The sequence below is a fragment of the Heloderma suspectum genome, chromosome 2 (genome assembly GCF_057233095.1).
Source record: "Heloderma suspectum isolate Gila_16-S chromosome 2, 16-S_ref, whole genome shotgun sequence".
Classification (NCBI taxonomy): Eukaryota; Metazoa; Chordata; class Lepidosauria; order Squamata; family Helodermatidae; genus Heloderma; species Heloderma suspectum.
The window spans coordinates 341219723-341362900 of record NC_139459.1 but is presented as its reverse complement, the minus strand read 5'-3'; the positions used below and the strand labels follow the sequence as shown (position 1 = coordinate 341362900).

The 143178-nt window shown below is 45.6% G+C and overlaps 4 protein-coding genes and 1 non-coding gene across 10 annotated transcripts in view; all 5 read left to right on the top strand.

Annotated features, from left to right (window-relative positions):
- LOC146355233 (olfactory receptor 2G3-like) overlaps positions 1–6175 on the top strand; it is an 8399-nt gene extending 2224 nt beyond the window's left edge. The window contains exons 1-2 of one of the 2 annotated variants that reach the window (XM_084832531.1): positions 2990–3295; positions 5044–6175. In XM_084832531.1, the coding sequence (XP_084688657.1) occupies positions 5047–5991 (945 nt within the window). In that variant the 5' untranslated portion in view covers positions 2990–3295; positions 5044–5046 and the 3' untranslated portion in view covers positions 5992–6175. Of the gene's footprint in view, positions 1–2989; positions 3296–5043 lie in introns of those variants that run through there. The other variant, XM_084832532.1, reaches the window with a different exon arrangement.
- Positions 6176–9117: 2942 nt separating this feature from the next.
- Positions 9118–13443, top strand: LOC146355232 (olfactory receptor 2G3-like). The gene is made up of 2 exons (XM_084832530.1): positions 9118–9318; positions 12170–13443. The coding sequence occupies exons 1-2, from the start codon at positions 9277–9279 to the stop codon at positions 13115–13117; spliced, it is 990 nt and encodes a 329-aa protein (XP_084688656.1). The 5' UTR covers positions 9118–9276; the 3' UTR covers positions 13118–13443.
- A 33272-nt stretch (positions 13444–46715) lies between these two features.
- Positions 46716–62590, top strand: LOC146355231 (carbohydrate sulfotransferase 5-like). The gene is made up of 4 exons (XM_084829861.1): positions 46716–46776; positions 47529–47605; positions 60371–60433; positions 61430–62590. The coding sequence occupies exons 1-4, from the start codon at positions 46716–46718 to the stop codon at positions 62588–62590; spliced, it is 1362 nt and encodes a 453-aa protein (XP_084685987.1).
- Positions 62591–73731: 11141 nt separating this feature from the next.
- On the top strand, positions 73732–109124 carry MGAT1 (alpha-1,3-mannosyl-glycoprotein 2-beta-N-acetylglucosaminyltransferase). 5 transcript variants are annotated; one of them, XM_084840786.1, is made up of 3 exons: positions 73732–73831; positions 74740–75289; positions 107689–109124. In XM_084840786.1, exon 3 carries the CDS (start codon positions 107764–107766, stop codon positions 109111–109113), a length of 1350 nt encoding a protein of 449 aa, XP_084696912.1. In that variant the 5' UTR covers positions 73732–73831; positions 74740–75289; positions 107689–107763; the 3' UTR covers positions 109114–109124. The 5 variants fall into 5 exon arrangements, with proteins under 5 accessions (XP_084696912.1, XP_084696913.1, XP_084696917.1 ...); XM_084840787.1 differs by having other exon boundaries at positions 73767–73837; XM_084840791.1 differs by lacking the exons at positions 73732–73831; positions 74740–75289 and adding an exon at positions 75300–90386.
- Positions 109125–120956: 11832 nt separating this feature from the next.
- Positions 120957–121044, top strand: TRNAY-GUA (transfer RNA tyrosine (anticodon GUA)). The gene is given in 2 exon segments: positions 120957–120993; positions 121009–121044. It is a non-coding gene; the product is annotated as a tRNA-Tyr (tRNA).
- Positions 121045–143178: the final 22134 nt, after the last annotated feature.

Genomic DNA, 143178 nt, shown 5'->3' with positions numbered 1-143178 from the left:
GGCGTGTACGATGGCAAAAGCGTTTTTGCTATCAGTGTAGATATTAACTCGCTTCCCTTTTCCGGCCTCTTGTTAGGGCCACCAATTCAGCGGACTGGGCGGAGAAATGTGGCGGTAGCCGTTCTTCATGTATGCTCTTGTCTTGAGTGACGACTGCTACTCCTGTATACCGCTTTCTGTCTAGCATGTAACTGGACCCGTCAGCAAACAAGTCCTCAGCCCCTTCCATTGGCTCATCCTCTAGATCAGGTCGGCCTTTTGTATCTAAGTCCAATATCTCAAGGCAATCATGGTCGGGTGGTCCGGGCTTATTTGGGCCCTGGAGTATTGGCAGTAGTGCGGCGATGTTAAAGCTGGAACATGCTTTAAAGGTGAGGCTCTCATTCAGGAGTAGGCTTATCTCATATCTGGAGTGCCTGGCAGAGTTGAGGAACTTGCTTCCTCCTCCGGATCCCAGGATCTGCGGCACACCGTGGGGGACCCAAATTTCAGTGGGTCCTCCCATAGTCATCTTTTCTGCCTCTGTGTTGATTAGGGCTGTAGCTGCCACAGCTCGAAGGCAACTCGGCCAGCCCCTTGCCACAACATCCAAGACCTTGGAGTAATATCCCACAGGCCTCCAGGCCGGCCCTTTCTTCTGGCAGAGGACCCCTGAAGCTATCCCCTTGTTTTCATGTACATAAAGCCTAAAGGGCTGGTTGGGGTTCGGTATAGCCAGGGCAGGTGGATTCACAAAGGCAGCTTTGAGACTGAGGAAAGACTTATTCATCTCTTTGGTCCATCTCCACTCCTTTAGTTTGTCCTAAATTATATGAGGCAATGCCTCATATAATGGTCGTGCTATTTCTCCATACTCTGCGATCCATAATCGACAGAACCCAGTCAGTCCCAGGTAGGCCCGTAGCTCGCGAGGAGAGGAGGGAGCAGGGCAAGTGCGGATAAGTTCGACCCCGTCTTGGCTCAAGCTTCGTGTTCCTTTCATTAGTTGATATCCAAGAAACTTCACGACTTGTTGAACTAGCTGCACTTTTTCTCTGGACACCTTGTAGCCTCCTTTGGCCAGATGATTTAGAAGGGAGATCGACCCTTCTAGACATTCATCCTTGGTATGAGACGAAATTAGGAGGTCATCACAATACTGCAAGAGATTTATCTCAGGGTGTTGATGGATCCATGGCCCTAAATCCTTCTGAAGCTGTTGGCCAAAGACGACAGGCGATAGGTTAAGTCCCTGGGGAATCACTGTCCATGTTAGTTGAACCTTGGCCTCGCCTGTTGGGTCCTCCCATTGGAAGGCAAATAACGGCCTCGAGTCTGGATGCAGTGGGGTACTGAAGAAAGCATCCTTCAGGTCTACGACAGTAAACCATTCATGGCTTTCTGGAATTTTTGTCAAGAGAGTGTGTGGATTTGGCACCACGGGGTAGGGGGCTTCTATTTGCTGGTTGAGGAGGCAGAGGTCTTGCACAAGTCGGTACCCTTTTCCTTCCCCTTTGGATACCGTGAGGATGGGGGTGTTGTAGGGGGACATTACCTCGATTAGGTGTCCCTCTTCTTGCAGTCTTTATATTACTGGCTGCAGTCCAATTTTTCCTTGTCGCGATAGGGGGTACTGCTTCACATGAACTGGCCTGGCTCCTGGTTTAAGAGGTATTCTGTAGGGTGCGGCTGTCTTGGCGCGGGTCGCCCCTCCTTTTCCAGCCCAAACCAGGGGATTAACTCGGTTTTCTATCTGTTTCCATTCTTCCCCCTTTTCTGCATGGGGTTCTGGTATGGCGTTCAAGAGTGCCATCTGATAATTGCTACTCTGCTGTTTGGGGAGCCGCACCTCCATTTTCCCATCTGGGGTAAATGCAATCTCGAGTTGGAGTTTAGCCAATAGGTTCCTCCCTAATAATGCCACCGGACAAGAGGGGGTACAGATAAACACATGCTCTAAATGGGTGTTTCCAACCTTTGTGAGGAGTGGTCGGGACAAGGGCACCCGGGCGGCTTTCCCTTCAACGCCCATTATGGTGGTAGTCCCTCCTGTTCCCCCTGGTGGCCGAGCAAGAGGGAGGATGGACAGGACAGCCCCCGTGTCTATGAGGGCATTGTAAGGATGGTCCCCAACCTTTATTCTGACCATAGGGTCCCTTCTAGCCTCTGTTATGGCCAGGAGGGGGCCGGGCCCTGGTCTGTCCTAGCCTTCCCTAACATGGAGGACTCCCTGAGCTCCTCCCTCAGCGTCATCCCTCTCTTTTTGTTTCAACGCTTCACATTCATGTTTCCAATGCCCAGTTTTCTTGCAGAAGGCACACTGATCCTTCCCAAGGGGAGGCCCCTTTCTCCTTCCTTTCCCTCTTTTCCCTTCTCCTTTCTTCTCTTCTTCCCCTTTAAACACAGCTGCCATAAGCTTTGCCTGCTGTTTTTCATGCACTTTCTCTTCTTCTTCTTCACGTCTCTCATTGTCAAGGGCTCCTTGGAGGGCTCTCAGTCTAATCCAGTAGCCAAGTCCAGACACAGACAAAGGGATTCTTTTCAAAGCTTTATTCTTCTTTTACAACTTAACAAACTGTTAAACTGACCCATTGTTTTTTGTCTGTGCGCCTGCTCTCAGTTTAAGCTGACTCATCTGTCACGTGTCATGCCTACGTGACCGAGTCACTAGCTACTTTTGACCTCCACTTTTTATCTAACATACCTTCCGCACACCCCTGCCAAACTACTACACCACACTAACTCTAAAAAAAAGAGGAGTTGCTGCAAAAATACCTAATAGTTTTTTTCTGCCACCGTTGGAGGTTTGCTGCATCATTTGCTGGTTTGAGGATTGGCATTGCTGTCCTGTCCTCTTCCTTCCTCACTCAGTGTTTTTGTTTTTGGTTGTTTTTTTTTTTTTAGGAAATATTAAGTACTCCCTTTGCTCCTGTCTCTTTTGTGATGCAAACCATCCCTGCCTCCTGAGGGCGTTTTGGCAAGGGTCAAAGGGCCTTGGGGGCGTTGTTACAGTAGTGTAATGGGTAGTTTGCCCTCTAATTAATTGATCTGAACTTTTGTTTCTCTAGGGCTCTTCCATGGCAGTTTTACAGACAACTTCCTGGCAACTTTCAGCAGCTGCTCGAACTAGGAGGACAACCGTCCCTTCCCCCTCCTCCTGCTCTTGGAAGATGCCCATAAAACAATTCTCCTGCCTTCCATAAGGCCCCTTAAAGTTGCCATCATTATGTGGGGGATCTTTGTAGATACTATGGGACACAATGCTAAGCCAAAATAATTACCAAGATGGTGGGCTGAAGTAGACAGGCTGACCAAGGTAAGAACTGGAGGGTGGGATTTCACCTTCCCCCTTTTCTTTCATCTTTGATGCTGATCACTTTGTAGCTCTCTTCCAGCTTTCTGACATTCATTTTGCTTCTTTCCACCATTCCCCATGTTCTGGATAATCCCCTATTACCCTCTCCCCACTCCAGCTGCTCTCCTTTTTTAAAAATAGTTTCTGCCCTGTGAGATAGGGTTACAATATTTGGTGCTTAAAAGGTGTGTCTGGGGAGTGGAGAGGGAGGAGAGAACATGATTGAAGTGTATAAAATTATGCTTGGTGTGGAGTATGTGGATAGAGAGATGTTCTACATGAGGTCATTTAGACCTCTCTAGAAACTGGGGCCATCTAATAAACATAAATTGTGGGAAATTCAGGGCTGATAAAAAGGAAGTACTTCCTCTCACAGCACATTAAGGAATTTCGCACCACAAGGCATAGTGATGGCCACCTGCTTGGATGACTTCAAAGGGGATTGGACAAATTCATGGAGGATAAGGCTCCCAATGGCTACTAGTCGTGATGGCTACATATTATCTTCACTTTCAGAGGCAGTATGCCTTCGTATACCAGTTGCTGGAGAACGTGACTGGGAGAGTGCTTACTGCACGCATGTCCTATTTGTGGTCTTCTCATAGACATCTGGTTGGCCACCGTGGGAACAGAATGCTGGGTTAGATAGGCTTTTGGTCTGATTCAGCATAGCTCTTCTTATGACGTTTTATGCCATACAGTAATTAGCATGTTTTCCTCTCATGCAAAGAGTTCCTGGTTGATAGTCATACAGAATAGATGAAGTAGCAATTTTGATAGAGAGTGCAGTCAACTAACTAGAGCTTGGACATAGATTTTCAGGGCTTAAACTTGAGAATAAGTCTCCCAGCAAATACATTATTGCCTCTCTCTCAGTTGTTTATACCATTGTCAAGGAGAAGGCCTTACAGGGCCAAAGCTGTGGTGGGAAAGAGTTAATTTTATCTTGCATAGTTTTAGATGATGTTTTAGTGTAGGAGAGAGAGTGGGATCCTGCAAGAAGATTTACAAGCCAGGCCACCTGGAGGGAGGAAGAGATGTGGGCATACTAGGATCCAAGGTGCCAGGACGGAGGCCTTATCAGGGGCCCAAGGTCATAAAACAACTTGGCCTGCCAAGAGGCCAGCACAGCTGGGGAGGTGTGAAAACCCCAGCTCATCCTCCATGAGGGAAGGGAGGGGGGATAAAAGAATGAGGGACTGGGTTTGTAATAGGATAAAAAGAGACCCGCAGCCATTCTTTTTGGTCCTTTGGTTTCCATCTGGTCCGGGTGGAAGGTGTTGGAGCGCTGGCATTAACTAAGGATCCTACTCAGAGGTGGGAGTAGACTAGGGTTATGTAGTCTTTTGTTGTTTTAGTCTGCGTTGGGTTTCCAAATGGGGAGATGATATTTGGGGAAATTCTAAATTGTATTTTGTCTTGCCTCTCTTCTCATTCCCTTACCCCTTATTAGTAAATAAACATCTACCTCAAAATCATTGCTGCTATTTCTTTTCTGGGTCAGTGCTAAATTCAGTGGCTACTGTCTCCTCCTCTTGGAAGGGAGGGGGTTGGGGTGTGCTCACAGGCCAGGCTGAGCTGGCTCTGAGAGACAAGAGAGCTGTGGATCAAAGAGGGCAGATTGAGCCCAGAGATGCGGTCTTCCTTTACAACCATCTTCTATTTTTTATTGGTAGTCTGCTATGTATTATTTTTCTTGGCTTTTATAGACAATGTACAGGGAAGCATCATGGGAAGAAGGTAACCAAAGCCACCACGGAGAATTCATCTTATTGGGAATGCCTGACCGCCCACACTTGGAGATGGTGCTCTTTGCAATTATCCTGATCTGCTACATGATGACCCTGTTGGGCAACACAACCATCACTGTGGTGTCACGACTGGACTTCCATCTCCACACCCCCATGTATTTCTTCCTCAGCAACCTCTCCTTCCTTGACCTTTGTTTCACCACCAGTCTTGGCCCACATATTTTGGTAAACTTCTGGAGAAAAAGCAAGACCATTACCTACGGTGGCTGTGTGACTGAACTGTATATCTCTCTTGCTCTGGGTTCAGCAGAGTGCATTCTGTTGGCTGTTATGTCTTACGACCGGTACGCTGCAGTCTGCCATCCACTGCTTTATGCTGCCATTATGAGCCATTCCATATGTTTCAAAATGGCTGCCATCTCCTGGTTTAGTGGCTTCAGCAATTTACTAGTGCAGACAATGATGACCCTTCGGCTTCCACTGTGTGGACAGAACAGAATAGACCATTTCTTCTGTGAGGTACCAGCCTTAATCAAATTGGCCTGTGTTGACACCTCACTCAATGAAGCTGTACTCTTTTCTGCTAGTGTGGTGTTCCTTCTAGCGCCACTGGGCCTCATCAAAGTCTCTTATGGCTACATTGCAGCTGCCGTGCTGAGGATCCGCTCGGCCGAGGGCAGGCGGAAGGCCTTCAACACCTGTGCCTCACACTTGACTGTGGTGTCACTCTTCTTTGGCACAGCCATTTTCAGTTACCTCCAGCCCCCCTCCAACTACTCCTGTGACCGAGGCAAGATGATTTCCCTTTTCTATACATTTGTCACCACCATGCTTAATCCACTGATCTATACTCTGAGGAACAAAGAGGTGCACAAAGCTCTAAGAAGAGCACTGAAGAGGAACTGAGCCTCATGGCTCCCAACCACTCAGAGCAGTATCGCTAACAAAAACTCCTCATTAATAACTTTTACAGCACTTTTCACTGTGCCTTCCTTTCTTATTTTAAATTATAAATATTTAACAAATATAAGTGCAACACCAAATACACAATTATATAACTAAAACAGCAACAACAACACATCATTAATATAAAGAAAAAGATTAATATCAGAATTAGGTTTCGTTCCCATGAAATCAATAAAGACAGAACCTGTTTTCTGAAACATCTGGGGGGCTTTTCTTGCCATCTTTCAAACACACAGACTCTCACTCACTCACTTCATTTTGCCATTACTGGTACTCGCCATTTGATAGCCAACCAAGGTATGAGGTTTTTGAGAGTGCCATTGACTTATAACTGACATTTCTGCAATCCATGTCTTGGTGTCTTCTGAAGCAAGGCAGTGGGGCTAAGGAGCTGGAATTTGGTCTGCCCATAATGGAGGCACATCGCCCCCTGGTGACAGTTTGCAATTAAGTTATCTGATGCAGGTTCGAGCTGAAAGAGAAGGCCTCTTCCCTGACCAACGGGATACCATGAAAGGATGGAGGGTGGGGCAGCAGGAATTGCCATGGCAGCCCCTGGTTCCATCCTACATGCATTCCGCAAGGAGCCTATGAGTACAAGTTGTAAGGCTCTGTGGAGAGGCAGGGATGAACATGAGAGTGTCAAGGGAAAGGGCCTGCCACCACACTTCCATACCCTCTACACATCCAAAATATCTAAATCATTTTATCGAGTGAACAGGACAATAGTGACTGGCCCAATATTACCCAGTGATCTTTATGGCTGGGCAGAGATGAAAGCCCAGGTCTCCCCAGTTCAAGTCCCAAATTCTAACTGTTAGAGCAGAGGTAGGCAACATGGTGCCCATGGGCTCCAGTGTGCTTCCAGACACGTTTCTTGGTGCTTGCCAAGATGCCCTCAATGGAGGCTGGTGATTCTGATTCTGGTGGGGTTGTGGATCTACCCTGGCTTTCAGTCAGAACCAGCCAGAACTCTAAAGGAGCTATCCAAGGTGCCAAACCCATTTTGGGGGTAGGGTACAGCACCTTGGATAGCTCCTTTAGATTTCTGCCTGGTTCTGACTGAAAGCCAGGATGGGTTTATAGCCCCATTGAAATCAGAGTCACCAGCCTCCACTGGCCCTAGTCTTCCAACCTTTTTTCTTTTCTTAACACATTTTCTTCCTGGCAGCTGGGATCACTTCTGCCACCTTGATATCTCATTTCCCTGGCTACATGGTGGGGCTCTGAGACATTCTTAGGAATAGGAACTGTAGGCAGCGGGCGGCTGCAGATCGATGCTTTCCTCTGCAGCACATCCAGTCACCAAGAAAAAAGACAGGGGAGAAGAAAAAGGTGCTGAAAACTGTGCGTTCCAAGGGGGTGTTAACTGTGTTGTAGTCCAGACCCCACCTCTGCCTTGTACCTTTTCGGCTGGTTTCTTGGCCTTTGTGGCTAGTCGTGCCTCCCGTGGCAGTCATTTTATAGTGGTGCTCATGACAGTTTCTCAGATTGCCAAATGTGCCCATAGGCCCAAAAAGGCTGCCTGCCCCTGGGCTAGAGACTAACCACTACATCACAATAGCTCTCCAAATAGCTATTTCAAGTGCTCAGATAATAACCAATGACCAATAAAATAGTAACTTCTTCTAGAAACTTCTGAAATTGCCTCATTGTTTTCTTGTTTCAAGATTGGAGCTGCCCTCCTCCACCTCTTTCTTTCTTTGTGTCTTTCTTCTTCAAGAGTTAAGTATTCCCTTCCTTCTGTCTCTTCTGTGATGCAGGCCTTTGGGGCGTCATTAAGCATGGCTGCAGTAAGCAGGGTAAGGTGTAGTTTGCCCCTAATTATTCGGTCTGAGCTTTGATTCCCTGAACCTCTGTCACACGATGGCCTGCTGGAGGGGCAGCCTCCTCCGTGTCCAGAACGGCACTCATAAAAACAGCTCTCCTGCCTCCCTCCCCCCAAGCAGTGCTTTTTGGGTTAGAGAAACCTCAACTAGCATGGGGATGGAGGCAGATGCCACAAGGCTGAGCCAGAATAGCTGAGAATCTTGGCTGAATTAGACAGGCCAACCAGGGTAAGTGTTGGGTGAGGAGAGATTCAACTTCTCCCTTTTCCTTCATCTTTCATGCTGACCACTATGTTGCTGTCTGTCTCCCATCTTTCTGGCACTCTATACTCCTGTCCCCATTTGTTTGTTTCCTTTCCCCCCATTATCCTCTTCCCTTGCAACAACCTGAAATCTGCCTTTAACTTTCTATATATAATAGGCATGTGTAACATCTAAGTGTGTAATTCATATTCTTTGTGAAACTAAACTGCATCCCTTCATGCCTCTCCTTCTTTACCGTCTTTATGATAATTTATTATTAAGCTATCCAGAGGATTTTATGTTATGGGGCAGCAAAAGCAGGTTGTTAATAAAGGTATCATATGGATCAATCATTTTCTCTCCCGCTGTGTCCTTCACTAGCCTTCCCTTTCCCACCATTCCACTCCTCTGTCTTGCTCTGCCTCCCTCCCTCCATCTCTTTTCATCTGTATCTTTCTATGTCTATCTGCTTCTGTTTGCTTGGCTGTTGCTCTCGCATGGGTCTCCCTCTTCTTTCTAGGGACTCTCCCCCCACCCCAGCCTCTCTTCCTCTAGTCACACATCCACCTCAAGATGCTCCCAGTATCTCCCTCATTTTAGCCTCGACTACAAAGTTGGGCCAATGAGAGATACACTCCGAGATAAGGCACCTGCTCCTGGAACAAAGACTCTGATCTTCTGCAATCAGCAGAACAAGGGTGCTTTCCAACCAGGCCTTTATGCTGCAGTTGGCCTGCCACATTGACGGATGTTAACGGGGGTGGGGGTGGGGGTGGGGTGTCCCAGACAACAGTGTCCTCAATTTGTAGCATCTCCCAGGTTTTCCTACTGCTGCTTCCATCTTTTTCTTACCGGAAAAAACTCTTAAGGAGGAAAAGACGGGATAGCTGCTCAATGCCTTTTGAGTGTTAGCGATAGGAGCGCCCTGTCTGGAAGCACCCCGAGAGGCACAGCTACGGACCACTCCCTGGGGCAGGTGCATCAAAGACTCTCTTAGACAGTGTGCAAAACTGACCTGGACAAAGCGAAGCTGCTGCTCACAAGACAGAAGTGAGGCTGAGAACGGAGGGTCTTGAGAAGGGAAGGGAATGGTAGATAGATGATAGAACTAACATAAGTGAAGCGCAGAAAAGAGATCAAATCTTTAATAGACATGTTTCAATCCACTGGAACAAGCATTTTTCTTGATACACAGGTGAGCAATTACTATTCTTGTTATCACACCCCCCCCCCCCATCACAGTTTTGGGAGATGTCTTTGGAAATGTTCAAGGCAAGAGCAGCTGGGGAAGAGGTGAAGCGTTGCCACTCCCAATCCACAAACACACACAGAGCCATACCTGTGAAGTTCCTTTTCTTTTAAGAACAAACAGCTGTTGTGATTCTGTTACACCACTTTGTAGGTAATATGTAGTTAGGTCATTAGTCATTGTTTTAATTGTTCTGAACTAAAAGAAAATGAAACCCAAACTCACTAGGCTTTGCTAGTAGGGACAATCTTCGATCCCCTTGATCATTTGTTTTAGGTCTTTCTTTTTGTACCTTTGTCAGGTCTACATTCCTTCAGAGATCTGGCAGTCACAACGGTATTCAGAATATGTACCATATGATAGTTGCTGTGCTTTATTTATTCTAATACTTTTTTAAACAGTGAATTTGCCTTTTTATCATTTCTGTAAGCTTTCTAATCTGACCTCAAAATGTCCACTTCAGAGACAATTTCATTCATTCCTTTATTATTTAAAATGTGTGTGTCACATCTTTGAGAATGGAGCCCCGAGGTGGCCATTTCAGTAAAATAAACATTAAAAACAACAAACAGTCACAATGCAGTAACATAAGAATATAAAATACACAAAAGCAGCAAGACCACATATAGAGCACATATTAAAAATAAAAACTTTAATTATATTTTTAACTTTTGTATACTTCTATTTATAGGTTTTAATTATACAAGTTTTAATATTGTAAAGCCGCCTTGTGTCCCAGTTTTGGGAAAAAGGCAGGATATAAATAAATATAACAATAACAACAACATGCATCATAGCCACAAATTGTAGCTTTCATCATTAGAAATAGCAAGAACATTTTTAATTGATGACTGAAGAAATATGGAAAGAGAGCTAGGCAGATTTCTCAGGACAAGATGTTCCATAGTCTGGAAGCAACTACAGAGAAGCCTCAGTCGAAGTAATCATACCTCAAATTGAGGTCAGATGTACAACTGGCCTCCTCTGAAGACCAAAATGCACTGACCCTCGACTATAGTTCCTCTAAATAACTTCCAAGCTTCCTTCCTCATTTATTTTCCTATCTTGAGATCCCCATCAGAGATTTTGACCCTACTTTGGGGCTGCCCAAGTTGTGACATGCCAAAAGCAACCCACCAGCCATATGTGCTGACTGGCCAGGTGCTGGCAAACTCCACTCTTCTTGTAGCCCAAGTCAGGAGGCCAAACCAGGAAACTTATTGAGCACTTGATGGCCCATCAAACAGGGGTGGTGGGCTGCGTTTGGCTTAATGGGTCACAAATGGTGTGGCTCTATTCTAGCACACATTATATTTAATCATAATTCTCTGGACAAACTTCTTTTTTATTGGAATCTACAACTTCCAACATGCAATGTGTTGCATATAAATATAGAATGTGTCCCACTGGTATTCTGTGGCAAAACTGGGTTCTGATATAATGTACTTCCAGACAGAGGGCTTCTACCGGTAGCAACCTGAAGCCATTGTACAGCTAGCTGTTCCATCGTTTTTTCTTTAACAGATTTTCTTAAGGGAAAGATGGGAAGGGAAAGAAGGGTCCAGAGTTAGTCAAACTTTGAGTACATGCGTTGAAATCCATGATTTCAATGGGCCTACTGTAAGTATGACTCAATCTGGATCCAGCACTATCTCATTTTTCTCCTTCAGCCACTTGTTGAAGGATTTTGGAGTTTATGGTGGGAAGGAACAGCAAGTAGACGGAAAGTCCTTTATAAAACGGAGGAGACTTGCATCTAAGTAAATAGAGAGATGAGGGAGAAAGAAGTAATGTAAGAGGGAGGGAGGATGAGGGAAGCAAGAAATCAGAGTAAGAGGTGGGGAAGGTGTAAAGAAAAGAAGAGATAATAGGATAGATAAGAAAGATATTAGGTGGAAATTCACACAGAACCTTGTGGATTTTCGATGTAAAGACTGAGACAGAGGCGGGAGTAGAGAGTAAGGTGAGGGGCTGCAGATGTCCTACAAGAAACAGGAGTACAATAGAAGGGCAATGACAATTAAAGGCCACAGAAGAAATGAGCTAGCTTTTGAGTTCATCAAACTCCTAAAGTACAGCAACAAAAATGGTGGAGGAGGCCCAACATCCAGACTGACGAAACAGTGTTTTTTAAGTGAATTTGAAAACTTGCTCCCTTCTTTGTCACTGTTTATGTGGCCATATGATATCACCTTCCTGTGACATTTTGACTTTTTCTAACAAACCAGGATTGCAAGCATCAGCATACTTATTAGAGGATAAGACTCATTGAAATCAGTGGGATTATGCATGAGTAAACATGCTTCAGATTGCACCGCAACACGGCTGCTCTCAATGTCGATCTCTATACTGCGCTATAGATGAGTTCCTGAACTCTTGCAGCCATTCTCAATCCCTTCACTACAGTTAGGGTGAAAAGACCTCTCAGAAGAGCAGAAGATTTTCATGGGGCTGTGTGTAGGTTTATTCTACCCACATATTCCTATAGAAAGGTATGAACAGGTTCTCCTCTCTTGTGAATATTAGTATGTTCCCCCACTGTGTGAATAGTTTCTGGCTCATATTTATACCCTATAGATCCAACAGCGCTTGTGGTAAAGAAGACAGTTCCATTAACGAGAGCCTGGACCAAGACTTTGGGGGCTTTGGCTCAAGCCCCAGTCCAGGTATGGAAGTTATTGGGTAGCCCTGAACAGATCACAACCACGCCACTGTTTCTTCCATGTCAACTGTTTATACCAGCTTCCATTTTGTAGTAGTTTTTTGCTATTCATTATTTGTTTTTTTCTGTTTATAGACAATGTACAGGGAAGCATCGTGGCAAGAAGGTAACCAAAGCCACCAAGGAGAATTCATCTTATTGGGAGTGGCAGACTGCCCACGCCTGGAGATGGTGCTCTTTGCATTTATCCTGATCTGCTATATGATGAACCTGCTGGGCAACATAACCATCATTGTGGTGTTGCAGCTGGACCCCCATCTCCACACCCCCATGTATTTCTTCCTCAGCAACCTCTCCTTCCTTGACCTCTGTTTCACTACCAGCCTTGGCCCCCAGATGCTGGTGAATTTCTGGAGAAAAAGCAAGACGATCACCTACAGTGGGTGCTTGGTCCAGCTGTACATCTCTCATGGTTTGGGCTCTACGGAGTGCATTCTGTTGGCTGTCATGGCCTACGATCGCTATGCTGCAGTCTGCCATCCTTTGCATTACACAACTATTATGAACCACTCCCTATGCTTCAAAATGGCTGCTTTCTCCTGGGTCAGTGGCTTCAGCAGCTCACTAGTGGGGACAGTAATAACTTTTAGAATCCCACGGTGTGGACAGAACAAGGTAGACCATTTTTTCTGTGAGATTCCAGCCTTAATCAAATTGGCCTGTGTTGATACCTCACTCAATGAGGCTATGCTCCTTGTTTCAGGGACAGTGTTACTTGTAGTACCTCTGGGCCTCATCACAATCTCTTATGGCTACATTGCAGCTGCCGTGCTGAGGATCCGCTCGGCCGAGGGCAGGCGGAAGGCCTTCAACACCTGTGCCTCCCACTTGACTGTGGTGTTGCTCTTCTTTGGCACAGCCATGTTCAGTTACCTCCAGCCCCCGTCCAACTACTCCCCTGACCGAGGCAAGATGATTTCCCTTTTCTATACATTTGTCACCACCATGCTTAATCCACTGATCTATACTCTGAGGAACAAAGAGGTGCACAAAGTTCTAAGACGAGCAATGAAGAGGAAATGAACCCCAGGGCTCCCACCTTCTCTCAGCAGATCAACAGCATCTTTTAACAAACTCCTCATTTATCACCTCTGTGTCCCTTTTCGCACTACAAAATGTCTTAAGCTGCCTTTTTGTTCTGTACCGTCTGCACAATGGTCCAATGAATTATGTGAGGTTCATATGATTATTGACTGGATGCCTTCCAGGAAGTACCACAGCTGAGCGTGTTTATTGTAATATGTAGTTCTATCATCCATTTTTTAATGAATTACCAGGTTGAATGGCCACCGCTGAAGTCTATTCTACTCCACAAAAGCTTATGCCAAAATAAATAAATAAATCGGTTGTTTTTCCATGTGTGTTAACTGCCTCTTAACTACCCCCACTCCCCACTTCTAAACTCTCAATATTTTCTGGCACCCACCACGCCAGCACCAGTCATCTGTTCCGCAGGTGAATAGGCAGCAATCCTCGAATATGGTCATGTTGCGCTTAGCCTGCTCTTGCATGGGAGGATGTGTGGACTTGGACAGTACTCTGAGACTGGAGTTCTAAGAGGAATAGAACAAAATATCTCTGCCCCCTATCTCCCCGCCCTGCCCCCTCTCCCCCCACCCTGCCCCCCGTGCACCCCAGGCCACACACAGTGAAACATGCGAACAACGTTGGAGGTCTAATAGGTCCATGCTTGAATAATAATTTTGGGATGACAGACCAGTAAGGGTGCAGCTATTGCCACAAATCCACTCAAGCTATTCAGGACTCAGCTGGTGTGTGGGGTGTGTGTGAAATGGACCACCTGACTCAATCCTATCCCTGCCTGGAATTTGCATGTCAACTCCAGTTGCCCCACACCTCCCACAAACCCATATTTTGAGAATGACTGTCTTACTGAGAAGTTAGTGTAATAGGTCTAAGGGAAACCCCGAATGGCCCCACTTCTCCCCTATTCTCTCCACAATTGTTTGGTGGTCTCCTGGCTTTTGTGCGGGTTGTTTTTTTTTCTATTCTAAAAGATTCCTCTGCTAAGGGTCATTTACTGGCAATAAGAGCTTCAAGCTAAACTACACTGGTATTTTTATAATTTTGCCCTGCCCCTTTTGCCTTTGGCCCCACCCACCACTGGAATGAGCCCCCGAAAGCTTCTCTGAAATGGAAGTCAGCCCTCAGGCTGAAAGAGCTTCTGCACCCCTTTGTTAGAGAGTCGACGTGTTGTGGCATGAATACAGAGCACATATATAGTAGCAAAGCACCGTGAGTGTTGCCGCTGGTAGAAAGGGAGGCATGTTTTGCCCTAGGAATTATACCCCAATACTACACTGTTAGATTATTGCATAGCTTCTGGTCAAAGGCTAAATGAAGAACATTTTGGTGTATAATATGTAGTTAAAAGACCAAGTCTTGGGGCCTTAGGAGCGACTTTTTTCCTGAAGTGAAATCCGAAGGCTTTTTTTTGTGTCTGATGCATGTTATACACATTCCACACCATCTGTTCTGCATTTTCTCCATGATGCTTCCACAATACACTGCAGATCTCTTCTAGTCATTTTGAACTATCTCTGGGGCCCAGCTGGATAAGAAGTGTTAAAGGTATATCCCAAACTCTTACACCAACCAGGTATATAATTTTATTTTATAATTGTTCCTTTAAATGTCTGCTGGAAATTTTGCAGAGTTTTTAACCTAAACACCCTGCGTATGTGTGTATGTGTGTGTGGGGGGGGGATTGCCCACTCCACCCCCAAATGAAGAGATTATATAGTCCCTGAGGACTGCCATGAAATCACTCAATAATGGGAATAGATGGCTTAGATACCTCTGATAGACCACACTGCTTCATCCAGCAGCATGTACATGAAAAAAAAAATTAAGGACCTTATTTTCATTTATAATACTAGAAGCAGACTAGACAGGTCCTTCCCTGCCAGAACAGCATTTAGTTCAATACAGATAACACACAGGGAGCAAAGGCATAGTGGAGGGAAATGAAAAACAAGCAAATTTAGCACAAACATGTTAAACATAGGTGCGGTGTGGTCCAGTCCGGTCCATGACAAGGTCCCACAGAGCACCCACCCGGGCACTGTCATTTCCTTGAGGAATGGAAGGTTTAAAAGGTGAGGCCTCTGGCTTGGGAATAGAAAGTTTAAGGAATTGAAGGTTTAGGCCTCTGGCTTGAGGAATGGAAGGTTTAAAGGGTGAGGCCTCTGGCTTGGAGCCTAGCACTCATCGTCCATGTTGACAAGCCCTCTGGGCATGTGAGTGGGTTGATATGCGACACAGGTCCCTAGTATGGAGGGAGGGGGCAAGGAGGACAGAGCTGCATGTATGGATTTTGGAGGTCCTGACTTGGCGGTCCCAGTCTCAAAAGCCTCTGATCTACTGGGCTTGGGCGGTGGCTCAGGCCTGGCCACATTGCTAGGGCCTGGATTATCCTTTGGTGTTACCAGAGATGGATCAGACAGGACCCTCCTTAGCTCAACGTGCAAAGAGCCTGGCTCACAGTTCTGCACACGTAGCCTGCTGCTGCATGCAAGGATCTGAGGACTGGGGTGGTCAATTCCCTTCTTCCCAAATCACTTTGGGATGATGGGGCAATAAGAGTGCAGCATCTTCCCAAACCCAATATGGATCAGTAAAGGTTTGCTACCAGGGGAGATTCCATCTAGCCAGGTGTAGAAGGCTGATCTGGAAGGAAAAAATCACCAGTCTCAAGATCCTATCCTTTCTTGGAACTTCACCCACACCCCAGGATGGCCTCTTTGTTGTTGTTGTTGTTCAGTCGTTCAGTCGTGTCCGACTCTTCGTGACCCCATGGACCATAGCACGCCAGGCCTTCCTGTCCTGCGCTCTCTCCCGGAGCGTGCTCAAGTTCATATTCATTGCATCCGTGATGCTATCTAGCCATCTCATCCTCTGCCGTCCCCTTCTCCTTTTGCCTTCAGTCTTTCCCAGCATCAGGGTCTTTTCCAGGGAGTTTTCTCTTCGCATTAGGTGGCCAAAATATTGGAGCTTCAGCTTCATTATCTGTCCTTCCAATGAGCACTCAGGGTTGATTTCCTTTAGGATGGACTGATTTGACCTCCTTGCAGTCCAGGGGACTCGTAAGAGTCTTCTCCAGCACCACAGTTCGAAAGCATCAATTCTTCGGCGCTCAGCCTTCCTTATAGTCCAGCTCTCACAGCCATACATTACTACTGGGAAAACCATAGCTTTGATTAGATGGACCTTTGTCGGCAAGGTGATGTCTCTGCCTCTTACTATGCTGTCTAGGTTGGCCATAGCTTTCCTCCCAAGGAGCAAGCGTCTTTTAATTTCATGGCTACAGTCACCGTCTGCGGTGATCTTGGAGCCCAAGAAAGTAAAATCTGTCACTGCTTCCATTTCTTCCCCTTCTATATGCCAGGAAGTGATGGGGCCAGATGCCATGATCTTAGTTTTTTTAATGTTGAGTTTCAAACCAGCTTTTGCACTCTCCTCTTTCACCCTCAACAAGAGGCTCTTGAGATCCTCTTCGCTTTCTGCCATTAGGGTGGTATCGTCTGCATATCGGAGGTTGTTGATAATTCTCCCAGCAATCTTAATTCCGACCTCTGATTCATCCAACCCGGCATTTCTCATGATGTACTCTGCATATAAGTTAAATAAGCAGGGTGACAATATGCAGCCTTGTCGTACTCCTTTCCCAATTTTGAACCAATCGGTTGTTCCATGTCTGGTTCTTACTGTTGCTTCTTGACCCTCGTACAGGTTTCTCAGGAGACAGGTAAGGTGGTCTGGTACTCCCATCACTTTAAGAATTTGCCACAGTTTGTTGTGATCCACACAATCAAAGGCTTTAGCGTAGTCAATGAAGCAGAAATAGACGTTTTTCTGGAATTCTCTTGCTTTCTCCATGATGCAGCGAATGTTGGCGATTTGATCTCTAGTTCCTCTGCCTCTTCGAAACCCAGCTTGTACTTCCGGTAGTTCTCGGTTCGCATACTGCTGAAGCCTAGCTTGTAGGATTTTGAGCATCACCTTGCTGGCATGTGAAATGAGCGCAATGGTGCGGTAGTTTGAACACTCTTTGGCGTTGCCCTTCTTTGGAATTGGAATGTAAACTGACCTTTTCCAGTCTTGTGGCCACTGTTGAGTGTTCCAGATTTGTTGGCATATTGAATGCAGCACTTTAACAGCATCATCTTTTAGGATTTTAAATAGCTCAGCTGGAATACTGTCATCTCCGCTAGCTTTGTTGTTACTAATGCTTCCTAAGGCCCACTTGACTTCACTCTCGAGGATGTCCGGCTCAAGTTCAGTGACCGCACTATCATGGCTATCAGGGACATTCAGATCTTTCCTGTATAGTTCTTCTGTGTATTCTTGCCACCTCTTCTTAATCTCATCTGCTTCTGTTAGGTCCCTGCCTTCTTTGTCCTTTATCATGCCCGTCTTTGCACAAAACGTTCCCTTGAGATCTCCAATTTTCTTGAAGAGATCTCTAGTCTTTCCCATTCTGTTGTTTTCCTCGATTTCTTTGCATTGTTCATTTAAGAAGGCCTTCTTGTCTCTCCTTGCTATTCTCTGGAACTCTGCATTCAGTTGGATATATCTTCCCCTTTCTCCCTTGCTTTTCGCTTCCCTTCTTTCGTGAGCTACTTGTAAAGCCTCATCAGACAGCCACTTGGCTTTCTTGCATTTCTTTTTCTTTGGGATGGATTGAGTTGCTTCCTCCTGAACAATGTTACGGACCTCCGTCCATAGTTCCTCAGGCACTCTGTCTATCAGGTCTAATCCCTGAAATCTATTCCTCACCTCCACTGTATATTCATCAGGGATATGATTTAGGTCATACCTGAACGGTTTAGTGGTTTTCCCGACGTTCTTCAATTTAAGCCGAAATTTTGCAAGAAGCAGCTCATGATCTGAGCCACAGTCAGCTCCAGGTCTTGTTTTTACTGACTGTATGGAGCTTCTCCATCTTTGGCTGCAAAGGACATAATCAATCTGATTTCGATATTGACCATCTGGTGACGTCCATGTGTAGAGTCGCCTCTTGTGCTGTTGGAAAAGAGTGTTTGCTATGATCAGCATGTTCTCTTGGCAAAACTCTATTAGCTTTTGTCCTGCTTCATTTTGTACACCAAGGCCATGCCTGCCTGTTATCCCGGTGATTTCTTGACTTCCTACTTTAGCATTCCAATCCCCTATGATGAAGAGGACATCTTTTTTTGGTGTTAGTTCTAGAAGGTGTTGTAGGTCTTCATAGAACCGATCAACCTCAGCTTCTTCGGCCTCAGTGGTTGGGGCATAGACTTGAATTACTGTGATGTTGAATGGTTTGCCTTGGATTCGTACTGAGATCATTCTATCATTTTTAAGATTGTACCCCAGTACTGCTTTTCCCACCCTTTTGTTGACTATGAGTGCTACTCCATTTCTTCTAAGGGATTCTTGCCCACAATAGTAGATATGATGGTCACCTGAATTAAATTCGCCCATGCCTGTCCATTTTAGTTCGCTGATTCCCAAGTTGTCGATGTTCAGTCTTGCCATCTCATGTTTGACCACCTCCAGCTTACCTTGATTCATTGATCTGACATATCGCCAAAAAGGAGGAAATGCATCACCAAAAAAACAGGACGGTGATGCGCATAACATTTGCATAAGTTATTGGATGTGTACAGATGACAATGTAAATATTATTAATGTGATTTAAATATAAATACAGTGCATGTCACCATGACCAGGTGACCTGTGTGCCTGCTCAATCTGCTGTCCAACTGTGGATGGGTAAAGGCCCCAGCTGCTCTCCCTCCTTATTGCCCTTTATCCTTAAACTGGATTTGGACTGGACAGGCCTTAAACAGAGGATGCCTTCAAATACAGGACCGTCCTCTGTAAAGTGGGGCACATGCCCCCCAACACACATACTCCAGGTGCCCTGAGTCCTCCAAAGGGTGCCCCCCTACACACACACAGTTTGAGAACCACCATTGGCTCCCTCTCTGCTGTCCTTCCACTGGCAGGCAAAGACGTTCCTGTTCAAGTAGGCCTTTGGGATGCAAGTTGGTCAAATGGGTTGAGTGCTGTTTTTATTCTGAAATGTGTGTTTTATCTGTGTTTGTAATCTGTTTTATTCATATTATTTTTCACCAAGTTTTTATCTATTTGTTTTTTTAAAGTTCCTGTGATTGTTAGCCACCTTGAGTGCCATTTTCTCGACGGAAAGGCAGGCTCTAAATCAAATAAATAAATAACCACTTCCTTATGGACAAGTTAGTACAGCTGAGGCCACCAGGTATTGTTGCAATGAAAATCTAAATGGTGCAGATTTCTCCCCCAAGGAGAAATGGACTTATGTTTTAATAGGCTTAGGTTTTTTGTTTGGAAGGCGTGAGGGATTTCTACTAAAGAATTATATGTGGGTTTATTATAGAAATGTCAGTTGTAATACGTTTACTATTCCATGATTTTATAAGCTATGCTATATCTATTCTACTTCTGTGTGAGACTGCCATGCTAACAAAGATACAGTGCCTTATCAGAGACTCAAGAATGCCAAGAATGTATTTACGTTAGAGTACATTACTATCTCTCTGCTACCTCTCTCTGCACATGCCTGAGTATGTGAAAGGCGCTGCCTGTTTCCTGTCTCCTTCTCAGGTAGACAAAGAGATTAATAGAGCACAAGCGTAAGACAGCCCCCAAAGACTTGTGTATATAAGTTTCTGAATCACACTGCTTGATTGCCATCTTTGTTGGTGCACTAGCCCCAAAGATTGCCTTATTCTGCAGAATAAAATTGTGTTGGACCAGATCTCTGCTAGGGATGGGTGAATTCCCTACATGCTGGTCCGTGGGGAATCTGCCTTTGGGGGGGAGGCGATCTGTTCTCCCCCTGGAATCCTCTTTGGCCGGCTCCACTCCGCAGCGATTCAGTGGAGCTGCCGGCCGGTTCTGAAGTGCCAGTGATACGGCTGCCGTGCCGTATCGCTGGTTGAGGGGGATTGACTGCGGACGCAAATGGCATCCAGGACGCCATTTGAGGTCGTTAAGGTCTTAGTTTAAGGTAAATGCAGCCGTAAATGGCTGCATTTAGCTTAAACTAAGACCTTTGCAAATGGCATCCTGGACTTTTTTTTCACGTGATAGGCTATGCAAATATTTGCGTCCCTGTTTTACGTGATAAGCTACGCAAATATTTCCATAGCCTATCGCGTGAAAAAAAAAAGCAGGGACGCAAATGACATCCAGGACGCCATTTGCGGCTGTAAAGGTCTTAGTTTAACCTAAATGCAGGCATTTACGGCTGCATTTACCTTAAACTAAGACCTTTACAGCCACAAATGGCATCCTGCATGCCATTTGCATTGGCCGTCAATCCCCTTCAGCCAGCAATATGGCATGGTGGCCGTATTGCTGGCACTCCGGAGCCGGAGGATCCGACTGAAGAGGATTCCGCAGGGAGGTGTAGGTAAGTGTTCCATTCCACCACAGACTCCGGGTCCATGGCAGAATTCTCCGCCATGCCTAATCTCTGCCTCTTCTCGTTCTTGGTAAACAAATTGGATGAGTCTACCAGGGATAGAATACAATTTTTGGTTCAGGATTGCAGTCTTACATCTCCCCAGATGTTGGCAATTATTCGCATTTTGCCACGAGGTGGCAGTAGTGGTCTGCCAGAAATGCCTAGCACCCACTTTGCAGGGAAGGCTGCATTTTTAAATAAAGGCATCTTCGTTGATTATTTAAATAGGATTTAAAAGATTTACTGTGCAATCTTATGCATATCTACTCAGAAATAAGACCCATCTGCCTTACTCCCAGATATGTTTGCATAGGATGGTAGCCTTAACTGATTAAACCATCTTATGCAACTTACCCTGGATGCACTTTTTGTTGCAGCATTTACACAGAAGTAGACCTACAATGTAATCCTTCTAGGACATTGTCACCCAAATTTCAGCCACTTACCATTTACAGTTTTCTTTATGTAAACAAAAATGTACCTGGGACATAAAACGTCCAGAGAAACCCACTGATTTTTGCCATTTGGGATGCTTTTTGTCCCAGCCGATACACTGTACTGGGGAAGGAGGAGGAGGAGAAGGAGAACTTCTGTGGTGTTTTTCAGTCAAAACTGATCTAGTGAGGCAGATTTAAGTGCTTCCCATACAGAGAGAACTTGATAACATCTCACTGTGTCAACAGCCATAATTTGCATACTATACTTTTTTGGAAGGCCAAGAAATACTTGCCTGCCCTGGGTGCACTTTTCATTGCTGAATAATTTGCACAGACACAGACCTACAATGTAGTCTTTGAAGGAGATTGTCGCATGCATAGTACTAAATGGTGTCCTCAAATTTCAGCCACTTCTTGCAGAGCAGACAAGCCCAGCTCCTCATGGTGGCTTTACGTTAAGAGCTAGTGTGCAACGATGTGTCTAAAATCCTCCTGGGTTCCGAAGTCCCCAGAGCACCTCTCCCTGTTCCTTCCTTCCGATAGAGACGAGCCTGAAGGAGAGAGGCCCATCACTGTAGCTTTACACGGTGATCTTCACTGCAAGACCTGTGGGCCAGTGGCACCAGTTAATCCCTGGAAGTGAGGCCTTTACCCTCTCTCTGCCTTTATCTCTCATTGCACTTGCTTCCAAGGATATCCAATAGACTGACTGGTTGATTAGGCACAGCGCATGCACATCAGCTCACTTCCAAGGGACCCCAATTGAGCAATTGATTAATTAGGCCTGGTGCACACACAGTGGCAGCATTCCTGGAGCCATGCCGTTTCCATGCAAGCCCAGGCCAAGGAACTTGGCCCCAAACAGACATGACTTTAAATCCGTGTCTAGCAGCTATGTCTTTTGTTCATTTTTACTCTACAGTAGGGGCCCCCAGTCCAGAACCAAATCAGGACCCCAGCACTTACTCCAGACTAAAACTGAAAACAAAGCCATAGCGACTCAACACAGATTTAAAGTCATGCCCGTTTAGGGCCTCATTGAGAAAAATGTTCTGGGATTCAGGAGGCATATATTGGCTGGGGATATTTTGGAGACTCCTAGCCAGAGGGGTGTCTCTACGGTTGATTAGCTGCGAGCTGGCTCCGTTTCAAGGTCATTTGGAGCACATGACATTGTGGCCATCCTGCAGCCACCCTGGAGCTTCTCGTGGAAAAAACAGATTTCCTGATATTACTTTTAAGTCCAATTCTTTTCCTTAAGTCGGGTTCTCCACACTAAAGTTGCTGTGTGCCCCAACCCACGCATTGACCTCAGGTATGCTAGCCGTGCCCAGGGGTGTGCCTTTTACCATGACCCCGGTCAAGGGTTTTTTCCTGTCCCTATGTTTCCCATACTGTGTTTCCCAGCACAAACCAATTAGTGTCTACTCAGAAGTAACTCCCATTGTGTTCAATGAGGCTTGTCTTAGGTGCTTACTTCCTTTCTTTTTGGAAGTAATTAATTCGCAGCTTCACTCCTTTGCAACATCGGGAGCTTCAGGGGAAAGGAGACTTCACTTCGGCATGGTAGCCCAGCCCCAGGAGTGTGTCTTTCACCTGTCCGTGACCTTGCTGAGCCCTGTCAAGGGGTGTTTCCCTTCCCATTCAGAAAAATATCACCAAGCGGTGCATGCACAAGTTAAGACGACATTGCTATCCCTCGAAATAGCGCATTTACAAATACTGTCTCCTTCCCAAGCAGCAAACAGGCCTTTATCACCTTGAAGCCCTTCCCACTTCCCACACAGCAGAGGTTTCATACATCATAAATGAAGGGAGATCGTATGGGGCAAAGCAAACCCCCCTTCTGTGCATGTTTACTCAGAAGTAAGAAGTAAGCGTTTAAAGGTTAAAGGCTAAGTTTAGAAACTTGCCCTAAAGTAGTCTTTTGCTTCTCCGTGAAATCGAGATGCTGTGCTTCCTTGATGTTCAAAGAGTTTGTGTTGTTATGTAAAGTTGCAGTATCGATCCTTTGAGCTCACGGGAGCTTCTCATCTCACTGCGAGTAGCAAGGAGAAGGAGAAAGGGGGGGAGAAGGGGGGGTTGGGCTTCTCAAGGCAACAGTGCGCACATTGGGGAAAAGGGGAGCAATAATGTAGTAGCAAGGGGGAGCCTTCAGAATTGTGAATTAGTTGCCCTCCATTCATAATACCGTAGTAGTAGCAGGGGGGAGCCTGGACAGTGGGAGGAAACAAACCTCTCTCATTGGAGCAGCCCTTGCCAGTTTGATGACTTTCAGTTCAGTCCCCACACCACCCCGAAAGTATGTTCCCTTCAAGCAAATTTTAAAGGTACTGTACACTCAGCTTTTCTTGCTTCATGTGTCCCTGATGGACCAAAGCCGATGAAAATCCGGGTAATCGTCCAAGCCACTTCTCATTCTGTTGTCGTGAAGATCCCCCCCCCCCCAGCGCTCATACTCTGAGGCAGCTGGCTCTTCCTCCCCTCCAGGATGGTGGATCTCCCTTCCCCTGCCCTCAGTGAATACTGGGGATATTTTGGAGACTCCTAGCCAGGCGCACTCCCTTAGCGCCTTGCCAAGGGGAGCAGCTGCCCTCACCACCCCATCTCTGGAAAGCATGGCAGGCCCATCCTGGAGCAGCAACCAGATCATGCGGGCACACCCTGGCCTGGGTGCTGGTGCATCTAAGCACATGGAGGGTGTGTTCACCCTGCCCCTACTCTGAGGCAACTGGTTCTCCCTCCTTCCCTCTGTGAACACTGGGCTGTGGGAAGGAGAACCCATCATGGGTTTGCTATACCGTCAGATTCAGGAGGTAAATTTCCCCAGCAAAATTGAGAGGGGACCCTTGACAGATTTTCTGTGGTAAGAAAAAAGGTGGAAGAAGCTGTGGGAAAACACTGGAGGGTTATGAGTGGAAGACAATGACATCTGGACACCCTGTAAAATTCCATGAATGAGGCAGAGCAATGGTGTGATAAGTCTAGTCTGAAAGCAACCTCAGAGCAAAATTACACGTTACGCCAATTGTGTAGTGTGTAGCTGAAGGTTCGCGGTTTATTTATTCTGGTGTAAGCACATGTGGCCCTTATTTAGATTGAGACCACCACGCACCGGGAAGGAAAAAGTAAACCTTTCCCTCCAGTATTTTTTCCTGAAATACCATTCTGCTAAATTTTAGTAAAATTGAAATTTCAATTCAGTTGAAATTTTAAAAAGGAAAAACCTCTATTTGCATTAATGGAGGCTTTTCTACTTTTTTATTCCCCCCCCCCCATGTGGGGGGATTTCAGGAAAAAAATCAGGGGGAAAGATTGGTCCTCTCCTGGTGCACGGTAGTCCCAATCTGAATCAAGGTAGTGCATGCTTGCACTAGAGTGAATAATAAAAAGCTGCTCGATTAATGTAATGTACAGTTTGACTCTCAGACTCTCTTTTTTAAAAATCTATTTTTATTTTGTTTTTACAAATAAAATAAACACTACCAACAATATAATCAAAATCTTCAGTTTCCAACACTTCAGTATAATAAAAAAAGAAAAGAAAGGGAGGATAGCAAAAGAAAGAAGACAGAAAAAAAGAAAAATGGAAAAACAGAATTATATTAAACTTCAATAAGAACAAACCAAATCTCCAAACAGTCTTATAGCACAGAAATAGAAGCAAACAATCCATTTCCATTAGCCATAAATTACTATTCAGTATGTTGTTGTTCAGTCGTTCAGTCGTGTCCGACTCTTCGTGACCCCATGGACCATAGCACGCCAGGCCTTCCTGTCCTGCGCTCTCTCCCGGAGCGTGCTCAAGTTCATATTCATTGCATCCGTGATGCTATCTAGCCATCTCGTCCTCTGCCGTCCCCTTCTCCTTTGCCTTCAGTCTTTCCCAGCATCAGGGTCTTTTCCAGGGAGTTTTCTCTTCGCATTAGGTGGCCAAAATATTGGAGCTTCAGCTTCATTATCTGTCCTTCCAATGAGCACTCAGGGTTGATTTCCTTTAGGATGGACTGATTTGACCTCCTTGCAGTCCAGGGGACTCGTAAGAGTCTTCTCCAGCACCACAGTTCGAAAGCATCGATTCTTCGGCGCTCAGCCTTCCTTATAGTCCAGCTCTCACAGCCATACATTACTACTGGGAAAACCATAGCTTTGATTAGACAGACCTTTGTCGGCAAGGTGATGTCTCTGCTTCTTACTATGCTGTCTAGGTTTGCCATAGCTTTCCTCCCAAGGAGCAAGCATCTTTTAATTTCATGGCTACAGTCACCGTCTGCGGTGATCTTGGAGCCCAAGAAAGTAAAATCTGTCACTGCTTCCATTTCTTCCCCTTCTATATGCCAGGAAGTGATGGGGCCAGATGCCATGATCTTCGTTTGTTTAATGTTGAGTTTCAAACCAGCTTTTGCACTCTCCTCTTTCACCCTCAACAAGAGGCTCTTGAGATCCTCTTCGCTTTCTGCCATTAGGGTGGTATCGTCTGCATATCGGAGGTTGTTGATAATTCTCCCAGCAATCTTAATTCCGACCTCTGATTCATCCAATCCGGCATTTCTCATGATGTACTCTGCATATAAGTTAAATAAGCAGGGTGACAATATGCAGCCTTGTCGTACTCCTTTCCCAATTTTGAACCAATCGGTTGTTCCATGTCTGGTTCTTACTGTTGCTTCTTGACCCTCGTACAGGTTTCTCAGGAGACAGGTAAGGTGGTCTGGTACTCCCATCACTTTAAGAATTTGCCACAGTTTGTTGTGATCCACACAATCAAAGGCTTTAGCGTAGTCAATGAAGCAGAAATAGACGTTTTTCTGGAATTCTCTTGCTTTCTCCATGATGCACCGAATGTTGGCGATTTGATCTCTAGTTCCTCTGCCTCTTCGAAACCCAGCTTGTACTTCCGGTAGTTCTCGGTTCGCATACTGCTGAAGCCTAGCTTGTAGGATTTTGAGCATCACCTTGCTGGCATGTGAAATGAGCGCAATTGTGCGGTAGTTTGAACACTCTTTGGCGTTGCCCTTCTTTGGAATTGGAATGTAAACTGACCTTTTCCAGTCTTGTGGCCACTGTTGAGTGTTCCAGATTTGTTGGCATATTGAATGCAGCACTTTAACAGCATCATCTTTTAGGATTTTAAATAGCTCAGCTGGAATACTGTCATCTCCGCTAGCTTTGTTGTTACTAATGCTTCCTAAGGCCCACTTGACTTCACTCTCGAGGATGTCCGGCTCAAGTTCAGTGACCGCACTATCATGGCTATCAGGGACATTAAGATCTTTCCTGTATAGTTCTTCTGTGTATTCTTGCCACCTCTTCTTAATCTCATCTGCTTCTGTTAGGTCCCTGCCTTCTTTGTCCTTTATCATGCCCGTCTTTGCACAAAACGTTCCCTTGAGAGCTCCAATTTTCTTGAAGAGATCTCTAGTCTTTCCCATTCTGTTGTTTTCCTCGATTTCTTTGCATTGTTCATTTAAGAAGGCCTTCTTGTCTCTCCTTGCTATTCTCTGGAACTCTGCATTCAGTTGGGTATATCTTCCCCTTTCTCCCTTGCTTTTCGCTTCCCTTCTTTCGTGAGCTACTTGTAAAGCCTCATCAGACAGCCACTTGGCTTTCTTGCATTTCTTTTTCTTTGGGACGGATTTCGTTGCTGCCTCCTGAACAATGTTACGGACCTCCGTCCATAGTTCCTCAGGCACTCTGTCTATCAGGTCTAATCCCTGAAATCTATTCCTCACCTCCACTGTATATTCATCAGGGATATGATTTAGGTCATACCTGAACGGTTTAGTGGTTTTCCCGACGTTCTTCAATTTAAGCCGAAATTTTGCAAGAAGCAGCTCATGATCTGAGCCACAGTCAGCTCCAGGTCTTGTTTTTACTGACTGTATGGAGCTTCTCCATACTATTCAGTTAACACGTATTAATAAACATTAAAGGTTTAGCCAGCAAGGAAGAGCAACAACAATAATCCCATAGTGATATTAATAGTAATAATACTAATAAAAAGGGGGAAAAAGAGAAGTTTAAGAGAAAGACAAAAACAGGAACAAATCATTTGTATATTTTAAGTAGTATCATATCTAAAAATAGATTTATGTGTGTACTCACACGTACACATACAAATATGCACTTTATTACAATATAACATAAAAAAGGGGAGAGAGAAGGAAAAAAATGCAAACATTTATCTTTGGCCTACTGCCTGCTCACTTATCAGCTAAAACCCAAACAACACTTCAAAAGAACTGTAAAAATGGCTAAGTTCCAAGTCCAGAGACTGAGAGAGTTGGTTCCCTGAATTTAATTTTAATACCAATTAAAAATGTTTCTGCAAGGATCCAAGAATCTCTTCATCTGATCTTCAAAAAGAACACAAAATGTAGCCAGATATTTAATATGATATTGCAGGTTAATTTGCTTTGCCAAACTTCTTGCCTTGGCATTTGCCTTCTTCTGTCAGCAATTTCTTTAGTATAATCATGAAAGAGCATAATCTTGTCATTTACTGGTCCCCACCGGAGCTCACCTCGTTCTCTTGCCAGACGCATACAGTAGTTTTTTGTGGCGATTCGTGAAAATTGAACAATAACAGTCCCAGAAGTCCCTTTAGTGCCACGCCTTGAACCAGGAACACGATATGCATGCTCAATATCAAGTAAGAAATCATATGGTAAAGCAAATAGCTCATGCAAAAGTTTATCCATAAATTTCACCAAGCCTAGATCAGTAGCCACGTCTTTAATACCAAGGTTACGTAGATTTGCTCTGCATTTGAAGGCCTCCCGTTGAGAGATTCGAGCAGACAAAACATTATGAGAAACTTTCATGGCCGTTTCCTGCACAACAATCCGATCTTCAAGATCATTAACCTTCACTTCCATCTTTTGAAAAGAGATATTAATTAAATCCACAGCCCCCTGAAGGGCAGTTATTGAATCCTGAATTGTTTCAAGTTTCTTTGGCTGCTCTCATAGCTGCGAAGACATAGTTTTTATCAAAGCAAGCAATTCCTCTTCATCTCCAGCATTTCTAGAAACCTTTGCCGGGGGAGCTATTGGGGGGGTAGGTGGCATTTTCAAGCCTTTCCTTTTTTCCTTTGGTTCTTCCATCCCCCACTTTCCAAAGCACAACAAGCAAGTATAATTGCAGAAACAAGAAAAACAAACATGCGCAGATTTAATTACAAGTCCTCAGATATTGCTGATAGTTTAAGTTCCGAGATGTTGTTTGGAGCCGTTTGTCCTTGTGTCTCCTAATTGCTTAGAAGTTTCAAACAGTGTGCAGTAGATGACACTCTAGTGTCTATTCTTAGATTTCAGCCCCTCTGTTTCTTCACAAAACCAGCTGTTCTTCCAAGATTTCATACAGATGGTATGACTCTCAAGCACACATTCAGGCAAGGGGCTACCAGAAACTAGGCTTTAAGCCTTAAACTTGGACAACACACTCTATTTTGGAAGGCCTTAAACCACTTCTAAAATGGAGTTTCTTGGTCCAACTTTTAAAAGATGCAGCGTAGGTTAAAACCTAAGAAGAGCCCTGCTGGATCAGAGGCAGAGCCCTCTCTAGTCCAGCAATCTGTTCCTACAGTGGCCAACCAGTTTCCCCAAGGGGACACCCACAAGCAGGGCATGAGTGCAACAGCACCCTCCCACCGATGTTCCCCAGCAACCTGTATTCAGAGGTATATTGCCACTGGGCCAGGAGGTAGTAGCCATCACGACTACAGCCTCAGATCATGAGTTTCCCTTCAGTTTGGCCCAAGCTTTGTCTCACTAGGAGCCATCTGTTCCACAAAGATGGACCTTGGCTGATCCTGCTCTCTGCTTTGTGCATCCAGTGTGGTCCAAATTATGGGAATTAAACAGTAGGAAGCTATTGGTATGCCGAAATTGTCTGACTTTCTGTTCCAAAACTTTTAAGGCCCTGGATAGAACTGCCAAAATGAATAGCTAGATATCTGCATAGCACTTTAAAAAAGCATCCAGTGGTTTACTAAAAGAAGCTTGTTTGTTTATTTGTTTGTTTATATTTTGCTATTTCTATCCTGCCCTTCATAAAAATCCCAGGGTGGGTAACAACAATGTTAAAACAACAGCAACAAAACGTCAATAAAATGCAATAAACAAACAGATATTAAAACTAATAAATACTCAGCATATTTGTCATGGGATAAACCATGTCACCCTTAGTTTCACTACAGTGAATAGTGGGAGGGAAATCAAGTAAAAGAGATGGTTTTGTGGATTTTACCCAGAGAAGAGATGTGCACCCTTCAGCTCATGTGTGGTACATGATAATCAGTCAAGGAAGTTTGCGTTGCAGTAGTCCCTCTCTGAGCAGCACTTGACGTGCACTGTTTCATCACCTATCGTCTCTGTCATCCCACAAGTATAGAAGTCAGACACGAAGCAGCCATAGACAGGGAACTTCACTGCATATCCTATTAGGGGAGAGAGAAGAAGAAGAGATCCGTGAGACCACCTTCTTCACACCCAGTTGTTCCTCTAATCTTGAGCATGTAGATGGTTTAGATGGAGTCCAGATTTGTGCATTCTGTGCTTCAGCCATGCTTCTCCCCCCTCTGTCTCAAAAACCAGATCACCATTGCCTTTCAGCTTCATCGTTCTCCCCCCGCCCCCAGACCTGGCTATGAATAGAGCTGTGTGCAAAAGGCCTTTCAAAATTCTCCAGCCAATTTGTGGGCAGAGAAATTGGGGGGGGCAATTTTGCTGAATTTCTCCAGGGGTGGGGAGAAATTCTCCCACAGTTGTAACACGGCTTCTTTTGTCCTAAGGGTTTTTGGTTTATTGCACTGCTCCTGCAAGCAGCAACAGCAGCAACTGTGTTGAGGCTTCCACTTTTCTGAGGCAGAATTTGAATTTCTCTTGGGTTTTTTTTAAATATATTTTTATTTTATTTTTATAAATAAAATAAACAATACCAAAATCACCAACAACCTAATCAATACTTCAATTTCCCAACAGTACAATATTCTGATGAGGACACCACAATAACAAAGAGAGAAGAAAAAAGAGAGAGAGAAAAGGGGGGAAAGGGAGGAGAAAAGGAAGTGAAGAAAAAAATAAAAAAAAATCCCTCCCGTTCCCCCCCCCTTAAAAAATTAAGTTTAAACTCCAACACCCCCCGGCCTCCGATGCCATTCTATTTTAAAAACTATATAACCTTAACAATCTTACAGTTTAATAAACAACCTTACATTTCTATATCATAGCATCAATCTTGTATCAAGGAAACAGGTCTACAATTCATTCCTAAAAGCCTATATTATTATTATTAGTAGTAGTAGTAATAATAATAATAATGAAACATATATATATATATATATATATATATATAGTATTATATAATAATAAAACTTAATATAAACCTTCAACCATCAGTAATAAATTTTATACTGGATATATTATCTATTTTGAAATAAAAAATATAAAGAAAAGTAAGAAAAAACAAAAGATGAAAGAGAGTAAATGAATATATGTATAATCATTTATCTTCTGAGCTAGCCTGGATCATGTAGACTAAACACAAACAGGTAACAAAGCTTGTTTAACGATTCCAGTTCATGGTGTTGTAACAGAATTCTCATGCATTTTTACGTTCAGCCATGCCTCCACCATTTCATGATTTTGAAACTTCTTCATCTGACCTTCAGACGCAATACAAAGTATAGCAGGATATTTTAAGTAATATTCTAAGTTCATTTGTTTTGCCATATTTTTTGCTTTGATAAATTGCCTTCTGTTATTTACCACCTCTTTGATGTAGTCTGGAAATAACATAGCTTTATCTTGTTTCCAGGAAAGGCTTCCACCCTCTCTTGCCAAGTGCAGGATATAATTCTTTATGGAGACTTTTGCAAATTGAGCTATGATCGTGTAATCAGTCCCTTTAGCATTTGGTACACGAAATGCCTCCTCAATATCAAGTAAATAATCAGATGAAATAGGGAGTATCTCATGCAAACATTTACCCACAAAAATAGGCAATTTTACATCATTAGGCAGATTTTTAATCCCAATAATCCATACATTGGATCTTTCTGTGAAGGCTTCCAGCTGAGAGATTCTATCAGAGATATTTTTAAAACAAATTTGTGACATAGTTTCATTTCCTGCCAGTTGGTTTCCGAGCTCATTAATTTTCGTCTCCATTTTTTTTCTGTGATGCATTAATTAAATCTACAGCTCCTTGCAGGGCGGTGATGGAATTTTGGATTAAATCCAGCCTTTTGACTTGCTCCGTAAATTTATTTATTTATTTATTTATTTATTTTTCATTTCTATACCGCCCAATAGCCGAAGCTCTCTGGACGGTTCACAAAAATTAAAACAAACAACACACAATAAAACAATTTAAAATATATAGAACATCAAAACCACAATATAACTTGCGAAATTGCGAAGATAAAGTCTTTATCAGCGTAAATAATTCCCCTATATCTTCTGTCTTCGTCACTTTTGACACAGAGGATGTGGGGGGAGTAGATGCCAGCTCCTTTCTTCTCCTCAGGGCAGACATGTTTCTCTCAAACAGATCTTACAGGTCCTCAGAAGTTTTCAAATATTGTTAACGTTTCTTAAATCATCCCTCAGAGGTTGTTGATATTTCTTAAAGCATATATTATTATGGAACACGTCAGCCCTGTTTTCTCCTATAAAATAGGAGTCTCAGTACAGCTTTTTGCAGTGGTAAAGCTCTGGGGAGATAATCCTGGAATCCAGCCCCCACACTATCGCGTGGGAGTTACCTTTCTCCAAGATGTTGTCCAGAGCTGTTGCCTTGCCCCCCCTTCCATTCCAGGGGGGAGATGAAAAGGTTTTTCAGCCTTTTAAAAAGCTGTTTGAGAAAGCTCCCAAGGAGCCCCGTGGGAAGCTACCAGGGCAACATTGGTCCCAGCTGGAAGTCGAATTTCTCTTGGGTTTTGAGCTTTCCTAACCACTGCAAGGAGGCCAAGAGTGCTGTGTGTGGTTTCTGTCTCTGTTACTCATCTTTCCATTGCTCTACAACCTCCCAGGCTACCTTCACTCCCTGAACTGAAAAAGCTCCATGGGAGGAATTATGATGTTCCTCATGATGGCTTTCATTGAAGTGCAGGAAGCTGAGGAGGCTACCGGCTGCGACAGAGATTATTGAACAATGATGCACTGTGCACTCCATGGCCACCTCATCAGTAAGGCAAGCACAAGAACCCCAAACCCAACCCATGAGAATTTCTCCGAAATTTCTCCTCCTTTGAATTTCTTTTCAAAAGCAATTTCTTTTCTATCATATTGAATGATAGGTTTCATTGAATGGTGAGGAAATTGGCTTTAAAGACCACTTGGAGACTCAACTGGGGGGCTAGGCCTGGATTTGCCCAGGTTGAGCTGGATTGGGCTATGGTTCCGAGGGGAGTTGCAGAGGTCAGGGCTGGGCAAATCGGGGCCCAAATGCTACTCAGGGAGAGGATGAGAGGAGGGGAAAGGTTTGGGGGTGAGCTCGCAAAAGCACAGAGGAATGAGAGGTTGTGCTGGGCTTTGGCTATGAGAGCAGGCTGTACGTCAAGACTAGTCTTGGCATGCAGTCACTGTGACCAAGGGCAGGGCAGGACAGGGGCATCCTACAGCTTTATCACACACTTACTCCAATTTCCAGCACCTTGTGTGCTATTTCTTCTATCTATTATCCAGAAAAATGCCAGGAAAATGAGAGTTTGCCGTGGTCGCAAGCAGCTTTGATAATGAAGGGAACTAGTCAACCAGGGAAAGGCTGCACAGAAGTGGCCGGGCTCCAACCAAATAGCGTTGGTATTAATAGGATAGGCCAAATTCACCCACAAACACACTCACACAAACACAAACACATAACAGAAAAGAGAGGACAGAGTAGGACGCTACGATTTGTAGATGGGAAACTTCCAGGAAATGCCATGGGGCTTTGAAAGACACCTTTCCCTGAGTCTTTATAGTGTCAAGGGCTCCTTGGTGGCCTCTTTCAGTCTAATCCAGTAGCCAAGTCCAGACACAGATGAAAGGATTCTTTTCAAAGCTTTATTCCTTTTTTACAACTTAACAACTCTACTATTAGCGACTAGCTATGAGCAGCAGAGTACCTATGCCCTAAGCTGGAACAGTTGGTCCGCGTTTGAAGGAGAATCACTGGCAGACCCTGAACTTATGGGCTAGGGAGTGTCCCTCCCCTTTTCTCTTGGATCCTCTGGGCGCAACCGTTGCTTGTGCGCCAACCGGGCACTACGCCTCCTTTCCGCGCCCTCCATTTGGCGCCGCTCCCTGCGTCGGCATCGCGCGTCCAGCAAGCCCTCTTCCCGCACTCTCTCACTCCCAGGACCGCTATCTATGTCAGGAATGCCGGTGGGAGAAATCTCTGTCAGCTGTTGGCCCTGGGAAGGATGAGCGTGCTCCTCTCCCAGGAGCAGCTGCTCCACCTCAGAATTAGAACTACTCTGGGATTCTATGGGCTCAGTGTCCACCCTGACAGATAGACTCTTTCCTGAAGCTGAAGATCGGGGCTCATTGAAACTTGTGGTTTCAGTGGAGAAAAACAGGTCCGTTTAAAAAGAGGTTGCAGTGGGTCTCTGCTTAGACAAAGCAGGGACCTGGGCAGCTGATTCTGGGAAGTGTGGACAGAAAGGGGGCAAAATGGGCTGGCAGAACAATAATGTGCCTTAGCTTAGTAATTTCAGCAGGGCAAGTGAGGAACAATGGAGGCGGCCGGACTAAGTGGGATGTCAGGCCCTTGGGAAGCTGTGGAACTCTGGGGTTTGCCATGCACTGAGGAGCAAGGGTGGAATCCTCTCAGGAGTGGGTGGCCAGGAAATTGAGTAATTTCTTCAAGGCTGGAGCAGTGTGGGATACCAGAACCAACAGCAACCAAGTGGAACCAGTTGGAAACACTGCAACGCTGAGGGCTGGGAGCCCTGGATTTTCATAGGATAAAAGCAAATGACCATAAGTGTCACATCTGACTTAAGCATAAGGCAAAAAGGCAAGAGTGATGGCCACTAATTTGGATGGCTTTAAAAGGGGGTTGGACAAATTTCTGGAGGAGAAGGCTATCAATGGCTACTAGCCTTGATGGCTATGGGCTACATCCAGTACCAGAGGCAGTGACCCTATGTACACCAGTTGCTGGGGAACATGGGCGGGACGGTGCTGTTGTGCTCCTGTCCTGCTTGTGGTTTCCTGGTCAACAGCTGGTTGGCCTCTGTGTAAACAGAAAGACATTCCATCTGTCATCCTGAGTTTGCCCATCTACAAAATGGGGATAATGCTCACCTGTTTTACAGTAGGGCCAGCCCAAGATGTTTTGCGACCTGAGATAGAAAACCCAGTGGCACCCCCACTCCTCCCCAGGTCAAGGTGGACAGTAGCCAAGGCTGGCTGAGTTATTATGGCACCAGAGACATAAGATCCCATAAGCTGCTTTCCCTGGGAGTAAAAATACAGCTATCATAACTTAAATAACTATTTGTTGCCCTTTCATGGTACCCTAAATCAGCTGCCTCAGGCAGTTTCTTCACTTTGCCTAATGGCAGGGCCAGCCCTGCTGACAGGGTAGGGTAGGCATATTTGAGAGGACAAAGGCAACAAAATCTTACAGAGCACTTTTCAAATTAAGGCTGCTATCCCAAGCATACGTAACTGAGTGGAAATCAGTGGAATATGCTTATGAGTAAACCTCAGTTAGATGGGGCTGCAAAGATGTTCTATGACTGCTAAACAGTAGAGTATCGGAGAAATTTGCAACATAGTCAAATGAGTTTGGATTTCTATAAATTCAACCCACAGATTCTGCAGTGGATCAGCTTTTCCCAAGTTGTGCGAATTCCACAGGTTTGTAGACCACTTTTTGTCCTTTTTCAAATTTTACACAAATTCAGTTACAGAAAAACACATAGAATTAAAAAACACCGGCTGAAAATGCACATTTCCCATGTAGGCTAAAGCACGAAAATGCACATGGGCGGGGGGGGGGGGGATCTGCACATTTTTGCAGCTGCGAATTTGCACAAGTTCAAATTTGCAAAATTTGGGGGAAATCCAAATTCCACCAATGAGTGGTCGACTGAATGAAAGGCACCTGACAATCCATGAAACACAGATGGAACAGATTTCACAAAATCTGTACTTCCCTGGAAAACAGCGGTGGTAGAGCAAGGCTTGTCTGAACGTTCTGGCTCATGTTGTGTGCTTAGGCAGAGTCTAATTCTGCAGGTTGGCCCGTTTGGGCTTTTGAGCTTCCCTGATGTTGCCAGGGGGGCAGGGATGTGGACTAGAGACAGGAGAACCGGCAGGAGCTCAAGGTGGTCATACTTACCCTTGCTGAAGAGGACGGCGATACACGCTTCGAAGGCCTCGCATTCGCTAGCCCTAACGATGCACCCAACACCTTCAATGTGCGTGAGGCATTCTTTGCAGTAGAGGCTCCCTGGAACAGGAAACAGGGTGAGGGCCACCAGCTAAGCACAGCCTGTCAACAGCAGAGGGCCGAGCGGAAGGCACCACTCAGCAGGGCTCCAGTCTTGGTGTTGCCCCCCAGAGGAGCCGAACGTTACATGGCCCCCGTGCAGAATTCCAGTTGCATTTATCACTTACCGTTCTTGACACACTACATTTAGCTATGAAGGCTGGGGTTGGCTTCAGGGGGCAGCACTGACAGGACACTGCTGAAGCCTCAGCACCCCAGGAGGGGCCCCAGCGCCAGTCCCTAGCTAGCGGCCACAGAGGAGCCGCCACCACCACCGATGGGAGGGCCTCCTGGGAAAGGTGGCCTCAGTCAAAAGAATGAGAGGAACTTACTAAAATTCCCAGCAATTAAGAGATATTTTCTTTCTTACTTTTGGCGGAGTGGGGCACAGTGTAGAGATCTGAGCTGGGAGAAGGTATGAGATCTCCCTTAAGCCAAAGAGGGCCGCCTCCTCCATTTTGGTGGCTACCCTATTCTTCTCTGATAGTATTGACAGGCTCTTGACCAATCCAAGCCTAAGGGAGACCTCTTCAGAGGATTACGGTTCCACAGACAAACCCACACAGAAAGCAGGCAATGTGGGGCAGCCTGAGGAAACCTGTCACAGGGATGCCTCACCTGAGGGCTCTGAGCAACCCCTTCAGCTCCATCCTGAGCCCGGCCCTGGTTCCCGACTCTCCTGCCTTGGCCTACGGCTCTCCAGAGCGGAGTCAGCAGACTAGCTGAGAGAGACGGAGTCGTCGTCAAGGTGCCTGCCTGGCCGCCGGAAGACCCTTCTGCCCACGGTCTACTCAGGAGGAGGGGAAAGGCCCGGCTGCAGACGATGAGCTACTACGGTCAGCTGCAGCTGCTGAGACAGGAACAGAGGTAGCCAACCACCTGTAAATACGCCCTTAGTCTCTTCCCAGACTTCGCTGAATGAACATCTCCCTTCGAGATCCTTGCTCGTGGACAAGTCTAGGGCCTGGAAATGTATTTTACTGTTCAAAAGGAGCTCCCTTGGAGTGATGCGCTGTGGGGCTCTGTGCATTATCTAGCGGTAAGGGCCAATTACGTAAGGGTAATTCCGAAGTGCATCCATTTCCCTCCCAACTACTGTGAGTCTCGCAGCAAAGCTCTGAGAGAACTGGGAAGGTTGAGGGGTGCAGCAGATGCTGTCACTGACTCTGCCAATCAAAATGTCCCAGCGCTTTGACCCTGTGAGCCCTGGCTCCACTGCACCGCTGGCAAGGCCTTCACAGCTATCAAACACAATTACGCTCTCAGCCATATCTGGGGCACTACAGACAAAATCCTATGGCCTCTCCAGCTCCAGCCCCACCTCTGGCAGCATGCCTTGGAACCTGCCTGGAGAGGATTGCCTCTGTCACCCTTCCTGCCTCTGTCACCCCTCCTGCCTCTGTTGCCCGTCCTGCCCTGCTGTCAGCAGCCCGGCTGGGCATTAGACACTTGGAAGCCTCAGAGTTAGGAGGCTTCCTTCTAACGAGAGCATGATCCGTAAGGTTGTGCCCTAAGTGTATTTCTTTTGCATCAGGCTCCAGCTTGGTTGATGTTGGGGTTCTAGTAAAAAAACAAAGTAGATATTACAAGCTTGAAATCTGCCCACCCTCAGACTACAGAGAACTGAATTTGAATTTCTACACAGCCACAAAGCTTGCTAGGTGACCTTGGGCCAGTTGCTGTCTTTCTCAGCCCCAGGTTTGCCTGGTAAGGTTGTTGTGTGGATGAAATGGGGAAAGCCAGCCATGAGCCTTTCCACATGAGGCTTTTATTGTGCGCTCATAATGGCTCACTCATGGTAGTTTGCAGGCCCTTTGCACAACATCATCGTCCTCCAGGGCCTGTCCTGTGCTTTGCAACCATTATCACAAGTTTTTTTTTTTCTAACAAAGAAAGTTTGGTATATCCTGAATGGCACCATGAAAGCCTCCATGAAATTGCACAATTCTGCTATACCACAGCACCATCTAGTGGTTGTATAATAAAACATATAGAAAGGGAGAGAAAGAAACCCCCCGGAAAAAAAGCATGTGTAAAGGAGCCGATTTTAATCCCACAAAGAATCCAGAAGCAGACGCCTCAGTAAAGGTGTGCCCCATATATCAAAGCAGGATCAAGATATGGTAACTGTGCCATTCTAGGAAGGGGGTCTTTTTTGTGTAGCTAAACATGCACCACTTCATTCTATGTTCTATTTTTGGGTGTACAAAAGCTGAACAATCAGAAAAGGGGGCCCTTGCAAAAAGTCCATAAAATGATAGTCATCATAATAACTATAACTTACCCACTAGTCCCAAGCAGAGCAGGGCCAAGGCAGCAAAGAGGAGAAGCTGGGTGGCCATGTCGGAGTTTCTTTCTTCTCAGTAGTGAATTATCCACTCATGCTCAACCCACACATCCTAGATTGGGTTCATGAGTGCATAGCCTACACTTTATAAAGCATCTCTTTCTTGCTACGTTAATTTAACACTGGCACTTGCTGTAGGAAATGGGTCGCTGTGATTGGATCTTGCACATATGTGGGCTCTGCATAGGAATGTGAAACACCTACCACTAACCCCTTGTATTTTAAGGCCTGATGGTTCCATTTCTATGTTTAATGTAAAAATATTATCAACCTACATTACCAGAGAGAGAGAGAGAGAGAGACTGTCCTTCTCATTGGGGACTCTTACAATAACTGTTCCAATATTTGACAAAAGGAACCGATTTCTGCAGCAGTTCCTGACAATCCCAGGTTCTGTCTTGCAAAGTATTGATCCAGTTAAATTGGCTATTTCAGCCATGGGAAATGCATTCCTTCCTATGCCGATTCATGGCATACCAGTTTCCACTCAATTTCCATTTTTGTAACTGCATTGCTACCACCAATTTTCAGTAAGACACTTATGATGGATTCACATGAATTTGTATTTTTTTTATTACATTTGTATCTCACTTTCTTCAAAGGAGCACAAAGTGGCACACATAGAAATATGAAGGAGAGGCAGAAAAATCGACTCCCCTGGTTTTTCCCTTTTTCCCCCCAGGAAAAAGCCCCCCCCCATTTTTTCCATTACATTCAATTTTTTCCCCTACAAGGCCTCACATCTCTACATGTACATAGTCCTTTCCCCATATTTTATCCTCATAACAACGCTGTGAGGTAGGTTAAGCTGAACGGTGGTGACTGGCCCAAGGACACCCTGTCCCCACTGCAGCATTTAGAGAATCGAAATGGGAAAAAAAGTCAATGACAAAGCCTTGTTCTTGGCCAAGGTTCAGTTCTGTTGGCTTTGTAAGGAACCCCATTTCAGTTCAGGACCCAACAGAACCAGAGCTGCCTGCTTCTAGTCAGAGTTTGCCCGAATTCATTGCACATCCTTATAACTAATACTGAAGTGAAATCTCTCTCTCTCTCTCTCTCTCACACACACACACACACACACACACACAGCTAAACCCATAATTAATTCTGATGGAATGAATTTCCAAATACAAGCCTATTAGGTCTGGTTGTAGGCCATTAAGGACACTGTAGAACATCTTGACCAGAGATACCAATGAACATTGCTGAGACTGAGTGATACTGGAAATATCCGCTATGCCTGTTAGTAGGATACACGGACCAGAACATGGGGGAGGAAACCATAGCCTATGTTTGAACGGGTGAGAAGAAAGAGACAGCTGTTTCCCCTTATGAAGTGTTTTTTTCATTGAGACCTGGTTTGCACATAACAGTAACCCATGGTTTATTTAACCCATGGGTTGTTGAATTCTGGGCTGTCGTGATGTGCAAACCCAGTCATGCTAACAAATCATGATTTGTTAACCATAAACAACCCAGAGACCTGGCTTGCATGATCACTGCAGCCCACCATGGCTTCTTTAAGCCATGATGGATTGTGGTACATGAGAGTGTCCATTCTGAATATTCATCCCCCTGGTGGGTGGTTGCCATGGTTAGTCATGTTATTGGAACCTGGATGGCATGAGTTGTTTGAGGATTAAACAGCCATCAAATAACCCTTAGTCTGTTGTAGGGTTATTTGAGGGTTATTTCACCCTCAAACAACCCCTCCCGCCTGGGTTCAGATGACTCGACAAACCATGGCAACCCCTCACTGGGGACTGAATATTCAGAATGGCTGCCTGCTTGCACCACAACCTACCATGGCATGGGCTGTGGGGATCATGCAAACCAGGTCAATGTGTCACAAGCCAGTGAACAATACATGATGTGGACACTCAGGCTAATTGGGGCTGGTTTATGTCTGTTGATACCTTCCTGTTGTGCACAGACTAGAGAAGCATGAGATGCACCTCAACCAAGTCTTTATCAGGGTTCTCCTAGTACCAAGGGAAGGCGTTTGCAGTTAGATATTCTACAGAGGCGGATTTAATGAACAGATCACGCTGAACTTCTCATTAATTCTAAAGGAATAAGGAGTTTGCCATCCCAACCACAGTGTCCCTCTCAGATCAAACCAACCCAAAACATTTGATCTAAAAAGATAGCAGAATAATATTGCAAACTTGAGTGGCAATATTCACCAGGATACCTGTCGCAGTGTATACATAACCTCTGCTTGTGTGAGTCCCACAGGGCTTAGTTGGAATTTAAAAAAAAACAAAACACCCCTGCAAGGATTTCAAGAGAAGAGCATTTCTTTAGCTGGAACCACACTGATAAAGAACAATATGGCAATTGCCCATAGAGCAAAATGTACAAGGAATCTGTCCAAACAAGAACAATGCAATTAATTGTCATTCTGAGAAAATTAGATAATTCTTGCTTGCAAACTTTGTAGATGTCCAGTCCAAATATTCCTCTAATGCAGGGGTTGGGAGTCTAATCCACCAAGATGCTGGACACTTCAGAGCTGCTCCTCTTCAAACACCTTTAGTGCAAAGTGACAGGGCAACCACAGCAAATGGCAAACTTATGGACTGCAACTGGAAAGACGGAGCTCTTATACAAGGTGATAAGAGCTCAGAAATATTATTCAGTTCCTCAACAGAACAAGCTTCGGTCTCTTCCTTTGAGCACTCCAGCTGAGGGACTCCACAGCACCACAGTGCTAAACCAAACCAACCCCTTCATGGGGATTACACAGTGGCGTAGTGGAGCCAGGGCTCACAGGGATGCAGTGCTGCCACTTTGTGCTTAGCAGGGATGCTGATGCCATCTGCCACCCTGCTTAGACTTCCCTGTTCCCTCTGAGATTAGCTGCAGTTCTCACAGTAGCGAGGGCAGGGGGGGATGAATTTTCCCAGCAACATTATTTATTTGTGTGTGTGTGTATGTATGTGTGTATGTATTACATTTATATCCCACCTTTTTTTCCACCTGCAAAGCAGCTTACGTGGTCCTCCTCCTCTTCATGTTATCCTCACAACAACAACCCTGTGAGGTAGGTTGGGCTGAGAGTCAGTGACTGGCCCCAAATCACCCAGTGACCTTCATGGCCAAGTGGGGATGAGAACCAGGATCTCATCGAATCATAGAACAGTAAGGATGGAAAGGGCCTATAAGACCATCGAGTCCAACCCCAATTAAATTTCATTCTGTTGTTTTCTGCCCAGCGCTCCAGTCTATCCAGTTCACTTTGAATTTTGTTTCTGTCTTCCAAGGTATTAGCTATCCCGCCCAATTTTGTGTCATCTGCAAATGTGATCAGCATTCCCTGCACCTCCTCCTCCAAGTCATTAATAAAAATGTTGAAGAGCACTGGGCCCAGGACTGAGCCCTGCGGTACCCTGCTTGTTACCTCTCCCCAGTTTGAGAAGGTCCCATTGATAAGCACTCTTTGAGTCCGATTCTGTAGCCAACTGTGGATCCACCTAAGAGTTGTTTAATCTAGCCCACTTTTAGCTAGTTTGCTAATCAGGAGATCATGGGGCACTTTATCGAAAGCTTTGCTGAAGTCGAGGTATATTATGTCCATAGCATTCCCACAGTCCACAAGGCAGGTTACCTGATCAAAAAATGAGATCAGATTCGTCTGGCAAGATTTGTTCTTGACAAATCCATGCTGGCTTCAAGTCATCACTGCATTGTTTTCAAGGTGCTTACAGACGGATTGCTTTATCATCTGCTCCAGAATTTCCCCAGGGATTGATGTCAGACTGACTGGTCTCTAGTTCCCAGGTTCCTCCTTTTTACCCTTTCTGAAGATAGGGACAACATTAGCCCTCCTCCAGTCATCTGGCACTTCCCCCGTCCTCCATGATTGCTCAAAGATAAGTGCCAGCGATTCTGAGAGTTCTTCTGCCAGTTCCTTTATTACTCTAGGATGCAGTTCATCTTACTCATTCAAAGTAATTAGGTGTTGGACCGGGACTCTCCCGAGTCCCAGTCCAACACTCTAACCACTACACCATACTGGCTTTCTACCACACTGGCTCTGAGCTATAGCCAGTGTGAGCTATCCTGTTTTCTGGCAAAGTGTTTCTCAGTACTTTGGTCTTAAATGTGCAGTTAAGAACCATTAGCTTTAACAAAGACCTGCTCCTGGTGAAGATGAAAATGGCTAAAAGTGGTTTGTTGATATGGATCAACACAGCTGCCTGCATTTTTGGACTCTCTTTGGGCATGTGGCTATGAGGATGGACTGTGATGATGAGTGCCTGCACTTCAAAAGTTACCACTACCCCACTGGGGTTGCACTACTCATGGACAAGTGATGTTGGAGGTGGAGAAGAGAACTGAAATAGAAAGGAGCGTGGGTGAGGTCAGAGTGGGATGTTATTGTATTGTCAGTTTTCCAGATGAGCGAAAAACTGGGATTTGTGCAGGCAGAATTGGGGTAATCAAGGCAGGTTTATGATTTCTCTAGGAGTTTATTTCTTCTTAATTTTAAGACAATGACAGTGCAATCCTATCGACTGCGCCCTCAATTATTGTAAGCCCCTGAATTTGGAGACGTATGCTCATCCAATGCAGGGTGAGAGGAATGGTGGACGTGATCTTTGCCTCCCTCTCCTCCTGCCCTGCATTTTTCACTAGATGGGCTTTTTTGCCCGCTTAACAGGGACACTTTGGAGGGAGAGGGAAGGTGGCTGGGAGGCCTCAGGATAGCTTGTATCCCAGTCTCTCCAATTTCCTCCCTTTCCCACCCACTGAAATTCCACCTACTCCTCCCTCTCTGAGGTCGCGTTTCTAACCTCAGAGAGCCCACTGTGAGGGGAGGGGGTCGGATCTCCAACTCCCCTTTCCTAGGTGGGAGCACTGTCTCCGACCTCAGAGGGGGGCTCAGAACAATCCTATGGCCCTCAGACACTGCCTAGGACTGACAGGATTGCTCCCTCTGGGGCATAAATCATTTTCTTGTGTATGAAGTACCACTGATTGCATTTTAGTAACTTTGAATGGTCGATACCTGTATTGTAATGTGTTACATTTACAGGACTCTTAATTTTGTTGGAGGAAATGGTTCGGGAACCAATTCTTTGGAATTTAACAAATTTATGGTATTGTTGGTACTGTTCTGATGTGAATTTATTTTGTATTTTGACGTACAATGTTTTGTTATATCAATTCTCTTCTGGTATTTTGTGTTAATTGGTTTTTTTCTTTTTTTATTGGAAACTTTGGGCTTTCCTCAGGAAGAAAAGGCAGGTTATTATAAGCAATCAATGAAAACAGAAAAGAATGATAAAAAGAAAAGCCATACAAAGTCGATATGTGGACAACCATTTCCCCACCACATCAGGAGGCGTTCATCTTCTGCAATCAAATGCAGAAGATGGTGTCACATACTGCTCAACGTTGCCAATAGAATCATAGAATAGTAGAGTTGGAAGGGGCCTATAAGACCATCGCGTCCAACCCCCCGCTCAATGCAGGAATCCAAGTCAAAGCATCCCTGACAAGTGGCTGTCCAGCTTCATCTTGAATGCCTCCAGTGTGGGAGAGCCCACCACCTCCCTACGTCATTGGTTCCATTGTGGTATTGCTCTAACCATCAGGAAGTTTTTCCTGATGTTCAGCTGGAATCTGGCTTCCTGTAACTTGAGCCCATGATTCCGTGTCCTGCACTCTGGGATGATCGGGAAGAGATCCTGGCCTTCCTCTCTGTGACAGCCTTTCAAGGACTTGAAGAGCGCTATCATATCTCCCCTCAGTCTTCTCTTCTCAAGGCTAAACATGCCCAGTTCTTTCAGTCTCTCCTCATAGGGCTTTGTTTCCAGTCCCCTGATCATCTTTGTTGCCCTCCTCTGAACCCTCTCCAGTTTGTCTGCATCCTTCTTAAAGTGTGGCACCCAGAACTGGACACAGTACTCCAAGTGAGGCCTAACTAGTGCTGCAAAATGAAAATGCATATTTGGGGGGGGGGGATTTGTGCATTTGGGGCAGGGAGATCTGCACATTTTCACAAGTGCAAGTCTGTGCAAATGTGTAAATGCAAATTTGCACAAATTTTGGAAATTGGAAAAAATCCAATTCTGTCCATGAGTGGACAACAGAATGAAAGGCACCTGACAATCCATGAAAAGCAAGCAGAATGGATTGTACAAAATCCATACAACCCTAGTTATGATGCATGTAAAATTTCCAGTCCCTTTCCAAATAATACCTAGTATTCAGCTTGCCCTTTTCACTGCCACAGCATACAGAGCTGACATTTTCAAAGCACTTGCTATTATGATCCCAACACTCTTCTTGGGATGATTCGAAATACTAGTTTGTGTCCCAACAGGACCTTTTGCCCCATGTTAATTACTTCACGTTTACATTGAAACTCATCTGTCATTTTGTTGCCCCATTACCCAGTATGGGGAGATGCTTTGGGACCTCTTCAGTGTCTACTTAGAACAGCCTTCCACAACCTTGTGCCCTCCAGACGTTTGGGACTACAACTCAGCATTCCTGACCATGGAAGTTGAAGTCTAAAACATCTGGAGAGCACCAAGTTGGGGAAGGCTGGCTTAGAACATCACCATCCAGAATAGCTTGTTCTCATGAATACCAATCTAAATAATAATAATACACCCATATAGGAAACTGCTTTATACTAAGTCAGACGGTTGCTCCATCTAGCCCAGTATTGTCAACAAGTGGCAGCAGCTTTCCAGGGTTCCAGATCTACCTGGAGATACTGGGGACTGGATCTGGGACCTTCTGTGTGTGGTGTGTGCACACTACCAGTGAGCTACAGCCCTTCCCCAAGACAGTTTCCCAAGACCATCAGCATGTAATTAGTTGCCCAAAGTCCAAGGAAATCAAATGGTTTTCAGGTTTTGCAGGGAAAGATTGGAGAGTAAGTCGAACGCTATATCTGACCTGACCAAAGAACAAACAAAAATATTTTGTTCTCTCACTGGTGTCTAGCAGGCTCCACCCACAGACCTGCACCTGGCTCCTTTCCTGGATCCACCCAGATGCCAGAATTTCTGAAATGAAAAGTTGGCAGCCCAAGGACAATATTTGGTAAGTTCTTCCCTTAAGCCTAAGCAGCCCAGCTTCCATCTTATCTACAAAAGCAGCAACCATTTTTCTGGTTGTTTGAAATGAAGGGCTGCAATGTTTAGTAGTTGAACTGGTTAGATGAATCAATTAAGAATCTACACCATTGACTAAAAATGCATCCCCAGTGTTCAGGCTGCACTATTGTTGGGTTTTGTTTTTTACAGATAGTGTTATTTTTTTTTTTTAACACAAGACCTTTCAAAAGCTGCAGGGCCAGCCCAAGACATGTTGCTGCCTGAGGTGAAGAAGAAAAGGGTGCCCCCGCCCATTCCATGTACAAAAGCTGACTGGACTGATAGTTGAATTTTTCTTCAACATTGCCAACCAACCCCATTTGGAACAGGCTGTAGTGTACACCTACTCCCAGATTGGCTCTTCTGCTGACCCACAACACCTCTTTCTTGATTAAGTCTCTGCTCATTACACCCATCCACTCCATCGCTCCATTCAGGCATCAATTCAGGACTGCCAGAGCCTCTCTGGACTCAGGTGGAAAGGAGAGATAGAGTTGGGTGTGAGCAGCATATTGATGTCATCCAACCCCAATCCCCAGATGAACTCTCCCAACAGTTTTATGTAGACCAGGGATGAGGAATGTGTAGTCCACCAGAGGTTGTTTGACTGCAACTCCCATCATCCACCATCATCAACTATGTTAGCTAGGTGTGATGGGTGTTTCAGTCCAGCAACATCTGGAGAGCCACACATTCTCCACCCCTGATGCAGACATTGAATAGCCTAGACAGAGGGCAAGACAGAACCCTGAGGGACCCCACAGGCCAGCCTTCCCTAATCTGGACAATAGTCATGAATGCTGGGAGTTGTAGTCCAAAACATCTAGAGGACCCCAGGTTGGGGAAGGCTGCCATGGCCCAATGGCCAAGGGGTTGAGCAGTTGTCCACCACCACTGCATTCTGGGACTTGCCTCCCAGCTGGACTGAAGCCACTGCAAAACAATGTCTCAGCACCCCATCCCTGCCTGGCATCCCAGAAAGTCACCATGGTTGCTGGTATCAAAACCCACTGAGAAGTCCAGCAGAACCAGCAGGGACACACAGCCTCTGTCCACCAGGGCAACCAAGGCTGTCTCAGTTCCAAACCTGGGCTGGAACCCAGATTGAAAAGGATCGAGGTAATCAGTTTCAAGAAAGCCTGGAGTTGGATTGTCACCACCTGTTTGAGCACCTTGGCCAGAAATGGCAAAGATGAAGCAGGCCAGTAATTACCTAGGATGGTGAGATCCAGTGTGGGTTTCTTTAACAGTGGTCTTACAACTGCTTTTCTTCAAAGCAGCCGCAAGGGACTATTAATCTGATCAAGGAAATGACTGGGCAAGGGGGTATTTGACTGTCCCCCTGTGCCGTTTCCCTGATCTAAGTTGCCCAGATCCTGAAACTGCTATTAACCCCTCTGAGGAAGACATTCAGGTACCTGGAACTACAGGGAGAGCAATTTAAATTGAGGAAATAGCACACTAGGAAAGGGGAAGCCCCAATCTTCTTTCCCCATTAAGTTAGCAGCCATGGTGGGGTGGGGGGTAATTTTAAGTAAGGAAAAAGATGTTGGGAGATGCAGTGAAGGATCTCTTGACTCATTACTGTTTTGGCCAACTCTGTCTCATTAATTGTTATAGCATGGCACAGTGGGCCTCATTAACGACCCTCTTCTGGGAAAAGCATTGGAAGAAGCATTGCTCTAGTTCTTGTTAATGCTCCTTGTTATGTGTGATGATGGAACCATTAAAAAGCATCCACCCCTTTAAAGTGTACAACTCCCTTGATGAGTCCCAAGGTGAGTTGCAGAAAGTAACCAAGTCGCTGAGTGTTTGAGAGAAGTGTTAATGAGTAATGGGAATCCCAGGAAAATCCCTGGGAAATTGACACCACCACCACCACCACCACCACCATGAGCAAAACTCTTCTGCCTTTAACAACTGCAGGAAGGCCAGAAAATGAACTGCATGGAGATGCAGTGATGGAGAAAACCTTGCCTGAAGAATTGATGCTAATTGCATAGCTCATAAAAGCATGTAGGAGAGGAAAGGCCCATCTGCCATTTAGTACAGGGGAAGCAGCAGAGGAAGGGGAGAGAAATGGAGGCAAGGGGTAAACTGGGGGGAAGTCTGTGCTGATTTCAGTGACACAGAGTAAGGCTTGGTTACAGCAGGGCAAGCATGGGAAACCTATTCCAGACCAATCTCGAGGGCCACATTCCACCTGTGGGCGAAGCCAAAGGCAAAGTGGGCAGGCCCAAAATGCAATTCTTACCGATTTTGAGCCCACTCAGAAGCAAGCAGAACTGAATGCCTGCTGGCTGTGCTTGTCTACTCAGAAGTAAGCAGGACTGAATCATTCAGCAGCATCTTCAAATAGTACCCCAAATACCAAGCCTCTACATATCTATTCAGATGTGTGAGCCTAAGTGGCCTGTCTACTCACAAGCAGGGAGAGCAAACTTACTTAGAAGGAAGCAGGACAAGCCTCAGAGGTAAACAGAACTGGATCACTCAGCAGCTTCCTCTCCAGGCCCCTCTCCCTTGCAAGGAAAGGCTCTTATCTCCAATCAGCAGCTGATCGGAGATAAGAGCATTTCCCTGCTGGGAGAGAGGGCAGGGGACTGGGTAAAAAGCTGGCAGACGAATGGTGACATTCCCCTGGCCAAAGGTCTCCCATGCCTGCAGTAAGGTATGGGGACTAAAGGTTTGTGTCAAAGGCTTCACAGAAAGGATGGGTTTTGTGAAAGAAAAAAGAGGTGGCGTGATGCAGATGTTCCCTTCCAAGCATAAGGGGCACTGAGGAGGAAAAAACAGAGTCTTTTGAGGAAGCAGGAGACATTTGGACAGCGGATGGAGGTGAAGCAGGAGTGACAATCATGGGCAGTGCTGTATCCCAGCCATCCGGGGATGGGCTCGTGTGTGTACACCCATGCATGCCTGTGATACTGAGTGCATGTGGGCATGGGTAGGAAGGAAGTGCCCCTACCGAGTACAGTCCCTAACCCCAACCCTCCAAATATGAGAAATCATAAGTTGATACCTCCTCTTCCTACCACTATGGCTGACACAAGATGCAGCCTTCCCCGACCTGGTGCCCTCCAGATGTTTTAGACTATAGCTCTCAAGAGCCTGAGCCTCTATGGCAAGTGTTCAGGGATGCTGGGAGCTGTAGTGCAAAATATCTGGAGGGCACCAGGTTGGGAAAGGCTGTGCTAGAGAGTTCTTTGTAGCTCTTCCAGACATGAAGCATGTTTGCTTAGCCCTAGATTATAATTTCCTGTCACGGTTGTGCGCCCAAAGACTGCTGAACCACCCTCTGAGCTTACACATACAGAGAGAGAGAGAGAGGACAGTTTCAGTCTTCAAGAGGAGCTTCTTTCTGCAGATAGGAGCTGGAAGCACCTGAGGCAGCTGCAACAGCAGGTAAATACTGACTTCCCCATCTACTCTGGGACAAGTGCTGAGACCTTTATTCACTTCTGTGCATTTTAGGACAGATATTCATTGCCCTGAAGCTCTGAGGGCAGAACACGTCAACAAACCCAGGTCCCCCATCTTGCAGGGGGATGTGTGCAGGGGAGGATGCAAGAGTCGGAAGGGGTGTACTTAATTCAGCCTGTGCCTGCTGCTTTCCCCCGAACAAGCCTGGGCTCTTCTGAGACAAGAAATAAGCTTAGGGTAGGTGAGGGAAAATATCCAGGAGGGGGAGGGCTGTAGGAGAAGAAAGGCAGAAGGGGGGGGGGAGTGAAGCACTGCTACCTGCTATGCCAGTCCTGCAAATGCTCCCTGCGCCTGAATTTATTTATTGCATGTATATCCCGCCTTTTTTCCTCTTGCAAGGAACCCAAGGCGGCTTATGTTATCCTCCTCCTCCTCTCCCTTTTAGCCTCACAACAACAACCCTGTGAGGTAGGTTGGGCTGAGAGTCTGTGACTGGCCCAAAGTCACCCATTGAGCTTCCATGGCCGAGTGGGGACTAGAACCCGGATCTCCCGGCCAACACTCTCACCACTACGCCACAGTGGCTCTCGCCAGTTTGCATTATTCAGCAGACATGGAGTTGAGAATTGGTGTTTGCTGGTGTACTGTATGGTTCTGACCTAAATCAGCCAGCTGGAGATGAGCACGGAATAGTTCACTGGCTCTTGTTTGTGGCACTCCGCTGTGATGGGGGTGCATAGGTGGAGACTAGTCTTAGTGTGTTCAGCATAATAGCGGAGAAGCCCACACTTAAGAACCATCATGGTTTGTATTTTGCTCCTTCAAAGGATCGACGTTTTCTCAAGAACCTGGGTGAAGAGCCATAGGTTCTGGGGTGTACAGAAAAGACAAGGGGGTTTAGAGAGCAATCCTGTGGTCCCTGGGTGAACATCCCAAGGACTACAGGATGGCTCAGGAAACTCCTCTGAGGTCAGTGACAGCGCTCTGAACTGGGGAGGGGGAGTTGGAGATCCGACCCCATACCTCTCCCCCTCACAGGTGGTGTGAAAAGACCTATGCTCGCTGCTTCTCCAATGTCAGAAAAGCGACTTTGGGGGAGGGGGAAAGGGGGCGTTCTGGTGAATGTGGAGAGGAGGAGACCGGGGAGGCTAAGATACGAGTTATCCTAAGCCTTCTCCAGCCTCCTTCCCTTGCCCTCTGAAGCGCCTTTGCTTGATGGGCTGAAAAGCCTGTCTAGCGAACATACAGGAGATAGGAGGGTGGGGAGGCGAAGAGTGCCTCCGCTGCTCCTCCCACCCCACTGCCTTCAGCCCAGCAGAGCAAAAGAATCTTGGGCAAAGGCCAGAGCATGTGAGAATAGGATACGCCAAGGAACAGGACTCCTTGGTTTGAGGGATCTAACTGAGGAGGCGTTTCTGGGCTCTATATGGAGCCAAGGTAAATGTTGTTGCTGTTGTCTTAACTTTGAAACCTTAGTGATGAAGGCATGGAGCAAAAAGGATAAGAAAACGAATTTCAAACCGTTAAGAGTTTAGGATTTCAAGCGCTTTCAAATTTTGAGTTTCACAATTTGAGTTTAATGAGGAGATGACTGTGTTTTGAAATCACCAAGTCTAAAATTTGAAACTTGCTATTATCAAGTGGCCTTGTAGGCCCCTTCCAACCCTACTATTCTATGATTCTATGATCACTGAAACCAGAGTTTCACTCAGAGGTGAGGACATTTGCTTTCAGCTGAGGTGGCAAACAACACTCCAAAATTGGTGGGCTTCATAATGTGTGTGTGCTGCCCCCCCCCCCACTCTCCTACAGGTCCGCCCTAGACGTTTTGCTGCCTGAGGCAGAATAGCAAGTGGTGCCCCTCTCTCCAAGTCGAAGTGTTTAATACCCAAGTCTAGCCAAGTTATTTTGGCACCTGAGGCAGAAAATCCCACAAATGCCTCTCCCTGGGAGCAAAAATGCAATAATAATAATAATAAATTTAATCATTAACAATTTGCTGCCTTCTCATGTCTCAGAATCTTCTGCCCTAAGGCAGCTGCCTCACTCTGCCTAATGTTTTATTTATTTATTTATTTATTTATTGCATTTATACCCCGCCTTTCTCCCTCTCGCAAGGAACTCAAGGCGGCTTACATTATCCTCCTCCTCACCGTTGTATCCTCACAACAACAACCCTGTGAGGTAGGTTGGGCTGAGAGTCTGTGACTGGCCCAAAGTCACCCAGTGAGCTTCCATGGCCAAGTGGGGACTAGAACCCGGATCTCCCGGCTCCCAGTCCGTCACTCTCACCACTACACTACACTGGCTCTCAATGTTAGGGCTGGCCCTGCTCTCCTCCATTAGAATGCGATCCACACATCTAAGAAGGAGGGTAACTGTTGCGGATTCACAGAACTACATGATAAATTAAATGTATCATTTGGCATTGTACACTTAATATTTCTACTTTAGATAGCAGTCACAGAGAGGAGGTCAGTTTGGTCTGTGATCAGGGGGATGGTTTGGAGCTTTTAAAAATCATTTACACACACCCCTATGGCATGCATATGAAGAAAATCACCCCCTGCAGTTCCCACTTGTGTCAGGAGTGAAACTAACATTGGTTTAAAAAAAAACAAAAACCCACCTCCCCACACACCGCTGTCCTAATTCTGATCATTTCCCCCCAGCTGCTATTTAAAGAAGAAAAATTGGGCACATATAGCTAAACAACACATTTAAGGCAACATGTTGCTTATCCCTCCGAGCATTCTCAAAGTCATAAATACTGACGCCAAGCCCACACCTTGGTTGTGCTATAAGTTCCTGAACTAGGGAGGGGCTGGAGGGTTGTTACAGCTAAAATAAATTCCAGAGTCAAGCACCTAAAACTATTCTCCTGAAAACACAATTTCTGGTTTTTTTCTTTGGGCGAGAGCAGTGTTCAGCCCCTCCCTTCCAAAAGAAAACTGGAGCCAACACTGACTATAGGGCAGGAGCGGACTGTTTTTCCCTTTTTTTTTGGAGGGCCGCATTCCCTTGGGAGTAGTCTGACGAGGGCTGCAGGCTGGGGCTGGGTGAGGCCAAAGCCAGTGATGGGCCAGGTTAGAGCCAAAAGTAGGCAGAGCCACACCTTTTCATGCTCTTTTTGCCCCCGTGTCTCCCTCTCCCTTTCTACCACCCCCTTTTCCGTATGTCTCTCTTCTTAAGGGCCCCTTCTCACTCTCTCACCCCAACGGCCAGGGTCAGAGGTTGCCAGCCATTGCTATAGGGAACACGACATCACCTCACATCAAGGCACTGCCTTAAAGGCATTTTAGCAAATAAAGCCAGTGGAGGCTGGTGGCTCCTACTTTGCTGGGGCTGTGAATCCATTCTGGGTTTCCATCAGAACCAGCCAGAACTCTGAAGGAGCTGTCAAAGGTGCTGAAGCCATTTGGGGGTTGGGTTCAGCACCTTGAATAGCTGCTTTAGAGTTCCAGCTGGTTCTGATGGAAACCCAGAATGGATTCACAGCCCCACCAAAGTAGGAGCCACCAGCCTCCACTGAATAAGGCAGTATATAAATGTTGATATTAAATAATAAATAGAAAGAAGCAGACGACATTTACACTTTTGGGAAGAACTTCTGCAACAATAAGCTGTCCAGCAGCAGAGCAGGCTTTCAGGTTACCTAGTAAAATCTCATACTTGAGCTTTCAGAAAGCAATTATCAACTTGGAGAACAATGCTGAACATATTGCTGAGCAAAGAACAACTTACACATGCTGCATTGAGCAATCCATGTTAAATTATTAAGGGCGCAATCCCTAGCATGTTTAGATAGAAAAAGGTCCTGCAGCTCCCAGCATTCCCTACAGCCCTTGTAGGACTTTTTCCTGTCTAAACATGCATAGGATTGGACCCTGAACCATCATTCAGAAGTTGAGAAGTCTATATGCTTCATCTTTCCTAACAGTCCTATTTACCCCTAACAGCAGCAATCTCCTAAGTTAAGTTGTTCTTCCCTTCGCCAACCCCAAATGTACTGTTTTCTCAACCACTCGTGTCACCAGCTCTAGAGAGGACAGTAGCTTTTTTGCTGCAGCCTCCAGTATACAGTGGTGAGAAAAAGTTTGTCAACCCTAATTATAATTACAGAAATTCCATAGTTTTACCATGATAGCCTTTGTGAATCAGAACCAGTCCTTTTCTAAATATGCAATAGGGTTGATATTAACCGATTTCATGTCTTGTGAAATAAAATGATGGATAAATGAGGCAAACAATGACTACATAAGTCAGGGTATGTGCAAAAGTAAGTGAACCCCTGGTTGCATCAGCTCAATTAAAAGGAATTATTAGAATCAGGTGTTTAAGTAATTAGGTAGATCTTCAGGGGTGAGTTTGGGAGGCCCCACCCTATAAAAGGATGAGAAACTTTGTGAGTTTGGTCTGCACCATACGGTTGTGTGGAAACCCATCATGTCATGATCAAAAGACATCTCTGAGGACCTCAGAAAAGCAGTTATTGCTGCTCTTCTGTCTAGAAAGGGTTACAAAACAATTTCTAAGGATTTGGGGCTCCACTAATCCACTGTCAGACAGATAGTCTACAAATGGAGAAGGGTTAGGACCACAGTCACTTTACCCAGGAGTGGTTGTCCTACCAAAATCTCTCCAAGAACAAACCAGAATGTCATCCAGGAAGTCAAAAAGAACCCCAGAGTAACATCCAAGGATCTGCAGGCCACTCTCGCCATGGCTAATGTGAGTGTTCATGACTCAACAATCAGAAAAAGACTGAACAATGATGGTGTCCACGGAAGGGTAGCCAGGAGGAAACACTGCTCCCTAAAAAGAACATTGCTGCCCATCTGAAGTTCACTAAAGATCACATAGATGCTTCCCAAGACTTCTGGAACCATGTTCTCTGGACAGAGGAGTCAAAGGTAGAACTTTGGGGCCACAATGAGAAACATTATGCTTGGAGAAAAACAAACACTGAGTTCGAACAGAAAAACCCCATCCCGACCATCAATCGTGGTGGTGGGAATGTGGTGGTTTGGGCCTGCTTTGCTGCCTCAGGACATGGACGGCTTGACATCATTGACACAGCCATGAATTCCACAGTGTATCAGAAGATTCTAGAGGAGAATGTCAGGCCATCCATCTGTGAGCTGAAGCTGAACCAAAAGTCAGTCATGGAACAAGACAATGATCCTAAACATACAAGCAGAACTACAAACGAATGGCTGCGGAAGAAGAAATTCTGTGTTTTAGAATGGCCTAGTCAAAGTCCAGATCTAAACCCCATCAAAATGTTGTGGCAGGACCTGAAGCAAGCTGTTCATGCAAGGAAGCCTTCAAATGTCACTGAACTAAAGCAGTTCTGTAAGGAGGAATGGGCCAAAATTCCTCAAAACCGATGTGAGAGACTGGCCAACAGTTACAGGAAACACTTACTTGAAGTCATTGCTGCTCAAGGAGGTGTCACCAGGAACTGAATCTGGAGGTTCACATAGTTTTTCACACATGGATATTGGATGTTGAATCAGTTGTGGATTAAAAAATGTTGAAAAAGCATCATGTTGATGTGTCACTTGTTTAATCAGGTTATCTACTGTTTTTTATCTAGGATTATGGGGTTAAATTAAGATCTAATAACATTTTAGGTTGGAAATATGTGACAATCCTAAGGGGTTCACAAACTTTTTCTTGCCACTGTAAGTAAACTTTGATTACAGCATACCATATAGACCTCATGGTGTGTTTGACAGAAACATCTATCATCCTGGTGCACCACAAAGTGGGTGGTGTCCACAAAAACTTATGCTGGAATGAATATGTTAAGTCTTTAAGGTGCACAAGACTCTTCGTTGTTTTTATCCAGTATCCTATAATTCTTAAAGCATGTAAGACCAGAAACCTTTTGGCTTTAGCCCAGACTGCAATCAATATAACAGAAGGGCCTAAATCCAGATCTAGGGTTGGATCCAGGCTCAGTCATACTTAGAGTAGAAGTCAAAGGGACTTAAGGTTGTCATGGCTTACTTAAGACCCATTGATTTAAATAGGTCTACTCTAACTATGCCTAAATCTGGATCCAGGCCCCAGATTCCTACATCTGCCCATTTTGTTTTCTCTCTGAGTTCCACATTTTAAGAAGGACATTGACAAACTGGAGAATGTCCAGAGGAGGGCGACCAGGATGGTGAGGGGTCTGGAAACCAAGTCCTCTGATGAACGGTTGAAAGGACTGAAGAAGAGAAGATTAAGGGGAGACATGATAGTAGTCTTCAAATATCTGAAGGGCTGGCATGCAGAAGATGGGAGCATATTTGTCTGTTGTTCTCCAGAGGTCAGGACTAGTACCAATGGGTGGAAATAGCAGGGAAGCAGCTTTCATTAGGAAAAGCTTCCTATAGGTAAGGTATTTTTGACAGTGGAACAGAGACTGCTTTGGGAGGTGGTGAGCTCTTCTTCGCTGGAGATATTTAAGCAGAGGCTGGACAGTCATGTGTCAGGGATGCTATAGTTGCATCCTGCATTGTAGATCCTGCATCAAGCATGGGGTTGGACTAGATGCCCTCCAGGCTCTCTTCTAACTCTAAAATTCTATGCATTTTTAAATTTCCCAGAGCTTGAGGAAATTATGCCTCACCTCTTACAGGGATGATCAGACTATACTATGCCAACTCCCATGTATGCCCTTCATATCAATTATTAAGGAGAGTCAACAGATTGCAATGCCATCAGCCTGACCTTTTATTAGAATGTCTGGCTTCTCACATGCCAGATTTCAATAGCAGAGTTCATTGTGACAATTGCACTGGCTGTTACATTTCCAGTCATAGCATCCATAACATAAACCATCAGATTTTCATTTGTAACACAGCAATATACAAGCAATGATTAATCATTCATTGTAAATCAGATGCAGTACACTGGCTGCATCTGACAATCACAGTTATGATCGTAATGATCTAAAGTGAAGATTTCAGTTCAGCAAAATGAAAACACAATGGCAGTTGCAAGAGTCCTCGGTTGCCGTCTTCTCCTTTTGGGCTGTGAGTATTAATAAAGGTTAGGGGCAGGGATTCTAACATAAGATTGTCAATTTTATTACTTTGGTGAACCACCCTGGAAATATTTATATTGAATTCATAAAATAAAATAAAAATATTGGTATGATTTCTCTGTATTCATAGATCATAAAATTATGATCATTTCCCAACATTGACAAACAGTAATTTTCACAGCCATCAGCAAAGATAGTTAGGTAAGCATAGGAAACTCCTGAGTTGGGCCAGTCCACCCAGCTCAGAACTGTCTATTGGCCATGCTGGCTGTGGATGATAGGAACAGTGGAGGCTGGTGGCTCCGATGTCAGTGGGGCAGTGAATCCGCTCCAGGCTTGAGTCAGAACCAGTCAGAACTCTAAAGGAGCTCTCCAAAGTGCTTTGCCCCACTGACATCAGAGCCACCAGCCTCCACTGCATAGAGGCTGGAGTCCAACACATCCGAGGGCCGCCAGGCTGTTTCAGCCTGGAGTCTTCCCCAGCCCTGCTTCGGTTGAACCCCAGCAAAGCACGTGGTGTGCCACTGAGCTACAGCCCTTCCCTTCATCTGACGTGAGGCAGGCGGCAACTGGAGAGAGGGCCTTCTTGGTTAGGAACATAGGAAACTGCCCTATACTGGGTCAGACCATTGGTCCATCCAGCCCAGTATTGTCGACACTGACTGGCAGCGGCTCTCCAGGGTTTCAGGCGGGATCATTTCCTAGCCCTACCTGGAGATGCCGGGGATCGAACCTGGGACCTTCTGCAGGCAAAGCAGGGGCTCTGCCACTGAGCTACTTGTGCAGCTCTCTCTGAGGGAGGCTCAGGTGGCACCTACACTAACATTTTTTAGGTGCCAACCAAAGACCTTTTTATTTCCCCAGATTTTTAATCTCTGGAGTATTTTAAGTTCTGATGTTATTGTTTTTACCACTGCCCTTTGCTGTTGGGCACTTTTTGATTTATTTTATGGTTTATAACTGTCCTGGAAAGTTTTAATGTAGTAGCTCCGCTCCTACTTGGATGGCCGATTCCAGAAGGTGGTGCTGGGGGAGTATTGCTCTGTGCCATGGCAGTTGTGCCATGGGGTTCCACAGGGCTCTGTTTTATCCCCCATGCTGTTTAACATCTACATGAAACCGCTGGGGGAGGTTATCCGGAGGTGTGGGCTGAGGTGCCATCAATATGCGGATGACACCCAGCTCTACCTCTCTTTCTCATCAAAACCAGGTGAGGCAGTGGGTGTTCTGAATCAGTGCCTGGGAACGGTAATGGACTGGATGAGGGCCAATAAACTGAAACTCAATCCAGACAAGACGGAGGTTCTGTCAGTGGGTGGCTCGTCTGCCCAACAAGGTGATATTCAACCTGTTCTGGAGGGGTTGCACTCCCCCTAAAGGATCACATTCGTAGTTTGGGGGTGCTCCTGGACCCAGAACTGTCACTTGAGGCACAGGTGCACTGAGTGGCACAGAGCACTTTTTATCAGCTTAGGCTGGTATACCAACTACGCCCTTATCTGGACAGAGATAGCCTAGCTGCAGTTATCCATGCTCTGATAACTTCTCATCTGGACTACTGCAATGCATTATACGTGGGGCTACCTTTGAAAATGGTCCAGAAACTTCAGCTGGTTCAAAATAGGGCAGCAAGACTGTTAACAGGGAGTGGCCAACGAGCTCATATTATGCCAGTACTTTTTCAGCTGCACTGGCTGCCAGTCCATTTCCAGGCCCGATTCAAAGTGCTGGTGTTAACATTCAAAGCCCTTAACGACTTGGGGCCAGATTATCTGAAAGATCGCCTCCTCCCATATGTGCCTGCCCAGACCTTAAGATCATCCTCAGCGGCCCTTCTCCGTGAGCCCCTGCCAAAGGAAGTGAGGCGGGTGGCTACTAGGAGGAGGGCCTTTTCTGCTTGGCACCGGCTGTGGAATGAGCTCCCTAGTGAGGTTCGCCTGGCGCCTACATTGTATTCTTTCCGGTGCCAGGTGAAGACCTTTTTATTTTCCCAGGAATTTTAGCTTTTTAAGGAGCAATCCTATGGCCACTAGACACTGTCTAGAGGGCCATAAATCTGACCCCCACCCCCCGTCCATGCTGCCTCGGAGGCAGCGTGGAGAAGCCCCATCCTCTGCGCTTGTAAGAGGAGTGCAGAGTGACTGAAAAGGGGTGGGGCTGGGGGGCGCGCCAGGGCGGAGAGAATGGAGCTGCACGTATGACACATCCTATGTGTCGTACAGCAGCTTCCTCTCCCAGTCGGCACCCCCGCCGCTAGACAGCCAAAACCAGCTATCCAGTGAGAAATAGCAAGGCAGGAGAGGCGTAGAGGGGACAATCCCCCCATGCCTCTCCTGCCTTGCTTTGGATAGGAGGTCGCCTCTGAGGTTGGAGACAACCACCTATCTACTTAGGATTGCACCCTATGTCTTTTAGCTTTGCTGTTTTAAATCTGTATTTTAAATCTCTGCATTGCTTCTAGGTTTTATTCTGGTTTTATTCTGCTTTTATTGTTATATTGTGGTTTTGATGCTTTTATATTTTATAAAATTTATAAAATTTATATTTTATAAATTATATTTTATAGTGTTTTACTGCATGCTTTTTGGTTTTAAGTTTTGTGATCCTCCCAGAGAGCTTCGGCTATTGGGTGGTATAGAAAGTCTACGCTATTTGCGTTCCCCCTATTTTCGCCGTCTTAGTCTACGTAAATGTTTACATAGACTAAGACGTGCCAAAATAAGGAACGCAAATGGCAGCGGCCATGGCCGCTGCCATTTGCATACGCGCATGTTTTTTTTTTTTTAAAGTCAGCCGTGATAGGCTACGTAAACATTTACGTAGCCTATCACGGCTGACTGCAGGGACGCAAACGGCGGCGGCTATGGCCGCTGCCATTTGCGTCCCTGCTAGCCAGCGGCCAGATGTCGGGCTGCTGGCGGAGCCGGCCGGCGGCTCCGCAGAATCGCTGCGGAGCACAGCTGGCTGGCCAGGATTCCGGGGGGGGGGGAGGAACAGAGCGCCTCCCCCCCGCGAGGATTCCGGGGGGAGGGACAGAACGCCTCCCCCCCCAACCATAAACATAATCCGGGAAAGCTAAGTACCTTTCCTACATCCCTAGAGCTCAGCTGTTGGGTTGCATCTGCTGGTAAACACAGCCATCTTATGGTAACAGGTGGTTCTGCACCTTCCTTAAACAAATTCCTTTCTGAGAACTTGCCTCATTCTTCTTGGATATCGTCTGCATGTATTTGGCAGAGCAAGCCTCAGCTAGGCATCTTTTCTCATCTTTGGATTTTAGTCTGTTCAAAAACCTTTTCTTCTGTATTCAAGTGGCATTACAATGCGGAAATACATTTCTTTTTTTTAATGTATCTCTTTGAACCTATTCTTTTTCTAATATAGTCTAACACTTCCTCTACTTTCTCCTCCTTGTTCCTGATTCTTACACCAGACTAACTTTGCTGTCATGCTCCAAAACAGAAAATTCCCTGTTTTTGTTAGTGCCATGCCGAAAATTTCTCCCACATTAGTTTCAGCCACTCTCATTCAATTTGACAGAAAAGAAATTGCTTTCGAAAAGAAAATTAAAGTAGAAGAAATGTCGGAGAAATTATCATGGGTTGCATTCAGGGTTCTTGTGCTTCCTTTACTTAGGAGGTGACTGAGGAGTGTGTACAAGCATCCTGTTTTTCATTGTACAATCATATCTCTGCACTTGCTTTAGACATGACATGTATCTACAATCACCCCTTAGAAACTTAATGTTTGGAAAGTCCTGGGGAAATTGCTGAATCCTGAAGAATGACAACTGGAGCTGAGCCAACATTTCTCACACAACATTTTCCTCAGAAAAATCCTGAGATTTTTCTTTTTCTTCCCCCCCCCCCACCCCGTGGCCATGCCCCACCCAAAAAACCATTAGGAAAAAAAGAGAGAAGCCCTGCTATGACCCTTGCCAGTGGTGAGCCCTACCTGGGAGAAATTGTTGAAGGAATTCTCCTCCCAATTTCTCTGCCCACAAATAGAGTGGAGAATTTGTGCACAGCTCTAATTTTTGTCCATTTTTCTGAATCCTCATTACCTCTTTCAGGAAGGTAGCTTCGGTGGCAAGGGTGCTTAACCTCTTTCAGCTGGAGGGCCAAACGCCATTTGGAGGAGCTCTTGGGGACCCATCCCAGTGGTGGTGGAAGGGCTGCTGGCCAAGTGGGCGGGGTCGGAGGCAAAAGGGGCGGGGCCAAAACCTCCAGCATATTTGAGCTTAAAGCCCTTACTGCCAGTAACGAAGACTTAGGAGAGGCATTTCAGCCTCTGGGGATTTGGTATTTTGGCCCCGCTTCTTTTGCATTTGGCCCCACCCACCACTGGAATGCGGCCCCCGAGAGCTCCTCCAAAATGGAATTTGGCCCTTGGGCTGAAAGAGGTTCAGCTCCCCTGATTTAGTCCCTTATTATTTACTCCTAACTGGCAGTAACACTTCCAGGTCTTAGGCAGGCAGAGAGAGCGAGAGGTCTTCCACAACTCTGCTACCTGAGATCTATTTAAGCGGGGAAGCCAGGGACTGAACAGAGGACGTTCTGCATGCAAAGCCTGGAGCTACAGCCTCACATTGCCGGCTTATTTATAACATGACTTATTCGCTGCAAAGAACCCGTGAGCTGGCCAGAAATAGAGGTGCTGGCAAAGCAGGGGTGCAGAACCTGTAACTAAGGACAGGGTAGGAATTTGTTTGCTTTGCATTTTAAGGTGAACCTACCTAATTTCACACTTTTGAATCAAGACACAAATTGAAACTCAGAGAGCAATCCTATGGCCCCTAGACAGAGTCTGGGGGGAGGGGCATAGGATAGCTCAGATTCCTGGATCCGAGGTCAGAGATGGTACTCCAACCTCAGATCCAAGAGTCCGAGCTCCCCTCCACCTTGCAGTTCACGTGGAGAGAACTGCGCCGGCTGCCACTCCAAGGTCATAAAGCTGACCTTGGAGGGAAGGTAAAGGGGGCGTGCAGGTAGGCAGGGAGGGGAGGGGACGGCTTACACTATTTCCCCAGGCCTCCCCAGCCTCCGTCCCTCCTCCTCCTCAATGCCTCAGCTAGATGGGCGAAAAAGCCTGTCCAACTAAATTGCAAGGTGGGAGACAGAGAGGAGGCGAAGATCACCTCCGCCCTGCCTCCCACTCTGCACTGGATGTGCATAAGCCTCTGAGTTCAGAGGCTTACAAGTGTCAAGGGCAGATCCAACAGGATTGCGTCCTCAGCTATCCTTCTCAATTTTCACTTTTCCCAATTTTGCCAAGGAGTTCTCCAAGCAAAAAATGCATACAAAATGCACATATTTGGGGAACGTGCACACAAAAATGCATATATGCGTGTAAATAATGTTCAAACATACATTACATTCGGAAAATTGCTTGCCAAAAATGTGCACATTGGGCAAAATTGCAAACAAAAAACATATTGGGAGAAATGTGCACAAAAATGCAAACAAGTATTCATGGAAACTTTTTAAAAAAACTTCTAAAAATTTAGGACAAAATAAACTTGAGACTGGGGAAGTACTCAAAGTTCAGGATGAACCAAACTTAAAATTGGAAATATGAGAAACTGAGCAAAACTGAAATTGACAGATTTGTCCACCCCTACCTGTGCCTCTCCAGATATTACTGAATTCCAAGTTCCATCAGCCCCAGCCAACATGGTCGATGGTTGGAGTGATGGGATCTGTAGTCCAACAGCATCTGGAAGGTTACAGGTTCCAACCCCTGGCATAAGGAATGGTCATATGATCTGAATCATAGCAGGGAAGGGATCCTCCCTGCCCACCCCCCTGCTAAATAATGTCCTGGGATCCAATTTGTAAAAATCCGTTCCAAACACAGAGCTGGGATTTCCTGAGTGCAGAACTTGTACTTCCATACGATTCTATTCCTCTAACCCTCTCCAGAGTTGTCCATAACTAACTCTTGTCCTGTGTCTGTCCCCTCTTCAGCCTGGCAAAATGCGCGTTCGAAACACCACCACAAGATTCCAACTTCTCCTGGTCTTGGCGTTGCTCCTGGTCTTTTTGTTCTTGTCCCGGAGGGGGCTAGAGCCCCACCAAGGCGCCCCACTTCAAACCAAGACCCACGTGCTGATCCTCTCCAGCTGGCGCTCCGGGTCCACCTTTGCAGGGCAGCTTTTCAGCCAGAACCCGAAGGTCTTCTACATGATGGAGCCAGCCAAGCATGTGTGGAAACGCATGCCCTGGGGCAACCCCGAACTCCTCCACGGGCCCCTGCGAGACCTGCTGCGCTCCATCTTTCTGTGTGACATGGCAGCCCTTTGCGCCTACATTGAGAGTCCCAGCAAGGTGAATCACCTCTTCATGTGGCCAATGAGCAGGGCCCTGTGCTCCCCTCCAGCCTGCGAGGCCTTCAGCCGCTCTGACATTGTCGGCTTTGAGGAGTGCAAAACCCAGTGTGGCCATACTCCCTTCCAGAAGGTTTCAGAAGCCTGCACCACCTACAGCCATGTGGTGGTGAAGGCCGTGCGCGTCTTCCAACTGGAAGCCCTTTATCCACTCCTGACGGATCCCTCCCTCCATCTTCATGTCATCCACCTGGTCAGGGACCCTCGGGCTGTCTATGCTTCCCGGCTGATCACCTCTCTTCTCCCAGATGATCTTCTCCTCAGCAACGCTGTCAACGCCAGCCCCGGCACCCAGGGGGTCATGCGCCAGATCTGCCACAGCCAGGCTGAGATGTACCTCACGGCATTGCAGCGCATGCCTCCGGCCTTGAGGGGGCGCTATCTCCTAACCCGTTATGAAGACCTGGTGAGAGACCCACTGAGGCACCTGGCCGAGTGGTACCGTTTCACCGGCCTGACCTCCTCCCCTAGGCTTGAGGCATGGGTCTACAACATAACTCACTGGGCCATGAGCAGTGGCAACATAGGACCCTTGGCAATACAGAGAAATGCCAGCGTGGTCTCCCAGGCTTGGAGGAAGAGCCTCAACTTCCAGGAGGTGCAAAAAGTCCAAGCCATCTGCAAGCAAGCCATGGAGGTCTTCGGTTATAGACTCGCGGGGTCAGAGGAGGAGCAGGGAGATTTGACACTGGATCTTGTCCTTCCTCAAAAGAAAATGAAGGCCCATGCAAAAGGGCCATAAGCACAATGCAAGGGAGAGTGGAAAGGGTGGAAGACAGCTTCGTGTCAATGGGGGCGTGCCAGTGGTGGGTGGGGCCAAAGTCAGCACTGGGCAGAGCCAGAGCACAACGTGGGTGTGGCCTTCCATCCTCTCTCTCTCTGCCACTCCTCTCTGTCTGATAGCACCTTCCCCCTCTCTTTCCCTCTTCCTCCCTGCCTAGTGAGCTATCAGGGGGGTGGGGGAGACCAATCGCTCTTGTCAGACATCTGACCGGATTTCTTGCAGATGGCTTTTGAAACAAGGCCAAGGGTTACTGGTTGCCCACCTGTGATCAAGAGGCTGAGTTCTGTACGAAAGGGAGGAGCTTGGTTGCCACTATTTTATTTTTGTATGGATACTCTCTTTGAGACCACTTGTCCCACATTTTGAAAAAGGATTTAAAGTCACAGGCTTCTGCTGCCCCCTCCTCCATTGGACTGGGGTTACGGTGCTGGGAAGTGAGGTTAGCCCTTCTTTCCCACCTGTGCAACATTTTCCTGATCTGAATCACTTCCCCCAAAGCCTTGCTGGAAAAACATGCAAGTGCCTCCCACAACACATCTCCTTTGATCAAGGGGAAGGCTCACCAAAATGCCCAGGTGTTAGGGGCATTAACTCCCCAGCACTCCTGACCATTGTCCATGCTGGCTGGGGCTGCTGAGACTTGAAGTCCCAAACATCTGGAGGGCACCTGGTTGGGGAAGGCCGATCTAGGGGGTTAGACCAGGGAGTGGTCAAATCAGTACCCCACTCAGCCACCAAACACACTGGGACCATCTTTCAGCCTAACCTACTCACATGTTTTGTTGTGACGATAAAATGTGTGCAGAGTGTGACCTGTGGGGCAGGAGGGGGGGGATGTCCAGAGAACTAAAATGGCCCCCAGACTTCCCTCAGTTGGCCACCACTGTTACAGCTAGAGTTGATTGAAACTGGAGATGCAGCCTGGACAAGCTGCTCTCTGCTCGTTAGGACTTTTGCTCTTCTTGTACATCTGTTCATTTATCATTGGCTCCTGCTGAGAGTCTTGAGTCATCATCGGGTTTTGTCTTCACTGATTCTATGGACTTTCACATTTTATTTATTTAATTACAATGCTTACCGGCTGCCTCTAGGACCAAAGAGCCCTCTCAGGGCCCTCAGCCATCTGTAATTGTAAAATGCCTGCATTGAACAGGGGGGTTGGACTAGATGGCCTCATGGGACTATTTCCGATTCTATAGTTCTGTGATTCCCTGAAGCACCTGTTTCAGCCCTAAGAGTTGTGGAAACATCTCACTGTCAAAGCCGCAGCCAAACCAGCCCTGGCTAAGCTTTCCCTGGCAGGCTTCTTAATTCCTTTCCGGTATCTGTTTCAAGGATATTCAGACAAACAAGGAAGGCACCTGCGGCCAAGAGGGAGGAACATGCCCAGGAACATGCACTTTCCATACGCTTCACAGGTTGCGTCTGATGAAGGAGGCATTTGGCCTATAGAAGCTCCTGCCATAGCCGATGTCGTCTTTTAAGGTGTCAGAGAAATCCTTGTTTCTGCTACTGCAGAATATCATGGCTACCCTTTGGGCAAATCTCTTGGGTGATTGTTCCCTGCTGCGGCCAGGAGGTTCAGTTTTAGCCAGGGGTCAGCCCACCAGGGCTGACCCGAGATATCTTGCTGCCTGAGGTAAAGAACAAGGCTAGGGGATGGGGAAGGTGTGGCCCTCCAGTTGTTGTCGGACTGCAACTCCCATCAGCCCTAGCCAGGGTGGCCAATGGTGAGGGATGTAGGGAGTTGCAGCCCAACATCATATGGAGGGCCACAAGGTCCCCATCCCTGGATAAGACAGTTCATCCCCTCGGACCATCTCATGGAAGGAAGCTGAATGGCCTGCTAGTTGAATCTCCAATCCTGCTGATGGGACAGCATCCTCCAGTACGCTGGAGAGCAGCAAGCTAGTTTAGGGGGCACAGGGCAGGTGGTCACTGCAAGCTTCACTGCCACTGGCTTAGGGACAGCTGTGGGGCTTGGTGGAATGGCCCAGGGGACAATGCTGCCACCCCCCAGCATCTGCCACCTGAGGCAGTTGCCTCAGTCTGCCTAATAATAAGGCCGGCCCTCTCCCAGGATCCATTTTCAACGGAGAGCTCTCAGGGCCATCTTAACATCCTGGGCAGAGGAAGCAACTGCCAGGGCCACAGGTAGGAGGTAAGGTTGCCATCTTTTTTTGTTGGTTTATTTACTGGCTCTATTCCCATCCATTTAATGGGAGCTGGTACTCTGGAGAAGAACTTTAGCCTGGGTGCTGTCCACCTGGCATTGGTCAGATATCCAGCCCACAGGGGGCATGGCTTTTTCCCATTCCAAACAAAAGGAGAAATAAAAGGGCAAACGTATAGGCTTGCATTCATGTTGTGAAATCCAGCTTTTCAGAATCCTGATTTCTTTAGTGCAGAGGGAACACATAGATTATAAGCTCTTTCAGGAAGGAACCTCTCTTAGATGACATAACTCTAACGTGATTATGTTACTGACATGGACAATGCTGTTCAGGGCCTGGACAATTGTAGAGGGGAAATGTCCACTCATGTATTAGAATGGAATGGAATAAGGATGGATTCAGACATTTACTTCACTTCCCATTTAAGAAACTGTGTATTAATTTACTAAAAAACACAGTTTCTTATGTAGGAAGTCCATGTTTGAAGCTATCATCTGTTCCAAAATGTAGGTAAGTATTCCCTCTGCCCCATTGCTAAATCTTCTGTGCATCTCAAGAACTAGAGGTCTGCACCAACCCCCAGATTTGAAACAGACCCTGATTCAGCCCTTCCAAAAAAGGCCCAGTTCTGCTCAGATTGTTACAGTTCCCATCAGCCCCAGGCAGCATGGCTGATGGTCAGGGATGATGGGAGTTGTAGTCCAAAACATCTGGGGGGCGCCAAGTTCAGGAAGGCTGAGCTAGACGCTTCCAGGAAGCCCACAAGTATGAAGACAATAGTCTTTCCCCACTGATGCTCCCCAACCAGTGATATTCAGTGGCATTCTGCTTCTGAATATGAAGGTTCCATAGCCATCATGACCTATAGCCACTGATAGCCTTCTCCTCCATGAATTTTTGTTATGCTCTTTTAAAGTCATCTGAGCCTGTGGCCACCACCACTGAATTCTATCAGTTAATTATGCACTTTGTGAAGAGCTGCTTTTTTTTTTGGTCTGTCCTGAATCTCCTGCCAACCAGTTTACTGAGTGACACTGAGTTATAGTGTTACAGGAAAAGGAGGGGTGGTACACTTTCTTCATGCCATGCACAATTTTATAACACTCTATCATTTTCCCCTTAGCTGTCTTAAAAAAGAAAACATAATAACTAGGCTTCTACCTAGCAGAAGTTCAGTAAGGAGGTTAGTAAGTAGGAAGAACAGATGCAATGGAGCAGGGGTGGGCAGAAGGTTGATCTCCAGATGTTTTGGACTTCAGCTCCAAGAAGGCCCTGCCAGCCTGGCTAACAATGGTCAGGAATGCTGGGAGTTGAAGTCCAAAACATCTTGAGATCTACTTTCTGCCCACCCCTGCAACAGAGGACAGGGCTCTTGTACCTTTAATAGTTGCACAGAGAAGGGGATTTCTCCTGTTAGAAAAGGTATCAAGATGCATCTTTTTAATTTGGCCTTTTAAATTGTTTGCCATTTAATTGTTTTTAATTATGGTTTTATTGTTGGTTTTAAAAGTTTTTATGATTTTTAAAATTATTTTATATATGTTGTCCACCACTCCTGCTGTTGTTTTTTTGCAGAAAGCTGGTCTAAAAATACTAAAATAATTTATTTATTTTTAGCAAGTGCAGCTTCCACCCCTTAACAAGGTGTACTTGCCAAAATTCCTCTCTGAAGATTGTCATAGCTTTTCAAACCATGCCAAAGACTGCAAAATGCACACGGTTATTCAATACAAAGAACAATAGTTAGAATTAAGATTTTGGCGTCATGGTTCATTACAACCTCCTGTACCGCCCTATAGGTTAAACACTTGAAACAGAATAAACTCTCTTGTTTGCTAAATGGCTTGTGGGATCACCACAACTTAAGACACTTTGAATTTATGTTGGCAGCTTTTGCAGCTGGGTGTGACTCCATATGGCATATGTGAATGGTGGGAATAGTTTGACTTTTCCATTATACTGGAGTTCTGTGCATCTTAAAAGCTTTTGCTAACAATCAAGGGCGGGGAACCTTTTGGGGCTCGAGGACTGGATTGATACTTGGGAAACCCTCCAGAGGAAGGCGGGCACATACCAGCAGTGGGTGTGAGAAGATCCCAAAGTGGCCATATCCATTCCTCTCTCTTACACAAACACCATTCACACATGGGACAAACTACACGTTATGTTAACTGCATAGCTTGTAACTGAGCCTAATGGGGACTATTTTTCCCTTTAATTCCCACACTGGGCGGGAGGGATGGAATTTCGGGAAGGAAATGGGGGGGAGGTTTTATCCTCCCCTCCTGGTGCACACTGGTCCCAATCTGAATTGGGGCCACATGCACTTACTCTTGAGAAGAAGAAAAAAATATGCTCAACTACACGCTACACAATGAAAGTGACATGCAGTTTGACCGACAGACACACACACACCATTCACACACATACAAACAGACTTCCCAGCTATTCCTCCTCATGTGTAGGGCCAGACCAAGACATTTTGTTGCCTGATGCAAAATAACAAATGGTGCCCCTCTACCCAAGTCAAGGTGGTTAGTACCCAAGACTGGCCAAGTTATTTTGGAACCTGAGGCAGAAAATCCCACAAGTCCCTGAGAGTAAAAATGCAACAATAAAAAATTAAATAACAATTTGCAGCTTTTTTATGTCACCCAAAATCTGCTGCCTTAGGTAGCTTCCTCACTCTGCCTAACAGTAGGGCTGGACCTTCTCAGCTGATCCACGCAGATTGATCTATGCAGATCAGCTGAGGATGGCATTCCTCCAACCCCCATTGTAGGGTGCCGGGAGGGGAGAAATCCCTGAGTACAAAGCTATGCAAATGTTTTGTTTTTAAAGATGGCAAATGGCACTGCGGCTATTGTCTACCATAAATGGAATTCTGCTGGTTTGCACAAACATAGAATCATAGAATAGTAGGGTTGGAAGGGGCCTACAAGATCATCGAGTCCAATCCCCTGCTCAAGGCAGGAATCCAAGTCAGAGCATCCCTGACAGATTCAGCTTCATCTTGAATGCCTCCAGCGTGGGAGAGCCCACCACCTCCCTAGGCAATTGGTTCCACTGTCGTTTTGTTCTAACCATCAGGACTTTTTTCCTGATGTTCAGCTGGAATCTGGCTTCCTGTAACTTGAGCCCATTATTCCGTGTCCTGCACTCTGGGATGATCGAGAAGAGATCCTGGCCTTCCTCTCTGGGACAACCTTTCAAGTACTCGAAGAGCGCTATCATGGCTCTCTTCACACCTGGCATTTTATCCCACTATAAACCGTTCCTTTTGATTCCTGATACTTTCCGGGATTTAGACTGGCCCTGTATGCAGGCATCTCTCATAGTGCGTCCCTCCGCATTATATCATTTCATGGCTGGGCAGAGCTGCACAGAACAATCAGGACAGAGGGGAGGGGGCTGGCTCCATGCCCCCTCCCCTCCCCGAGCATTGGTTCCTGTAATGTGATTGACGGCTCTGCCTGTCCCTCCAATCCTCCACAGCAGCACGGACGTTGGATGTGATCTAGATAGCAGGCTATATGGGAGCTGATTCCCTCCTTCCTCTGCAGGAGAGAGAGTCTTCTCAGTGGCTTACCCCAAGGTTGCTGGCGCTGCTAGTCCTTCTCTACTAAATATGTCAGTGCGTGATGGAATTAAGTGCAGTATATTGCTGGCGCTACTAAGTTTGAAAGGTATACTGATTTCTGGGTTCCCAACTACAGAAGTAAGAAATCCACAAACTGACTTGTATTCAGTCAATGCGCCAAGCCATCCCTAGCAGCCACCCCACCCAGGCAACCGCTTCATGGGGGACACCTTCTTCATGAGACCCAGCTTGTCCCCCGCCCCACGCTGTTGTTGCTCTTCCCCCTTATTTTGGCTTCACAACGACCCTGCAAGGTGGGCTAGAAGAGATAGTGGCTGGCTAGGTGGGAGGGAGTACTATGGAAAACCACCTCAGCATTACTGCTTTATCTAAAACAATTCCACATCCCAAAAGGAAACTATTAAAAATGACCATTGCAAGCTCTGCATGATGAATTTATTCAGGGGAGGAAAAAAGCCACTTTTAATACCCATCAAAATTCTAATTGTCAAGCCTTTCTCCTACATGGCTAAGAAGAGAGACCCCCCACCACCACCCTGGGAAGAAAAAACAACCATCAAGCTGATGAACAAAAGGGAGAAGAAGCAGTCAGTGAAGTCAGTGGGAGGGGGAAGTTCCAAGTAAATGCATTGAAGGGGATGACCTTAAGACTGCTACTCTAAGTAGACTTACAATGCACTCCTATGCATGCCCACTCAGAAGCAAGCCACACAGATTTCAATGGCACTTACTCCAAGGAAAGGAAAGCCTTACCACCAATGAGTTTACTCAGAAGTAAGCATCGCTGTGTTCAGGGAGATCTTGGAGAAGCATTTGGGATGGTTTGGTTACGCTTGGCTTTTGCTTCCTTTAGAACCAAGAACTCAAACATAACATGGTCACTTCCCCCCAGAGTTCCTGTAACTGCTACATTATCCATTAAGTCATCTCTGTTGGTTAGGATCAAGTCAAAGATAGCCAATCCTCTAGTTTCTTCCTCCACTTTCTGTAGGAGGAAGTTATCAGCAAGACAAGTCAGGAATTTCCTGGAGGGGCCATGTTTTGCAGAAATTGTCTCCCATCAAATATTGGGGAAATTGAAGTCCCCCATTACTACTACATCATGTTTCCTTGAAACATTGGCTATTTGCTTTTCAAAAGTTTCATTCTTGTCTTCTCCTTAACTGGGTGACTGGTAGTAGAGTCTGACCACCATGTTCCTTTTATTCTTTGCTCTATTTATTTTAACCCAGATGCTCTCAATGGGGCTGCCAAGCTCATCCTCCTGTCTATCTAGTTCAGCATCCTGTTTCCCACAACAACCAAACAGATTTAGGAAACCCAAAGCAGGACGTGAAGGCAACACTCTACCCCACTGCCCCCTAGCAACTGGTAAGTAGGGCCAAACCAGATCTGCATGTGTGTTTAACACATACACAGGTTTATCTATAAAGCAGGGAGAGGGGGTCCACTTTTATCCCTAAATGGAGCAAATGGGGAATGGGAGCAACCCCCACCTCCCTTACCTCCTCATGCCCACCTGTCCTAGAGAGAAAACAATGGCTGTATCCTAGCTGAGTGTTCTTGGCTTCAAGAATTAATTTATGGGTTGTGTGGTCCCTGAAAAAGCACCTCAAGCCAAATAACACAAAGTGGTACTGCAAAATATATATTTATTGCACAAACAGTATTAAAGAATGACAAAGCTTTGCAATAATAAAACAAGCAAAGCACATTGCTGCATACAATGCAATTAGGATGATTAGAAGCAAAATAGAAATAGCGGCTATAATATTTCTTAGTAAAATTAAAGTTCTATTCCTCTCAACCAACAAAGCAGTCATCATTAAGATTTTATAGTCATGTTCAGTAGGCTTCTCATTCTCCTGGTCAACCACGTCAAAATCTTACCACTATCTTACCACATTCTGCCTAGCAATAACTCCAGTTCTTTTGTCTTAACACACATCTAAGCACCTTGGCTTTTTGGACTCAGTCATAGCTCCTACTCATGATCTCAGGAGGGCCTCTCCATAACGCAGCAAGGCTTACAGCTTACTTCAGAAGCACCCTTGTGAAGTTCCATCTCCTCATGAAGTAATGAGCTTTTCATTTCCAAGAACTAACCAACCCACCTGTGGCAAGCTTCTTTGCTCCAGTTGCAAGAACACAATTTGGCACTTAAAGCTAGCTTATAGCATACATATCTGATCACTTTATACTTACCATTAGCATACAAAGATTATTATGCATAGCTAGCATGCCTATGAAATACAGCAAATTCTTATCAACAATGCATGTTACATTTTGTGACAATTAGGAACATTAAAAAGAAGTTAATATGTCTAAAGTTTACTTGTTCAACTGGTTTAATAGATATGTTACTTTGCTTTTCTATTTTGCTGCAGACTATAGTTTTACAAACTGTATGAAAAATATATTTCAAGAACACGGTAAGGAAGCAATCCTATAGCCCCTAAACAGCATCTGGAGGGGCCATAGGGTATTCCAGATTCCTGGATCCGAGGTCTGAGACAGTGCTCTGACCTCGGAGCCGGGAATACGTGCTCCCCGTCCCCTTCCCCTTGCAGCCAGCACGGAAAGAACTGCACCAGCTGCCCTTCCAAGGTCGCAAAAGCAACCTCAGAGAGAGGGTAATTGGGGCATTCTCATGGATGAGGACTGGAGAGGCCAGGTTACACTGTCTCCCCAGGCCTCTTCAGCCTCCTTCTCTCCCCCTCCAACGCACTCCAGCTAAATGGGGGGGAAAGCCCATATAGCTAAAAGACAGAGTGGGAGGAGCAGGGCGGCAAAGGTTGCCTCCGCTGCTCTTCCCGTTCTGCATTGGATGGCCACAAGCCTCGGAGTTCAGAGGTGTACAGCCATCCCAATAGGACTGAGCCCATAGTATTTAATTTGTTGAAAAGGGAGAGGAGGTAGTTACAGAATCCCAAGGATTCTGAATTCCTCTAAAATTCTCAATGTTCAGTGTCTTGCCAGAGAATTAAAAAAATATAAGATGCAGGTGGCACCTGCTACAAAATGGTGCAACACTGAGTGTTCAGGGTTGAGTGGTCCTTTCCCAGTATACTCCATTCTTTCCTCCTCCTCCTCACTCCTCCGTGCTTTACCATTTTTTCCCTCCCAACCATCGCTCAGGCACTGAGCAGACTCAGCCCTTGTTGCCCTTTTTTTTTTTAGGGTTTCTCCCCTATGAAGGTTACATAAGGATCCACACTTGGAGAATGATTCTGCTGTTGGAATATAGCAGAGGTGCAAGAAGTAGTCTGCAGACCATAGGCACTGGCAGCCCCCCAAGCCTTGTCTGGTGGCGTGGCCCCCAGCACCTGCTGCTGCCAAAAAGTGTGTGTGGGGGGGGAGAGGAGACAGAGAGAGAAGCAGGGGAAAGCACGCTAGGAACACACTCTATGGTTCCCACTGTGGAGTGCTTGAAGGTTCCTGCCTACTTTAAGAACTATGGGGCCCTTCCTAGAGTGTTTTTCATTATTCTTCCCACCCACCATCTGAACAGATGCTGTTGATTCAAAACAAAGATCTGTTACTGTTGGGGTCAGTGGTGTGTATATATATGTGCATACACATGGGTCGCCCCCACCAACCCAGCAGACACTCAATGTGGCCCCAGGGCCAAAATGTTTGTACACCCCTGGTATATAGGATGACAGAACATCATCTCTATAAATAGCATTAACATAGAACCCACCCCTTACACCATTACCACTAACCTGTTCCAAATAGTTCAGGGACTAATTTTATTTATTTTACACATTGACATGCAACTTTCCAAAAATAAGTTCAAACCAACTTACACCACAGCATACAAAACAGTACTACAATAATATAAAATGAACAGTATAAATCTCTTTTAAAAATTGGGTGGGGCGGGGCACTGTTTAAATAAAAACCAACAAAGACACTCTGGAGTGAGCCAGAAGTGATAACTTTTTTCTTTTTTTTTAAGGAAGGTTTTACAACTTTTTGTAAAAGAAAGCAAAGAAGAACAATTCTTCCGTCATATTTCAGCCTTGGACCTACAATAATAAAAGCCCTGCTTTGAGCAAGAGCTGCTCATATTGGTTATTGCAGGGCTATTGCTACAAACAGAATGGGTTGTACATTATTCATTTATGGTTTTTATTTATTTACAACATTGGTAACCTCATCCTTTAGCCAAAAAGACTAGGTATCATGACAGTCCTTGCCCTCAGGCTTGCAGTCTAAATTTAAGACATGACAGACAAGGAATGGGGGGGGGGAAGATATATATATATATTTTAAGGCACAATCCCATGCTGCCTGGGGAATGCCAGGCGTCGTTAGATAGAAAAAAAGCCCTACATGCATAGGATTGCAACTTTTATCTTTATTTTTTTTAAAGACTATTTGAAGAGGTGGTGATGGTGACAGCATTCACCAGATGCACTCTTAGCTGCATTCACAGCTGCACAACCTTATTGTTTCAATTAAGTGAATACAGGAAGGATTGCAGCCTGAAGGTGCGATCGTATGCGTGTTTAGACAGAACAAAAGTCCTACAACTGCCAGCATTCCCCAGCCAGACTTTCGTTCTGCCTAAACAATCATAGGATTACACTTTATTTCGCTTTTCCCCTTTTCTCAACAAATTCCACGCGTCCTCGTACAGAGGGAGAACAAGCAGCCAGGCGATTCTATTCCTCCTGAGGCAGAGGGCCGGGCGAGGGAAACAAGCCCTGGTTTTTAGAGGCGGCGAATGCCAGGCTCCCTCCCGCCTTCCGCATTTACTGAATGGTTCACGCCAGCGCAGCCTAACGAACCTCTAGTTTCAAACCGCCGCTCCGAGCCGTTGGAGGGCGCGAGAGGCACGCGGACTTGCTCCGAGACGCGGAGCCAACCCCCTGCGACCACGCAGAAGAGCGCGCGGGGGGGGAGCTTTCCGAGCGTGGGCGCGGCTGCCACGGGGAGGGCTGCTGGGTGATGATTGGAGCAGGGCACGGAGGAGCGACGTGCCTGACAGCCTTCGGCTTCTACGTCACAACAGTGCGCGTGCATTAGAGACAAGGGTAGCGCCGCCCGTTCCTGTACGCCTCCCTCTTCGCGGAGGAGGAGGAGGAGGAGGTGGTGACGCGTTTGTCGCGTCAGGTCTGGAAAGGGGGCGTGGCTAGCCTGTGATCGAACTGTCCATTTCTCCCGCCCTTGCGAAAAGCGCTACCTCTTCGTTAGGGGAGGGGAATGGGGCGTGGCTGTTAGCAAGAACGACGGCTCCCGCAGAAACCTTAGAGGCTGCGCCTGCGTTTTGACGTGTACGAAGGCAGGGGGCGTGGCTTCAAGGGGAAGCGGAGAGAGGGGGTGGGACGGCTGGTTGCCATGGGGTCGCTTCCGGCGCTGACAGGCGGAAGTGGCTGGAATTGTGGTGCTGGTTGCCGTTGAGTGTCGTTGCCCTCGGTCAGTGTAAGCGAGGGGGGAAAGGAAGGAAAGGAGAGAGAGACAGAGAGAGAACTCAGTCCAGTTCAGTCCAGGCCCTGCTGCCCGTTTGCAAGAGGAAGGGGAAGCAGGACCCCCATTAGGGAGGGAGCGGCTGCGGAAGACGGAGGAAAAACAGGGAGGCGGGCGAGGGTCGGGAGAAATATAGCCTTTCTCCGCTCCGTGTTATTTATTACTGCGTTTAATAAAACGTATAGCTGGTAAGGGAGAAGAGGGGGGAAGGAAGAGGCCCCTACAGTCACTTCGGAGATGGGTGCAGAGAAGGAGGAAGGAAAGGCCTTGGCGTTTAATTTGAAAAAGACGCCCTGAGGAGATCCCCCATACACAAATTGGTGTATGTATGTAAACAATGCACTATATATACACGTAATATATAGGTGAACATAGGAGCCTGCCTTACACTGGGTCAGAAAATTGGTCCATCAAACCCAGTATTGGCTTCTCTAGCTGGCAGCAGGTCTCCAAAATCTTCAGCAGGGGACTTTCCCAGCCTTATGTATTTGTATATAAGTGTATTTTTATGTATACATACCCTTCTGTGTGTATGGGAAGGGAGGTGAGTGACAAACAGTCCTTCTCCCTTTTGCTTTCAGACAGGAGGTTGCAGTTTAGAGAAACTCAGTTGCTTCCATATTTGGGTTGCCATACCTGTAGAGCATGTGGACATTTTATTTATATTTTACTTGAAGTTGGGATTGCAGTTGACTCCCCTGTAGAGCTGAGTTTGTGTGAAGCAATAGAATTGGTCAAAGAAAAGTACCAAGTTCGGTTATATTCCAGCTAATATTAGCAAAAAATCAAAGTCAGGTGGGGATGACATGCTTGAAGTTGAGAAGGTGGTTTCTAATCCAGATTTATGTGCTATACAGGGGAATGGTGGCTGAGGCCAGAACAACTGGAGATGCAATGTAGTGCCTCCTTCCAGGAGATCTTCTCAAGATGGTTTAGATCCAGCAAAGAACTTAAGTTTTCCTGAGATTGTCTTTGAAAAAACCACTCCGTTGACAGATGTAGAATTGGGCTTAAGGACGTGGTCTGAGGAAAGCAACTGGATACTGATGACAATGGATCATTGTGGCCCATGGGTTTTCTTGATCAGTAATGAAGGCTGGACATCCCCTTTGTGAGATGGAGGATTCCACAAGAGCCTTAAAGACTTGAGAATTATCCTGGTCTCAAGAGATCAAGCTGCTATTCTTTGAAGTAGTGGCAGAGGCTCCTGGAACATTTTTCCCCTACTTTCCAGAATAAGGAGATCTGTGTAAGCAACTGAAGAAACAAGAACTATTCTGTTTTATCCACCTGCACTGATTCTTCCAGGTGGAGTCTTTGAAGGGGGAGGGGGGTGCCAAGAGGCCCCCCTCCCCCAGGAGAGATCTTTAGGCCATCCTGCATCTATGGAGAGCTGACACCTGACAGGTGAGATTCATTACCTTGTGGATCAATTTGATAGAACTCAGTGAGGTCTTTCCTTTGTTACAAATTGGAGCAGTCTTCTTCTTAGCTTGTAAGTGTTCTGATCTTATGTATTATGTGTCCAGTGTGGTATGCAAGAATGAAAAGAATGGATTGAATTCCATGTTTCTAGCCCTAATACTGCTGAAAGCTGGGCAGGATCTGTGAGCAGGATTTATGATTCTCCCAATGGCTCCTACTGTCTCCCACTTCTCTCCTAGTTAATAGGGTAAGTTAAATAGATGTTCTAGTCTATCTGTATCTGTTCTAGTCTAGTAATTTGTTGTTGGTGCAGAATTGCAGTTAGCTTGTTGCACACAACCCTACTCTAAATATTTGAACCTTTTTGCAAAGGAAGAATGTGACCGCCTTCTGAATTTTGCTTGTACTGGATCTATGTACTTCCCTGTACCAATTAAGTGCAATAATTCAGAAATTTGAAACCTGTATAGACATTGCTCATGTACTACCTGGGGTTTGCAAAACTTACACCTCTAGGAGCAGGTTTGGATGTCTTGTAATGTAGTGTGTATTCCTGAATGTGGAGGGCATGGATTGTAAAGTATTCTGGGCATATTGATGGCACTGTGTGATATAGATGGGTGTGATTTGCAATGATTAGGCCTAGTGGCTTCATTTAGGGTGGATATGAGATGGTTCTAGCATGACCTGTTGGGGTGAATTTCTTTAAGCAGTCATTCCTTTTTGTGTTAGTTTCAATAAAACAGTGGTTATAATAATACTAGTATTTACAGTATTAGTTTTCAAAGTATTTCATATTTCCAGTAACTCATATAAAGCCCCTGCAAAGTAAGTCAGTATTCCCATTCCCATATTGAAGAGTGTAGTATGTGAAGCAGACATATAGTAGCTTCACAAGGCTACCTATTGAGTTAATGTCAGAGGTAAGTCCTGAACTGGGGGCTTCTTGTTCACAGTTCAGCCTCATGCATTGCAATCCTACTTATGCTTATGCAGAAGTAAGGCCTGCTGTGTCCACTTCCACCAGGGGTGTTGTAACTCTTTCAGCCTGAGGCCTAAGTTCAGTTTCAGAGAAACTCTTGGGTGGGGGGGTACATTTCAGGGGTGGGCAGGGAGAAAAGCAAGAGGGAACAGGGCCAAAATAGCAAAAATGCTGGTTTATTTTAGCTTAAAGCTCTTACTGCCAGTAACTAAGCCTTAGAGTTATTTCAACATTCTAGAATGGAGGGAAAAACTGTGCAAATGTCAGGAAACTCCCCAACTATTGGTGGTTGGGAGAAAGGGTGTGGGACCAGGGGAGAGGGGCATGGCCATTTGGGGAGCTCCAGAGAGCCAGATTGAGATCCCATGAGGGCTTGATTTGGCCTATGGCCTGAGGTTATGCACCCCTTACTTACACCTGATAAGTGGGCTGGATGTGCCCAATCTCGTCTGATCTCAGAAGCTAAGCAGGGTCAGCCCTGGTTAGTTAGTGTGTAGGATTGCAGCCATGGCTACAGTTAATAAGGAACAGGAAGCTTACTTCCATAATGTCTGTGGAGGGTCATTGCAACTAGCATTTATTATAGTGTGTGAGTTTGAGTGTCCTTTTGTCTGTTTCAGCTATGAGCCTTGCCGCTCATATTCTTGAGTTTGTACTCAAGTTTGTCAGTCACAGTTTGGATTGGGGGAAGGCTAATGCTTAGTGTTGCTATTGATCTGTTTCAATCAGGCTTCTGTCTCTAACTATATCTGACATGAGCAGTTGTGCTATCGTAAGCTAGTGCTGCACTGATGCATCATTTCAACACACAGTAGAACAAGAGCTCTTACACCTGAGCTAATTAATTATTTCCTTTGCATAGCAGATCATAAGATCGTGCCATTAGTTTGATTTAGGTAAAGCAGGCTGTGGTATTGTAAAGTACTTTTAAATTTCTGCTCATACAGTTAAATATTATTTATGCTCTCTGGTGCTCATGCTCTCTAGTGCAAATGTTGCTTTCTGAGCACTATTTTGGCACTTGTCCCTTCCCTCCAGGGTTTTCCCACAAGTCTCTTGTCATCTCCTCCTCCCTTAATCACTTTGATCCTTGCTAAAGTGTTCTAAATTTGTGAAAACCTTGATCAGGTTAGTGAGGGATATGCTTTTTAAATATATGTGGATGTTTTCTTAATTTATTCCAAGTACAGCAAGTCCAAAGATGTTCAGTAACTTGGAGTTGAATTTGGGCTTCCACAGTGAAGAGGGTGCTTAGCTCTGGGCACCATACTAAATTGGCCAGTTGTTTTGAATTGGGAAAGATGAGATGTTGGAATAGCCTAACTGAATGATGAACCAAATGTGCAGGAGTAGACAAGGGTATACGTGATTCTGTTTCACTAATCCAATGGAGTAAGGAAGACATACAGGAAAATTGTTCAAATTGCTTGTTTCCCCATATCTGATCAGTAGGTGCAGTCAGCATTGGCCTTCAGTGGGTTCAAGCTTAGTCCCATCAGAGTTAAAAGTGTATATTGAATAAGCAGTGCAGCATGTCCTGTGTAGGTGTGTACTTAGATGCTGGCTAACAAGGTCAGAGACTAAAGTTGTTTCAGAGATAGTTGGCTATGCTTGTAGTACAGGTGAAATGTTCTGGCCACACCCTGCTACTCAGTATCATAGCCAGGTGTTTGCTGAATACTGAATTCCACCTATCTCTGATTATTTGAAGTAATTACTGTGCTTCTATTTACATAGTTGTTTGTTGTTGAGATGGGGCAAGAGCTTGTAATTATGTTTGTGTCTCTTTCAAATCAGTTCAGCCATAGAATGATTTAAAGTGGGGAGAGTGATTGAAGTGGGCCCAGAAATTTTACTTAAAAGATGTTCTCCTGCTTATGATATGGCTGTGGGTAGTGGCTTCAGTGTACATTGTGGAGGGATTTGTGTTCCCCATCAAGTCACTGTGTTCCTACTCCGCTAATCAATATGCACAGCACAATATTGACTCCTGTCTGAACAGGCAACCAGTTTTGACTGTACAAAACTGCTGTTTGAAGGTATTCTAATCTCTTCTGCTGTACTTGAGGGTTGGTTTATAATTACTGTCTTGACAAAAGGTGATCTCAGACTTGATTAGTGTGCCATCCCAAATGAAGAGAAGTCCTACTGAAGTACAGGCTAGACACGTTAACAACTGATGCTTGGCTGCATCCCTTGCTCATTCATCTGGAAGCAGTTGCATATGTTTGCTGTAATTCTGACTCCTTGAAATTAACCCAAAGAGAACCTAAACTCCAGTAGAGAAATAATATGTTGCCTTAAAGCAGACTTCCCCAACCTGGCAGCCCCCACTACAACTCCCATCATCCCCAGCCAACAAGCCCATACTAGGTGAGATGTGGGAGTTGTAGTTCAACCTATTTGTGGGGCTGCCAGGTTAGGGAAGGTGTATTAAAGGCTCTGGTTCAGAGGGAGGACACATGGTTACTTGCCTTGCATGAAATTGGGATAAACTAGCCATTCTGGCCCAGTTGTAAAACAAACTGGGGATGGATCAGGGAGAAGCCTGCCTTTGTATTAGAACCTATTTGCATCTCATTACGGAGACTTCACAGTTGGAGACCTATAGGGAAAGTTTTCCTTTTTAGCTCCATCTGTAAGCTGCCCAAGCTTTCTCCTTTCCCAACCCCCGTGAGTGTTTATTTCATACTAGATTGTTGCTTAAATTACATTTGTGATTGATAAAAACAGTTCCCCATTTTGCCACAAAGTTCAGATAATATTTATTGCTAGGGTTAACTGTACTGATGGTGAAACTTTATCCTAATTGATCTTTATTCTTGGGCTGAGATGGTCCTTGGGGTTCTGAGAGGATTTTGGCAGTTGAAGGGGAAAGGGAGGCAGTTGTGACAGTTGGAAGTTGAAGGGAGGATTTGGGCTAGAAGCGGAGGTAAAAGGAACGGAGGTATCTTAGTATGTGCTAGTTTTATTATTTTTCTTGGCTTTAGAAGAACATGAACTGTTACTGTTACATTATTAAAAAATCAAAACATTGTTCTATATCCAGTATGGCTTACTGGAGGTCAGTACCCAGTTAAAACTGACAGTTTATACAGCAGCAACATAGTTGCCTGGGATACTTGAAGGTACAAGTGTAATGGAAGAGAAATATCTCAAGCGGTGGCAGTGGGCTGATAATTCTGGTCTTAGACCTTTCACTTCCACAGGTGAGCCATCATAGTAGTGAGTGTGCATGCCTACCGTTCATTAGGGATGTCAGAGAAATGTGCAACAGATTTAGGTGAGTTCGGATTTCTATAAATCTAACCTGTGCAACTGACTGATTTTTTCTGAATCACATGGACTTGTGGACCAGTTCTTTTTCACTCCTGGGGGATATTAGTACTAATTTGCATTAGCACACATGCACGCTAGTGCAAATGCACTAATCCACATTTGTTCAAGTGCACATTAGCACTAATGCAAATTAGCGCAAGTAGAGCAAAATTCTGGTAAACATGCCACGATTCCATCAATGAGTGGATGAAAAAACAAAAGATCCCTGACAATCCACGAAACACAAGATGGAATGGATTTAACAAAATACGTACATCCCTACCTGTAATACATTCCACAGAGTCCTTGCAGCCCCAGGAAGAAGTTGCCATAAGGCCTTCCCTGTACAATCTAGCAAGACAGCAGATAGAAACGTATCAGTCTGTCATAAGAACACTAGGACTGCCTTTCTAGAATAGCCTAAGGTCCATCTCATCCTGCATTTTGTTTCCAACAGGGGTCAGCCAGGTGTCTCTGGGAAACCACAAGGTTAGGAAGAGAACAGCTCTCCCCATGATTTGCCCCTGAGCATTTGGTATTTAGAGCTATATCACCTCCATACAGGGTGCTTACATTTATCTATTCAAGGCTAATACCCATTGGTAAGACCTATCCTCCATAAAATAGTGTGCTTTAATTTCCCCCCTCAAATATTTCAGGTCAGAACCTGTGATGTATTGGGATAAAAAATTAACATGGGCTACTTTTTAAAGCTTTGCTTACTAAATATAAGTAAAATAAACATCCTAAATTAGATCTCTCTAGGACAGGGGTAGGCAACTTATGGACCCCCAGACATTGTAGCCTGCAGTTCCTATCATCCCTTACCACTGGCTATGTTGGCTAGGGCTGATGGAAGCTGTAGGCCAAATCATCTGGAGGGGCACAAGTTGCTCACCCCTGATCTAGGACATCAGAAAATTTTGTGATGCAAATGACCCAATGCAAATTAACTTAATTTGCATTGGAAACTTTTCTAATTCAAAATTTTCTGGAAAAACCACATCACTGGCCTGGGGTGAGTTGGCTGTTCAACTGAGAGGGAGAGGTTTGGCCTGTATTCTGCACTTGCTGACTTGCCTGCACAGATCTGGGAGAGAAAGCATACATTCATGTGGTTTCTCCAAATGCACCATGCAGAATGGTACTAGCTACTTCCCTGGTTCTCTCTTCAGGGGCAGAACTGTATGTAGCAGCACAGCGTGGTGCAATTGCTGCACAAAGTTTTCATAAGCTTGTGGAGTGCATAAGCTTGTGGACTGCACTACATATGCAGCTATTGCCCATATATGATGCCTCAGTGCATGCTTATAATGTTACACACTGGCATGGTAATAACACAAACTGCTCAGCTGGAACGTTCCTGCTTTGCATCCTCTCATAACGGCAATTGGCCAAGTGAGTAAAGTGAGTAAAATTCTGTCTAGTTGGCAGCACTAGACCTATACCACTATGACCGCTTGTGTGTTTGCTTTATGTTTTGTTCCTGAGTCCTCTGTTCTTGTTTCTGTTCAGAGATGCCGTTAAGAGAAGTTGGGGCATACAGCTTAACAGAAAGAGCAGGCTGGCACTCTGGAGAAAGAGTTATAGGACAGGTGGTGGCAGATCATAAAGGAAGGGTGGAGAACATGTGTAATCTTGACTATTGCAGTGCTAGGCAGTATGGAGACCTTACTCCTGCGACTGCTATCTGATGACACCATGATGAGATAAAAAAGAATGCAACTCTTGCCATGGGCATCTTCTTTATATAGAATATTTAACAATATTTGGATGCAATCAAAAAGACTGTTTAACATCTGATCTGTCAACTGATTAGGACCCCAATCGTTATCAAACAGGACTAGAATCTGGTGGGGCAGACAGAATCTTGAGCATACCAGCTTTTGTTCCAAGTGCGTTTCATGGTTTCAGTGAAAACCTTTAAAACCAAGAGAATGTCAATTGAAGATTTGGCTTCTAATAATCATGGGGAAGTCATAGTACATCATGTGTGATCGCAAGGCACTGTTGTGTTGTCAGGTGGCTTAGGAATCCTCAGTGGGCATGGCTGTGCAGAAATGCTAGCAGGTGATCTCAAACAGTATCTAATGTTCTTGGCTTTGTTTTTGTTTCTGAAAAACAATACTGTATATGGTAAAGAAAAACTCTGAAAGTATATGGTTAGGTAGCCTATATTTCACTAAAGTCTCTTCCCTAATTTTTCCCTTAAAGTTGCTTCTATTATGACCCACTTTTAACTTAAAATATTATGTGAATTAAGACAATGGTGTGTGGGGGCGTGTGTGTGTACGCGTGTGTCCTAGGGTGAGAAATGTTTTTGGTCCCTGACAAAAATCTAAATTTCACGGTTTGGACCATAGAGGTTTAAATATTCTTGTAACAAAATGTATCCAGCTGGGAGTAAAATTTTTCTTTGATGTCTTCATCAGCATCTAATGTTGGTGCATAAGCACTTAAAATAGTTGCCTGCTGGTTTTTTGGCGAGTTTTATTTGAAAAGTTGAGAGTCGTTCGTTAATGCCAGTAGGAACTTCTGACAAGAGCTTCATAAGATCATTTTTAATAGCAAAGCGTACTCCTAATACAAAAAAAATGTATTTGTCATTCTTGTTCAGGCAGTCCTTTCCAGAAGAAGGTATAACCTCCTTTTTCTTCCTTCAGTTGTCCCTCTCCTGCTCTTCAGGTTCCTTGGAGCGCTGCTATGTCAATGTTAAAACATCTCAGCTCCCTTGCAATGATGGCAGTCCTGCGTTCAGGGCATTCACTATCTGTATTGTCCAGCAGTGTCCATATATTCCATGTTCCAAAATTCATTTGTTTGCACCCGCTAAATGGTGACCCCACTGGACACGATAATCCAGTCAGGGAAGATGTGATTAAAACTGTTTTCCTCATTTATCTTGTTAACCGTTGCTCTTATGACAAAATTGACTATTATAAAAATTGTTCTTCATAAAATGTTCTGCAAGAATTGTTACTGTGCACGCTTGAGAGTCAGATCATCAGATGACGCTGGGTGCCCCTGCTTTTGTGTTGGCTCTCTGCTCAGCTCTAGGCCCACCTATGGCCTGCGTACTGGAGGGAAAGGTGTTACCAGTCACCCTTACCCTCCTCCTCCAGTTCCCACTCACTCAGACCTCCTGGCCTCATAAGCATGGGGACTCTGTCCTCATTGGCCATCCCTCCACTTCCATATATATAGCCCCATTCTGGCCCCCTTCCTCTGTTTCTCTATGAACACTTCCATTTGGCTGCTCTGGCCTCCGTCTCAGTGGTCCTAGCCAAATGTGGCCCACCTGGGGTCCTAACTTGCCTCTCCGGGGTTCCCCAGAAGGCCCCATCCCCTTTCCCCTAACCACCAATCATTTGATGGTTTGCATCTCCTAGGGCATAGTTACTGGCAGTAAGAGTATTAAGCTACAATACACTGATATTTTTTGTATTTTAGCTCTATCCCTTTTGCCTTCGGCCCAGCCCACCACTAGCATGCAACCCCCAAGAGCTTCTTCAAAATGGAATCCAGTCCTTGGGCTGAAAGAGATTCAACATCCCTGCCTTAGAGTGTGGTTTCTAAATAATGTATTTAACTCTGCACATACCAAAATTGAGTAAAACCCAGATTTCAGTTTCTTTAAAAAAAAAAAGAAAAAAAGCAAGAATTCTCATGTCCGTGATTTTCGTAGAAGGGTCGGAAAGGCAATTGCAGTGGCTTCTTAAAGGCTGAATACACTGCCAAATTCATCTATTTAGACTCCATAGTCTATAAACCACTCAACATATTGAACAGCTTTATTCCTGTCCTTAAAAAAAAAAAAAAAAGGCTGATGTGCTAACATTCCTGTCCTATATTTGCAGTTTGATCTTCCATGTACATTTTCTTTTTCTCCTGGCACAATGGCAGGCCGCTGCAAATCATGATGCTGTTCTGCCATTTCTCTCCCTGAGTCAGGTGTGATGTTCCTACCTCTTTTTGATGAGCATCCTTTGTGGATGCTTCTCTTCATCTTCAAACATCCCCTAGATTTGGTGTACTTAGAAGAGAGGCAGCTGATAAATGTAGATGGAACAAAGTACAGAAAGTAAATGTAGCCTACAAGTAAAACTCAAAATGGGATACAGCCATTTTATAAGACAGCACCAGAGATTGAGGGTGTATTCTTGAGCCTATTCCATTGTGTGTTGCTTTAAAAAAAAAAAAGACCAATGCCCTAACTGTAAAGCACCTTGAGGCTTTAAGCAGACAAGATAACTTCTGACCAATATTCTCAGGGTTGTTAGTAGGTGCTGTGCACGACTTCAAAGTACCTGCTTTCAGTGTTGGGTGAAGTGATTTTTTTTTATCACTAATGCTCCCAGGAGAGATGGGCAACATACAGCCGATGGGTCAACTCAGCATTGCAAACAGATCCAGAAAAGTTACTAGGCCGCCAACATTTTTACAAGCCTTCCTGCTGACACATACATCATGAGCAGACACCTGTTCAGACAATGCATTTGTTTTAAAATGGTTATCATATACGAAAAACATAAGATACTTGAGCAATCCTTCAGTGGATTGATAAAACCTGCCTTCTCATTTCCCAGCTTAATGTTTATCCATGATCATTAGCTTTCATGTTTGAGAAGAACATATGCAGATTGTAGTAATTTGCTTAAAACTGAAATAGGCAAATTGCCTAAAGACCTCTAAAACAGGAAGCAGTTCTTCTACACTGCTTGGTGTCATCAAAGTTGCCCTTCCATGTCCTAGACTCATACTGTGGTCTGATTTTGTTAAAGGTGCAGATCCTTAAAAGGTAGCGGAAAGCCAGCTTAGCATGGGACTGACCACAGTAGAAACCTAGCATATAATTGGCTGCATTCAGATGTAACACCAACTATGGTTTCGCAGGGCATGAATGAGCCTAGCCTCCCTGACTTGTGTGCTCCCTCACATAGCTTTTGAGAGGGGTTTGGAAGCTTCTGCTTTTGATTATCCACAGCTTGCTGTGTTGTCCAAATCGAGCAAATTGTGGTTACTCTTAACTATGTTTAATTTCAAACAAGCCAGATTAAAGTTAGTTTCAAAGAAGCCAACCATAGTTAAGAGTAACCACAGTTTGCTGGACCTCGGTGATACAGCAAGCTGTGGTTATTCAAAGGTGGAAAAAACTGTTTCCAAACTCCCCCTCTCAGCTCTTCTTAGCCTCATATGCCCTGTCTGTACCCCTCTGTCTTGCTGTCAGTCAGGGCAATGTGTGGCAGGCAGGGAAGATTGATTACAATGCCCATTATGCCTAGGGAAGATATCTGTCACCAGTCTTTTTAAAGGATAGAAGAGAGGCTATGAGGGAAGATGATGGGTGGTAAAAGTACCCTACAGATTAGATTCTCTCAGAATAATAGGCAGGAATTTATGCCTCTGGCATGCATTATTAATATATTTCTAAAATTTTTATCTTGCCTTTCTTTCCAGAAGAAGAGATAAGGTAGCCAACAAAATGCATAGAGAAGCAATCACAATATAATAGACCATAAAAATTTAACAGAACAGCAGAATACCAGCAATAGAAAATATGGCATAACTAAGTTGTAAACTCTTCTCTAGCGTTGGGTGTTGGTGAGTCTCTGGAGGAAGAATTCTGCATTTGGACTGCTACATCTTACAGGGCCCCATGTCTTTCCCTGAAAGGCTTTATTTCATGGGCAGATGGTATTTGGGTGGAGCCTCTCCTATAGATCTTTATGGGTGAACAAACATCTCATGGAAGACAGTCCTTCAGCTACACATAAGGGGCTTTTAGGATGACCACCACCTTAAATTGGATGCAGGTAGTACCAGACTGGTGTGCTCTTAACAGCCCCCAATGAGAGCAAATCTTTTGCAATAACAAAATCTTCCAAACAGTGCTCGAGGGCAGCCTCACAAAGTACATTACAGAAGCCAGTAATTAAGTTTTCAGAAGCATGAATGATAGTTGCAGATCCTCCTGGGGCTTTAGCTTAGTGGCAGAGCACATGCTCTGCATACAGAAGGTCCAGGGTTCAAACCTGGCATCTCCAGATTGGACTGGGAAAGATTCCTGTTAAAGGCCCTAAGACAGACACTGTCAGTGAGCGCAGACGATATTGCTCTAGATGGGCCAATGATCTGACTTGCTATAAGGCCACTTCATATTTCATACACTAGGTCCTTGTTTTCAGGAAGGGGTGCTGTATGTATTGGATGTCAATGGCCTCCATTGTTTGATTCCATCCACCTCTTGAGAGAGTCCACCTTTTTTCCTCCCTCCCTGCTTTCCCAACCTTCAGCTGTCCTCTTGGGAAGCTTCAAAAATTGACAATACCTCCAAGAGACACAACAAAGAGTTTTATGGAATCTTAAGGGCTAGCAGATTTATTGTGGCATAAAGTTTCATGAACTAGAACCCTCTTTATCAGATGCATGAAACATTCTCAGCTTGCTGGTGTGGTGTGTGTGTGTGTGTGTGTGTGTACATGTGTACAGAGAATAGAATTATAAATGGATGAAAAGGCCATGAAATGCAAGAGGTACGGTCTGTGACATTTCTGTGCAATCCTGAGATCAGTGACTGTTCACAATAGCAGTAAAACTAGCAACAGCCTCACAATCTTCCTAGCTTTGCTAATGTAACGTGTGTTGGGGGAGAGAACCATTCCTTCTAAATGAATACAATTGAAACTGATGAAAATTCTAGATCAGCAATTGCATGCTCCCTTAGAAGTATTTTTGCGTGGAGAATGAAGATTTTTCAGGTCAGCAGCAAAGTATCCTGGAAGGCTGGAATGTTCCCCCACTGGTTTCCGAAAGTTGCCATTTTTATGTCATGTTTGTATCAGTTCATTTTTTTGCATAGAAAATACCTGTTTTCCCTATGTAAACATCAGAAGGGCGTTATTGGCAGATGAGGATAAAGAGGTGAATGAGACCCTGATGGTGTGGAAAGGCTTTTTTTTTTCTCATGGCCTTCAGACTTCTCACCCCTTTCTCACCCTTTCAACCTTCAGCTTGGTTGAACTTGGCACTTCCTTAAAGGGACAAAATATGCCTAAGGGTATGTATATTCCATATAATGGTCACACAGCCCAGAACCTGTCAAAGGATTTGCATGGTTGAGAATCGTACTTGCATACTTTCCACATGAGCCAGTTTTTTAGCCTCTGTATCTTTGTTAGTTTTAAAGCTGTACAGGTAGGCTTAAAAACCAAAGGGGTCCTTCCTTGGGTCTCCAAGTGGAAAAGCATCACTGCCTACACGGTTTTATTTCCCTTTCCATGGCTTGCATTCCTTAGCCCTGATAGCACCAGTCCTCCTCATGAGTGATGGTCCTGGTCAGCAGATGCTAAACCCCAGTCTGTTTTCCATCTTAGGGCTGCTCCTTCATGGTGAGAGTATTGTATTGTTTGATTCCACTCATCAAGCTAGCCAGGCCACTTTGCAAAGTGTTAGAAACTTAATTCTCTGAACCACCTTACTTTCTTTGCTTCCCCATACTCTTCTTTAGATGGAAAAGATCCCAGGGTCTGTGTTAGCCCTTTATGCAATCTATAATGTATTTAATCCTCCCACATCTGGCTGCTGACAGTCACAGGGGGTGGGAGTTCAGTATTGTGAGGGAACCAGCTGGACAAGAACATCCCAATCCTGCAGTCTCAGGGGAAGACATGTTTTTGTACACCTGTGAACAGGGTTGACTTCACTGCTGCCTGTTTAACTGTGTGTGAGCTGGCAAGTTGATCTCCTGGTAGTGTTCATCCTGTCCAGAAGATTATTCTCATGAAGGGTTGATTTGTATTTGGCCAAGTGAAACTGAGAGGCAAAGCTGAGGTCATCTTTATCCTGCTACATCATCAGGCTGGGGTATATAATGGCAGAAATATCTCCTTTTGACTTCTGTGTCTGTAGTTCACAGGCACCGGGATTTGGAAGTTCTAAGATTGGGGACTGATCTGATTCATGTCTGTGTTCAGCTCATAGATATGAACATGAAGTGCGCCTTCCCTGTTAAAAGTGTCTTCAGTTTGGAGTTCAGAGAGTCTTGCCTTCTAAAACTGTGAATAGAATAAAGGAGTCCTGACCAAAGTACTGGGGGGCAAAGTACTTTACATATCCAGGGCCGGGACTGGCATTTAGCTTCTTAACAGGCACCATATTTTGAATTGAGCAAGGGTGGATGGGCCATCCGTTTTGGCTCTACCTACTAATTCACTTCAGTAATAGCCAAGGTTTGGGTCAATGGCTCTTTAACACTCTCTCCTGCAGTGCACAACATAGACTGTGGAAGAGCTCTTCCCTTATGATGCATTGCAGCTGCACATTCCCCTGCATGAGCCAAAACACAGGCAAATGGGAGTGAGCAGCTGAGGTGAATGAGAATGCTGCCAAAGCCTCTCTTGCTGTTCATGCTGGGAGACCTGGAAGGGGGGTGGGAGCAGTTTGAAAGTACTTTATCAGGGTCTTGAGCTCTCGTGGAAGAAAGTGACTGAGTTGTCTATAACGAGGAGGGTTCTGTCTTGGAGGCCAACTGGAAAGCCCCTGTGGGCCGGATTGAGCTCTCAGTCTGCTGCTTGCCATCTCTCCCTCAGGAAGTCTTAAGCACTAGAAAGTATTTGTCATCTCCAGGCTCAAATAGCAGCTATCTGTTACATGACTGGTGACCTTTCCAGCCCTCATCCCATCCTTCAGCCTTTCTGCTGTAATTGCTAGACTATATTTGCTTTACCTTGAGAAGGAATAGATTGTAGTTGCCCAGCACTGGCTGCTCTAGCCCTGGATTGTGGAAATGCATGTAGTTTCCACAGATACAGCAAGTTTGCTAAAAGCTAAGTGGGTCTGGGTCTGGTTGGTGTCTGGATGGGAGACCACCCAGAAACCCTGTGTATGCCATGATTTGAACCCCGTCATTTAGCTTCTTCCATATGTCTCAATTGTTCACTAGAAATTCCTCTCCTCTCCTGGAGTTGTTTTTGGTGCATTCTGCCCTTTCCCCCTCCCCTCTACGTAATTATGCAGAGGATCAGGCAGCCTGGGACAGAGTTATGTTTCTGATTAGTGAGCAAGCCACTGTGGTGGGGATGGAATTGGATGATCTGGTCTTAATTTTGTGTTTGGCTGTCCCTGTGTTCAATTGCAACCTGGATCTTCTGAAGCAAACTTGATCCAAATAATCCAATAAATGCTTTTATTGTTGGTGTTATGTGTAGCGCTTCTAAGTGTACTATGGTCTGATTTGTCCCCCTAACAACATTGTAAAATCACTTGAGAGCAAGGCAGTGTTGGGGGACTGAGCAGGGTTTTTAACCTCTGTCTTCTGTGTAAACCTGAATGCTGTTGTCTTGACTGCATTGGCTCCCAGCGCAGCAGATGGATGTTTTTTCTCTTGTCTTCTCCACACACCCTCTCCCGCCCCTCCCTTTGAGGAGGATTAAAAGTAAACCTAGAAGCTACATGTAAACCTATCTGTTGCAGAGCTCCAAGAAACATACCATTGTATCTCTATTTCCTTCCGCCTCAGCAGTCTCTTCCCTTTTCTCACAGCCTCATTGTGTTGGTGTGGGAGGGAAAAGTATGCACACCCAGCTATAGGTGACACTTTGATTCTTCCCTTCCTCTCCGGTTGGGGCCTGTGAGAAGCCTGGGATCCTGCAACTGCTTCCTCCTCCTGTCTTAATCCCCAGCTCATGACAGGACTGTGTATCTGGGGGTGACTTTACCTCTAATGCACAGGAGACCTCATGCTTTCTCACTAATTTCCACACAGTTCTGCCCTCTCTCTTCTGTATCCTGTTTACCTCTAAGCCAGCTGTCCTTCTAACCTCTGCAGCAGAAACCAGCGACCAGCTGGCTGGGAAGAGAACAGTTAATGGTTAACGCTCCTCTGTGGGGAAACGAGGCAGCAGAAATTAGCTCATTGCGGTCTTTGCTTACTTTGCTAGCTAATCATCTCCAGGAAAGCTGTTCTTTCTTCCAGAGCCGATTCCCAGCATTTTAACAACCACCCTTTACCCTTGGACTGTGCTCCTTCCCTGATACTCGCATCCATTTCTACCCACCCCTCACCATTAGCAAGAGAGCCACATTTGGGCTGTTAAGTTGGCATAAATGCAGCTTGATAGGGAGCTTGGCATCTGCTGTTGTAGCAGAGACCAGAGTCTGATCTGTGCTTTGACTTCAGTGGAATCACTGTGATGGAGGTAATGCTAGTAACTGAGGTCAGAATCTGGCCTTCACCTTTTCCCATATTGGTGCAGCAGGTTCAGAATCACCTCATGGAAAACGCAAGATGCAAACTTGAGAATCCTGTCCTATCACCTTCAGACTTTCTGAACTTTTGCTAGCTTTTAAACAATCCATCCTGTCTGCCCCTGCTTTCAGGTGTGTCTGGATATGTGATGGTTAAGTCTTCCCTTTTCAGGTTGGAGGGGAGAGGAGCCCTGACTTCCTGATAGAGAGGGCCGCCCTGTAACAACCTCTTAACCCTGCCCTCTTTCCTCCTACAAGGGAGGGGCCATGTATCCTGATTTCCCTGGGGGAAGTGAAATCAGCACTCGGGCGTCAAAGTTTGTCAGGGCAGCATGCCTCGCTGTTTTCTCATTTTGTACCCCCAAACGGATCTGAAAACACACCGGCACCTTACCACCCTCCCGCAGCTGGAAATTGGATACTGGCAGAAAGATTTTTCAAGTGATTAAACCTGCCAGAGAGACGGAAGGCACGTTCATAATGCTGGATCTAGGCTGTTGATTGGTGAACGGTACAGAGCGGGACAGAGGAGAGGTAAAGGCAGAACATAGTAGCAGCAGGGTGTTCTTTAGCTCGACTTCTTTATCTCATGGCACAGGGAACGTTTCCCAAACTGGACTTGATAATCTGCTCCTGACTGAAGTATATCTTTGCTCCACCGAGCTTGAGGGAGAAACGCTGGCACCATGCATGTGGCAGCAGCAAGATAATGGTGACAGTCATACAAGTTGAACTTATAAAACACCAGAACCTTCGCCTTGTATGTAGGGGGAACCTAAGGAGCACTGCAAGCAAGTTTTAAAGTGGTGAGGCCCCCTGAGTGGTTTAAAATGAATGTAGTCTAGACTGTTACTGATAATTCTACATGTACCTGTGTACATGTAATGAATTTGGTGCTTAGTGACTATAAATAGTCATGCATGTATTAGATGGTGTCTATGGACGTGCATGCATGTATCCTGTGTGATAATTGAATACTGCACACAGAACTGTAGATGTACATGTGTTTTGTGAGCTCTTATCCAATCACGCAGCTTTAGGTTCAGGAGTGTTGTTCATGTCTGCTGTGGCACATACATGCATGTACTTTTCTTTCTTTTTTTACACATGGCATCCTATATAGCAGTGCTCTGTAAATCTGGGGGCTCAAATATAGGTGCCCCAAAGCACTTTCAGTCTGAGTATACACCTGTGAGGAATTTGGTGATGGACTACAGTTTTTGTTTTTTCTAGAATCATTTCCAGAACCATGTATGATTCTTGCCTCTCTTCTGTCACTGCTTTCTGTTATCCAAAATATTTGAAAGTGGTGGAAATTTATTTGTTAATAAACATATTTGTTTCCCACACCTTCTAGCCCCAACGTGAGCCGCCTTAATGTGTGGCTATTGCATAGAGTGACATACCTTTGGCTGAGCTGCTGTCTCAGCCTCCCCCAGCCTGGTGCTCTCCAGATGTTTTGGACTACAACTCACATCATCCCCAACCATTGGCCTTGTTGGTTGGGGCTGATGGGCATTGAAATCCAAAACTTCTGGAGAGCACCAGTTTAGGGAAAAGCTGCACTATCTTAACAGACTTGTTGAGCCTGTTCGACTCTGTGTCTAAGTCCAAGGTTAAAGGATGAGGCCATGCTGATATCCTGTGTTGCTAGGCTGTCCTGTGATTGCCGATATTTTCTATTTGATGAATAGTTTTGACTCTGTGTTCTATTTTTTGTTAGTTCTGCTTCCCATTTTCCTTCTATCCTGACATTTTATAAACTTGAATGCTTTTCATCTCATCATCGTTATAAACTTTGCGAAGTTGTCACACCCAATTCTAGGTGGGGAAAAGTGGATTCAGTAGTAGAGCACATGCTTTGCATGCAGACGGTCCCAGGTTTAATTGCCTGCATCTTTAGGTAGCCTGAAACTCTGGAGACCTGCTGCTAGGTAGGGTCAACAGCACTGGGCTAGATGGACTCATGGTCTGAGCTGGCATAAGGCAGCTTCCTATGTTCTCTCCAGGCCCATAAAAGTAATGGAACAGAGAGCAGTACCTAGTTGCTGTGAGTGTAACACTCTGGGTGGAAGAGGGAGTTTCCGTCATATTGTCCGGTGCACATTAGCACCAATAATCATGAGTCTGCAGCTGTGCTGATTTCCTGGAAGGCCCAGTTCAGTGCATTTAGCTTCACTAAAGTGTGAAAACAGAATTTGCTTTATTTAGGCAGGACTATGAGTTGTCAAAAGTCTTACCTAATGTGATGGACTGATACAGCATTTGCCTAGAGGCTTTCTTCAAAACATGTCTGAAACACGCCTAGCTAACTTTGTTCCTGTCAGAGATGTTAATTTTATTGTTTATGGGCACACTTACTTGAGAGATCTTTTGTTTTTTGAAAAAGACATATGCCATGCCTCTTTTTTAGCAGGGCTTGAAGACCTGAGCCATTTTGGCAGAAGTTGGTGGCAGGACTGCACTTGGCTTATGATTCAGAACTGGAAGCACCTCCTCGCTCTTCTGAACTGCCAGTTGCACAGGGCTCTGCTAGAATCAATGTGACATCTTTAATTCTTGCCTTTCTTCAGGCTTGTTTACATGTAGTAAAATTATGATCTCTAATCCTGGATAACGTCAGTGGATCCCAAGGAAGCCCTGGCTGTTGAGAAAGTTCAATTGTATCATCTGATGCACAGTTTTGGTTCAGTGGGTAAGGTGAGGGGTTTGGCCATGCTCCATCCCAATGTGTGCATCTTGATCCCATGGTAACTTCCAAGTTAAATATAGAACCCCTGATCGTGCAGAGCACCTTCCATGCTTCTTTCTGTATTTCACCTTACATGCCTCTTTCTGTATTGCGTTAATTTGCTGCTTACCTACTGATTGTATACTGCCAGCTAAGACTACAGCAGGTTGTTATCTAAGTAGAAGTTGAAGGAAGCCCAGAGAGTATGACTTTGATGAAACTTGTACTTCACAGTTCTCTCAGTAAGCCTTTTGGGGGCATAGTTTGCTCATGTTGTGTCTGTACACCAGCTTGCCCAGGCCTGGCCTTGAGCTCAGGATCTCCTCTATAAATGCAGTAGTGATAGGAAATGTATAACCTTAAGTCTATAGTTCAGAATTTAGAAATCCCCCTATTTATTTAAAATTAATTTTAGACGGCTTTTAAGGATGGAACCCTCTCACTTTCTAATGACAGTGAACTGGTTAGAACTGGAAACCTGAACTTTGTTCTAGGATTCTGAGGCCTTGGAGCCCATTGCTTACAGCTGCTATATCAAGCCAAGGGCGTATTTCATGAAACTGTTGCTGGGAGGAGAAAGGTGCAAGTTGCTTCCCGACAATGTGAGGAAATAGGGCTGATCATAGCCATTGCGTGGAGTAGGAGTTTCTCTTCTCACTGCCAAGAGTCATTCTGTTCTCCCTTCCTGGGCTAGCCACATGTTATACAGTGAAGTTTTGGATGGATCTCAGTTATTCTGCAGCTGGCATAGGAGGGGATATATCTCCCCAATTACAGCAGGTAAGCATTATGAAATATGAGCAGGTCTCGGCTGGCTTTCAAAATAAAGCCCCCACCCACCCCGTCTTAGAACACTTGAAATGATACATATTTAGCCATAGCTAGTGTTGATGAGATGCAGATTACTGTGTGTCCCTCCTATCTAGATGGCAGAGGTGCCAATTCTTTTCCCCAGGAAAAGAATTGTACAAGGCCACAAATATACCATCAAACTCTGAATAGTGACTGCCATTATTACTGTAGTATTCAAGTACTAAAGACCTAAAATGCAGTTAAACTAATGTGGGGTATGTATATGTCTAATATATAAAATAATGCTTCAGAATTCCCCACTTTTGTTGCGGGAAACGTTTTTGCACTGGAAGGTTGCAGAAGCAAATACTGGAGCTGATATTTGGCATTATTGGTGAAATTTAGTTATGAATGTGGGGCCTTGGGTGCAAAAATCTCCGAGAAATTTGCCTGAGAAACTCATCGGTGTGAGTTATTGGGTTCCCCTTGGGGGCCAGAGTTTTCCTCTTGTGGGTAGAACTGTAGCCAGGCCAAGCAGAGAGAACCAGGGACCTGTTGACCTTTCACCTTTTCTTTTTAAATCAGGCAAGGGTTCACCTCTTGGCCGTCAAACTAGTTTGGCCACAAGCTTTCCACTGTCAGCTTGATGAATGTTTTGGATGTTGCCATGTAGCTATTAGTTCAGGGATAGGCCTGGGGATTGGGGAGAGCTACCAGCTTTTGCTGGCTGGACTTGCCTAGACCTCTGCTCCTGGTAGATTAATGGAGACCTGGCTATCTTTTAAACTCATGTTGTATTAAGCAGGCCTGCATTTTTACTAGGAACAAATTACTCAAGATGTCTGTCTCGGTAAAGTGGTAGGGCTGGGAGGAATCCATCTCATTTGAATGCCCTGTGCTGAGGAAGCCGCCTTCTGTACATAAAGAACATTAATTGACTTTGTTCTTTTTCAGTCGTGCAGGTGAGTAGTTGAGGCTGTTGGGTCCCTCCCTCCCTATGATGACAGTTGTTGTGGTCTGCAGCTCTTGGAGGAAAAAGATGTCTGGTTTCTGCTGTGTCTGTGTATGCATGACAAGGGGGTGGGAGGGAAGGAGGGACATTGCTCAGCATTGGGTGTAAAACCAGCCTGATGCACTGACGTTCATGAAGCTTGAAAATCCAAAAATGTGGGGTGGGGGTGAACCCTGTAAGTCACAGTGAGTCAAGATTTGTGCATTACTAATTCCCTCAACATGTGTTCATGTGCTTGGAATGTTTTCTTTTGGTTAGGGGCAAAAGCTAATACATGAGGCAGCACTGAAGGAGGCTTACTCAGCCCAATTACAAGGATCCCTGTTGTGATTAGAGTGTTTGGGTTTGGCCATGAGTTCCTTGAGTTAGCACCCCAGCTCAGATGGAGACTTTCTAGTTGGCTGCAAGATGTCTAAAAATCTTTTGTGTCTCTTTTTCCTATGTGTATAAAAGGCAATTGATAATATATTGACCTGGTTCACACATAACGATAAACCATGGTTTAATTAAATGGTTTGTTGAATTGTGGGTTTTCATTACATGCAAACCCAGAATTGTGGGTTGTTCGAGGGTTGTTTCACCAGGCTTCAGAGGCAGCAGGCAAGAGCAGTCAAAAAACACAGCCTCTTTACATTCTAGTACTGCAGTGCTGCAAAGACAGTTAGGATACAGGGAGGAAGCAGGCAAAGGAGGAGGGAGATAAACAACCCAGGGATTGAGAAAACACAGCATGGTTTGATCAATCATCTGCCAGACAAACCCTGGGTAGGACAACAAACCATGGGTTAGCATTATGTGCAAACCAGGCCATTGTGTTTTGTGAGGTGAATGAGCTGGTAAAGCATTTTGCACACTAACCCCACTATCTTATGCACACTTATGAGAATAGGTCACACTGAATTTGGTAAGATTTACTTTGACATGGGATTGGTCTGTAAAAGTGATATAAAATGCTTACTAACACCTGCTTTTATTGCTCCTTTATTAGATGTGGGATAGACAATGTATGGGTCATTGTGTGGAGTTTCTCAACCATTCTCAACCATTTCAGTTGATAATTCTAGGAAAGCAAAGCCATCTGGATAGATATGTAAGGAGGGCATACCTGTCCAGATATGGAGGCCTGGTCAAGGAAAAGGTGTGATAGGCCACTCCCTTTGTGTGGTAGACAGAAAAACAGGCTGCTTAGCTGGCTGTCTCCCAAAATTGAGTTTTGTCTATTTTAAGATGGAGGTCAGTAATATCAAGGAGGCCAAGCTTTAGGCATTATGGCTGATGTTACCCAGGCATGCTTATCTGTTTGTGTGCTTGCATAATCTACATTCTTGGTAATCAATAAATAGTGTACAGGTCTGAAGCACACATCAGAGCTTTGCTCTGAAAGGTTCAGACACAGAAGGCTTCTTCTTCTAGGTAGGCTGCCCCGTTTTTCCCTTTTCTTCCACTTTTGTATCTCTGAATTTCATGTAAAGCATAGAAGGAACAATATTATGACAGGAGGGTGGTGCCAAAAGCTGGTTAAAGTTAACTTTTTTGCTGGTGGGTGGATTTGCCTTTCTCTTTGCTTAATTAAGAAAAGAAAAAATGATGGCATGCCAGAAAGTTACTAAACATTGACAGTCAGGTTTTCAGTTCAAAGAGTTGACTGATGTGATAAAGCACAGGAAAAGGATAGATCACTGAAATCCAAATGAAATCCAGATCTCATGGTTGGAATCTGCATCCTTTGTGTGTGTCTTTCTCCATTCCTGATCTGGTGGCTGCTTCATGTATTTCCATAAGAAGGCATGGCTTCCTGGTGTCCATGGCTTCTTGTTTGCCTCAGAGAGCTGTTGTTAGAGGTCCAATGCCTGTGAACATGGAAGTTCTGTTAGACCTTCCCTTCCTGAATGTGTCCAATCCTTTTAAAAAGCCATCACAAATGAATGGCCTTCCCCATATCTTAAGAATATAAACATAAGGAGAGTTCTTCTGAGTCAGACCAAAGGCCTATCTAGTCCTGCATCCTGTTTTCCCACAGCAGCCAAACAGCTGCCTATGGGAAGTCCACAAACAGGACACAAGAGCAATAGCACCCTCCTGCTTGTTTTCCCCAGCATGATCCTGGAGGCAGCATATAGTCATCATGACTAGTAACCATTGATAGCCTTATCCTCCATGAATTTATTTTAGGATTACATTGTATGTGAAGTAGTTTTATCTGTCCTGAATGTACCAATGCTCCAGTTGATGATTATAGCTTCTACCATTGTATGTGTGAGAAATTTCTCTCTAGCTGCTATGTCTCAACCACTCATAAATTTATAAACCTGTCAAACTCATGTGGTCCCCCCCACCTTAAAAAGTCCCAGATGCTTTAGTCCTTCCTCATAGGTGATGGTGCTCCAATCCCGTCATCATTTTTTTATTTTTTGTTTTCTATTTTCTTACCAGTTCAAAGGTGTCCCTGTTGAGATGGGGCAACTGGAACTCTACACAGTATTCAGAATATTGTCCATATATTTTTATATAACTGGTTCTTAAAATGCATCCTGTTTTTGGGCTCTGGAGGGATGGAACAGATTCTGTGGGGATTGCAAGGGTGGTGGTATTTGATGGTGTAGTAGGCTGCCTGATCCTAGAGTAGGATAGACATTTTAAATTAGCCACAGGGCTTTCCCACAAGCCTAAGTACATATGCATGTACTCCCCCACTCCTTTCCCATCCCTCGATCACAAGATTTATCAGAAGTTTACAGAACAAACCTCAGCTTCTGGACTATGGCAGAACTGGGGGAAGGGTGTTATGATATTTCGTTTCTAGTGCTCTTCTGCTCCTCTTGCAAGGCACCGTAAAGTTGATCCCTCCCTATGCTCCTTAAAATACCCACATTGGTGGCTTTGATCAGAGTCCAGTTCATAGCGGCTAGAAGTGTAATGTTATTAGATGAAGAGGAATGGACTTTGTCCAGCATATCTGACGTTCTCCATCCATTTTAGGGGGTGTTTTCTCAGTGGGATAGACTTCTAAGTAACCTTCTTCCTGTCTCCACCTTCTTATTGGGGAATTTGGTACTGCCTGCCTTCCATAATCTGGCCTGCACTCAGTGTTCTTCCTGAATCTGGCACAAGGTGCTTCAGTGTTTGCATGCCTTCCAGTGTCTGCAGTGCAGGACATAGTGTGCTAAGAACATGCTAAGAATTAGCCCTTATGGTTGTAAAGCAGAGTTTCCCTAACTTTTTGAACTTGCTCCCTTAACATATCCTACCTTCTCTCCCCACCCATTGCCAACCATCTGTTCTACAGCAGGGCATACCGAAACCCTTGCACACAGTAAGATTAGTGGGGCGCTAGTCCTAAAACAATGTGCAGGAAGACAAAATTAAAACAAGACAGCTCTTCCCAAAGACCTAGACAACACAGTAAATTTGGGAGAAGGCACCCCCAATCCAATGTGGATCAGTGAAGACTAGAGAGGAGGGAATTCAACTCACTCATGTCTTGACTAGTGAGGAGAGGAAGGATCTACTTGCCTCACAATCCTGTTCTTCCCTAGAACTTTGTGCCCCCTTCCAGATTTTCCAGACTGCTTCTCCCCATCCCCCAACTGACTCACAGTTAGGAAACAACCACAGTGTGAAAACCATGGGTGTAAAGAAATTTAGGAAATGCCTTCGAACAGTGCATTGAGCAGGGATCCTTGAGCAGGGCTGCCACTGTTTAGTAGCTGACCTTTCTTCCTTTGCTTATCTTCCTTTGCCTCCCACATACCTCCTAGTTCCTCTTTGTCTTGAACATATGAAATTGCCTTACAGTGAGTCAGACCAGATGTCCATCTACTCTGACTAGCATCAGCTTTCCAGGGTGTCCGGTCTTTCCAAGCCCTGCTATCTACCCAAGGTTCTTTGAGTTGGAGACACCAGGGTTTGAACCTGGGACTTCCTGTAGGCAAAGCATGTGCTCAGCCACTGAGCTATGGCTACTTCCTTGTTTCCTATTCTATACTGAGAATCCTCGGGCTATTAGTCAGATCTTTAGAACCCAGCTATTTTTACCTTGTTCAATTTGTACATTATGCAAAAGCTCAAGTACTGCATTCAGAACTTAGAGGATTGGTGGGGAACACTTTGGTGCCAAGAAAGATACAGAAAGTGAACACTGACAGGATGTATGGGTGGGAGAATATGCAGGGGAGGGGGCAGATAGCACTTCAAGATTAGCTCCTCACCTAGCAGCTTAAGACCGTGTTCATGAAGCTATGAACAGTACAGCTGGATGAAGGTGGAACACTTGCTAGAAAGTAAGTATTACTTACTTGAGAAGTGTGTAAGTATTACTTGCAAGTAATGGGCCCCAAAATGCCACTCCATGCATAGCAGAATCTCCCCCTTCCAGCCCACCCCAATTTTGTCCAGAAGATGCATTGACAACCATTGGGGAATAGAAATGAGACTCCATGCATATAAAAGCCCATGCCAGAAATATCCACAATCTCATCACATGACTTTCTCCTTTTCTTGCTTTCCACCATGCTTCCCATACAAGTACAATCAACATTCTGCAAAACCAGAATATTGGACTCAGAATAGGGCTTGCACTTCTTTGTATTTAGTACTCCCTGTTCTGGTTGAGAGTAAGCAGTTACATTTCCCTGCATGAGTATGGACTCTTCTGCTTAGTTAAGGTCTCCAGGGACACAGTTCTCCTGTTTCCTCATTGATATTTGCATGCTTTGCATGCAGAGAGCCCCAGGTTCAGTCACTGGTATCTCCAGGCAGGGCTAGGAAAGACCTCTGTCTAAAATCCTGAAGGACTGCTACCTGTCAGTATAGACAGTATTGAACTAGATGGACCAGTGGTCTGACCTTATATAAGGCAATTTTTTATGGGGTTTTTTAATCAACATAAGAGTGGGAGGAAGCTGAACAAATATGGGCAATGCTGGGGAGGTATAAGCAGTCTACCTCTGGCAAGGCTCTTCTTTTCTCACCTGCATACTTCTGTGCAGCTGAGGTTTTCCTAAAAAGCAAGCTCCAGCTTCCTTTTGTTGTTTCTGACAACCATTGGTGGAATGTAGACTATATCCCTGCTCTATAGGCTTCAGTTTTTGAGGAGTGGCCAAATGGAATTGTTCTCACATCTCTCTGCTTCACTAAATCAAAAACGTGTGACTGCTTCTAATCTCACCTCATCTGTCCCACATTCTGTAACCTGACTACCCTTGCAAAAACCTCACATTCTTATCCTTCACCGGCCAACATATGGGTTCTGCCACTGCCTGCGTCATCTTCATCCACTGAAAGCATTCTGGAAAATCGCCCTTCACATTCAAAAGCTGTTGTAAAATTCTGGAAGAACATTACTGGTGTTAGAAATCTCTTCTCTGTGTGTCAGCAAATTCCCCCTTCTAAATTCTTACCTAATCTTTATTTTGCAAAGCATATAGAAAAACACAACTTCCTGTTTGGAAGAGGAACTGCACTCTGTTTTTAGTGTGTGTGTGTGGGGACTCCCTCTGAAAAAGTCTGAAAGCAAACCTGTTCCATTGCAACAGACTTGCCTAGGCTGGCATATTCAACCTCTTGACTGCATTCAGTCAGATTCATCAGGCAATCTGAAGTTGTGTCCAGAACTGTTCACCTGCTTTCTGGTAAAGAATTAATGTTTTGGAGTTTGTAATCCCTAGCAGTTATGAAAAAATGCAGACAGCATAAATGTGGCTGGTGAGAAGCCAGGAGTGAGTACCTCTTCTGTTGCTCTAGTAAGAACAGTGTTAACTTTGGTGACCAAGATGGGGATAGAGGGGAGATTTCTTGGGTTATCCGCTTGTTTCCTTTTGGCAGTGAGTGACTAGGGGAATGAGTTATTGTAATTGGGTGGACAGAGGAGGGAGAACTTTATCTCTTTTGGCTGCGTTTTGGTTTTGTAGTTCTTGTTCATTTTTAGGAGGTTTTATTCCGGTTTGGCACTACATCAACTGTTTAGTCACAGGTGGGATTTGGGGCCATCATTTGTCCTGTTTGTGGAGTGGTGGGGGAGAGGAAGATGTGGCACTGATGGCTGGGCATGCCAGATAAAAGAGAGAGAAAAGAGGGACTAGGCAGCTAACAATGAACCCTTTCCCCCTCCGTCCTTGTTTCCTGTTGTTCTGCCAGCTGTAAGGACTCTCATTGCCAAATCAGCTTTTCCCCCATTGTAGCTGGTTAATGCCAGGTCAGTCTTAAATAAAACATTTGTAATTCATGGTTTAATGCTGGATGAAGAGGCCAACCTGGCTTGGATCACAGAGAAGTGGTTGCATGAGACAGCTGACCGCAGGCCCAGCCCGAGGCATCCTGCCTCTTCAAGCGAGGCGGCAGTGTCACCCCTGGTGCTGATGCCACTGCCCTGCTTCTTCTGGAGGATGGTGGCAGCTCCTCTCTCCCTCCCTCCTTGTTCTCTGGCTTGCAGAAGCAGGCAGGACCTCTCGCAGTATTTTGGCCAACTCTGCCAGGAGGCCCCCATGGCTGAAGAAGAAGGTGGAAGCAGCCAGCCAGCCGGCCAGCCAGGAGGAAGGCAGGTGGGCGCCAGTGGTGGCATGGCGCGGAGGGAAGGAGAGCAAAAGAGAGTGGCCAGGCAGGCGGCAATGGGCCCTTTCAGTGGGGAAAGTGGCACAACTTGCCGTTCTTCCCATTCCATCCTGCCAGATGCGCCTGCATCAAGCCGCATCATTGTAGGGCCAGCCCTGGCTGATTGTCTCACAGCACTACCTTCTCCAGCTAGATAACTTGATGCTGCATCAGCATGGCGTGATAGGAGCAGAGGAAGAATCTATAAAGATCCCATCATCCTCACCAGGGGCCCTATTCAGCAGAAGATGGTTATTGAGTATATTTACCAGATAATCAGCTATTGGGAGAGATCAGAGATTCTCTTGTTTCATATACCATACTGCCTAACTGACTCCCCGATTGAGCTATTTGTGACATTTCTATCCTGCAGGATATAATAAAATCCCTCAGTGGTTCACAATAAATATTAATATCATATTTAAAATACAATATTAAAAACGCAACATTAAAAACACTTCCAACTAAAATAAAAACCATTCAAGGAGCAGTAAAATGGATGCATGGGCCATGAGGCAGGGGATCTGTGGTTGTGGGAGACACTTCTGACTCCTTGGACATGAACAGTGAAGGTTCATATTGCAGGACTTGGTAGTTTCTGCAGGGGACCTGCTGTGCCCCTGGCTTTCTGGGCTTCTCTCTGGCTTTTTCTGCAAACCTGACAAGCTCTCCTGACAAAGCCCTGGTCAATGTCTGGAATATTGGACAGCTGATACAATTGGTCCTAGGCACCCTCTCCATCTGACTAAATCAAAGGCAGCTCCTTTGTTTTCTGAAAGTCTGCAGGCACTTAAGCAGTTGGGATGAAGACAAAAGTGTAAGTGGCAGGAGACTCAAGACAAATTTGACAGAACATGGCTTAGAACGGGGGTAGGCAAGCCAGTGCCCTCCCGATGTTTTGGACTACAACTCCCATAATCCCTGCCTACCTGCCACGCTGGCTTGGGTTGATGGGAGTTGTAGTCTAAAACGTTTGCAGGGCACCAGATTGCCTACGCCTGGCTTAGAAGAAGTAGGCAATGCCTACTCTGGGGGTGGTGTTGGCAGCAAAGAAGCAGTATTTCTCTGCCAGTATTGCATCTTTGCAATGTGGACCAGTGAAGCTACACCAAGCTGTTGGGAGTGCTGTTGCAGCCATTGTAGAGTGAATCCATGGAGATCAGCTGTGACCACTTTGCAAAGCATTTTTGCACTAAGTCTTTTGCATCCATTCTGCTACCACACACTTTGGAGTCTGTACCTGAATTCACCTTAGTTGCTGCTGCTTGGATGAATATCAGTTGATTTCAAAGAAGGAAAGGGGCAAAGCTGCAGGAGAGTCTGGCACAACATGCTAGCTCAGTCAGTCCTTACCAATTAGAGCTTTTAACAGCTACTCAGATGTTATCCAGCCTGATGAACAGGATAGTAAATGCATTATTTGTAGAAGGAGCTGCTCCTGCTGCCTTAAGAGGCAGTGGTAAAGCCCCTGATGACCTAATTATAGGCTGTTTTCAAATCTTCCACTTCAGGTTCTCTTGGAATAAAATTCTCTTAGATTTTATTTAGATCCTTAGCAGTCTGGATTTAGCCCGTTTTTGGAACCAGCTGCCTCCAAGGAAACTGCCACAGACATCTGAATGATTTGCTGAGCAACAGGTGGAGTTAATTCTTCTATATTGTGGTATCTTTCTGGACTGCCTTTGTGGGTGAGGGTTTGGAACCACTGTATTGTGGTGGTTTCACATCTATGCGGAAAGTAAGTTTCAGAAGACAGTGTTGTGGGGCTGTTACTCCTCCCCATGGGAACTATCTTGGGGGTTCCACCAGGATCAATATTGTCTCCTGTTGTATTTAAGATCTATGTGAAACTGTTTCATGAAGCCATTTGGGGACTGAGAATGTGGTGTCATCAATATGTGGATGACTCCTCCCCTAGTTTTGTCCAAAGCACAGATACTAAACAGATAGTGAGCTGCTAAAGTCTGAGCTGCTTAAGTCTAACCTGTGTATGGCCCCCTGACTAATCTCCCTTGGATCTGATCCAGAATAGCCCCTCTTTATTCCTGTGGGATGCACTTGGATGACAAGCATGTGGTAGCTGGGTCCCAAGGGCCACATGGCCAGTGCCTTTCCTTTCAGCTGCCAAAACTGTGGGAAAAGGCTGTGGCTGTCACAGAGTGTAAGATCTGTCATTCAGAGTGTAGATCAGCCTTCCCCAACCTGATGCCCTCCCAATATTTTGGACTAGAACTCCCATCGTCCTTGACAATTGGCCATGATAGCTGTAGGTGATTAGAGTTGTATTCCAAAAATCTGGAGGGCACCAGGTTGGAGAAGGCTGGTGTAGATGATTGTCTCAAATACTGGAGATCTCTCTCTCTCTCTCTCTCTCTCTGTCTCTCTCTCTCTCTCTCACACACACACACACACACACACACACTTGAATTCCTTCTGTTTCTCATCTCCCCCATGAACATGGAATGTTGCATTTATATCGTGACCCCCCTGCCCTTTATGTTCTCTTTCCCCACGCACCAGCTGCATGGATGTATTATCCAGAATCCAGGTGCCTGCCAGCCTGGCTGTGCTCTCTTCCAAACCCCAATCAAGATGTGAGGAGGTCATGTAAGGAATCTAACTGACTTAAACAGATGTTGCAAGAAACCTCTTGAGAGCTCTGCTGAGCAGGACAGATGGACATCACAGGCACCCAAACACAGCCTCTGCCTTCCTTGGTTCCACTCCCACTCCCAGCCCCCCACCCCCACTGCCTCTCCTCTCCTCTTCTTTCACATACTGAACAGACTGCAAGCTACCACAGGACAATTTTCTTGCTTTAGGAGTCAAGTGTATTTGGGCAATTCAGTCAATATGGATGTCGCTTTCCCTCTTCTGTGAGGTGCTGCAGTTCCAGCAGAGCAGATTCGGGCTGGAGCTGGGCACTAGCAAAGGGGAAACTGGCCACCAGTTTTTTGAGGTTAGTGCAAGCCTTATGCTGGCTCCTGAATTTTCTCTATAAAGCTTAGAGGAGCGTTTCCCTGACTCTCTTCTAAAGTGTCCCCGTGTGGGTGTTGAGCCACATAGACATGTCTGCGTTTTGACGAGGAAGCTTAATCTCTGATCATTTGTGGCTGGAACACAGCTGCTTCTCCTTGCATGGGTCTGCGGCCCAACAGTAAGGTGAAGGCTGAAGGTGTAGAATTTCACGCTTCATACAATTCTGTAGTCAAACAAGACAAATGTTGCAATTATAGGAATTACCTATAGGATTGCAATATACATTACAGAATTTCCTACTGTATATTAGGAAAAAATGTGTGTCTAATGTAGAAAAATACTGTATGTGCTTTGTGCTTCTGCAAACAGAATGCAAAAAAAAAAAAAGAATTCTGGGGAACAGAAGGTGGCCACACTCTGAATGACACACTGATAGAGACTGCCAGTATGTTGTGACAGGAATACTGGTGTTAAGGTCCCTGGAGAAGGATTGTGAAGGGCGCAACAATCTCTAAATCAGGCTACTGAAAGCCTTAGCTCTCTGATCAGGGGACTGGAAGCAAAGCCCCATGAGGAGAGACTGAAAGAACTGGGCATGTTTAGTCTTGAGAAGAGAAGACTGAGGGGAGACATGATAGCGCTCTTCAAGTACTTGAAAGGTTGTCACAGAGAGGAAGGCCAGGATCCCTTCTCAATCATCCCAGTATGCAGGACATGGAATAATGGGCTCAAGTTTTAGGAAGCCAGATTCTGGCTGAACATCAGGAAAAACGTCTTGACTGTTAGAGCAATATGACAATGGAACCAATTCCCTAGGGAGGTGGTGGGCTCTCCCACACTGGAGGCGTTCAAGACGAGGCTGGACGGCCATCTGTCAGGGATGCTTTGACTTGGAGTCCTGCATTGAGCAGGGGTTGGACTCCATGGTTTTGTAGGCCCCTTCCAACCCTACTGTTCTGTGATTCTATGATTGCCTTATGAGACTTGCGCATATCATAAGGGCTGCACGCATGGTTTATTTTTAAATGCAAGTTGAGTGTCCCAAAATTTTAGAGATACTTTCATATACTTTGTTTGAAGCCATTCATAGTGTGGGGGGGGGGGTGAGAAAGAGGGAGGTACTACTGATAATATTTGATGGTGATGCTGTGTAGAATGTCAGGCAGACTTCTTCCTCTAGAAATGATTGTTACATTTCAGCCCAGGGTGGGTGAACCCAGTGCAGCATTGTTGTGTGGCTCTCCTGTAATGTTTGAAGCAGTTGCATTTAGGTTCTACAGAGATGACCAAGTAATGGTACCTACAGCAGATAGCCAGGACCTGAAAACTCAGCTAAGCTTTGGCGGCAAAGTACATACAAACCTGCAATGTTAAATATATTGAGGAGAGATTAAGAAGGCTACTGATGCAGCTGATAAGCAGCAGGGGCCAAAGCGGAGTCAAGAGGATTAGAGGCTCGAGGATTGGTGTCTAAGGGACCAACTGGGTCTGGGGGTCAGTTGCAGAGTTGGGCAGGGTGAGGCAAGGGATTTACATGTCATTCCTGCTGCAGCCCCATGGCATGAAGTGTGGAAAATTGGATTAAAGGGCGTTGAACCATACTCGTACACCTCTTGCATATTCCCTGTCTGAACTCTCACATTCTTGAAAACTATAGCTCTGTAGATGTGTGCCTTCAGCTCTGTCATGCTATGTGGTTTGCCTGCATTTTCAGTTCCTCACGAATGAGAACCCGACCACTGCTCCCCTGTCACATGACAGGAGAGTTCAGTACTTGATCATAGTTGTTGACGCGAACGTTATAAAATGATGCCACAGGAAACTGACTATTGTTTCTTGACTATTTCCTCTTTCATTCTTACAGCGGTGGCACACCAGTATCCGAATAGCTTCAAAGAAAGAAGTGCACCCTGAGCTCTCAGCCCTACCAATTAAAGTAACCTGACTTTGACTAATCATGGTCTGATCTGTAATGCTGGACACTGTAGTCACTGCTCTGCGGTGCTGAGTTGGGCTTTGTGGCAGACCATGCCATACTCTAGTATTCTCCCTTCCGTTCTGTGGTCTTCTCAAGAAGTTAATTGTGCCCTTTCTTACCCTGAAAGGAGAGCTCTTATACTTGGTTTTCCCAAAAGATCAAATTCTGCTTTCCAAATAAATTATGTAAATGACACAGAATGGTCTTGTGGAACAGCTCGTGTTACTTCCTTTATTCTGAACTCACGTCCTTGTGGTTCTTCAGAAGGAGGTGTAGCGAAAATGGGTGGTCTTCAGCAAGGGAACACAGTGACTTAATGGAGAAGGGACATGTTTTTTTGTCTGCATTTACACTATCCCACTTCCCTCCCAAAATACACAGACAGCAGTCCTAGCACATATTCTGCAATGCATCTCACAGCAAAGAAGTGGCTCTTTCCACTTAAGTGGGGATAGGATGGGAATGTCTTTCCTCCACATTTGTGAGGCCTAGTAGAAGTGGGAAAAGGCCTAATCACCACCCCCCCATGTGAACATTCTTGTTGTTCTTCTTTGTTGTCTTCTTCAGCTGTGTGGTGGGCACTGAAGCCTGGCTGGGGTATGCGGAAATGCATTTCTCTACACCACCACCCCTTCTGCCCCAATCAGGCAAATAATGGCAGTGTTCCTTTCATCCCCTTAACTAAGACTGAAAGAGTTGGCAGACTGCAAGACAGCCTTCCCCAGCATGATGCTCCAGATGTGATGGACTTCAATGCCCTTCATCCACAGCAGCAGCACAGTCACTGGCTGTACTGGCTGTGGATGATGGGGGGCTGTAGTTCAAGTCATCTGGAGGGTACCACATTGGAGAAGGTTGCTGTAAGGGGCAATAGGTCATCCCTCGTTGTTCATGGAGGGCTTGGTGGGGGGAGGGGGTGATGGCTTCTTAGGAACTCAGTTTGAAAATTTTTAATCTATAAATCACTAATGTAAACAGGCTAGTAAAAAATGTATGTGAGCTTGTAACATTTGTGAACTTGCTTGCATAAGCTGCTTATTACATGCTGTGAGGAATATCCTCTCAGTGGTGGCCACAGGTTCTTTCCCTCACAGTTGACTGTTTTCCCCTGCAGACTGACAGTCCTCAACCGATTGGTTGTAGGGGGCCAGTTGGAGATTCTCAAATGAATATTTGTGGTGCTGTCTGTGCCAGGTGCAAGCAAACTAGGTCCTATAGGCTTCTCATTTAAGTTGACCCTGTTGATTACCGTATTGACTCTCGTGCTGTTTTTGTTTCTTATAACCAAGCTTCATATTTCAAGTGCCCCAAACATCTAGACATGCTTTTCATTTTGTTCTTCTTGGACGTAAGATAACTTTATTTTGCTTTCTTTGGCCTTTTCTAATGCTTCTGAAATGGATGGTGGAGCCTAGTGTGGAGTTCCAGGTTAATATGGGATCAATGGGTAGATCGTGAATCAAGACAAAATACCTCCTGGAGGCTGTTCTTATTGCAATATCTGCGAGCTACTGAGGGAGCGGGCCCATTAGGTCTGTCCCACTTAGTGCAGAAGTTCATCTTCTGCTGGGGCTCTAGCAAACCCCAGCCTTATTTGGCATTTAAAATAAATTACAAAGGGTAAAGGATTCCATGTAAACTTTTTTTTAAACAGACCGAAGTAGTGGAGGGTAAGGAAGGAGGGTAGAAACAGATGAGGCAGGTGGTTATAGTTGTGGTCTCCACTAACACTCTATTTTTACACTTGTTTTTCCAGGTCAGTGGTGGTAGTCTAATGCCCACTGCAGGGGAGAGCACAAGAAGACACAGTGGAGGCCTGTGCCTGTGAAGGATGCTGAAGAAAAGCAACCTGGTTCTCTGGGGCGTGGTGCTTTTTGTGGGCTGGAACGCCCTGATCCTCTTTTTCCTGTGGACTCGGCCGCAATCTTTCTCCGACCATAGCCGCCTCACCGAAGAGGTAATCCAACTGGCCCAAGACGCTGAGGTGGAGCTGGAGCGCCAGAAGGACCTCTTGCATCAGATCCGCCGCTACAGTGCCCTTTGGAGCAAGAGGAAGGCGAATGAGGCCAAAAGGCTCCATCTATCAGCTGCAGCATCTGCCCAGCCTTCCACAGGTGCTCCCTTGTCCCGTCGCAGTCAAATCTCACCGGATGCTATTTTGCCAGTGGTGGTGATTGCCTGTGACCGCAGCACAGTCCGCCGTTGCCTAGACAAGCTGTTGCATTACCGTCCCTCGAAGGAGCGGTTCCCCATCGTTGTGAGCCAGGACTGTGGACATGAGGAGACGGCCAGAGTCATCGCCGCTTACGGAGATGCAATCATGCACATCAAGCAGCCCAACCTGAGTGATATCCCTGTGCCCACTGACCACCGCAAGTTCCAGGGTTACTACAAGATTGCTCGGCACTATCGCTGGGCCCTGAGCCAGGTCTTCCGGACCTTCAAGTACCAAGCTGCCATTGTAGTGGAAGATGACCTGGAAGTAGCTCCAGATTTCTTTGAATACTTCCAGGCAGCCTTTCCACTCCTGCTAGCGGACCCAACTCTCTGGTGCATCTCTGCCTGGAACGATAACGGCAAGGAACAGATGGTAGATGCTGCGCACCCAGAGCTTCTCTACCGTACGGATTTTTTCCCTGGGCTGGGCTGGCTTCTGCTGTCCAACCTGTGGGATGAGCTGGAGCCCAAGTGGCCCAAGGCCTTCTGGGATGATTGGATGCGACAGCCTGAACAACGGCAGGGCCGTTCGTGCATCAGGCCCGAAGTGTCGCGCACTATGACTTTTGGCCGCAAGGGCGTGAGCCACGGTCAGTTCTTTGACCAGTACCTGAAGTTCATCAAGCTCAACGACCGCTTCGTGCCTTTCACCCAGATGGACCTTTCTTACCTCAAGAAGGATGAGTATGAGCGCTCATTCCTGGCCCAAGTCTACAATGTCCCTGAGCTGAGGGTGGAAGAGCTACAGGGCAACCAGCGCCGGGAGTTGGGCACTGTCCGTGTGCAGTATACCACCCGTGACTCCTTCAAGGCCTTTGCAAAAGCCTTGGGTGTCATGGACGACCTCAAGTCGGGAGTGCCCCGTGCCGGCTACCAGGGCATTGTCAGCTTCCTTTACCGAGGTCGCCGGGTATACTTAGCGCCTCCTTCTGACTGGACAGGTTATGATCCCAGCTGGAGTTAGCAGCTGATGATCCTTCAGCATGTTGGACCCTAGGAGGGAATGGGGGCGGTGGGACTCTGTTTATTTTTTTTTCCTGTGTGGCATTCGAGTGCATTCCAGGGATGAGAGTTGTTTTGTGCACTTAAAATACTGAGGTAGGAGGGGCAGGTTTGGGAGGGGTTATTCTGATACCCCAAGAGAGGATGTGAGGTGGAGCATTCTGAGCTCTCTCAGTTCTACCCTCCAGTGCCTGTCCTCCTCTTTGACGTGGCGGCCTGCCCACTCATCATATCCTTGGTGGTTTCTCCAGATCGGTGCATTTTGAGGTCAAAGCCAATGCTGAACCAAAGCAGGAACCCACTGAGCTTTCCCCAGCTTCATTGAGCTGTTTGAGACCTGTGCAATTTTCTGATCCAACAAGCCAAATACAGATCACCAGCCAGGCAGTGTGGTCTGCCAGGGGCTTGATAACTCACCTGTTTCATGTATGTAGTTCCAGGCAAGTACAAATGTGGGAGGTATTAAACTCCTGTTAGACCATTGTACCTAGCTCGTGTGCTGTGTTTGGTGTGGTGGGATCACAGGTTTTTCAGGCCCAAGCTATAGGGAGGAAATGGGGGGGGGTCCTAACCTCTTGCTTCCTGTTCAGTTCTCATCTTGGCATCTTTTAGATGCAGGCCTTGAAAGCAGGAAGATCCTTCAGATGACCAGTGAACCCCTTTAGAAGGACCATCTTTATTGACCATATTGGCCATTTTTTTACTTGGGTCTCTTGGGTAACCTGAGTAATTCTTTAATCCTGTAGTGTGGGAGAATGGAGAAAAGATGTGTGTATTAATAGATGTAACTTGATGGTCACTCACATGAGGTGAAGTGGGGAAGTAAAAGCCTCTTCTGCAGTTTTTGCCTGAGCAGTTAAGTAAAGTAGGGAGAGAGAATGGAACTGTGTTCCCTTTTTACAGCTCCATGTTGAGGTCTGTTAATTTTAACCTAAATGAAGTCTTAGAGTGAGATGGGCATTTTTGTCTCGCCACCCTCAAAAGACTAGTAATTAAATGCACAAGGTTACGGTTCTGCATTTCTCCAGCCAGTACTTGCTAAAGGAGCTTCCTGTCAACAGGCCATTTTGGAAGTGCTGGCAGACAGCCTAAAGCAGCCTTCCCCAACCTGGTGCTCTCCAGATGTGTTGGACTTCCACCATCCCAGGCCAGCATGGTCATTGACTTGACGTCCTCTGTATTAGCTCTCAGTATGTTCTGTAGCAACCGCCATATAATAGCTACATGGTATTTAAGGGGAGGATGACGTAATTTGTGGCCTGCTATAGATGCAATGTTCTCTTCCCAGGAGAGTGGGGGGACTTGACCCCCAATTCTGCCTTAATTCGCCTTGGGGGGAGCCTCCTTCCTAAATCAAATATCACGGCAGAGTTTGCTTGCCCCTCAGTGACATTTCCTTGCGACTGGTTCCACTGGCTGCCATATTTGCACTGGTCCCCGCCATGTCTGTGGGAGAAGTGGGGGGGGGAGAATTCCTGAGGCGGCAGACCGCACCACAGAAGGGGCTCTCCAGCAAAGGAGCCCAGCCTTATTCAGTGGTGGAGAATTCCCCTTCCCCATTCTTGCCTCTAGGAGGTGCTGCTGAGCTGCTCCAGAGCCTCTTTATAAGGTGGGCATGGAGAAGGGACTTCAGACCTCGTTTGGCCAAAATTCAGACCACACCAAAGGGTAGTATTTTGCTTGTTTTGGATGCTGTATTACTTTTGTCTTTTTTTTTAAAGACATAATACTGTCTCCATGGTGAGTGGAGGAAGAAGGATTGTCTCTGCTTTGGAATTCCACTTAAGTAAGGAATTTCCCTCCTGTGGTTAAGTTCAGTGAAATGGGTATGGGAGGGTTTTCTTCCATATCTTTGTACTTCTGGTTGATGCAGATGGAAGGGCAGGAGATGGTGCCTTGAGGGACATTGAATGGTGTGATGTATCTACTTAATTATGTTTTGTACTGTTCTGGAAAACAGCAGTATTGCTACAGAGTATTGGGATTTCTTGAGGAGGAGGGCTGTCTTGTTGAGATCCCCCATCTTGAAATTTTGATATTTTTGTTCAAAGGGTGATCCATCTTGGATTCTCTCAGAGGACGGATCACAATGAAGGAATACATATTTGTGGGTTTTCTGCTAAAGAGTTCTATTGGAAAGGGAAATAAGGTAGGACTTCTATAGAACATGGGTGGGAGTCTCTCTGTGGAAGGCAGAGATCCTTCAACATGGTATTTCTGTTCACCCTTAAGTTCTCCTTGAGTGTACATGTGCAAATGCTCTCTTAGGGTAGAAGAGAGCATGTAGTGATGGTGAGTTGGATCTGAGTTGGATTCTTCGGCATTCTCAGCCAGTTTTAACACCTCCTTTTGAAATCAGGCTGATGAACTGCAACATCAAAGCAAAAAACAATTCCAGGGTTGTTCTTGCTTTTGCCTACACATTCCTTGACTCAAACTTATCTCCAGTGCAGATAAAGGAGCACCTCCAAAGGACACCTCTTGCCAGTGGAAAGCAGCTACTGAGGTTCTGGGGAAAGGGAAGAAGGCAGCCCATTCTGTTCCCATCCGCTTTCCCTTTCTGTTTTCTGTTGCCCAAGCAAAGGAACATGGCTTCTGAAGTGGAAGTAGAGGGGGTGGGACAGAGCTGGTGAAGTTTGCCTCCTTTTCTTCTTCTGCCACAACTGCTTACCTTGCCCATACCTCTGCCCTTCTTCCTCTTGTCCAGGCAGAAGTTAGTATCACCCACCCGTAGGCCTCTGAGGATTTCACTCACCTGCCCACCCTTTCCCACTACCAGTGGATGGACAGTATTCTAAGGAACCAACGCCAACCTTAATTCCTGCACAAGGAGTCTGACTTGAAGACTTCCTCTGTTCTTCCTGTCCCTACCCCTACCCGTTGTTTTGAAGGGCAGAGTTCTTTGAAACTTTCTCCATACCAACTAATGCCTGAACTCTCTCGTGTGGCATGTCGTCTGTGTTTGTGTTTTGTCCTAACTCACAGTGCTACTACCTCCCTTTCCATTCCAGATAGTGATTTGGCTGAAGGGATTGGAAGGAGATAGCTGAGATCCTAGTGGCAAGAGTAAGGTTAGGGAGAATCCACCAGCAGCTGCAGTTTTTCCTCCTTCTCTCCCAAGCCTCCTTCCACTCCACGGAATGGTCCGTTTTGAAATCCCAACTGAAAATAAGCTTGTGAAACTTGGGGTCATTGAATTAAGGTGTTCGATGGAGAGATGCTGTTTTTATGTCCAGATTTCAATTGGTGAAAAAAAAAGTTTAAAGATGCAAAAACTTATTTTCCACAATAAAATAAAAGTCAGTCCTTTTCACAGGCTGTGTCTTTGATGTCACTGAGTCCTTTAGTGTCTATTAGTCAGTGTTTTAAGTAGACAAAGGCCAGGAAAAAAAACAAGCACTGCAGTGGTCGTTCAGGCCAAAGATCTATCTAGTCCAGAGGCTTGTAACCTTTTTGGCCCTGAGGGCCACATGTGATGCTGTGTCAGGGCCTGCATATACACACATGTTTCAGCAATCCTGAGACAGAGAACTCATCCCTCTCTGCTGCTGCTACCTGTGAAGAAAAAACAATATGTATTAGGATTGCTGGGGGAGCTTCAACTAAGGCCTGATTGGGGGAGGGGGGGTTGTGCACTCCTGACCTAGTCCAGTGTTCTGTTCCTAAGCTAGCCAGCTCGCTTCTCCTGGCAGCTTACAAGCAGGACATGATGGTGATTGCCCTCCCCTCTTCTTCCATTCCAGCATAATGGGACCAGAGGCAGCCTATGTCTTAATATGAAGTTCTATTCCATTCTGAATATGGACTTTACATCATGCCTAACAGCCATTGGTAAACCTATCCTCCATCCTCATATGAACAAATGTGCCTCAGGCTGTGGGTGTCTCTGTGTAATATTCTGGAAATCATTGGATTGAAACAAACTACAAGTTTCTAGCAAGAATGGCTGTATATTGAACTTACACATGTGGGCAATTTCAGAAGCTGCTGTAGAGCAGACAGTTCATCTGTCAGAGGGCTGGGACAAGGACATCTGCAGCTTGGCTATAGCTTCAGTACTTGCATCCTACCTCTCTAAAACATTCACTACTGATGTTTTCCAAGCCCTTTACACACCACCACCACCACCACCCTTCAGTCTTTGCAATCCTGGAGCTTATGCAAAATAAGCCCATACATGTGAGTGTATAGTTTAATCCAACCATCAAACAAAGCTCCAACAAGCTTCCTTGCATTTAAAATCTGTCACATTTGGATGATGAAAATGAAAGGTATTTAACTCTACAAACCACTGGTTTTTAGGGATGTAACCTACATTCTAAGACGATGGAAATCCCAGTTTCTCCTTTGCAAACCTCCCAGGCCTTATACGGAAAAAGACTTTTCTGCCAACTTTTGAATTGGTAAGGGTGCCATTTCTAACTAGAGAATCCATTTCTTCTATATTAATGTCTGGATTATGGAGCTGCTCTTAATGTTCAAAGTATGTTGTCATTAACAAGCATTTATTTCAAATAAGCAAGCCCATCTCTTTTTGTAGGCAATACCAGCAGAGTAATAATGAATCTTGAGGCTGATTCTGAGTTGGCCGGGTTTTGTTTGTGAGGTCATTTCCACTTTCCCCCCCAGAAGGATCTGTTCCTCTTGTGCTGTCCAGGTCTCTCTCTTTTTTCCTCCAGCTGCTGTATTTTGCTTAAAATATTTGTAGAACCAGGAGAAATAGCAGCTGGCATTGGAGTACCAGGAAGATGTGACCAGCAGGTGTAGGCAACAGGTGATGGCCCGTGGGGGGGGGGGGCTAGCAGGCTTGGCCTGCTTCCCCCGCCCCCCGGAAGAGCATTAAATTAAATAGTATTTATTATGTCTTCTGTCAAACATGGTGAGGTCAGCCTGCTTTCAAGGCTCCCTGCTTATTCCTGTGTGTTAAGTAAACACAGATGAATGTTTTATTTGGCATTCAAATGTTTGGCATAAGACTAACGTAGGGAGCTGCTTTTCTGTGAGAGCATGCACCGTGGAAGAGAGAATAAAAGGCAAAAAGGTTCAAATAAGCTGTACACCTCTATGTCTAATTCTTCCTCCCTTCCGCTGAACTTTCTATCCTGCCACATGGCTCATTCCCCAGGCAACTGAAAACATACACCAACAATGAAATGGAAGAATAATTTTAAAATCAATTCTACAATGTCAGATAACTGAAGAGAAGCTGTGGTAGTTTGTGGTAGCACTGAGAAAAGGGGAATGAACCATAGTACATTTCTGTGTTTGGAAAGATGGGGTGGCAGGAACTGTGGAGGAACATAAGTTGTCATGTCACCAAGACTGGGCTTGACTCAGGCTCATTTAATGAAGTTTCCCATGCAGACCTTTTGCGGCTCTTTATCCGCTTGATATAAATGGTTGTTTTTCAACTTGTGGACTGAGGTGTAGCTGGCTCACACCCTCATCTGAAGTGACCCCGCTACCATCTTTATTTGGATTTTTTTTTGAGAAAGGAAAAAGGGAAGAAGAAAAATCAATACAACAAGGAACCATTTCTCATGGAAAGCCTTTTTGAATCAAAGTTTCCTAATATTTTACATGCAGTGCAAAACATCTCTTGTTCAGATTTGCTTGTAGCTATTTGCCTGTGATAGAAGGAAGGTTGGTTTCACCCAGCCCCGCACTGGATACTTAGCATCCTCCAAGTTTGGAGGCTGCTGACTATCTGGATAGGATTGCGCCCTAAATCTCTTGCTGCCTTCCTGAGATCGTAATGGCAGTATTGTCAGGTATGGGACACGTGGCAATATCTAATCAATGGGCTATGTTCAGCTTGATGGCTAATTTTAAAGGGGCAAGCATGAAAGCATGCAGGGGGAGCGTCATTATTGCACCTGATTTATCATCCTTCATTCTGCATTTGTACCTGTGTACTCAATTTCAAAAAGTAACATGACAATCAACCCTGAGCATGTCTCTTCATCTGTCTTTGGTCAGGGGTGAGCACAAAGATGGTCTATTCATGATTGCTATATTCTGCCTCTGTGTTTAGAAGCTGTGCCCCTGGAAGAACAAATGCTGGGCACAAGCAATGCAAGAGACCTTAAGCAGGTATAAAGGCAAGAGACCTTGCCTTTATGCCTACTTATGGGCATCCCAAGTAGGCATCTGGTTGACTAATTTGGGAAACGGGATGCTAGGATAGAGAGGCCACTACTCTGATCCAGCAGGGATTTGCTCATGGTACTTCCAGGACAGCAGCCCTACTGAATCTCTCAAGGGCCATACTCTTCCAGCAGGGGGAGAAACATCTAGACACTGGGAACCTGGGTGGCGGAAGAGGGCAGGAAGGAAGGTTCTCCTCCTCCTGTGTATTGTAAGCACTGTTGTTTATAGGGCGAGATTGAGGCCTCCTCTTGCTCCAGGGGTGGGCAACAGGTGGCTCTCCAGACATCCAGTATCATGTTTAGTTCAGTCCTTAGCTCCCTCAGCCACATCACACATTCAGTGCTGCTTGGCTTGTGATGCTGTCAAGCTGAGGTGGAGGTCGCTTAGCAGGAGAGGATTTGAGCATCTGCAGAGGGGTTTTCTCTCAGTGGTGAATTCCCAAGTTGGCTATAATTTCTCGGTAGGGTCTGAGCCTTGGCACTATACATACAGGAACAGAGGAAGCTGCCTTATACTGAGGCAAACAATAGGTCTGCTTGGCCCAGTATTGTTGACACTGACTGGCAGCAGCTCTTCAGGGTTGCAGGCATGAGTTTTCCCAGTCCTACCTGCAGCTGCCAGGGATCGAACCTGGGACATTCTGCATGCAAATCATGTGCTCTACCACTGAGCTATATACCCCCACTGCGCGCGCACACACACATGCACACACAGAGCCATGCTCATAATTTCATTAGCCTAGTCACTGGGACATTAAGCCAGAGGGATGTTAAGCCAGAAAAAATAATGTGTGTATGTGTGTGTGTGTGTGTGTGTGTCTTGTCTGTCTGTCTGTCTCTCTTTCTCTGTCACTCTCAGCACTAGGGAGAGAGAGAGAGAGAGAGAGATGAAAAAAGGTACCCATGCTCAGATGTACTTTGATTGGAAGGTTAATTATTTACATTAACTGTAAATAATTCACTTAATGAACTGGCACATTTATTTAATTTAACCACTCTGACCACTCCCTCTAATATCGAACTCAGATGGTGAGCGCCAACAGAAATGGAATGAAAAAAAGGACCACACAGAAGAGGGAGACATCACCATGCTCAGGAGATCCTGATGTTTGCAGAATTACAAAAAATCTTAACAAAAAAGACAAACCTAAGGGGATACCTTCCCAAAACAACCCAATGAGGACTGAACATGCTCAGTAGCCATGAAATGCTGTCACTTGGAAAAAGGTAGGAGAGGAATGGGAAGCCCTACTTGGAGGGAATGGCTGGCTAGAACCCTGGGACTGAAGCAGTCCAATTACTAGGAAGGATACACTGTAAGCTTTTGTTGCCAGTCCAACTTCCAGTCACTATTAATATTTAATTCATTAAAGTATTTCTATCCTGGGCTTCCATTCTCAAGGGGACACTCAGGGTGGCCAACACACCTATCATTAATCATCGTTACTCGTGTGGCGCAGAGTGGTAGGCGGCAGTATTGCAACCGAAGCTCTCCCGACGACCTGAGTTCGATCCCAGCGGAAGTTGGGTCCCAGGTAGCCAGCTCAGGTTGACTCAGCCTTCCATCCTTCCGAGGTCGGTAAAATGAGTACCCAGCTTGCTGGGGGAAAGGTGGTCATGACTGGGGAAGGCAATGGCAAACCACCCCGCTATAGTCTGCCATGAAAACGCCAGTGCAAGCGGCGTCCCTCTAGGGGTCAGTAATGACCTGGTGCTTGCCCAGGAGGAATCTTTCCTTACCCCTTCATGGATGACTGCCTTGTTGTGGCGAAGGGGCTCGCGTAACTCAGTGAAGCCATAAGCTATGCCGTGCAGGGCCACCCAAGACGGACAGGTCATGGCAGAGAGTTCTGACAAACTGTGGTCCACTGGAGAAGGAAATGGCAACCCACTCCAGTATTCTTGCCAAGAAAACCCCATGGAACCTATCACAAGGCTAAAAGATAAGATGCCGGAAGATGAGCCCCTCAGGTCGGAAGGTGTCCAATATACTACTGGAGAAGAGCAGAGGGTATTTCCAAGTAGCGCCAAAAAGAGTGCAGCGGCTGGGCCAAAGCCAAAAGGACACACAGCTGTGGATGTGTCTGGTGGTGAAAAGAAAATCGGATGCTGTAAAGAACAATATTGTTTAGGAACCTGGAATGTAAGGTCAATGAATCAAGGTAAGCTGGAGGTGGTCAAATATGAGATGGCAAGATTGAACATCGACATCTTGGGAATCAGCGAACTAAAATGGACAAGCATGGGCAAATTTAATTCAGGTGACCATCATATCTACTACTGTGGGCAAGAATCCCTTAGAAGAAATGGAGTAGCACTCATAGTCAACAAAAGGGTGGGAAAAGCAGTACTGGGGTACAATCTTAAAAACGATAGAATGATCTCAGTATGAATCCAAGGCAAACCATTCAACATCACAGTAATTCAAGTCTGTGCCCCAACCACTGAGGCCGAAGAAGCTGAGGTTGATCGGTTCTATGAAGACTTACAACACCTTCTAGAACTAACACCAAAAAAAGATGTCCTCTTCATCATAGGGGATTGGAATGCTAAAGTAGGAAGTCAAGAAAACAGTGGGATAACAGGCAGGCATGGCCTTGGTGTACAAAATGAAGCAGGACAAAAGCTAATAGAGTTTTGCCAAGAGAACACGCTGATCATAGCAAACACTCTTTTCCAACAGCACAAGAGGCGACTCTACACATGGACATCACCAGATGGTCAATATCGAAATCAGATTGATTATGTCCTTTGCAGTCAAAGATGGAGAAGCTCTATACAGTCAGTAAAAACAAGACCTGGAGATGACTGTGGCTCAGATCATGAGCTTCTTGTTGCAAAATTTCGGCTTAAATTGAAGAACGTAGGGAAAACCTCTAAACCATTCAGGTATGACCTAAATCATATCCCTGATGAATATACAGTGGAGGTGAGGAATAGATTTCAGGGATTAGACCTGATAGACAGAGTGCCTGAGGAACTATGGACAGAGGTCCATAACATTGTTCAGGAGGCAACAACGAAATCCATCCCAAAGAAAAAGAAATGCAAGAAAGCCAAGTGGCTGTCTGATGCGGCTTTACAAGTAGCTGAGGAAAGAAGGGAAGCGAAAAGCAAGGGAGAAAGGGGAAGATATATCCAACTGAATGCAGAGTTCCAGAGAATAGCAAGGAGAGACAAGAAGGCCTTCTTAAATGAACAATGCAAAGAAATCGAGGAAAACAACAGAATGGGAAAGACTAGAGATCTTTTCAAGAAAATCGGAGATCTCAAGGGAACGTTTTGTGCAAAGACGGGCATGATAAAGGACAAAGAAGGCAGGGACCTAACAGAAGCAGATGAGATTAAGAAGAGGTGGCAAGAATACACAGAAGAACTATACAGGAAAGATCTGAATGTCCCTGATAGCCATGATAGTGCGGTCACTGAACTGGAGCTGGACATCCTCGAGAGTGAAGTCAAGTGGGCCTTAGGAAGCATTACGAACAACAAAGCTAGCGGAGATGACATTCTTCCAGCTGAGCTATTTAAGATCCTAAAAGATGATGCTGTTAACGTGCTGCACTCAATATGCCAACAAATTTGGAACACTCAGCAATGGCCGCAAGACTGGAAAAGGTCAGTTTACATTCCAATTCCAAAGAAGGGCAATGCCAAAGAGTGTTCAAACTACCGCACAATTGCGCTCATTTCACATGCCAGCAAGGTGATGCTCAAAATCCTACAAGCTAGGCTTCAGCAGTATGTGAACCGAGAACTACCGGAAGTACAAGCTGGGTTTCAAAGAGGCAGAGGAACTAGAGATCAAATCGCCAACATTCTCTGCATCATGGAGAAAGCAAGAGAATTCCAGAAAAACGTCTATTTCTGCTTCATTGACTATGCTAAAGCCTTCGATTGTGTGGATCACAACAAACTGTGGCAAATTCTTAAAGTGATGGGAGTACCAGACCACCTTACCTGTCTCCTGAGAAACCTGTACAAGGGTCAAGAAGCAACAGTAAGAAGCGGACATGGAACAACCGAGTGGTTCAAAATTGGGAAAGGAGTACAACAAGGCTGCATATTGTCACCCTGCTTATTTAACTTATATGCAGAGTACATCATGAGAAACACCGGGTTGGATGAATCAGAGGTCGCAATTAAGATTGCCGGGAGAATTATCAACAACCTCCGATATGTAGACGATACCACCCTAATGGCAGAAAGTGAAGAGGATCTCAAGAGCCTCTTGTTGAGGGTGAAAGAGGAGAGTGCAAAAGCTGGTTTGAAACTCAACATTAAAAAAACGAAGATCATGGCATCTGTCCCCATCACTTCCTGGCATATAGAAGGGGAAGAAATGGAAGCAGTGACAGATTTTACTTTCTTGGGCTCCAAGATCACCGCAGACGGTGACTGTAGCCATGAAATTAAAAGACGCTTGCTCCTTGGGAGGAAAGCTGTGGCAAACCTAGACAGCATAGTAAGAAGCAGAAACATCACCTTGCTGACAAAGGTCCGTCTAATCAAAGCTATGGTTTTCCCAGTAGCAACGTATGGCTGTGAGAGCTGGACTATAAGGAAGGCTGAGCGCCGAAGAAGACTCTTACGAGTCTAAGTCTATTTTGGGGGTTGGGTTCATCACATTGGACAGCTCCTTTAGAGTTCTGACCGAAACCCAGGGCGGATGCACAGCCCCACTGACATCGGAGTCACCAGCCTCCACTGCAAGACTCTAAAGTTCAGAGTTTCCGTCGGAAGCGCGGGCCGAAGAACCCGAGCGGCTCGTCGTCGGGGCCTATCTACACCGTTCCGTGGCGCCATCGTGTGGCGGAAAGATGGCGTGGCAGCCAGCTGCCCAGCTTAACCGGCTGAGCTCGCAGGCTTTATTTTTTTGCTTTTGGAAACTGTTTCTCCTGCAGGGCAGCGTCCAGGAGAGCCCAACGTCGGCTTGCAGGCACGATTGAAGTAACCGTCCCAGTTCACAGCGTCTGAGCACATTTTACTCGACCGGCAGGACTTTTTCCAAGGAAAAGCCCCGGTCTGCTGTTCGTGTTTTCATCCCCCCACCTCCTGCCACTCTGTGCAGACTTGTCGAACCCGCACATTTGTCTGAGCCCGCTCGCTGCAACCTGCCTGGGATTCGCTTGCACGCAGTGCAGGCTGATGGCTCCTATTTCGGTGGCGCTGGAAATCCGCTCTGCGTTTCAGTCAGAGCCAGTCAGACCTCTAACGCAGCTATCCAAGGTGCTGCGCCTGTTTGGGGGATATGGTTCAGCACCTTGGATATCTCTTTTAGAGTTCTGGCTGGTTCTGACCGAAACCCAGAATGAATGTCGAGCACCACCAAAATCGGAGCCACCAGCCTCCACTGGTTGCGCGACAGACATTGTCTATTCCTATTTGTCTGCGAAAGAGTCCCACCCACCGACCCAGCCGGCCGGATTAAATCGGTCAGGTTTGGACATCACGGCTGGAATGAATAAGTGGTTTTAGCGTTAGACACGTGTAAATTAATGGTCTTCAACATAAATATAGAAATATAGACTTTGTTGTTGTTATTGCGTGAACAAAATATGAAATATCTAACACGAAAAGCAAAGAAACAAAAATAATCATCATAACCTAATAGTAAAAGTTCTTATTTGCCCTGACTCGGCCTGAAAGCTACCTTCCTTCGATAGCTCAGCTGGTAGAGCGGAGGACTGTAGAACGCGGAGTAAGTCATCCTTAGGTCGCTGGTTCGATTCCGGCTCGAAGGACAGTTTGTTTTTCCCACTTCCGTAGTGGTATCCTTATTTTATCCCATGGCGACAAGCTAGAGGCCGAGTACATCAGAAGTGTCCCAATCCTCGCAAAATGAACAAACCTGGAGTGTTTTTTCTGTTATTGTTTAAAGGTGTTATCAAAGGTTCAAGGTGATGGAGCCACAAACCATAACATTCAGAGATACTTTCAGCAAGTCGGATTTTTTTTCACCATTACGCCGGGCTGGGTCGAAGCCCCCGTATTCCTGGAGCACAATCTGCGTTTCTAAACAAAGGACAGAAAAGGAGCATTTTCACTCGTCTCTGTTTGCTGATCCTGGGCTTGCGCCTGTGAGTTTTGATCACTTTGGCTTCAGTCCTAAACTTGCTTATTCGGGGATTAAGCTCCACGGAACTTAATGGGGCTTACTTCCGAGTAAACGTGCCTAGGAGGATTGCGCTGCTGGTCTTCATGCCGTGAGGTTACCAGCAAAAGCAGCAGCAGCATGCATGCCTAAGGCTGCAGCGTAACGAGGGTTCCTTATCTCAAAACAAGACAAGGATGGAGGATAACTTGTGGAAATCACTGGAGCTCAGGTTTGGAACTTGGCTCTGGGCTCGGCTCCTTGAAATTAGAGCGAGGCTATTGTATTGGATGCTGAAGAATCACATGCGGTTATTGGTTGATGAAGTCGTGTGGGCAAGCGAACTGCGTACGCCTATGAGTGTTTGCTTCTCTCTCGCCTTAGTAATACCTAGTATTACCCAGTATCCTCATATCCCCATGGATGGGGCCTTCTATAAAGACCTAAGAATACTAGGCTTTGCTTGTTAGCGGACGTCAAAGGGACTACTGCCACGGTCCATCATAACAGTCTGATGGACTAGAATCTTGTTTCCATATGGCTTCTTTTAAACTATCCTGGTAACTTGGCTGTTTTGCCATGTGCATTAGACCCTGTAAAAATTATAAACTGATCCACAATGCTTACAAATAGGTAACTTTAAAGTTGGGGTTATTATTTAAACACCTTAACAGTGCAAATGAACAATAATTAAAATTTAGTCACACACAGCCACACCAGCACATGCTAGGGCACTCATCTAATTAAGTTTAATGGATTGATGATTTGAGTTTTAATCGATCGATTAAATCTGCATATTGACAAAATAGCTTTTTTAAAACTCGCCTTCCTTTGTTTTTAGAGGATGTGTACCATCTTAGAAGAGGCATTCCCCTCCATGTTTGGGGATGAGGGGAGATGCAGCTTCCAACATGGCACCTCCTATCTCCGGTGTTAAAAAGTAATTATATAATTTTAAGTGTTGTCTGATTGCTGGTATGTTTTAGTCAACCAAATGGCATTTAGGGTGCAATACTATGGGATGCACCCTGGGTACTTGTAAGCCTCTGAACTCAGAGGCTTATGAGTAGGCCAACCATATTTCCTTGAGACAAAAACGGGATATTGGGATGACAAAAACGGGATGGGGTTTTTATTACAGCGGAGAGTTCCGCTGTAATAAAAAAAATAGCTAACAGCCTGTTGAACCAAAATATGAGTCTGAAAAGTCCAAATCAAACTGAATGTAGGGCAGAAAGAATCTCTATGGGCAGAATGATGGTAGAAATAACAGTAAGGCTCACCCTCCTGGCTCCCACATGCTGAATGGGGCTGAGCGACCGCCTCTTGAATTCCCCGCCACTGCAGACAAGCCAGGGGGCAGCATCTGATGGTCGCTAGCTCAAGAAGCCTGGCCCTGACTGGACAAAGTACATGGAACTTCCTCTTTCATCACACTAGTACTTTTACTGCACGCATTGATTAGCATAGAGCCTTATGATAAACACGTTCAGTTTTTTTTACAAAAAATTAAAATCGGGACAAAATTGACATTTATATTAAAACAATGGGACGGTCGGGAAATATGAAAAAAATGGTACTGTCCCGTTTAAAATGGTACGTATGGTCAGCCTACTGGTGAGTATCCAGTGCAGAGTGGGAGATGCATTGTGCATTTCTGCCCATTTAGCGGTGGCTTTGGGGACAGGAAGAAGCCTGGGACAGCCATAGGATATGTCATATGGCTGTCCCCCACCCAGTCTCCTCCCCTCCCCGCCGCCAGAACTGCCCCCTTTTCCCATCTCCGTGTTCCGTTTTCCAAGCACGGAGAGGTAGTTGGCATGGTTCTTTCTGTGCTGGCTATGAGGGGGAGGAGATGGGGAGTGTAGTTTCCTGGCTCCAAGTTCAGAGCCCTGTCTCTGAGGTTGGAGCCAGGAAACCGAACAATCCTCTGTTCCCCAGACACTGTCTAGGGCACATAGGATTGCTCTCCCGCCCTCCCCGTCACTTTGTAAAATACAGTTCTCTAAGCCGGGTGCAAGAGCAAAACAAAAACAAAGCAAAAATAAAAATACAATTATCAAATCCTAGCCAAAGTGTATTCACACACTGGGTTGAACTTGGTACACCACTAGCTAATCTGCATTTCAGCCAGATCATGGGTGTATTATTTATACCCACCTAATACTAACTTGCTCTGCATACATGTAACTACTGGATAGATTGGCCATCTGTATTCTTTTGCCAAGTGGTGAGAAGAATATTACTGCTCTTATTCTTCATAAGGACGGTCTTGCTGGATAAAAACAAAATTCATTTATTCCAACTTTTGATTCCCAACAGCAGCCAGCCAGAAGCAACTCAAAGCTCTGGAGCAGGGCATGAAGGTATTGCATTTCCCCTGTTGCTTGTCCTAACAAGTGGTTTGAAGACAGGTATATTGTATGGGTACATAGAGGTTCCTTTTGGCTGTTGTAACAGCTGTTGATAGACCTGTCCTTTATTAATGTCTAATCCATTTTTTTAAATAGCCATTAATGGCTTTCGTGGGTAACCTGTGGCCTTCCAGATATTGCTGAACTACAAATCCCATCATCCCTGTCCATGCTGACTGCGCTTGATGGGAGTTGGAGTATAACAACATCTGGGTGGCCACAGGTTCCCCACTCCTGATTTAATGTAAAGGCGACCATGTGGAACTGAAATCCAAAAATGTTCCGTGATGAATACTTCCCTTTGTCAATCCTGAACCTTTTCCCAATTTCATAGGGTGACCCTGAGTTATTGTAGGGGTATTAGACAAATACCACTTAGGTGCTGGGGGGCAGGGGGTGGGAATGGGGTTGTGCCCACTGGCAACCCCCCAATCTCTCTGATGACATATGCACTGGCCACACACACCTTCAGTCACGTGTTCAACCAGCGTGAGAAGGGGGCTTCCTTCTCACCCATTCATTTAACGCATGAGATTGAGATGAATCCCTGAAGTATTATGATGGTGGGAGAAAAAACATTTCTCATTTCTGTTAGTTGAATATTTAGCCATTGTAGTAATGTCATTAGATTCCCCACACTTGGCAGGACAATGAAGATGATCAGCTCACTAAGTGCTTGCATGCGTGCCCTGATATTATTACCACCGTCTGGTAAATGCTGGTCTGCAGTCACTCTAAAGCAATGCCAGCAGAGCCACGTGGCCAGTACCTAGTGTACCACGGGTGGGGAACATGGAGTCCCCTGTCCAAATGTTAGTGGAGCGGCAGCAGGAGTGCAGCCTCTGGGGGGGGGGATGGGAAATGGCCCCCAGACTGCATGAAGTTGCCCACCTCTGGAGAACACCCTAAATAATCACCATCAAGCACTTGAGTAGTTGTGTGAATAACCTGGGCTTGGATGTTGATATTTGCTTAACCAGGGTCAAATGTAAGACTTCCTGCTTGCTTCTCATTTCCAGGAGTCCCAAATTTGAACAAATGTTCCCAGCCAGAGTGCAATGTATCCTGACCCTGTCCTTCATTTACACGCCTCAAAACTAAACATGAACATCCTTTCGAGAGCAATGTCTGCCACTTAAAATGTAAACTTGGCCCTTAACTCTATTTTTCCAGTACAGGAACCTCTTTCTTCCACAATGCTCACATTGCAATGTGTGTTATGTACACTTAGAGAAAACAATTTGGCAATGACATCGTTCAAAGAAAAGTCAGCCCGCAAATCTCTTACAATTGTCTGTGGGCTTCCTCTAGGGATGTGGAAGGCCATCGTCCTTGGGAACTGAATGCAAGGACTCGATGGACTTTTCCTCTGATATAGAAAAGGTCAGTTTCTGTGTTTCTTTCTCCAGCACCAGCATTTGCCATGGGAAGAGGATGAGGCAGAACTTATGACAAATTGCCAAAGTTTTTGGAAAGTGTAAAAATGTTTCTTGTTACTCATTTTCAGCAAACATTCCACCAACAAAGGAGCCTGTGTGCTTCAGCCAGGATGGAAACAATTCTGAATAACAGCTGGATTTGCTATTTTTCAAAATGGGGGTCCAACATTTTTTCCCTTTCTTGCTCCCAGCAACCCTAGGGACAGCTCCAGGTCTAACCTGGAACCACCACATGACCTGCAGAGCCTAACTAGAATGTCTCCTCCTCCTCTGCTTCATCTTGGGACTCTAAATATTCAGACACTGTGGGTGTGACTTCACCATCAAGTCAGGATTTTCCTGCCCCTATTCTACCCCGCACCCCTGCTTTTTGTAACATCTTGCCTGATGAAGAGATCTGTAGATCTCAAAACCTTGCACATTTTTGTGATCTTTTGGTTGGCCTAATAAAGGTATTACACTAATATGGACTTTTTTTCTTACAGTCAACATGGTTACCTTTGCTCTTTTTTCTTTTTTTACACACATTGCGACTATTAGCAACGGACACCATAGATCACCATAGATCAGGTGAACAAGCAGATTGCAGTGATGAAGAGGAGGAGCAAGTCCAGAGGGCTCTTGTCAGTGGGCCCCTACTGGGATGAGTGCCCGACCAATGCCCATCCTGCATAAGGGTCCTGTTGGTCAAAGTAGGCAACACTGGGTTAGATGGACCAGTGGCCAGGCTCACCCAGTAGAAGGCAGCCTCGTATGTCCACGTATGGAGACCAAGCTGGTTTGATGATGAAACAGGGTGAAGGTTTCAGTCTGTGCTGAAGATTTGAAGGACTAAAGGAGTGGGATGAATTCAGGCACATAGAAAGCTGCCTTACAGTGAGTCAGATCATGGGCCTATCTAGCCTAGTATTGTCGACACTGACTGGCAGCAGCAGCTCTCCGGGTTTTCTAGGGGGCATTTTTCCCCCTACTTGGGAGATGTGGGGGATCGAACCTGAGAACTCCTGAACACAAAGCTCCAAAGGTTGCCCCCACCTCCCACTTCTCACAATGAATATACCTTCCTTTGTACCCGTTGCCACCTGCTGGTCATTCCGACACAATTCTTTATTCTACTATAATTGTACTAGAATACCAGGCTTACACAAGTGCTGCCAAAGGTAAGGCCATCAGAGCAGCCCAAAAGAGGGGGAAACAAGGATTCCAGAGATCCCATACTTGCTGCCTTGAGTTGAGTCCCTCACATTGTGTAGCTTATCCATTTTTGATTCAGAAACAAGTGGCCAGATGTGACCATACGCAGTTTTATTATTTATGTATTTGTTTGTTACATTTATATCCCACCTTTTCCACCAAAGAACCCAAGGCGATGTACATGATCCTCCTCCTCCTCCCTGTTTTATCCGTAGAAATTTTGTCTCATTGGCACCAGAAAAGAAAACAAAAAAGATCCCATGTGAAGGTCTGAGGCCTACAGAGGTGAAGAGGAAAAGGTCAAGGCTTAGAGGCCTGGAGTTTTCTATTGGGAGGGGGTAACCCTGAGAGGAGTAGTTTGATTTCTTCCATTAAGTTTCTGTTTCAGTTCTCCTGGTAAGTTTCATTTCTTCAGGTCTGAAGCAGTGCCTTCAGTTTTGAGGGAGGAGGGTATATAAAAAGAGGGAGAGAGCCAGTAAAAAAGGGACAGGACAGGCTCCAGCCACAGCAAGACCAACAGCAGAGCCAGCTAGAGCCTGAAATGAGAGCAGAGCCTCTCAAGAGGGAGCAGGAAGAAGCAGCCTGTAAAAATCTAAGTGCAGCTAAGGTAAAGGAATTTGCATTTCACAACTTTTTTCTTTTAAGTCCTTTTGTATCACTCAGCTCTATTGTGTAAATACCTTTAGTTGTAATTTTTTAGCTTTAAGTCTACTAGTGAACTGTTGTGGTTAACCCCTGTGTCTAGCATGTCAGTTACCCCACGTCTACAGCCTAAATCCCACGTTACTAGGAAGGGGAAGTTTAAAAGAAGTGGGAATTTTAAGGAGGCCGGTATCAGAAGCAGTGAGCCTATGTACACCAGTTGCTGGGGAACATTGGTGATAGGGTGCTGTTGCACTCGTGTCCTGCTTGTGTTTTCCTGCTTGACAGGTGGTTGGCCACTGTGTGGACAGAATGCTGGACTAGATGGACCCTTGGTCTGATCCAGCATGGCTCTTCTTATATTCTGAAGAGATCCTTAAGGAGTTGCTCAAGGGGCCCAGGTCATAAGTGGAACCTTAACATCCCACCTCATAATCTGGAGTTTAGCCTTGATTCTGAGAGGCAAAGGATCAGCATTACCTGGGCATCATGTTCTCTGATCTGGAAATCTCATTATCACTTCATTCACTTGCCAGAGCCCTGGGACTCTGGCAGATGATTTATTTATTTATTTATTTAGATTTATTAGCTGCCCATCTGCCAGCCACTCAGCCACTCTAGGCAGCGTACAATACTAATAACATAAAATACAACAAATTTACATAATCAACTGAACAAAACAACACTGCTCTAAAAAAAACCCTAACCCACCCCAAATGCCTGCCTGAACAGCCTGGTTTTTAAAGCCCAGTGGAATCTCATCAAAGAGGAGGCATGGTGGAGGTCACTAGGGAGGGAATTCCACAGAGTGAGGGCCACCAAAAAAAAGGCCCTCTCCCTAGTCCTCACCAGCCTAGCTGTCCTGGCAGATGGGACAGGAGGCCTTCCAAGGCCGATCTCGTTGAACAGCATCCCTGGTGTTGTTGGAGGCATTCCTTAAGATAGACTGGGCTGGAACCATATACAGTTTTAAAAGTTAATGCCAACTCCTTGAATTGGGCCTGGAAAATAACTGGGTAACCAGTGCAACTCCTTCAACGCAGATGTGGTCTCGCCGATGGCTGCCCTTAATCAGGCAGGCTGCCGTGTTCTGCACCAGCTGCAACTTCTGAACCGTTTTCGAGGGTAACCCCACATACAGCACATTACAGTAGTCTAGGCGAGAGGAGACCAGGGCATGAACTACTGATAGGAACAGATGGTTAGGGAGATAGGAGCGCAGCCGCCATATCAGAGTTCGTACAGCGCTGGCCAGCTCACGGCTGACACCTGAGCATCCATGGATAGCTGGGAATCTAAATGACCCACAGACTGTGGACCTGGTCCCTCAAGGGTAGCTGCACCCCATTAAACCTCCCCCAACCTCCCCTTGTCTCCCACAAAAAGTACTTCAGTTTTGTCAGGATTCAGTTTCAGCGTTGTCCTTCCCATCCAGCCACTCACCGACTCCAGACACTTGGTCAGGGTTTCTACAGCCAACCTTGGCGAGGATTTAAATGAGAGGTAGAGTTGTGTGTCATCCGCATATTGGTGACACTGCACCCCAAACCTCCTGGTGATAGCCCCCAGTGGCTTCATATAGATGTTAAATAACATTGGGGAGAGAATAGAACCCTATGGCACCCCGCAGGTGAGCAGCCAAGGGTCTGAAGTCTCCTCCCCCAGGCAGTCCAGGAAGATACTGTGGTTGATGGTATCAAAAGCCACTGAGAGATCGAGGAGAACAAGGAAGGAGCATTTGCCCCTAACCAGAGCCCTCCCGATATCATCCACCAAGGTGACCAAGGCCGTTTCTGTCCCATGCCCATGCCTGAAGCCCGACTGAAATGGATCCAGGTAATCAGCTTCTTTCAAGTGTGCCTGCAACTGCAAAGCCACCACCCGCTCAATCACCTTGCCCCAAAACGGCAAATTCAAGACCGGGCAAAAGTTCTATCTGCTGAACTCCTCTGCATTCCTCCTCCACTACACTGATCCCAGGTAACAGCTATTGACTGAGTTCGCACAAAATGCTAACCCACACTCAGTGGTTGAATGTGGGTTATTGCTGAACCATGAGTTAATCTGAACCCAGGACATTTTCCGCAGGATGGTTTGTTAACCATGCAGCGTGACTTATTTTTCTTGATCAAGCCACCTCGAGAACACTCATGGTTTGTTGTTGGGTTGTTCAGGGTGGTTAACAAGCCACACTGCATGATTAACAAGCCACCCTGTGGAAAATGTCATGTATTCAGACAACACTCTAACCCACCGTTCAACAATTAACCCACAGTTTAACAGCAACCCACACTCAACCACTGAGTGTGGGTTAGCGTGTTGTGTGAAGAGCCGCATCCTACGTGCTCTAGTCGTTGGTGCCACTTCTGCCCCCAAATAGTCATTGAGGCAGTGCAGTATACTGGATAGAGCACCTCACTTGGAGCAGGGGAGACCTACACTACAAACTTGATACTGTTTTTTTAAAAAAATATCAGGTTAAATATCATGGCTTCTCAGGTCAGAGAATCCTTGCAATTCTCATTTGGTGAGAGTGCTGAGAATTCTGTAAGAGACCCCCAGCTCCAGTCATAGAACTACAACACCCAGGATTCCCTGTTGAGAGGGAATTACTATTAAAGGGGTTTTAAGTCCAGCATAGTAGAGAAGCCCTCACAAGCATGCCAAGTTCACTTTTTTTCTTTTTTAAAGAGCAACTTTTTTGTTTGTTTTTTAAGTATCAGGTTGCTCCTTTTTTCTTTTTTTTTTTTACTGGCCTTGCTCCTATGCCTTCAAAAGCAGCCTCACACACACAAATTTAGCAAGAGACTATCTTTTCCTGCCATGCAGATAAAGTGATGGTGAAAGATTCACCTGCTAAATTTTTGTCTGGCAGGGTGCTTTTAAAGGCACAGGATCAAGGCTTTAAAAAATTACAACCCTCAGCAATCCTAATAGTGTAATCTTAATGCGTGTTTACTCAGGCATAAGTCCCACTGTTTAATTGGGCTTACTTTCATGTACATGTGCATTGGATTGCAGCTGTGTGGTCCTAAACATGTTTTGTTGTTGTTGTTCAGTCCTTAAGTCGTGTCCAACTCTTCGTGACCCCATGGACCATAGCATGCCAGGGCTTCCTGTCCTGCGCTCTCTCCCGGAGTGTGCTCAAGTTCATATTCATCGCATCGGTGATGCTATCTAGCCATCTCATCCTCTGCCATCCACTTCTCCTTTTGCCTTCAGTCTTTCCCAGCATCAGGGTCTTTTCCAGGGAATTTTCTCTTCGCATTAGGTGGCCAAAATATTTGAGCTTCAGCTTCAGTATCTGTCCTTCCAATGAGCAGTCAGGGTTGATTTCCTTTAGGATGGACTGATTTGACCTCCTTGCAGTCCAGGGGACTCGTAAGCGTCTTCTGCAGCACCACAGTTCGAAAGCATCAATTCTTCGGCGCTCAGCCTTCCTTATAGTCCAGCTCTCACAGCCATACGTTACTACTGGGAAAACCATCGCTTTGATTATATGAATCTTTGTCAGCAAGGTGATGTCTCTGCTTCTTACTATGCTGTCTAGGTTTGCCATAGCTTTCCTCCCAAGGAGCAAATGTCTTTTAATTTCATGGCTACAGTCACCGTCTGTGGTGATCTTGGAGCCCAAGAAAATAAAACCTGTCACTGCTTCCATTTCAAAGGAATAGGCTCCTTAGTAAGTGTGTTTAGAACTGCAGCCTAGGGTTGCAATCCTGTAGGAGTGCAACATAGGGTTGCAACCTGATACATACTTACCTGGGAATAAGTCCCATTAAGTGCCATGGGATTTACTTCTGAGCACACTTTTATTTTATTTTTTAATTTCAAAATACTCCTGGCACATGGACCTTCCTGGTTCTGTACAGGCCACAGTAACAGAATGTGATTTAATGCTCTGCTTGTATCCAAACGCAGCCTCAAAGACCCCCCAGTTTTCAATAAAATATCTTTAGAAGAAAAACAAAAAAACACTTTTAACTCTTCCGTGTATTCCCCCATTTCAAGGCGTTGGTCCCCGCTTGTTCCTCTCGCCATCTACACTACAAACACAAACCGGTTCCAAAACTAGTTTAGCTAGTCCGGGCTGCTCCCAGGGCACTCTGGGAATGGTAGTTTCGGATGGGTAACCGAGTTAACTTCTCTAATAGAGGCAGAGCTCTCGCTGAACTACAGTCTCCAAGCTTCCTTGCAGGGGAAGCCACGACCGCTAAAACTGGCTCGGGGTTGTTGTTTTTAACGTTGAGTGGTGTGTGTGGACGTGCTCTCAAGTCTTCTTCGACTCATTTCGTCGGAGGCGGCGACAACAATAGCAGCAGCCGCAGCCATTGCAGTTGCAAGCCACGGGATTTCCTCCCAAACGAGCTGCGTTTAGGATCGGGGACCCTAGAGAGTTTTTCCAGCCTCGCCACTTCAAAAATCGTATAGAGAGAAAAAGGTACGTCTCTAGGACCTAGGAGGAGCTGGGCGACGCGTGAGTCATCTCTGGCTGGCCCCGCGTTTCCTCCAACAGGAAGTGCCGCAGAGTTTGGCTGCCCACCTGAGCAATCGTGTGTATGCATCACGGGTTTCTCCCCTTCTCGTTTGAACGCGTGTTTTCACGTGCCACGCTTCTGCGGGGACTTTTTTTTTTCTTTTTTTACAGGGCTGCACAGTGGCAGCTCCTGTTCCGTATTCTGCTGGAATCCCGCAGGTCGGGGAGCAGGAAGAAGAGACAACAGTATAGGGGGGCTGTTTGGGGGACCCAGAAATGTAGTCTCCTTTAAGAGCCCACGCAGAAGGGAACCGGATCAGTCCCCCTCTCTAGCGCGCGCTCTCTCTCTCTCTCTCTCTCTCTCTCACACACACACACACACACTGCTCCGAAAGGGATCCCCAACACCCCGGGACACAAGTAGTGGAGATGGTGATTTGGTTCTTTCCCACCAAGAGCTGCTAGTTTGGGCTGGGTAGGAGGAAAAAGGTAGATGGGCGTTTCCCGCGGGTCGCTTAAACGGCATCGCTAGTGGAGCTGGTAGTTCTGTTCATGAAACAACCACTGTCGCGACTTTTAGCACAATCCTGCGCGTGCCTACTCAGAAGTAAGCCCACTTGTGTTCATTGGGGCTTACTCCCAGGTAAATGTGTACACGGTTGCCGCCTTAGTTGGGTGTTTGTCAGGCGTTGCTGCTGCTTAGCTCTGGAGAAGTTTATCCAGATGCTTTATTTCAGGAGCAAGGGGAAATCAAGTTGTGATGGGGGATTAAGAATAGGTTTCTGTTCCCCTTTTTCTTCAAATTCCTTAAAGGAAAGTGAGACTTCCACCCCTTCCCCTTTCTGACTGAGTCTCTGCTCTTTCTCTTTTACAGTGCAGACTTATACATGTCTACTCAGAAGTAAGCCCCATTGAGTTCAAAGGGGCTTACTCCAAGGTAAGTGGGTCTAGGTTTGCAGCCTCACTGAGAAACACAAGTTGTTCTCTAAACGTGGGGTGAGCAGGAAGTTGATCTCCATACGTTTTGGACTTCAACCCAGCATTCCTGACTATTTATTTACAACATTTGCATACCACTCTATATCTCAAACAGATTTTGGAGCGGTGAATATATGAGGTAAAATATTAAAAAGATTAGAACATCATATTAAAATAATTCTTCTTCAAAACAGAAGGCCAATAAAATCCGTGGAAGGTCAGTTAAGGAATGCTTCCCGGAATAGAGCAGTTTTCAGGAGGCACTGGGATCAACACAGTGTTGGCACCTGCCTGACCTCCAGGGGCAGGGGGTTTCAAAGAAAGAGGGCCACCACACTGAAGGCTCTTCTCTGGCTGGACTCCTATCCTTCCAAAGATCCAATAGGACTATTGGCCATGCTGGCAGGGACTTCTGGGAGTTGAAGTCCAAAACATCTGAGATCTACCTTCTGCCCACCCTTGCTCTAAACTTCCATTCATCCCCCATTCTACCCCTTCTTCCCTATATTACATGTTCTGATTTGTATTTCTATCATGTGTGGCTCTAGATGCTACTTCTTATTTTTTTAAGGGAGAGAGAGAGTTGAAACTGCTGTGATGGAGCCAACGTCACTCTGGGTGTGTGTGTGTGTGTGTATGCATGCATTTCTTTTGCTTCACGATGGAGTCTGGTCAAACAGGTTTTGCAGGTTTCTAAAGAAGCACTACAAAAACCTGTTGGGCTATTTGATTAGAGATGAGTGCACGGTGTAGACAGCTGTTGTACCGCCTCCAGCTCCTTGGAACGGGAAAAAAACCCTGTTATATCTCCAGCCTTGCTTTTTATAACACCTTGCAAAAAGTAGGGGTTTGATTGTATGCCTGTCATTAGAGAGGATCTGAAATTGTTCTGCTGCTACAAAAATAGACCCTCCCCAAGTACAGCATAGTGTAGCCTTTCCCACCTTAGTGCTGTCCAGATGTGTTGGACTACGACTCCCATCCCCAGCCAGCATGACCAATTGTGCTGGCTAGGGGGATGCTGGGAGTTGTAGTCTAACACATATGGAGGGCACCAGGGTAGGAAAGGCTGCACAACGCTGTACTGTCCGCTCTGAATTCCTCCTGCCCCATGGTTTCTTGATTTTGAACCCCTGAAAACCATCCATAAAGCATTCCGATTTCAGCCACCTTCATCACTAGAGACAGGGACTGAGTACAGACAATAATCTTTTCAGAGACTTGGAGGTGGTATGGTAGTGCCCCCATTGCTCAATGTATGCATACCCACTGTGTGTTTTCCCCCCCTTGCCGTGATCTCTGTTCAGACTGGCTTTGCAGGTTTTTCCTAGCGCTTGAAGCAGTGCCTGGGCAAAAACACCTCTCAATAACCTGAAATTTCTGGGGTTGGGGGAGTTAAGCAGCTCTTTCAATGCCTTAGTTTTCTGCCTCTGGCATGTAGACTGGATTATATGTTTGTGTGGCTGGCTGGCTGGCTGATGACACTACTGCTCTGAGTAGGAGAACGGACTGGATGTCCTGCTTTGATTTCTTGGGCTTAAGCTTCAGCTCCAATGACACTGCAGCCATTTGCCAAGTTATTGGTGCTACTGTTTACTGTATTTGAGGGCTAGTGTGGTGTAGTGGGTAAACTATTCTTCCCCAACCCGGCACCCTCCAGATGCAACTCCCATCATCCATCTGGAGGGTCATAAGTTGGGGAAGGCTGGGTTAGGCTGTTGGGCTAGGATCGGAGAGACCCACGTTCAAATCCCCACTCAGCCATGAAGCTCACTGACTAGGCTGCTAGTCAGGATATGGCAGCCTAACCTACCTCACAGGTTTGTTGCAAGGATAAAATGGAGTAGCCATGGATGCTGCCTTGAGCTCTTTGGAGGAAGGGTGGGATATCAGTCTAATTAGTAATAGAAATTCTATTTATTGTATTCCACATTTATTACTTGGAATTCAGGGTGGAGTAGACAGCATTCCCAGGCAATCTTCCATTCACGCACTGATCAAGCCTACTTAGCTTCAGCAAGATGGTTGTATCTTAAATCATCATCGAATCATAGAGTTGGAAGGGACCATGGAGGTCATCTGGTCCATCATCTTTTGGATCTATAATACAGGATGCAACAACAGCATTCCTGACAGATGGCCTTCGAAATTCTGCTTAAATACCTCCAGTGAAGGAGAACCCACCGCTTCCCGAGGCAGTCTGTTCCATTGTTGAACAGCTCTTACTATTAGGACATCTCACTTAATACTTAGCCAAAATCTGCTTCCCTGCAAGTTCTACCAGTTGGTTGTAATCCTGCCCTCTGGGGACTTCTCTCCTGCTCTTCCTTTATCTCCCTCCAGGTGTTGCTGGACCACAGTCATCCTTGACCATTGGCCATGCTGGCTGGGGCCTGCTGAGAGTTGGTGTTCAAAAATATCTGGAGGGCCACAAGTTGCCCACATCTGCTCTACCCAGCTTACATGAGTCTCCCACTGTTTTCCCATTCACACACTGATTAAGGCTGTAACTGCTTAGCTTTAATAGTGCTACAGAGTTGGCTGCTTCCAGATGAGTCACTGTTTCTCTTTGGTTTCCGGTTATGGTTCATAGGACAAAACTGGGAGGAGAAACCAAACCTCTTGTGTTGCTCTGGATGGTGCTGACTGTTGAGAAAGTAGGGGCGATCTTCACTAAGGAGTCTTTCTGGACCTGAACCAAAGAACTCCACGCTGGGGCTGTCATCATGCAGAACAACCATGCAACTGTGGCCTTGCTGGGTAAGAACCACCACCCTTCTAGTAATTACAAAGTTCTTTGTATCTCGGGCCCAGTAAGAGGCAGTGAAGAACAACATCTCCCAGTTAAGCATGGCTTGAATTGTCAACAAAAGTTAGTCTTGTCCCTCTTTTGTTCACTGCTGTGCATAGGGTTGCCTGTTGACGAACCAGAGCTGATCTGCAAAATTGAACCAGGAGAAGAGCCATGGATCCCAAATGAGCAAGCTGCCCGAGAGAGGCGAATCTTGCCTGGAAGGAAGTCGGGTGAGAAGCCGGTTAAACCTGAAAGGAATAGAGGCTAGAGGAGGCATACTTTCTGAATGTCAGGCCCTTACTCTCTTGAGTACAGGTTATGGTTACTCAGTCTAAAGGAAAATGCACTCTGCAGCCTGCATGGGTGCTCTTTGCATATGCCAGGCTTGTTTATTCTCCATCCAGCAAAATCCACATATGTTTGATACCCAGTGAACTCTGAAAAAGTTCTATCTGGCAATGTAAGATCCAGTGCAGCTGAGTCAGTCCATCCTTTTTCTTTTCTCATTTCATTCACTCTTTTTCATTTAAAATTATATCTCCCTCTATCAGATACTGAATGAAATGTGAAAAATCCTTGCCGATCTACTGCAAATCACCCAGATTTCTACCAATAGACCCTGATCTACATTCTGCCTACCCCTGCACTACATGAATTAGCATAGTGTTAGATTCTGCTGGTTATGTATATATTGGCTCCTCTACATGAAATGAATATATGGAAGTTACAGACATGTGAAAAAGAAAGTACACCCTCTTTGAGTTCTATGGTTTTACATATCAGGACATAGTAAAAAAATCATCTGGTCCTTATCAGGTCTTAAAATTAGGTGAATACAACCTCAGATGAACAACAACACATGACATATTACACCGTGTCATTATTTATTTTACAGAAATAAAGCCAAAATGGAGAAGCCATGTGAAAAACTAAGTACACCTTTACTGCTTCCATAGGTAGGAAGAGGCTAAGTAGCAGCCAGATGCTGTTAATCAAATGCCCTTGATTAATTGATCATCAGCAAGTGTGACGGCCTCTATAAAAGCCGAAGTCTCAGGAGTTTGCTGGTCTTGAGCATTCAGGTGTGTGTAAAGAGTGTGTGTTAAAATTATCCCCTTCATGGATCACTGCCTTGTTGTGGCGAAGGGGCTTGCGTAACTCAGTGAAGCCATAAGCTATGCCGTGCAGGGCCACCCAAGACGGACAGGTCATGGCAGAGAGTTCTGACAAAATGTGGTCCACTGGAGAAGGAAATGGCAACCCACTCCAGGATTCTTGCCAAGAAAACCCCATGGAACATATCACAAGGCTAAAAGAGATGACGCCGGAAGATGAGCCCCTCAGGTCGGAAGGTGTCCAATATACTACTGGGGAAGAGCAGAGGGTATTTCCAAGTAGCGCCAAAAAGAGTGAAGCGGCTGGGCCAAAGCCGAAAGGACACTCAGCTGTGGATGTGTCTGGTGGTGAAAAGAAAGTCCGATGCTGTAAAGAACAATATTGTTTAGGAACCTGGAATGTTAGATCAATGAATCAAGGTAAGCTGGAGGTGGTCAAACAAGAGATGGCAAGATTGAACATCGACATCTTGGGAATCAGCGAACTAAAATGGACAGGCATGGGCGAATTTAATTCAGGTGGCCATCATATCTACTATTGTGGGCAAGAATCCCTTAGAAGAAATGGAGTAGCACTCATAGTCAACAAAAAGGTGGGAAAAGCAGTACTGGGGTACAATCTCAAAAATGATAGAATGATCTCAGTACGAATCCAAGGCAAACCATTCAACATCACAGTAATTCAAGTCTATGCCCCAACCACTGATGCCGAAGAAGCTGAGGTTGATTGGTTCTGTGAAGACCTACAACACCTTCTAGAACTAACACCAAAAAAAGATGTCCTCTTCATCATAGGGGACTGGAATGCTAAAGTAGGAAGTCAAGAAATCACCGGGATAACAGGCAGGCATGGCCTTGGTGTACAAAATGAAGCAGGACAAAAGCTAACAGAGTTTTGCCAAGAGAACACGCTGATCATAGCAAACACTCTTTTCCAACAGCACAAGAGGCGACTCTACACATGGACATCACCAGATGGTCAGTATCGAAATCAGATTGATTATGTACTTTGCAGCCAAAGATGGAGAAGCTCCATACAGTCAGTCAAAACAAGACCTGGAGCTGACTGTGGCTCAGATCATGAGCTGCTTCTTGCAAAATTTCGGCTGAAATTGAAGAACGTAGGGAAAACCACTAAACCATTCAGGTATGACCTAAATCATATCCCTGATGAATATACAGTGGAGGTGAGGAATAGATTTCAGGGATTAGACCTGATAGACAGAGTGCCTGAGGAACTATGGACGGAGGTCCGTAACATTGTTCAGGAGGCAGCAACGAAATCCGTCCCAAAGAAAAAGAAATGCAAGAAAGCCAAGTGGCTGTCTGATGAGGCTTTACAAGTAGCTGAGGAAAGAAGGGAAGCGAAAAGCAAGGGAGAAAGGGGAAGATGTATCCAACTGAATGCAGAGTTCCAGAGAATAGCAAGGAGAGACAAGAAGGCCTTCTTAAATGAACAATGCAAGGAAATCGAGGAAAACAACAGAATGGGAAAGACTAGAGATCTCTTCAAGAAAATTGGAGACCTCAAGGGAACGTTTTGTGCAAAGACGGGCATGATAAAGGACAAAGAAGGCAGGGACCTCACAGAAGCAGATGAGATTAAGAAGAGGTGGAAAGAATACACAGAAGAACTATACAGGAAAGATCTTAATGTCTTTGATAGCCATGATAGTAATGTCCTTGATAGCCATGATAGTGCGGTCACTGAACTTGAGCCGGACATCCTCGAGAGTGAAGTCAAGTGGGCCTTAGGAAGCATTAGTAACAACAAAGCTAGTGGAGATGACAGTCTTCCAGCTGAGCTATTTAAGATCCTAAAAGATGATGCTGTTAAAGTGCTGCATTCAATATGCCAACAAATTTGGAACACTCAACAGTGGCCACAAGACTGGAAAAGGTCAGTTTACATTCCAGTTCCAAAGAAGGGCAACGCCAAAGAGTGTTCAAACTACCGCACAATTGCGCTCATTTCACATGCCAGCAAGGTGATGCTCAAAATCCTACAAGCTAGGCTTCAGCAGTATGTGAACCGAGAACTACCGGAAGTACAAGCTGGGTTTCGAAGAGGCAGAGGAACTAGAGATCAAATCGCCAACATTCGCTGCATCATGGAGAAAGCAAGAGAATTCCAGAAAAACGTCTATTTCTGCTTCATTGACTATGCTAAAGCCTTTGATTGTGTGGATCACAACAAACTGTGGCAAATTATTAAAGAGATGGGAGTACCAGACCACCTTACCTGTCTCCTGAGAAACCTGTACGAGGGTCAAGAAGCAACAGTAAGAACCGGACATGGAACAACCGAGTGGTTCAAAATTGGGAAAGGAGTACGACAAGGCTGCATATTGTCACCCTGCTTATTTAACTTATATGCAGAGTACATCATGAGAAATGCCGGGTTGGATGAATCAGAGGTCGGAATTAAGATTGCTGGGAGAATTATCAACAACCTCCGATATGCAGACGATACCACCCTAATGGCAGAAAGTGAAGAAGATCTAAAGAGCCTCTTGTTGAGGGTGAAAGTGGAGAGTGCAAAAGCTGGTTTGAAACTCAGCATTAAAAAAACTAAGATCATGGCATCTGGCCCTATCACTTCCTGGCATATAGAAGGGGAAGAAATGGAAGCAGTGACAGATTTTACTTTCTTGGGCTCCAAGATCACCGCAGACGGTGACTGTAGCCATGAAATTAAAAGATGCTTGCTCCTTGGGAGGAAAGCTATGGCAAACCTAGACAGCATAGTAAGAAGCAGAGACATCACCTTGGCGACAAAGGTCCGTCTAATCAAAGCTATGGTTTTCCCAGTAGTAATGTATGGCTGTGAGAGCTGGACTATAAGGAAGGCTGAGCGCCGAAGAATTGATGCTTTCGAACTGTGGTGCTGCAGAAGACTCTTACGAGTGCCCTGGACTGCAAGGAGGTCAAATCAGTCCATCCTAAAGGAAATCAACCCTGACTGCTCATTGGAAGGACAGATACTGAAGCTGAAGCTGAAATATTTTGGCCACCTAATGCGAAGAGAAAACTCTCTGGAAAAGACCCTGATGCTGGGAAAGACTGAAGGCAAAAGGAGAAGGGGACGGCAGAGGATGAGATGGCTAGATAGCATCACCGATGCAATGAATATGAACCTGAGCACACTCCGGGAGAGTGCGCAGGACAGGAAGGCTTGGCGTGCTATGGTCCATGGGGTCACGAAGAGTCGGACACGACTGAACGACTGAACAAAGACACACAAAGAGTAAAGACATCAGCAATGATCTTAGAGAAGCAATTTTTGCTGCCCATCAATCTGGGAAGGGTTATAAGGCCATTTCCAAATAATTTAAAGTCCATCATTCTACAGTGAGGAAGATTATTCACAAGTGGAAAACATTCAAGACAGTTGCCAATCTTCCTAGGAGTGGACATCCCAGCAAATTCACCCCAAGGGCAGACCGTGCAATGCTCAGAGAAATTGCAAAACATCCAAGAATTACATCTCAGATTCTACAGGCCTCAGTTAGCATGTTAAATGACAGTAAAGTTAATGACAGTACAATTAGAAAAAGACCAAACAAGTATGGTTTGTTTGGAAGGGTTGCCAGGAGAAAGCCTCTTCTCTCTAAAAAGAACATGGCAGCACGGCTTAGGTTTGCAAAGTTGCATCTGAACAAATCACAAGACTTCTGGAACAATGTCCTTTGGACAGACGAGACCAAAGTGGAGATGTTTGGCCATAATGCACAGCGCCACATTTGGCGAAAACCAAACACAGCATATCAGCACAAACATCTCATACCACCTGTCAAGCACGGTGGTGGAGGGGCGATGATTCGAGCTTGTTTTGCAGCCACAGGACCTGGGCACCTTGCAGTCACTTAGTCGACCATGATCTCCTCTGTATACCAAAGTATTCTAGAGTCAATTATGAGGCCATCTGTCCGACAGCTAAAGTTTGGCCGAAACTGGGTCATGCAACAGGACAATGATCCCAAGCATACCAGCAAATCTACAACAGAATGGCTGAAAAAGAAAAGAATCAAGGTGTTGCAATGGCCCAGTCAAAGTCCAGATCTCAGCCCGATTGAAATGCTGTGGCGGGACCTTAAGAGAGCTGTGCATAAACAAATGCCCGCAAACCTCAATGAACTGAAGCAATGTTGTAAAGAAGAGTGGGCCAAAATTCCTCCACAGCGATGTGAGAGACTGATAAAGTCATACAGAAAACGATTACTTCAAGTTATTGCTGCTAAAGGTGATTCTACAAGCTATTGAATCATAAGGTGTACTCAGTTTTTCACACTTGGCTTCTCCATTTTGGCTTTATTTCTGTAAAATAAATAATGACATGGTGTAATATGTCATGTGTTGTTGTTCATCTGAGGTTGTATTCACCTAATTTTAAGACCTGCTAAGGACCAGATTATTTTTATTATGTCCTGATATGTAAAACCACAGAACTCAAAGAGGGTGTACTTTCTTTTTCACATGACTGTAAATCTCCAGTGAAATCATTTTGTGGGGCAGGAGCTGAGTGGTGCAGTCAGGAGTGCAAGCAAGCCTGTTTTGGATGTGGGAGATGCAGGATTGCATCCAGTGTGAGTCCCATTCATTTCAGTGGGCCGACTCTTAAGTAGGACTGACATTGGATACAACCCACAGATTGAAATCCTTGCTTAGGCTTGAAGCTTCTTGAGAAGTGCTATGGAATGGATGAATAATCATTGCAAGGAGATGTAGCAGTCAGCCCAATGTGTTAGTGGCGGGATCCACCAATCTGGCTACCAGCAAGGGCCAGAAATCTAATTCTGTCAACCAGGAGGGTAAGCCTATATCTAGTATGCTCTGTCACAGTGTCACATATTTTTAGAGGGAGAGGAAGTATATCGCTTTCCAGATGGTGGTGGCCTGTGTCTTGTACTGGGATGCAGCCTCAGTGTTGATGATTGCAGGGGGAGAGCGAACGTGCCATAAAACCCACCACTTCTGCGCTGTTAAAACACACACACAACACAAACCCCTCTTTGCCAGGAAGCAAGTACAAAAGAGAAGCTTTTACTGCAGCTTTCCCCAAGCTGGTGCGCTCTGGATGTGTCAACCTACAATTCCCATCCTCCTCAGCCAGCCTGCAATCCCCATCATCCCCATCCTGTCTTAAGCAGAACAGGAAGCAAGGAAGTGGAGCCTCTCTGGCTCCTAGAAAGAATGGCTGGCGTCTAAGCCCAGCCAAACTTTGTGGACTCCTGGCTGGAGGTCTTTGAGGCTGGTGCCATGTGTGTGGGTTATTGGCAGGCTGAGCAGCACCGTCAGCCTGTGATCTGGCAGATGCTTGGTTGGTGGGCTGGAAGGTGTGAGATTTTTTTTTTAAAAAAACCCAATGCCTTAGGTTGATTATTTGTCTGCTGGTTATTTGGGGTACTAATTTTGAGGTGCAGGTACATGCTTGGGCAGTCTGCACCTTTTAACCCCCCCCCCAAGGTTGCTGTCGATGGGTTTTAAAAGCATACTGGCTTGAAGAAAGGAAGATTCCTCTGCTTCAGCTTGCCACACTCAAAACATGCTTGGATAGAAATCTTGCAGATCTGATCCTGTCTTAGTTACCTGTGGGTGGAGCCAGTTGCGTTCTACTGGGATGCAAGAGAGATGCATGGATCTTGCGCCTTCTAAGTCTGGCCAAAGATCTTTCCAACCCCCAAGACTGTCCATAACATTTATGCCACAGATTGGTACCTGAATTGCTTCCTTCCGTGCCTTCGCTTCCCATCCCTTTTTCCTTTTGTGTCGTGTCTATCAGCTTCTGTGCCATTGTTTTAAATTGGAAACTGCTTTGAGTGGTTTGGCAGGAAGGCACCATATAGATAAACTTGGAATACTCTGTCCAGTTCTGGTCACCACACCTAAAAAGGGATATTGTAGAGCTGGAAAAAGTGCAGAAAAGGGCGAGTAAAATGATCAAGGGGCTGGAGCATCTCTTCTGTGAGACAAGGTTACAATAGCTGGGATTGTTCAGCTTGGAAAAAAAGGAGGGTAAGGGGAGACATGGTAGAGGTCTACAAAATTATGCATGTTGTGGAGAATGTGGATAGGGAGACATTTTTCTCCCTCTCTCAAAATACTAGAACCTGGGGTCATCTCATGAAGCTGATTGGTGGGAGATTCAGGATAGATAAAAGGAAGTACTTCACACAGCACAAAGTTAAACTATGGAACTCGCTACCATAGAATGTAGTGATGGCCACCAATTTGGATGGCTTTAAAAGGGGGTTAGATCAATACCTGGAGGAGAGGGCTATCAATGGCTACTAGACCTGATGGCTATATGCTACCTCCAGTACCAGAGGCGGTATGCCTATGAAGACCAGTTTCTGGGGAACATGGGTGGGAGGGTGCTGTTGTGCTCATGTCCTACTTGTGGGTTTCCCACAGGCAGCTGGTTGGCCACTGTGTGAACAGAATGCTGGACTAGATGGGCCCTGGGTCTGTTCCAGCAGGGCTCTTCTTCTGTTCTTAACTTACTACAGTAAGTTAAGAACATAACTTACTGTAAACTCCAGTTGTTTTAGACTTCCATCAGCCCCAGTCTACATAGCCAATAGTCAGGAATTCTGGGAGTTTGAATTTCAAAATATTTGGAGGATACCAGGCTGGGAAGGGCTGCTGTAGTAAGTTTACTTATATGGCGCCTCCCCGCCAAGCCACTCAAGACAGCTTCCAATTTCAAATGATGGCACAGAAGCTGATAG

What these genes read in the sequence shown, in the direction of transcription:
- LOC146355232 (XM_084832530.1), top strand. Translation starts at nt 9,277, where the DNA reads ATGTTTCAATCCACTGGAACAAGCATTTTTCTTGATACACAG. An exon ending in GCATTTTTCTTGATACACAG is followed by an intron (nt 9,319 to 12,169) that starts GTGAGCAATTAC and finishes TTCTGTTTATAG; the next exon opens with ACAATGTACAGGGAAGCATC.
- LOC146355231 (XM_084829861.1), top strand. Translation starts at nt 46,716, where the DNA reads ATGGAACCATTAAAAAGCATCCACCCCTTTAAAGTGTACAACTCCCTT. An exon ending in CTCCCTTGATGAGTCCCAAG is followed by an intron (nt 46,777 to 47,528) that starts GTGAGTTGCAGA and finishes CTCCCTTGCAAG; the next exon opens with GAAAGGCTCTTATCTCCAAT. An exon ending in GAGAGAGGGCAGGGGACTGG is followed by an intron (nt 47,606 to 60,370) that starts GTAAAAAGCTGG and finishes TCCACCTTGCAG; the next exon opens with TTCACGTGGAGAGAACTGCG.
- MGAT1 (XM_084840786.1), top strand. Translation starts at nt 107,764, where the DNA reads ATGCTGAAGAAAAGCAACCTGGTTCTCTGGGGCGTGGTGCTTTTTGTG.